The sequence below is a fragment of the Metopolophium dirhodum genome, chromosome 1 (genome assembly GCF_019925205.1).
Source record: "Metopolophium dirhodum isolate CAU chromosome 1, ASM1992520v1, whole genome shotgun sequence".
Classification (NCBI taxonomy): Eukaryota; Metazoa; Arthropoda; class Insecta; order Hemiptera; family Aphididae; genus Metopolophium; species Metopolophium dirhodum.
In genome coordinates this window covers 116,144,660-116,256,529 of record NC_083560.1, presented here as the reverse complement: position 1 = coordinate 116,256,529, position 111,870 = coordinate 116,144,660, and the positions used below count along the sequence as shown (strand labels likewise).

Here is a 111,870-nt window from a genome sequence, read left to right as displayed (position 1 = left end):
TAATGATAGCTTAAAAGCTTGTAATTTTCATGGTACTTTCTTACAACACTACCTCCATGTAAGTATACACTAAAAAAGCGTCTTCCGAAATTCACATTTTATAAAGTGGTGCTCTGTAAGTATTTTGATATTCAAGATGATCAATGAAAATGACTGGCCAGTCAATGTTGGCTAGTCTGTAAAGCGGTGGCGGTGTCGTGTGATCAGCCGTCATTCGAGTCGTTAAGGCGCTTGCTTTTCCCCCTCTCTTGCAACGAAAAAGTCAGGTATTGACGTTGTTTTTCCTTGCCAGCCTTTTTCTTGCCCCAGAAGTTTTTTCGCGTTTTTTTGTGTGTCACGCCAACCTTCAAGCGCTTAATCGTTTAAGCGCAGTTTCCGTGACTCGTGTCTGTGCGACTAAAAGTATTTGCCATCGTTTTGTACTGTACCCCGTTGCCCGTACGCGTTTGTGGCGACAACGGTCGATGATTAAGTCCATGCCGCCATTTGCGATCAACATCGAATTCACGTACGCCTTATTGCTATTACGCGTCCACTTCACGTGTGCCGGCAAGTATTTATGTGTTTTTGCAGCCGCTACTGCTTTGTTTTGTACGTATACAATTAAATGTACTGTACGCCAGATTTATTTAACATTTGGTAGTCATCATAATTAAAATATTTTAAATAAATAAAAGAAAAGAATAGTAACAACTATAACTACTATTTTAATTATTTCTTCAGATATCTACGGGGTTGTCTTTTAGATCACTTATATTTGAGTTGAATATTGGCAGAAGTACTGGAAGTGAAATCATTTATGAAATTTGTCAATTGATATGGAATAAACTAAAAATTTTGGAAATAAAGGTTAAAGATTAAAGGTTAAAGAGGAGTGGGAATTAAATAGCAAAGATAGTTTACACGAAAACTAATTTTCCTAATTGCCTTAGAGCAATTGACGGAAAACACATAAGTGCAAGAATCAAAAAATGCTGGTTCTTTTTATTTCAATTATAAAAAGTTTTTTTCAATTGTTTTAAGCTGATGATGCAAATCTGAGTTTCATAGCAATAAATGTTGGAGCTAAGGCAAAAAAGGCGATTCCTACGTGTTGAAAGAAATTGCTTTAGGAAAATAACTTTAGATGTCCATGTCCGATGTTTTTCTGGTTGTCTGGCGACGCTGATTGTAGCATTAATCAACAAAAGACGTTGTGAACAATAAGATCGAGTTACTACCGTCTTCGTTGGAAATCCAGAAAAACAGTAACATATCGTAGAAAAAAAAACTACGTGTGTGAGCCTAATACTCTGGGGAAATGAAACTTCTTTCAAAAGTATTGTGGCCCGTGAAATTATAAGTGAATAAGGGAGAGAGTGAGAAAAATCAATACAATAAATATAAACGTGCGCGCCGCCGCTTGCAAAATAAATAAATAAAGAAACGTGTCGTTAAGATTTTTTTCCACCCACACCTCAAGAAAGTAGTTTTACTTCAAAAGGTGGACAAATAATTTCATTTTTGTAACATACACCGATCTCCACGGGAGGTCTTCAATTGGTACCGCTATGCTGTACAGTAGTTGCAATGGATGAGTTATATTTGAATACAAGAATAAACCATTGTATACGAAAAACGATTCTGAGCGGTTAGACAAGTCCTTATAATATTATTATTTTTTATTCGTTACTATGGTGATAAAGAAACGTGTCGTTTCGTTTTATATATATAGGTGTACAATTTACACGTTTATTTTAATTAATAGATAACTCAAATGTTAATTAACTTAGACAAATACTATTGCGATAACAACCTTCTCAGTGATATAATCTTTCATTGAAAAAATAAAAAGCGAGTGTGCCAGCACACCATTACACTCTGGGGAAGTAAAACTTCTTTCATAAGTATTGGGGCCCGTGAAATTATAAGTGAATTTCTCAAAATACACTATGTGAACGACTTTGTGCTCGAATTTTAGCAAGCCTTATCATATAGGAATGCTACAAATGTCAGATTGCGGTGATCAAAAATCTCTACAGCACGTTTACGAACGCAGCGTTCATAAAAAATGCACACAAAAACGACATTCTTGGAAATTTGTTACGCAAAATTAATTTGAATGTTATGGCCACTTAATATGCATTGATGTGTGGTACTAAAAACGAATCCACTGTACGATCGGGCTAACTCTCCTGCCCGCTTGCGAATACATACACACGCGTCTAACACATAAAACGTCGAAAATGGCCACGTGGTTTGATTGCTACTCATCGAACTTCGCACTTCATCGCTAACTCATCCGGTCGAATGGAACAAAAGTTTTGTCTACGAATAAAAACTATTTTAATATGAGGACTGTATCGCAACTTAAATAACTCCAAGAAAAAAAGTGACACATATTATTATTCAACTTGTCACAAAACGGTATGTGTCGATCGTGTTGCCGCAGAGCGCTTGTAACTGACTGGTTTTTCGATACTAGCGACGCGCCGCGGCCGGTACAGCAGTGCGGGTAGTTTCTCTTTATCACTAATCGCGCGCCTATCAAAATAATACAAAATATTGGCCGTATTATATAATAATAGGCCGTCAACAACAACAATATTTATAATAATTATAATTACAAAGTTATTACCTATATGCATAAAAAAATCTAAATTATTATTATCTAGGTCTTGCTCTAATATTATGATTTATGACCAACTTTTTCTAGAAATTCTTTAATTGCAATTGAATGATTATCTATTCTAGCGCGTCCGTTTTCAATATTGTTACCTTTTTGTGCCTAACTTTGAATTATATGAATTATGTTAACGTTTTTGTCCATATATGTACGCATCCGTGAATTATATATCTCTTTTTGTATTGTCTTTGGCCGCGCTACGACGCGCCGCCGCAACTCTTTCTCCCGCCTCGCACGCCGACTTTTTCGCCGTTACGGGCTCAAATTCGTTTACACTCGCCTGTACAGTTCTTTTTCACGCTCTCGACTCGACGCTAGTAGCCCTATGTCACGGCTAACCTGCCGGTACACCGTGCCACGGCACACCTAGTAGGTAGCTACCAACATTGGTAACCTCACGACCGACACTACAATATTGATGATAATAAGTAGGGACGTAGCAACTTGCAATATGCTAAAATATCTAAACGTAATTTCTGACAATATCTTGTTGATAACTAATAAGTAGATGTGTAATATGTGCGAGTCAATCAATTTCTAAATTTAGCCCATGGATAGAATACTGTTACTCCTCAAGTTTTTTTTTATATACTTTGATTACTTAATTAAGAAAAAGTGATGCTAAATTAAGTAGAAAAAATGTTTTATTTAAATATTAATAGATTTTGTTATATTACATATCATATTTTTAGTATTAATTACAGATTTAACTATATAATCTTAAATCTCTACAGAAAAATATTAGAAATAAAAATCAGTTTTGACTAAAATTTGAAAAATGTTATTTATTTGCTTAATTTTAATGATTATTTATGATAAAAAAAGATTGTAATGTTCTAATGCATAAATAAAACGTGAACTATAAAAAAAAATACAAAAAAAAATATTATAAAAGGTGCGAAGAATGTTATAATGATATCAGGAAATCTGAATTGTAATGCATCCCTCCACTTATCTTGAGCGATTTTGACCACTGATCTTATAGAAATAAATAAGTATCGACATTTTATATTATTATCATAAAATTCAACAATTGTAATAAAAGTACGGTGTAATTATATGTTGTCTTCTTCTTATACAAACATACAATGATACCTAGTAGATACAAATGCAAATTTACGTACAGCAGAACCAATTTTGTGTTATTCGACTTAATATGAAAGTGAATTTAACAATTATAAAACTTAAACGTAAGAACATTATCTATATTTCTACTTACGTTTTTGACAATTTATCAATTTTCAAGTGAATTATGAGCATTTAAAAATTGTTATGTTTTACTCATATTTTTCTTCAAAATTAAAATTTAAAGCACAAACACAGCTAATATTCTTACCTTTAGGTTCGATAATAAGTAAATTCACTCTAATATTAGGGGTAAAAACAGAAAATTGGTTCTGTTGAATGTAAATTTACTATAGATATGGTATACGTTTGTAGGGCAGAGATAAAAACATTCGATTAAGACGTTTTTTTGAACTTGTATTAAATTGCAAAAACATTTAAAATCATAAAATAATACATGTTTTATGTTCTAAAGGTTTCCAAGATATGAAAAGTTCAAGAATTGAAAATATTAACAATATATTTTAAATAATAAATTTATTAAACCTATAGGTTATATAGTATGCTTTTTTATGGTATAATTTTCTCTATGTAGGTACATAAATAAATACATAAATACGTACAATATTTGTTTTAGTGTTTATTGTATTTATGTTGTAATAAAATTGTTGAGACACCCCAGATCAATAATCTGAATACGTGCCTGCTTGGACCACATGTTCAATGCATACAAGTGATGAGAACTCTCTTATGGTGCTGTATCTTATATTGAATGTTTGTATTTAGCGCGTACATGGTACATAGAAATATTGAGTCTTCTGGGCTCTAGCATCGTCCCTCTGTTTACCTGTAGCTGGTCAATTGACTTAGTGAGTCATCGGACCAAATATTATTGTGAAGGCAAGGCACTAAAAATTAAAAAATATAATTTAGAGGAGTTTATTTAACAAGAAATGTTTACAAAAATACTTTTTTGTTTAGCAAAATATAAAATATAAACATCAAAAATATTTTATTATTAAGTTGCAACAACCAAAAACACATCAATATCTATTATATAAAAATAAGTCCGGTTTTCCTCCCTGACGCTATAACTCCAGAACGCACGAACCGATTTCCACGGTTTTGCATTCGTTGGAAAGGTCTTGGGCTCCGTGAGGTTTATAGCAAAGAAAATTCTGGAAAATTCGGGAAAAATTCAACAGAAAAGTGGGGAAATCGTTTTTCACATACAGCGCCATCTATTATACATAGCATGTACTTCAAACCAATAGCAACGGTGCGTGATAAAGTGTTTGACAGATAGTCATTATTCTCTGCTCAGTTAATTTCATTTAAGCTCAGTGTAAATTATGTGGATCGTGCATTTGAAGTTAAATTCAACACTCTGTCCATAGTCCAAAATGCCTAGAGAACGACGTGCGAACATCGGCCGCCGCACAAGACATGCAAGCCAGCAACAAGTCTATTCAAGGAACTTAAGAGAAGAAAGACAAAATATAATAAGAGAAAATGACCGATTGAGACATCGCGTGAGCACACGAAGATCATTGGCATCATACAATCGCTTGGCATTCCAATATGATCCCACTGCGAACTACAGTGATGATGAAAATTTGGATATTGGACGAATGACGACTATATGCCGATATTGCAATGCGTTAAAGTTCAAAAGAGAAACGGTTGGATTGTGCTGCGCAAGTGGAAAAGTCAAACTGGATCCATTACTTACACCACCACAGCCACTGAAAACATTGTTTGATGGAAGTGATCCCGATTCCAGCCATTTTCTTCAACACATCCTTGAATACAATAACTGCTTTCGCATGACTTCCTTTGGAGCTAATATCATTCGAGAAGGCGGCTTCATGCCGACTTGCAAGGTAAAAGATACAACACACATAACCAACACATAATTGCAACACATAACAACTTCATATACACCACACACTACACCATCACACGATTTACAATGTATTCATGAACAAATTTTAATGATTATTTGCAATTACAGATACAAGGTCAAATATATCATTTGCATGGTTCAATGGTGCCAACCACACCAGATGAACCGCATCAATTTCTGCAAATATATTTCATTTCGTCGATGGTGGATCAGCTGAACGTGCGGTGCAATAAACAGGGAGCACAACAGTTAAAGAGACGAATTATTGAACAGTTGCAAGCATTTTTTCACGCTAATAATGCTGTGGTTAATATGTTCAAAACAGCATTGGAACGAATGCCATCGGATACGCACAAATTTGTCATAAGAGCGGATTGTACTCCAACAGGTGAACATGTGCGAAGATTCAATGCACCCACCGTTAATGATGTTGCTGCAATTATTGTTGGCGATCCAACTAAATCACGAGACATTGTCGTTCAGCGAAGAAGCAATATCATGCATCGTGTAAACGAGACACATCGTTTGTACGATGCGTTACAATATCCAATCATTTATTGGCAAGGGCAAGACGGATACGACATCACGTTGAAGATGGTCGATCCAATTACAGGTACAATATTCACACACTAATTATTTCCATTATTACTTTTATTGGTTTCCATTAACAATTCATTTAATTTTGCATTTTCAGGAGTATCAACGAATAATAAAAATCTAAGCGCAATGAATTACTATGCGTATCGTATGATGATTCGTACACATGAGGAGAATGTCATTCTGAAGTGCGGTCGGCTATTCCAGCAATTCGCTGTCGACATGTATGTCAAAGTCGAGACCGAACGTTTAGCGTTCATCAGATTCAATCAGCCAAAGCTACGATCTGAGGACTATATACACTTGCGTGATGCTATTCATTCAGATGGTGATGTTCAGAATATTGGACGACTGACGGTTCTCCCATCAACTTATATCGGAAGCCCACGCCACATGCACGAATACGCTCAAGACGCTATGACGTACGTGCGAAATTATGGAACTCCGGATTTATTTATTACGGTCACATGCAATCCGAAGTGGACGGAAATTGAACGCGAGTTGGAACCGGGTCAAAAACCGCAAGATCGCCATGACATAATCGCCAGAGTATTTCAGCAAAAACTCAAGGTTATGATGGATGTGCTTACTAAGTATCGAGTTTTTGGTGACACACGTTGTTATATGTACTCGGTGGAATGGCAGAAGCGTGGACTACCGCATGCTCATATCCTAATTTGGTTGCTGAACAAATTACATTCAAATGAAGTGGATGACATCATATCAGCTGAAATTCCTGATCCAGTCACTGATCCCCGTCTACACGACATTGTGACGACACAGATGGTGCATGGACCGTGCGGTGCATTAAATCCATTATCGCCTTGCATGGCTGATGGAAAGTGCACAAAACGATATCCGCGACCGTTAGTTGCTGAAACAGTCACAGGGAACGATGGATATCCAGTTTATCGTCGGCGTTCAAAAGAAGATAACGGTCGAACTATCAAAGTTAAAGTTCAAAATCAAGAGATTGAGATCGGAAATGAATTCATTGTACCATATTGCCCGCTGCTATCACGAATTTTCGAAACACATGCAAACGTTGAGAGTTGTCATTCGGCCAAATCAATCAAATATTTGTGCAAGTACGTCACAAAAGGCAGCGACATGGCTGTGTTTGGTATTGCGTCGGAAAATGTGAATGACGAAATCAGCAACTTCCAAATGGGCAGATACGTCAGTACTAATGAAGCACTGTGGCGATTATTGTCATTTCAAATTCATGAAAGATATCCCACAGTTGTACATTTAGCAGTGCATTTGGAAAATGGCCAAAGAGTTTACTTCACTGAGGCTAATGCGGCACAACGAGCTGAGAGACCACCATCGACAACATTGACTAGCTTCTTTGCAATGTGTGAAGCAGATCCATTCGCAGCGACGCTGATGTACGTTGAAATGCCCAAGTATTACACTTGGAATCAATCAACAAAGAAATTCCAACGTCGCAAACAAGGAACCCCAGTTCCAGACTGGCCACAGGTGTTTTCAACTGATGCACTAGGTCGTATGTACACTGTTCATCCTAGAAACGATGAATGTTTTTATTTGCGACTGCTGTTAGTAAATGTACGTGGACCGAAATCATTTGCGCATTTGAAAACTGTGAATGGCCACCAATGCCAAACATATCGAGAAGCATGTCAACTATTGGGTTTGCTGGAGAACGATTCTCATTGGGATTTAACACTTGCAGATTCAGTTGTTTCATCAAATGCGTACCAAATACGAACGCTGTTCGCAATTATCATCACCACATGTTTTCCTTCACAACCAATTCAGTTATGGAACAAATACAAAGACGCCATATGTGAAGATATCTTGCATCGCTTGCGTATTCAAACGAATAATCCTGACATCCAAATAACCGATGAAATCTACAATGAAGGATTGATTCTGATTGAGGATCAATGCTTGACTATTGCAAACAAGCTACTGATTGAAGTAGGAATGATTGCGCCAAATCGATCGATGCACGATGCATTCAACCAAGAATTAAATCGAGAGCTGCAATACAATGTTGATACATTGCAGGAATTCGTTAGAAATAATGTTCCGTTGCTGAATGAACAGCAAAAACAAGTATACAAAACATTAATGCAAGCGGTGGACAATAATACTGGTGGTCTATTCTTCCTGGATGCACCTGGAGGAACAGGGAAAACATTTGTCATTTCATTGATTTTGGCCACTATTTGATCAAGATGTGACATAGCTTTGGCGTTAGCATCATCTGGAATTGCGGCGACTCTTCTAGATGGCGGTCGTACTGCACATTCTGCGCTTAAGTTGCCACTCAATTTAAACACAATTGATACTCCAACGTGCAATATTTCCCGATCCAGTGCAATGGGAAAATTGTTAATGCAATGCAAGCTCATTGTTTGGGATGAGTGCACAATGGCACATAAGAAATCACTTGAAGCACTTAACTTCACACTGAAGGATCTTCGGAGAAATAACAACATCTTTGGCGGCTTGATGATATTGTTGGCAGGCGATTTCAGGCAGACGTTGCCAGTAGTTCCCCGTGGAACGCCTGCAGATGAATTGAATGCTTGCCTAAAGGCATCACCTTTATGGAATAACGTAAAAACATTATCGCTAACCACTAATATGAGAGTTCAACTTCAAAATGATCAAAGTGCTGCACAATTTTCCAAACAATTGTTAGATCTTGGAAATGGAAAAGTCCCAGTTGATGCGACATCTGGATTAATTACTCTTACCAACGACTTTTGCCGATTTGTAGACACTCAATTAGTTCTTATTGAAAATGTTTTCCCAAACATTAGTGAGAATTATAAGAATTATGCTTGGTTAAGTCAACGAGCAATTCTTGCAGCAAAGAATAATGATGTCCACGCACTGAATTTCACCATTCAATCAAAAATTGCTGGCGATTTGGTGACATACAAATCCGTTGATTCAATAACAAATCCCGATGATGTAGTAAATTATCCAACGGAGTTTTTGAACTCTCTGGAGATACCAGGATTTCCACCACATAACTTGCAACTGAAAGTTGGTACAGTTATTTTGATACTGCGTAATTTGAATCCACCGCGACTTTGCAACGGTACTCGACTTTCGGTAAAGAGACTTATGCCGAATTTAATTGAGGCAACCATTATTAACGGAAAGTACGCAGGTGAAAATGTATGTATTCCTCGAATACCAATGATTCCGACTGATCTTCCGTTTGACTTCAAACGATTGCAATTCCCAGTTCGCCTTGCGTTCGCAATGACAATTAATAAGTCGCAAGGCCAATCGCTTAGTGTTTGCGGGATAAATTTGGAAAATCATTGTTTTTCACATGGACAGTTATACGTTGCGTGTTCACGAGTTGGGAAACCATCCGCTTTGTTTGTGTTAACGTCAGACCAAAAAACAAAAAATGTGGTTTACCAAAGAGCACTACAATGAAACAATTAAATAACACTTCATTTTAGTAGGTAATTGAAATGAATTTATTACTGTTGTGAAATGAAATAAATATTTTCCTTTTCAAATATATAACAAAAAAAATTTTTTTTCTTTATCTTTAAATCACCAAACGAAATGTTACATAAAACGAATCTGGTGGCGAAACGGAGTTCGCCGGGTCTGCTAGTTTGTATATATAAATTATTCAGTTTGGTAATTACATAATATATTAATATTACTATTAATATTATATTATAAATGACTAACAAGTTTTGTTTTGTTTATTTTTTAAATTTAAAACTTAAAAGACGTTTTCGATTGACGGCAGTCATACTTGTTGATTTTTCTTGTTTAGATATCTGGTACGTATAGGTAATAATGCTAAAAATTATATTTTTTTAAATTTCATAACAACTTTAACTTCTGACTTATTTAAGCCATTTATTGAATTAGTTTGTATATATTTTATCAAAATTTGAAGCTAGTAGACCAATAATAATATATTGCATATTATATTATAATCGTAACGCGTAGTTCAAAATATTAAATCCTATATGCAATATGCGTAATATTTTAATTATAAATTATCAAAAATATATACGACGACAATTTAGTATATCTAACAAAAATAATAAGACCCTTCGTCGAACATCTATAATATGCCACGGTGTGGCAACAGTTGACGAGCACTTTGCAGTTTTCAAACGACAAACATTCGAGGTCCCGGGCAATTTATCACCCCATTCGGTCATTCACCCATTGCTGACTCAGCGGATAATGTCCCTAACCAGTGCGTGGGGTGGTGCTGGGAAGGGTTGCGTCAAAGTTTCTCCAATATTTTGGCGGTGGGCGACGTTGAGCTTCACAGTTTCCGGGCCCGCTCATGCGCTATCGCTTCTATTCGGTGACGACAACGGCGATCGTCCTGCTGCATATCCTGCAAACACACCGTATTCTGTTGGCAGTGGTGAGTTGCGATCGTCGTCTCCGCCCTTGTCAAACTGCTGAAGTCTGTCTCAAACGCATAGTTAGTACATAGTTTCGTGGTCGTTTGTGGTAAGTCACGTTGTCAAACATATATAAGGTTTATCGGATCCGTTATCAGTTAAATAACAACAATACAATTAATTGTTTATAAATAATAATTATTTAAATCAAATTAGCTAGATATATAAAGCAGTCTGAAATATTATTATTATTATTATTATTTTTTTTTTTTAGTGCTTTACTGCTGTGCTCAGAATTAGCATATTTCATATAGACCCCCTGCATATTTGTATTAGCTTTACTATTATTTATTTCCAATTTTCCTTTGCATGCAGAGCGTATTAATTGTGTTCTCAAAACTTACAATGGAGTACGGTGAAAAACAGCACGCGGGTCACATTCACACATTCTTAAATAAATTAAGGATTCAAAAAAATAATAAATTGAGTACCTACTCTAAAGTACAATATAATTTATAGTAAAATGAAGAAATGTTATATTTAATACATTTAATAAATTAATTATAATTTTGGGAGATACGAATTTGAGAACTGCGATAATGTCAATCATTGATTGTTGTCCGGTCATAATTATTGGTGTTATATGAGAGATAAAGATAAGACACAAACACTAAATTCAAAACTGAATGCACAATGGATATTACATTTTATTAAGACGGAATACTAATTTGAGTTATACTCTGTCACTTTTAACGGTCGGTGGTCGTCATTACAGACCTGGTTATCCGTAGAACGACAGAACGTCACCTATGAAACACGCCCAAAAGTCACGGCCTAAATAGCGGGACTTGCTTTCTTTCCCTTCCTTATAACACTTGGGACATTCCCAGCTATTAAGTAGATATTTGTTGACCACAGCCACCCAATAAACAAATTTTAAAATCTGCAGTTTAACATTGCCTAAAAACATTGATGCATCACACAGGTCTGTCATGTGTTACCAGGTTTGCAAACTTAACGTACTTGAACAAGTTTCATATAATGTTGACTTTATGGTCATGTATTACATTTTACGAACATCAATTGATTATTTTATAAAATGTAGGAATAGTGTTTATAGGGTTGTAGAAATATTGTTATATTTCATAAAAATAATATGCAAATTTTACTGTGTGTAAAATATTTTAAAATTACGTTATTATAATAATATAAGCCAACCCCTTTGAAAGAGAAATAATACGCCTAATATGGCACTCATGACTCATATTATGTGTTTGTATTAATTTTGTAACTTTCAGCAAATGTATATATAATATAATATTTTTACGGTAGTTCCTATTCTATATATATAATGATAAGTTAATTAATACAAATCAATTTCAGATTCTTTTTAATTACGGCTGATCAAAAAAAAACAAATACCTGCAAAACACGAGTAACACTACTCATATAACTGATAATAAAGAGTCTAGAAAAAGTAAGAATCTCTACTTCAGTTAGTTTTTATTGGTAATAATTTTTATTAAATGATAAAATGTTTGATTAAGTTGTTGGTGAAGTAAAACCTGAGGAAAAATGGAAACCACAAAATCTAAGCAAGATGAAGGAACTGAAAATGAAGAGTCAAGCAAAAGTAAGAACTCACAATTTAAGTTTGTTTTAATTAATGTTATAGATCAGGCCCGCCAAGCTAGTTAATTATTATTTTCTTTTGGTGTTATTCGTAACAGCTTATAATAGTAATTCATACCTATATACTAAGTACCAACACTAACTAATAATAGAAAAATTCGTTATAAAATTAAAAAAAGTATATAAACAAATAACAATCATTAATTTTTCTAAATAAATCTTATCTATTCTTCAATTTCTCAACCGCTCTATTCCTCTAAAAATATTGGCCCTCGGTGCCAAAGCGTATCTCAAATTTGGCCCGCCGTTAAAAAAACGTTGAAGATCCCAGTTATAGATAATAAGTAAAATTTTAAATATAGTTGATGATAATGAACAAAAACTCGAAAAGAAAGTTACTTCGGCCAATATAACTACGCAAGAAGATGGAACAGACTATAAAGAGTCTGGAAAAAGTAATAATACTATATAACTTTGGTTTTTAGCATACCTATCGCTAAAAACCAAATATAATAGTTAAAACAACGATCTTTTCTAGATAAAATTATCTGTTTATTTTCCCTTACAATATTAATGGAATTGGAATTCTAATTGACATATAAATACAATCTACAGTAAAGCACTAAAAATGTTGGTTTTTATCAAATGGGTGACAGCTGAATTTTATTTCTTATCTTTCTTTAAGTTGTTAATTCTAGAATATATCTCAACTGGGATTCTTTCAATTCAGAAATTAGAAGTGACAGAAATTCTTAGATTACATTATTACTATTAAATTAAATTCTTACACTTAACTATAGTTCCTTTTAGTCTACTATTCAGTTATCTTGCTATTTTTTCCCTGGTTGATTGCATGAAACAAAGAAGTATGTGTACCCTAAGCAACTTAGTCAGTGGTTCTAACTCCATAGTGTTACTCTCTGAAATAAATATTCATGTTCTCTTCACTCTCCACTCATTATATTTTCCCTTTCAAATTTCCTAAATATGCCATCCACTAAGCTCATAACGGTCCCCTTACCATAACTATTATTATTTGCCTCGTTTTTTGTATAATTTTTTGAAAAAGTATTAAAATACTAATACTAGTATTCGCATAAAAAAGTATAAAAATACTTTTAAAATACTTACATAAAAATGTATTTTACGAATACTCATAAAGTATTTGAATACAAATACAAGTATATTTTTTTAAATATTACACCTTATAGTAGCTGTTTCCAAACATGTTTATTAATAAACATGAAATAACTTACAAATTAGTCCATAAATGTAGTACATACTGCTCATATTAGGTATTTATCCATATATAATATAGTATCATAATATATTTATACCTAATATATACTTGTAATTTATCAATATAATAAAATATAATTTAGCATCATTTTATATTTATACTTAATATAATTTATTTAATATTCATATAAATCAAATATTATACATTTATACAAATATGAATATAATTTAAATTTCTATTCAGAAAAAAAAACTAACTGTCATAATGAAACAATCTTTATATTTTTATTAAAATTTGTTTCGCAAAATTCAGTAAAAATTTTATTTGGAAAAAAAAAATAAAATCTGTTTCAAATTCATTTTCAACATTCAGACTTTTTTTTGTTGAGGCTTACGAAAAAAATGAATCATTAGTATCTTTCTCTTGACTGCTATCATCACTACTACTTGATTTCCGTTTGTTCAATTCTCCAGTATCTTGAACCACTTTGTCAGAATACATTTCATACATTGCATCTCTTAATAAAGAGATGGCAACATTTTTCCTAATTTCATTTTTTTCCATGCGCACTTGAATGAAGGATGGCTTACAGCTGCAATGATAAGGAAATTGTTTTCTTCAAGAGCTCCAAATCTTTTATTCACCCCATCATATAAAGCTTTTACCAAGGGTTGACAATACACAATTTGTTTTCTGCTCATAGCTACGAGTTTACTTGACAATTCATTTATTGTAGGCAGCAAAAAGCCAAAGTACATATTATTTTCACCCTAAATAAATTTACTAAAATTAAAATAATGCCAATGAAATGTTAAGATAATATTATAATAAGCTTTAAGATATAAAAAACAATTTCATCATAAAATATCAAGTTTTTGCTAACAATAAATAAATGTATAAAATGTAAAAAATATTAACAAAAAACTATGAAAATTGGAAATTTTAGTCATATAGTATACTTAAACAAATTTACAAAACATTCATGCATTAGCAATCTTTAAGGAAAAATAATTCAAATGCTCCCATTAAAATGTATGTATTTAAGTTAAAGGTCAAAGCTTACCACATATAAGTTACTCAAATTAGTATTATATTAAACTTTTTAACACAATGAATGTTAACAAGTGACCACTTGAATACAAATATAACTACCAATTAAGTGTACTTATATATCTATCTTGGTAATATTAATAAGTAATACAAAAATTAACTGTATGAATTATTATTATAATTATAATTTAAATATTACCTGGAGAATGTCAAGTGAAATTGTAACTGGTTCCATAACTAAGCAATATTCTTCAATAAAGTCAACATCATTATTATTAATCCTGGCAATTTTAAGTTTATCACAAATTAAATTAAATTTAGTAGGGCTTGATTTTCAAACCTAGCTAAAATAAAAATCATTGTGTCAATGAACATTTTCTTGACACTCGATTTAATTATAAATTATAATATTTACATACCTTGAGTTGTATTGTTTTTGGATTCTACATTACACTTTTTTTTACGCATGGTTAAACTTTCTTGTAGTATTGCTAACTGTACATTTGAATTTGAACGTTTTGATTTGTTTGTACCATTATTTATTGGAATTTGAGTTGTAGAAGAACTTGCATCAGATTGATCATTACTGAATACTATGTCATCACGATCATCAAGCCTAAGTGAAATATGTTTGTGTTGTGTCTAGAAAAATAATTAAGTTATATAATAAGTAGTTAGGTACCTATCAAAATAAATTTCTAAACTTTTTGTTTTTTTTTCATTTAAAACATGTTGGAAAGGTATTAGAGTTTGATTTAAATTAAATATATTTTATAATTCTTTACAAGTAAGTAATTCTACCTATAGGTAATTGACTACAGATCACATAATATGTACAATTATATTAAACATTAATTGTATTAGTAAAAGTGTATAACAGTATAATTTTAGGTACTAATTACATCTTATTCACAAGCTGATCAAGTTAGGATAATTTTGAATAATTAACTAAAAATATGTTTAGAGAAATCAACTTTGTTATAATATGTAAGTACTTACATAGTTACTTATTTAAGATTTTTTGAATACCTATAGTTTAATTTTATAGATTAACAATAACTCCCTTGATATATTTATGCTGGATTTTTCCCACCTATGATTGATTATAATTGTATTTGTTATTCGTTTAACTTTAAGAATCTGAATAGTTAATGACAGATAAATGCATACAATTGCAATAATATAATTATGTTTTAGTCTAATATAGTTATAACTTATAGCATTTTCCAACATTTAAAACAATATTTTGTAATTTAAAAACCCATTTTATTTTTCATGCACTTCGACTATACAAATACAATTTTGTTTACCTACCAAGCTTTAATTATTAGGTATATTTTATTTTATCTTATATTATGTAGGCATGTAGTCAGTAAATAAGTACAACTGTATATAATTTTTATAATTATGTTTTAATTTTTAGAAATAAAAAGTAGGTACCTAACTGTTATGATTATCATAAAAAATAACAGTACATATTAATATATTATAAGCCCAAATAGCGAACCAAAATACGAGAAGTTATGTTAAATTTATGTAGGTAGTAGGTACTAGGTAGGTACCTATATAATAAAATGTATGTTAAGTATTGGGAGATAGTCAACACTTACAGATAATAATTATAAAACAATAAAGTGCGTCGTGTGTCGCCAGTGAACACAAAATGAGGTCCTAGAAATTAAATTGTAACGGTAACTATAAGCCTGTTAGACAGTTTATGATTAACAAAAATAATATTTTAGCCTTCACTGTTGGTATGGCCATACAATATTGTACCTAGTTCCTACCTATATTCCATTGGATTTCAGAAAAACCATAAATGTAGTAGATGGTATAATACTAAAATATTATAATAGTCGTACATTTTTAATAAATAATAATATAGGAAACCCATCACATATGATATTAGCACAGATAATATAAATTATTAAATTATATTAGTGCTGTAATGAACCCAATAATACACATAATATATTATTGTGATCGTTCCGTCTTCAGCTACATTTGGCAACATAAAAACTAGATAAATAATGGCACATTAATTCGACTAGATAAATCAAAGTCATATATGCGAATAGAAAACCTATGGGAAGATACTGAGAGGGCAATGCGAATCTTGTTATCTCATTACTACAATCTCACCTTAAATTATAAATGTATGAATATAACAATTAAATGTTATCTTATTATCTCATTGAAATAGGTACTACAATCTCACCTTAAATTATTAATGCGTGAATATAACAATTAAATATTGTTATGGAATATGCATATGTATATGTATATATATGTATGTAGTGCATAGTAACTAGAATGTAACGGATGGCGTATAACATATATTCCAAACACGATAACAGGATACGATTCTCGGAATAACCAGACGTGGAAATGTATCAATAATTAATTGAACAACGTCCAGTGAAATCCGCAGATAAGTCGATTGATTAAGGGGGAAGTAGGAGAGCAGGAGGCTCTATAAAACCAGACCCGAAACGGCCTGTAGATTAGACGCGTAACACCACAGTACAGGCGAGCACCTTCACGAATGACAACGCAACAACTTGTCAAATTGTACTTAGAGTATTTTCAATAAACAACTAACTTTCAACCAGTCTAAATTATTTTCAACTCTACCTGAAGAAATCCTCTACAATCGGTCTTGCTACCTGCAACTTTATGAACTAAGCAGTTAACCCAATTGCTAGATCATAACAGTGCCAGCGTGGATAAGCAACATTGGCCATTAGGTTATAAATCTGATATGTCATAACAAGTATATTAATAGATTTATTCTATTCTGTATTCAATAATAAACAATAATCAAATGGGTATAAACGATAATAATTTGATACACAGTAATACATTGAGTTTACATAACTGCAATATCTTATTAGTTACATACTAATAGATAATTATATTGGCATATACTAAGTTTATAGTTTACATTTTGTTGAAAATACTTTAAAAAAATTGTATTTAGAATACCAAAAAATACTTCAAAAAGTATTTTAATACAAGTATTCAAATACTTGTATTCGAATACTTTACAAGACTGATTAGTAGTATATGTATAAATAATTTTTGAGCCTATGTTTATTATCACATTCGTGATATATTAAAATGTAAGCAAATAATTAAATACTAAAATGTTTTATTAGTTGATGGAGAACTGAAACCCGAAAACAAAATATGTATTACCAATAAATCTGGAATAGAGGATGGACCACCGCCTGCTATTAAAATTGGTGAAAGTAAATTGATTGACAACGAAGAATCTGGTGGAAGTAAGAACACCTTGCTAAACTTGTTTTTATTGATATTATTAATTAATAAAATATTTCACTTAGGTAGTGAAGACAAAACGTTTATTAACTACAATACATTTGACTCAGACGACCGTCCACAGACAACTAATACTGATGAGAGACATACAGGTGAATTGAGGTTGCGTGACTTTGGAACATTGGAAAATACTGTTAATAGTAGAAAACGTTATCAAAATCAAGACGAGGGTTCGGACGAAAATGAACTATATCTTTTGAAGAAAATTAAAATTGAAGATACCAGTGATGATCCGTTTCAAGAGATGTGGTCATATCATCTTGAATATAACTCTTCAAATTTCGAACAATGGGAAAACATATTATATATGATCGATGCAAACAATATTGTAGTAAACGCAAGAATAACTTACACTAAATTTTTAGACCTGTATCCGCTTTGTTACGGTTATTGGAGGGAATATGCCAATTTTGAAAGAAGAAATAATAACTTGGATGAGTTTGAAAAAGTCATAGAAAATGGTTTAATTGCTATACCTATAAGTGTTGATTTGTGGATTTATTACATGACATATCTGAGAACGGAACGTCCTGATGAAGTGGACCATATTCGTAATGAGTTCAAAAGAAGTTTGAAATTGTGTGGACTTGATTATCATTCTGATCAGTTATGGCATGATTACATATCATGAGAAGTGGAGAGAACTGAACTATATAATGCAGCTCAAATATACTATCATCTTATTTGTACACCACCTTCGAACTATTTAAACAATTTTTTCAAATTTCAAGAGTTTATATTCACAAAAATACCTGGAGAATATTTAGATCATGAAGAGTATACTAAAAGACGAAATATAATAATTCAATCATTGGAAACAACCCATAATAATATAGAGTCATCGAATTATGAATCTATACCACCCGGTGAAGATTTTCACCAGAAAACTGAATTTACCGAAGATCATATTATGTTCTTATTGAGGATTGGAATTATCAATGAATGGCACGATAGTCACAAGGAAACTGGTAAACAATTTGAAAGTAGGAAGATATTTGAGGAAAATATACGAAGACCTCACTTTCATGTAAATGAGTTGGATTCTGCTGAGATAAAAAATTGGAGTAACTATGTAAAGTTCGAGAGAAGATTTGGAAGAAACCATGAACGCATTGTTTATCTCTATGAACGGTGCTTGATAACGTGTGTTTATAACGAAGAATTTTGGTTAGATTATCTAGAATATTTGTCGATTATAAAAAATATGGATGTAACTGATTTATTATCTGATGTATTTGGAAGATCTAGATTTCTAGATTTCTAGATCTAGATTTCTATTGATTTTTGCGAGACCCAAGGTTTGGAAAATATTGCTGATGAGACGATAAGACAATTAGAGGTCGATTATCCAGATTCAAAAGAAGTTTCTATTAAAAATATTAATTTAGGTAGAAAATATGGTACCCTAGGGACTGTATATAAACATTATTTAAATTCTTCTCAATCAAAGTCTTTCTCCAGTTACATCGCAGTGAGATATGCACGTTTTGTTTGGAAACACGATCGTCAATTAAACCTCGCGTATGATATTTTATGTGATACAATAAGAAATAACGATATCAGTGTAAACGACAGCTTTGAGATTTATACAACATTGGTAGAACTGGAAATGGAATTAAATCCCAAAGATCATGTTTTAAATACAATTGATAATTTAATACTTCAGTGTCATTTATATAAAGAAAAACTTGTGTTTTCAAAAAAAAAAATAGAATACGCCGAAGATTATATTCAAGATTATGAATTATGGCGTTTGGCAAAAATAGAACACAAACATTTAAAAAGTGAATGTTTTAGAGAGAGAAGACAGTTAACGAATAATGCAATGTAGAAATTAAGGAAAATCACCCACCTATATGTCTTATAGGATATACAAAGCACTTCTGACAAATAAAATGATTTATAAATTAATATTATTTATAATAATTATGATGCAGTAAGTTGAAAAATGAAAAATATTCTTTATTGTTTTCTTGAAATTGTCTTATTATAATTACCTTTATTTAATAGGTATTTGTAGTTTGTTATCATTCACTATATGACTATATACAATATACATTATACAAAGTGTGTTAATACATAGGTAATACATTAAATTAATAATTTAATATAACATAACTTTTTTATCTTTATACAAAAAATATACCATCCCTGGTTCAATAAATGGCAGCGTACCCCCGTGTAGCCAGTAGGTATGAATACATGATTCTCGGGTGCTCTAAATGTAGACACCTAGGTAATTCCGTTCAAGGTTGTTATTATAACTTATAAATACATATTTATTAAATATTAAATATTTTTAAAATATTCGCAAAGTATAATAATTTTTGATAACAAAATTATTATTTTTCTGATTATAATAACGATAAGCTCTGAAGTATTGCGCTTTACAGTAAATAGTAAATATAGTTTCAAATAAAATAATTATTCAATTAACAGTTAAAACATGAACATTTATATCACAATGAATACATGATAAGTAACTAATTAGCTTTTTCTCATTTCTTTTAGAGTAAATGAAAATATTTTCAAAATTTTTATTTAAAACATTAATATTTTAAAATTGTATACCTAAATATTTTGTTATTCTACTGTTGTATCAATAGTTTGGCTACAATACGTGAATATATCCCCAATCCCCATATGATTAGTAGTAACTAATTTTATTATTATACATTTTTAGAATAATAAAGGTAACATATATCTCCAATCAGGGCCGGATTGGTATGTATCGGCCCATCGGGATTTTCACTTTTATAAGCGGCCCATTTTCATATTCAGTGGCCCAAAATTACGTCTATAATTATTACGAGATTATAAATGGCTAATCATATTTTAAACTTGAATTTATTTTCACTCACACTCACACGACCGGCCCAAACTTCAAGCGGCCCACCGAGATTTTCTCGGTAGCTCGCCTAACCAATCCGGCCCTGTCTCCAATCCTCATATGATTAGTAGTAACTAATTTTATTATTATACATTTTTAGAATTATATAGGTAACATGAACATTATAACACATGTTTGATTAAGTAATACCATTGAGTATATTATATTGTACAAGCATAGGCGCGTCTAGAATTTATTCACTGATTTGGCAAATAATGTCCATGTACCTCTCATAAATATCGACCTATAAGCGTTCAGAATATGTCTAGCGCCCTGAAATCTGAATCCAAAAAATGTTACTTGTCGGCGATAGGTTTTAAATATTTTATTATTTTTACTAGTGATACTTATTTTATTAACATTAATTCAAAATTCTGCGAGAAGTCGATTTTGCAGGTATGGCCATGATCAATATGGCCATACCCGTAACCACAATACAATATACTCAAGGGTAAAACAAATGTATTTTTGAATATTAAATAATAATAAAATAAAATATTTGTTTAATTTTTGTTTTTAATTTTAATTTTTTAAATATTATATTGATATTATGTAACCTACCTATCAAAAAAAAAACTAATGCGTACTGTTCGATATTGTTGTATATTTAAATTTAATTACAAAATATAATATTTATAATCAATTTAAAATATGTCCGTTATATTATGAGATTATGTTATAGTTGTATCACACATGGTTATAATCTTTTACTGTTGTCTTTAATTTATGTACTTATTTTTTCAGATATATTGATTTATTTAACATGTTTTTCAAGACAAAATAACTGTAATATTAGTTTTAAGATTATAATTTTATGGATTTTGATTTTTAGTTCCTTAGAAAGGTCTTATCAAAATGATGTATAATAGTATTTACTATTTTTTTTAGTTAAGAAAAAATGTTCATTATTAATTTTAAATTTTCTGTTTGATTACTACTATGTAATAAATAAGGTATTATTAACATATTATAAAATAATAATATAATGATTGTGGTAAATATGTTACGTCCCGTAAAAAAAATACATATGAATAATAGTCAATAGGTATCATTACTGTCATAATTTAGACTGTATTGAAATTAGCTTAGAACAGTTCGATGGTCGTGAAAAATGAACATACAGCATCTCCAGTGTATTAAATACATTTCGGGCACACTAAAATAATTTAAATTTGTTATAATTAGTATTTATTAAAAATTGAACATTCTAACATTCTATACCTTAACTCCTTTACACATATCTACTACAACTAAATTAAGCCTGTGTGCCATACAATGTGTGTAAATTGAACATGGATATTTTTCTTTTATTTTGGTCTGTACACCTCCGAGACAACCCGACATCACACTATCATATGATTGTGCTACCATATGCAATGAGTTCATACTAATATTCAAATTTTCAAAACATTTATAAATAGCAGCAACAATACTATTGGCGTCTTGTCCACTGGAAACATCAACAAACTGTAAAAACCTTTCACAAGATTCAAGACCGACTGCATACCGAATACACACAGATAACTGCTCTTGTTTATGGCTTCTATAAAGTTAAAAATATAGTACCAATTACAACAAAAATAACTACTAACATACGGAACACAACTAAAATATTTATTATGATACTGATTGTTTAGATGAGTAAATTAAAAACTATTGTACCTGGCTTCATCCACCATTAAAGCAAAATGTCCAGTCTTAACAATATTGTCAATAATTGTCTGTCTAACAAGATCTGCACAGATTCCTATAATTTCTTCCTGTACTTTCTTGTTTAACTAATTTTTTTACTATAAAAATTTTCAAAATCTGGTATAAATTTTGAAAACAAAATATTGCATTATTCTTTAAAAATACCTAAGACAATATACATAGTTAATTGTTATCAATCACACAGAACAAATCATTATTTTTTAATATTTTATACAATTTTACCTTGATTTAAAGAATCACATTTTTCATCATGCCCCCTGTATAAAATACCTTGCTTGGCTAAATACAATACAATTTCAATTAAGTAAGACATATATTTTCTTTTTTTTGCCACTTCTTCTTTATGGAAAGATGATATTTGGGTTATTACAGATCCTGTTTCTTTTGGTTTTTTATATGAATTCATTTTTTCTACATTTGTCAGATGGTTTTTAGAAGATAAATGACCATTTACTTTAGTACCAAACTGAAAAAAATTATATTAAATATTTAAAATAGACCAAGCTAATATTAATAATAATAGTTGCATTGGCAAATTATTTATAAATTACTTTTTGCCAATTATCAAATCCGGAATGAGTCCATATATCCTGGGTACAGTTTCCTGTACTAAAAAATCCGACATACATAACAAAATGCAGCATTTCGCTCAATGCTATATTCTAACCACTCAGTCATTAAACCATTAACTACGAAATGATCTTAATTGTTTTCCAAATTGACTTTTTTTATATGACTAAATAGCACATAAATATATGTTTAGAATTTAGTGTTTCGACTTAGTTAGGTTAAAATTGAATCGATACTTACTGCTAGAACTGGACGACGAGGACCAGTACTTAGAGTTCCTAAATCATTAACACCCATGTCATTTTTTGACGTACCCGACGAACAAGACACACTTGGGTCATCCAAGTTTACAGTTGTATGTTTTTTAAATAAACTGAACATTTTAAAGTATCTTAATAAATATTAACAACCAACAAGTAAATCGTAAATTTCTTAACGCAATATCACAACAGACACTCGAAGTACTTCAAGTCTTCAAAGTCAACAAGACTGAATATTAATCATTAATGTAAGATTAAAGATTGTATAATAAAGATTTACCCAATAAAACGTTATTATAGAACTCATGCGGGTTTATCAGTATAATTGCAGTCCACCGCAGTGTACATGATATATATATATAATATATAATATATTTATATAGTATAATATTATTGAGATATAGTGCTTTTTGATACAACCTAATGGCTAAAAATAGCACGTAAGCAATATATTTCTCCGTATCGTCCTTATCGTTAATTGTCTAACAATATTATGGGAATATCCGCGTATGGAATGAATTATAATGAATTATATTATAAGACTTACGACCAAATAATTAAATATTTTTTCAGGAAATTTATCATAATATTTAAAAACATAACATTCATGATACTTCAATAAAATAATAAAAGTTAAATATATAAAACAGGAGGTGCTAAATTTTAACTTGGGGGTGCTAAAGACGTTTTTGCACCCCCCTAGTTGCGCCACTGACCACTGCACTGTGATACATTATGTACATACTATTTTTTTTATAAATATTTCCGGTTACGCCCCTGCAGAGTAGTTAGTTTTATTTGATATGAAATTAATATCAGAAATTATAAAATTTTCTTCATTTTCTAATTTTTAAAAATGTTTATAACAAAAAATATTCATGAAAATGTACATCACTAATAATGATAACTAGATGAATTATTATTTATTTGCTCATAGGACGACAGGTAATTTCAATGAAAGTTTACAAGAAGAAGGAGAAAATACTGGTGGAGAAGATTCATTCTACGAGCTGGTTTTAGATAATGAAATTATACAACCTCAATTCGACAGATATTCAACTCCAAAAAGTAAAAAACAAAATAATTCCAAGGTACAAAAGATGACACCATTTCAAAAAGAGTTACTAAGCAATTAGCTACTTCTGAAGATGATGTAACTTCTGATCCTGATAAGGTATTTTTATATTCCTTATTACCCGATTATAAAAGACTAAACTATAATCAAAAAACAGATTTTCGTCTTATGACTCTACAATATTTTAGGAACGTATCATTAGGATCTAATCAACTACAATCAACTCCGCCATATTTTAACATTAATCAAAACGCTAGTCAGAATGTCCCTATCCCAACTCAATATTCAAATGTATGTCCTTCGTTCAATCCCGGCCTGGGGAACAATCAAAATCATAATCTTATGCCACAACCCTTGCCAATATATTCATTAATTTCAATCCAAATGCTCAACATCCCACACCATATCCTAAAAGCTCATATACTTATATATCTGATCAATCCTAACAACCTACTACTAGTGGAGATTTGTTTGAAAAATTTTAATAGTATGATACATAATTCAAATATGTATATAATATACTGTTTGTCTTTGTATTTTCATAACCTAATACAGAAATTATGTTAAAAAATAAAAATAATTATTTTTAATTTTTGATAACTACTTATAGGTGATTATTGATAATTTATTAATCATTAATAGTCATATATATCACGTTAAAAATCTTAACTTTTATACGTAATATAAAAAAATAAACTTACCTTAAAGTAATTGATAGACGTTCTTCAGCAGATATCGGATTACGAAATTCTGTGGTATTTTTCGTTATATGTGGCCGTAGAGTTTTTAGCAACTCATCAAAACTTGAAATCGACATACGGTAATAATCGAAGAATTTATCAGGATGTTGTCTAATATTTTCAAAAAATGTCGTAAACTGGCCTATTTTCTCACGATCCGCATTTAGTGGGTGTACCCAATACCTTCGTTTTGCTTTTGGTGGATCTAACAAGCCTAATGCTTCAGCTACAGCAACACACAACTGTGTACGACATTGACACCAACGCGTGTTAAATCAACGACAGATTTCTAACTGTAGTTATATGAAATATGTAGTAAAAGCTACACACTTTTTTTGTATAAAAAAAAATTATATTTTAAATTAAAATTTGTAAATGTTGGTGGAAGTATAGAAATGATGACAGTCACAAGTACGATTATCACGATTTTAGTACCGTTTGCTTCAAAACAAAAAAATCTATATGATTCGAAGAAAAAACTGCTCTCATCAGTCGAAATCTACATGTTCCACACCGACAGAATGCAAAAAATGAAAAAATCCCAATTTCCACGCCCAAAACAGGGGTAAAAACGGTTCCTGCAATCTCGACACACGACGCCGATTTCGATCACAGAACTCCAAAAAACTTAACTTCCAAGTTTCAGCAACGTAAATTTGAAAAAAAAAAATTGCAAAAACTTAAAGATTAGAGATACTAAGAGTAGGGCTTGAAACCGATTGAAAAAATTTCGATTTCGATTTCTATTTTGGATACCGGTTTCTAATTTTTTCGATTTCGGTTTCAATTTTTAATTGATAAATATTTACTTTTGATGGAAATAAATCGGTATCACTATTATGTTGACGCTTATTTTGACCAACATCATTTTTTACTGCTTGTAAATTAATATATTCGTTACGATGGTAACTACGAATATGGGTTTCAAGATTATTGCTATGGCGACCTTTTAAAATAGGTTTTATACATCCTTCAACAGTACATTTGGACTCATTTGTTTCATCATTAAAAGTGAAAAATAAACGGCCAACAGGATTGGTATTCTTTGATTTTGGAAATAGAAAGAAATATTGATAAGCAAAATAGAACGCTGGTTATCCGAACTCCAATCAATAGGACGTGCAAAAAAAAGGTCTAATAATAACTTTTATTGTATTGAACAAGTACGAACCTATGAAAGTATGAACCAGACTAATAATCTACTGTAAAATAAAGTAACATATACATCAACGTGTAATATATACGTATATCCTACACTAAATCTAGAATTTATATCATCTATTATTAGTAAACATTTTTACCTGTTTACTATTCAAAATCCACACAACGTTTGGGCACTCTATATCCCTAAAAAGATACCACGTTTAGGCACTAAAATGTAAAATGTATATACCTTTATGTATATCAAAATAATATAGGTAACAAGGTTTATAAAGTGTAAGTTACTATTTATTTTGTAAAATAATCAAAATAATATAAGTACAAATAAAATAAATAATGATGTAGCTACAAAGTGTTATAAAATACGTACATTATTTATACTCGTGTTAAATAAAAATAGTAATATTATATTAATCAAAATAATGGAGGTATCAAGTTTTATATAAAAAAAAATAAATAAATTTAATATTTAGATTTTATTTCCTTGATAACGAATTCCCATAATTTTATTCAATTAGTGTTATGTCTTCTTTGACATAAGCATTCCAATTCTTCTTCTTCGGTAAACTCGGCCACTAGGACCATCCCGACATACATCCTTGCCTCCAGTTTTCTCTATTCGATGCCTGTAATCTCCAATCTTCTCCTCCACCTAATGCTTTCACATCATCCCTAACTCCGTCCTCCCATCTCCGACGTGGTCTTCCCAGCGGTCTTTTTCCATTAGGGTTCTCCTCCTGTACCATACGTATGAGTGGGTTTTGACTACGCCAGGCATGCCCAGCCCAAAGCAATCTTTTGTTCTTTATTGTTTCGAGTATACTGGGTTTATGAAAGAGTGTCTCTAGTTCATAATTTTTCCTTATTCTCCATTCCCCACTAAGCATGTATTTTACTGGTCCAAAGATCTTCCTCAGTATTTTTCTTTCCAGAACTAAGAGTTTTCTTTCATCACTTTTCCTTAATGGCCACGCCTCAGCTCCATAAGTAATAACAGGTCGTATTAATGTGAAGTATAATTGTAATTTTAACTCTCTTGAAAGTGATCTTGATCCCAGTAATTTCGCAAGACCATAAAGGCATTTATTTCCTGACTGAATTCTTGCTCCTATTTCTATTTCGATTTCATTTTTCTCTGAAAGTATGGATCCTAGGTACTTAAATTGTCTTGTTCTTTTGAAATTTCGGTTGTTGATGTTAAGAGTTGGATATAATCTTATAGTGTCTCGTCTTCCTACTACCATATATTCCGTTTTGTCCTCATTGATATGGAGTCCAACTTTCAGTGCTGCTTTCTCCAGCCGGTTTAATAAACCTTTTAGTCCGTCTTGTGAATCCTCCATGATCACCAGATCATCTGCATAAGCCAGAAGTCCTATGGACGATTCCTGGAATTTAACTCCTTCTTGCGGTGTAATATTCATCTCTCTTACAACTTTCTCTACTACTATATTAAATAAGATTGGTGACATAGCGTCTCCCTGTCTTAATCCCGATTTAACTAAAATTGGGTCTGAGTTTGTGTTTCCAGCCTTGACTTTGACAAATGTTTCCAAAATGCTTATCCCAATCAGTTTTATAAGCTTGTCCTGAAAATGGAATTCTCTCAAAATGTTTATTAAGCTTTCTCTATGGATGCTATCATAAGCCTTCTTAAAATCTATGAAAAGAACGTGTATTTCTCTATCGAACTCCCAGATTTTTTGAAATATTTGTCTTAAAATAAATATCTGGTCTGTGGTCGATCTTCCAGGTCTGAAGCCACCTTGGTAATTGCCAATAATTTGTTCTGCTTTTGTTTTTATTCTTGTTAATAGGCAATTTGAAAAAATTTTATACGCTACGTTTAAGAGGGCTATCCCACAATAGTTATTGCAGTCTTGTTTACTTCCTTTTTTATGAATTGGACAAATCACCGCTGTCTTCCACTCTTTAGGCATTTTTTCAGTTGTCCAGACTTCGTGAATTATCTTCCATAACCACTTTACCATTTCCTCTCCGCCTTCCTTTAAGAGCTCTGATTGAATGTCATCCTAAGCATTCCAATTATTCCAATTATCAATCGAAAATTTCCTTTTAAGTTCAGCCTCTTTTCTAGTGTAATTGAATTGATTTTTTTTATACTTTTTATTTGTACTGCAGTTTCTGCCTGAATGTTAATTAGAACGTCTACTGCATGGTGTATGTTTGGATGCGGATGGTAAATTTGTGCATTAAAATGTTTATGGAAAGCTCCGGGTCCGTTGGTTGTCCTAGTATTATTTATGGGAGTTTCTGCCCAAATATTTGGTGGGAATTGAGACTCTTTGTTAATATAATTTTCTAAAATATAATCAGTAAACGTATGGTTATCTGTAGGTGGTATAGAAATGAGCTCAAAAAAACCATCATCAACTTGTTCAGGTGGTAAGAATGCTAGACCAAAAAAATATTTTAGCCATCACCATATTTCTGTGTTATTTTTATACTGATTAAGTAAATAATTATTTGATTGGATTTTACGATACCAGCTTTGACCCAAATGAAAGTGGCACGCAATAATGTGTACAGTTGAAAACGATTCTTCGATTGCAATATGAGCACTTTTTTCAAAATCCAAATGTATTTTGTTAATTAATTTTTTACAAAGTTCTTTAATTAATGTCCACATGTCCTTATAATTATTAGTTGATTTCGAATTTAAAAAACAACAAATCAAAGGCAGATAATAATTGTTTTGTAACATGTGGATTGTATATAGTTGATAAAAATATAACGGACAATATGTAAAAGTACCATCAGCAAAAATTTCAAGTACCTACTTCACACAGCATAACTAAATTTGTATAACAAGTGAATATTGGTATGCTTTCATTATTTTTCAAAAAACAAAATTGTTCGTTATTATTGGCAATGATATCACTATGATTTGAAAACAGTTGATGCTTAGCCTCGTCTATTGATTTAGAAATAGTTAATATTATACTCTGTCCCACGACAAAAGCGCAAAAACAAATAACCCAAAAGCGCAAAAAAAATTACCTTTTTAATAACCCATAAGCGCAAATCAAATTTATAAAAAAAAAGCGTATTTAATTAAAATTTTAGTTATTATTAATATTAAATTAATATTAATATTAAATTTGAAACTTGAAACCTACTGTTTTCAAGTATTCCAATCTAGAAATTTTTTTTTCTTTATACAAGGTCCAAGTTTTTGTATGGGAGACGACTTTAGATTTTCGATTCGTAGATTTTTGACCATTTGATTGTAATTTTAAATAAACTTCTGCTTGATGTTCTTTAATCACTTCAATAAAATTATAAATAGATGGGTGTGGGTTATAAAATTGATCTTTCAAATGCCGGTGATATGATTCTGGACCATTGGTAGTCCTTGGCTCGTTTGAAGGTGGCTCAGCCCAGAGATGTGGCGGATATCTGCTGTCATTATCAATAAAATTCGCTAAAATATAATCTGAGAATGCTGATATCTTCTGATTGCCCGGAGCAATAGAAAATAGTTCATAAAATGCTTCAGAAATTTCAGTACACGGTAAAAAAGCCAATCCAAAGAAATACTTTAACCAATGTGAAATTTCTGATTCATTTTGGTCGTATTCAATTTTAAGTCCTAATTTTGTAATTTGTCTATACCAGGCTTGCCCGAGATGAAACCGGCAACATTTAATTTGTGCATTTGGAAATATACGCAAAACGCCATTATGTGCAGATAGTTCAAAATCCAGAAGTATATTTAGAGGTTTTAATTCTTTCTTACATAATGTTTTTATTAAATGCCACATTTTTTCATAAATATCAGATGTTTTGGATGGTAACAGACAATATACAACTTGGACGTAAATTGATTTATGTAGAACATGAATCGTATAGAGTTGTTCAAAATGAGCGGGACAAACGTAAAATGTACCATCGCCTAAAATAGTATGACTATTATTGACTAAATATTCTAAATTACTGTTTGTCGTGAATATTACGATTTTCGACTCTTCATCTACATGGCAAAATGTTTCATTACGATGTGTAGTTAAACCATTGGTTTTTAATTGTTGTATGAGTTCGAATAATGAAGTAGGTGCTGCGGGAATTATTTTTCGACGTTCTCTATACATGGATTTTCTTATACTAGACATATCGTTGTGTAATAGTTCTGTAGTTTCAACCACCATTAGTTCACGACGAATAATTTTATTTGGTCGCTCCGAAATACATCCAGTCGCCTTTCGTTTGCAATTATTACGAACTATTTGTCGCTGAATATCCCGATTCTCCACAGTATTATGATTATGAGATATATTTTCATTTTCTGTCGAAATATTAGATATTTTAGAATTAGTTTGAATAGTAGAAGTACATTGTCTTACCGTACATCGCCAAGATATATCTCCGCTTGCGCATCCCCCTGCGTCACCCTGCTGTCGAAACTGGTTCCCCTGTGGCAGGTATGAAGCGTGGGGGGACTAGTTATGGTCGGTGCGCGGCATGATCTCTCGTGGGACAGAGTATAGTTTTCGCATAGCTTCATACATAGATTTCCTAAATAAACGCACATCTGAATGACTTATATTAACAATTCTTTGATCTTTAAGTTCTTTTCTGATTATTTTATTTGGTTTAGTAAACACATCATCAATGGCCTTTCGTTTAAGTGTAGACATTATTTTTTGTCGATTTAAAATATTACAGAAGTGGCCGGATGATTGTGATCATTTTTTTTATGAAATTATCAAATCAAGTTTCTCACCAATGATTGCTGTTATGTTACATTTACGATTTGTACATCTGAAGTGAAAAGTTCGGTCCTTCACAATTGTTTATTTTCACTTAGCTTATATTCCTCTATCGGAAAACATCGTCTTCCTCGCTTTGTATAAATAAATATGAATAGGTACCTATTGCATTTTGTTACACTATTATACAACTTTGGAAATTACAGATAAATAGATTTTCGATAACGTCTGTGATTACGCATTTTATCGCTTTCTACTATAATATTTATTATCGTAGGAAGTCCCGAATGTGGTTATTATTATCGTGCTCGTGTAATGTACTACGGTAGTGACCGCTCCGCTTTTTTTTTACTTAGCTTCGCGCCACTACCGTCGCGCTGGATTAAAGGTATATACAGATATACAATATATACTTACCTATATAATATATTACCTATATTATTTGGATATCTATATATATAAAAATAAGTGTACATTTTGAATAAATTTTATAACTCAAGATCCACCAAACCGATTTTGATGAAAATTCCAGGACATATTAAGATTGATATTTAGATAGTTTCTGTGAAGTTTGTACGCTGTGGGATAAGTGGTTCCGGAGTTATGGCCTCTTAAGGTCCGAACAGACGACCGGTTTTTGCCGGCCGGCGTCTGCCGTCCGGTTTTTTTATACATAGAGTTAGATAGTGGTAAACAGACAGTGACGTTTTTCGCCGGCCGGTCAGTTCGCCCAGTTTGCCGGCTCCGGCATATTTTTCGACCGGTGACCGCGCTTGGAGGAACACCGCGACCGGCCGTCAAAAAACCGGTGGTCCCTTGCCGGGTCACAGTAAAATACATATAAAATAATATGAGTGAACACACGACGTATATTTTGCCGTCCGGTCATCTGAAATCTATTTCATTTCTTACATAACTTTGCAAACAATATTTTCAATCTTCTTCCTATTTTCGATATCAGCATCTTTTCTGATAGAAATTTGAATTTAGATGGTACCTACTTTTGGCAGGTAAAAATGAAAATTCCATGTATTTTTTTAAAGTGTCAAGAAAAACAAAAGAAAAGTGATAACTTTTACGCAAAATCAATTTTTGAAAAAAACGATATTATTTTTTTTTGTGACTTCAAAAATGAAAAATTGTAGACACTTGAAATTTTCACCAAATATTTATATTAGAATTTTCCATAAATGATAACATTTTTAAACAATGTTGACTCTTTATGAGCTATTTACAGCCATGAGCAAATTTTCAATTTTTGTTAATTATATTTCAGTTATAAATTCATAAAAGTTTTTCTTTCCATAGCTAACATTAAAAAATTTTAATAGTAGGTTCCCAACAAGTTTGTCTACCTTTATGAAACAGAAAAAGTTCACCTGAAAGTCATGAGATATTTTCAATTTTTATAAAAAAAAATGTTAACTATTAAAAAATATGCTAGGCTGACACAACGTCTCCACTCAGAATCGTTTCGTATACAAAGATTTATCGTTGAATTCAAATATAACACATCTATGTTTGACAACTAATGTACAGCAAAGCGGTACCCACGCTTGTCCACCTTTTTTTTAACTTGTCTTATCATTTTTAAATAAATGTATAAGGTATGTATTAAAATGAATTACTGTAGGTACATACTTTAATCAATGATGAAATCCAACAAAATAATTAAATTACACCTACCTATAACATTATTGTTTATATTATGAGTGCCTACATAATAATATTATATTCTGTGAATATTCAATATAATTACTATTTTTACAATTATTATTTATTAATTATTATATTCAATATTTTGGATTATTATTTATTAATTAATATTTCGGATAATTACTATTTTTTTTTTTATAAAATTAAATATATTTGTAATCTGTGGTTTAGGAATAAAATTAACTTAATGTGACAATAAAATTAATTAACTCATAAGTTACTAAATGACATGGAAAAATATTGAACTCGTTAAGTTAGAAGTTAATTCTATATAAGAGTAATTCATGATTTAACTTAGTTAAAAGTAACTTAACTTTCTAACTCGTTAATGCTCAGTTTTGGTAATTAGTGTAGCCTCTACAAAGTGATAACTTTTTTTATGAGACTGACTTAAAAAATGCATTGTAAGTGGTATTGTGGTAAAGTAGTAGAAAAACTACTGGTTATATAATATGTATACGAAAATTGTCATCATGTCTATGGATCGTTGCGACAAGTTTCAACACGGTCGATACACGATTGTCGACGTCAACTCAAAATTTGAATAAAACGACTGCAGTTTAATTCCAACCGACCACAACGTATAAACTACAATTTTTAATTTGTTCTTTTTAAAATGGACCCAACTAATATTATTGACGATTTGGATTTTGAACAATTAATTGATGTAGTGCGGTCTCACCCTGCTATTTGGAATACATCACATTCCGACTATGCAGATAAAATTAAAAAAGAAAACAGTTGGAACGAGGTGTGCAAATCATTTTATAACGTAACCTGGGAAAATTTCTCAACAAATGATAAAAGAACAGCAGGTAAGTTTGATCAACCATTTATTATTTACTGATGAAATACTTCATTTTCAAATTGTTCGTACCTACATAATATACCTATAGAAAAAAATTAAAATACTTAAACTCAAATTAAAAAAAATATATAAATATACATTTAAATTTAAATCACGTAAATATAAATATGTTACCATCATTTAAATTTTTGACATTTGCCATGGAAGTTCACCTTCAGGGCTCATAAAGTATGTTGCGAAGTTATCGCGGACTGTTCTTGCAAGTCTCTGTGTACCATTTGGAAACTCCACATCGTGGAAATATTGATACGATGTTGCATCTTCCAAATGTACACCATCACGTACCCTTATAAAATTATGTAGTACACATGCTGCTTTTACCACGTGTGTAACATTTTCTGGTTCTAATGTAATTGGCGTATGGAATAATCGCCATTTGTTGGCTAATATACCAAATGCACATTCTACAAATCGTCTGCCCCTACTTAACCGGTAATTATAAATTCGTTGATTTACAGATAAATTATTACCACCATATGGTCTCATTATTCGGTTAGATAAAGGAAAAGCTTCGTCGGCTAAAAACACATATGGAAAAACAGGCTGTGAATCTGAGCCTTTTCCGTATGCACCAATATCGACAACTAAAAATTTATAATTGGCGTCGACAACAGCCATTAGTACAATATAAAAATAGTTTTTATAATTAAAATATTCCGATCCCGTATTGCTGGGTTTTCTAATCCGTATATGTTTCCCATCAATAACTCCGAGGCAATGGGGGAAATTAGCTTTTTTTTTGTAAATTTCCGCAACTTCTATCCAATCTTTTTTTGTTAATTCTGGCATGCATGAAGCCTTCATTTTTTCCCAAATTATTTTGCATGTGTCTAAAACTATGTCACGGGCGGTACTTGCACCCACTTATACATTACAAAATTATTAGGTCTTTACTTTTTAATCTTTACCAATATCTCTGAAAATGTAAAAACATTTTAATTTGAAATCAGAAATTTTTAATTTTCTAATTTTTATATAAATTATAATTTTGATTTATATATTGCACGTTACGATTATAACTTAAAAGTTGAAAGTTATAAGTTAGAAGAATATATTATATGTATAAAAAAAAAAATTTATTAAAAACGTTGTTTGGAAACAATAGGAAAATAACGTTTGTAAAAACGTTAATCAAAAATTATATTTTTTAAATCAATAAACAAAAACGAAAACAAAAAATTTAAAAACGTTTTCTATCCCTGATTTTTATCTTCCTAACATCATTAATATAACTATAATAAAATAAAAAACAAAAATTTTAAAAATTATAAAAGTTAAATGCCTACTTATCAAATTCTATTTAATTTATTTATTTTTGCTTATTGACGTATGTGCAGCAACAGACATGAGGAGAAAATGGGGAAATGTACGTGACTCTTATAGGAAGTATAAACGTAAGATAAAACCAAGTTCGGGTGCAGGTGCGAAGAAAATAAGAAAATATGTTTATGCGGACTTTTTAGCATTTTTGGACTCAACATTTGAACAAAGAGAAATATTCTCATTTACATTATATTATATTTATTCACAGATTATGCTATTTCTTTAAATAAATCATATAGTACAACATAAATAAGTAAATAACCTAATATAATTTAGTATGTTTAATATTATCTAAAAAAATTTCTTATTTATTTTTTTTTTTAGAACGGATTCTAATTATTGTCAGGAAGACAATGATAATTCTATTTCATCCGTCCACTCTATAATTTACATAGAAAATCCAGATATAAATATAAATTCAAGAAAAAAAAAATCCAAAACTCATCATGAAGCAGATGATGACGAATCTCAGAGTATTTTAAATCAAAATCAAAATCCGAAGATGAAGATTATCATTTTTCCATGTCCCTTATACCAGAAATTAAAAGAGTTCCTTGGCAATAAATTGAACCTCAAAGCAGAAATAAACTTACTATTAAGTAAGTATCAAAATTTATCACAATCTGGACGGCAATCAAACACTGGTGTACAATATTATCAGCATCAACCGTCAGAAAGCGATGGTAATTTGTCCCAGTTTATTCATCAATCTCAACAGCTACTTCCTATATTAGACTACAGCCAGATACCTCCAAACTATATGAATTCTTCAGAGCACTATCGTCAACATTTCACTAGGACACAGCCTACTACATCCCAAATATTTCAACCAGATCCACAACATACATACATAAATCAATCATATATGTATATATTTCATGTTTTTAACTTAAATATCCAGTCAAATATTTATTTATTTTTTTTAATTTTGATATCTTAATATCTTAATTTTATATACTATTACAACGACAAAAAATTAATGCATACAATATTATGTTAGGAAAATATTTTAATTACTTAAAAGAAAATTCTAAATTATCATAAAAATGTGTGAAGCGTGATAAATGGGACTAGTGTAAAAAATATAAAATTTAAATAAATAAACTTATAATGTACACTAGGTACCTAACCTAACCTTAATGCTATATATTATAGACGTTCTTTTGGACCAATAGGAACTCGCATATCAGTCGTTTGTTTGGTCAAATCCATTTCCAACAAACTGTTAAGCTCATCAAATGTTAACATTGACATTCAAGTGTAACTAAAAAAATCATCTATAAAGCAATAATGTCTTTATTAAAAAAAAAAATAATAATAATTAGTCATATTAAGTACAATTATAATTTTTATATTTATACCTTCATTTGTTCTTAGTTTATTATAAGATACTATAAATTGCCCTTGATCCATTCTCCTAGCTAATACAGGATTAACCCACCAACGTCGATTTTGAATTTTCCTCTTTTCTTTTTTCTTTTTTAAAAACTGAAGTGCAATAATCGCTAGAGTTGTTGAATCCATTTTTAAAAATTAAACACGACACACTCAACCAACTTAACCAAGAGACTGAGCACGAATGAAAAATAATAACTTTATTTCAAATTATTGTCTAATTTTAAAATTATCCCATATTATATTTGGTAAATGAGGTAGAGCAGTTCCAAAATTTATCACTGCACAAGTTTAAAATTTAAGCAAATAAGTAAGTATTATAATTTTTCAAAAAATACCGAAATCGAAAAATATTGTATTAACCCTACCAGGTTTCTTAAATAATATTATACTAATATATTAATATATTAATATCATACCAATTATAATAATACTAATTCGCCGGCCGGTCGACCCTAAAGGAAACATCAACCGGACGGCAAAAGCGCCGGCCGGCAAAATCCGGTCGTCTGTTTGGACCCTAAGTGCACACCTGGTGACATGGCCAAAAACAACAACAACGTCTATACAATTATTTTTATCTATATAGGTATGTAACCCATAGCAACCATTAAAAAACAAAAATGTCTATTGTAAATCTTAAAATTCCTGTTTTAGCCCCTACCGGGGGTGATCACTTCGCTTTTTGAATTAGCCTATGACACTCACAAAGAATGTGGCTTTGTACTGGTGAAAGAATTTTCGAAATCGGTTCAGTAGTTTCGGAGTTTATCCCGAACATACAAACAAACGCTATCATTTTATATATTAGTATAGATAAAAATGAATTTTTGTGTGTAGATTAGACCTCTGGGAAGAAGATGGGCTAACTTAAAAAGTGTTAAATTTTTTTTTTTTTATTCATCCGATTTTAGTACGGTTACGTTAGGCTTTTGTATTAATTGATTATAATATTAATCCTCCGTAGGTGGAATTAAGTAAAAATGACAAACTTGGTACAATATTGATACTTTAGAATTAAATCATACACTTACGTACAAACAGCACGGGGTCCGCGATCTACCGCAGGTAGATTGCCTCTACCTGATAATATACTGCTGCGAATCAGAATTATTATTCCGGGCATCAGAAAAGTTAAGATAAATTTTAAACACCATACACCAAATATTAAATAACGAATTGAACAAAGTTTGAGTCATATAGAATAGGTACATTTAACGGGCAACGAAGTTAAGTTAAGTTTTGATATTTAAGATAAGAATCTAATTTTTATACATAAATTTCTTTTCACGTCAATCTGATTCCAAATAAACGAATTTATTTTTGCTTTTTTTTGTGTAAATGCTTTTTATTGCTTTTTTCAGTTATTCTAACTGTGGAATATTTATGTCTGTTATGCTATAAAAATAAAATAAAACTGTTTATTTACTTAATAAGAAATGTGAAAACCCGCAATAATGACCGTGAATAGATTATCGATCTACAGATAGCTTATGGGTCGATAGCTTATCGGCTATTTCATATAGTCTGTAGAACCTACGCTCAGTACTCGTATAACATCGATATCGACGTGTTTAAAATTTAAGTTTTATAGTGCGTTATAGTGTTGTAATTTATTAAAATGTCAAAAGTCAAAACGAATGCATTTTTAAAAAAAATAGTGTTAGAATTTGGTGAAGAAATTTTTCAAACAGATGGATCGATTTTATATTGCAAACTTTGTGAAACAAAAGTGTCACATGAAAAAAAATAAAATATACAACAGCATGTACGGAGAGAAAAACATGTTCAAGCTGTTAAACGACGCGAAAATGAAAAGTCTGCATTATTTCAACCATTTTTACAACAGTTTAGTAGTCAGTCAGATTTTAATGCCGATTTACGTTCAACATTGGTAGGTAGCTGCAAATATTCCAATGAATAAACTAAATAATAAACATTTTCGTGAATTTTTAACAAAATATTGCAAAAAAACTATTCCTGACTAGTCGACATAACGTAAAGGATGAAGAATTCATGCTATGAAAATACATTGCTAAAAATTCGTGATACAATAACAGATCAAAAAATATGGGTGTCTATTGATGAGACTCTGTACGTCGTAATGTTGCAAATGTAATAGTGGGCACACTTGATGCGGACCTGTGGGGAGCCGCGTGGATGGTGTGATGAGGTGTCAGGTGACCAAAAAAAAATACAACAAGAAAACAGCTTTCGGGTGTGAGGCCGGGCGCACATTGAGACGCAGGCGACGCAGCGCAGCGTAGGGCAGTGCAGCGTAGTTTTCTGTAATCTATTAGTTAGAACTTATTAGCGCATATTGGGAGGCAGGGCAGGGCAGAGCAGTGCTGTGCCTATGTTGGCCTGCGTCACGTAGTGTTCGCGACACAGATTACTGCACACGTGCCACGAGCTTTGGCTATTACGATATTTATTTAAATAATTAAACTTGTTAATTAAGTTATCATTTTTTAAAAATTACGATGGAAGAAACTTTAATTGAAGCCGTTAGACATTACAGTGTCTTATTTGACACTAGTCATGCAGACTATATGAAGGGCAAGTTGAAAAACGAAATATGGGAAAAGATTGCCAGTGAACTTAAATTAAGTAATGGTAAGTACCTAGTATTTAATTGATTTAGATAACCTAAAATAATATTTATATTACTATAATAATTAATATTTTTTCATTTAACAAATTTCATATATCAAGATTTTTATGAAAACTCGTAGGTTTTTTTTTTATTCATTTAACATGCTATAATGTTCGACGTATAAATTGTAATATAGATATGAAATATGAATATTTGTCTTGACGATGAAAAGTGTTCGGTGTACTATTGAAATCTATAAATGTCGACAAACTTATCAAGTACAGATAAGATATTTTACAAAAACTCACTTATGTGATTTGATTTTATCTAATTTTAAACATTCGATAATAACATTGGGTATTTTAAACATTATCTTGGTTTAATTATAATTTGATTAGCAGGCGCACACAATTTAAAATAGGAAATTCACATTCGTCGCATGGTTATACATTATAGTATTTATACATACTTATGTCCTATATACATCATATTATACATCAACATTATTTGTCACAAATTTCTGTATAACTATACTACATTTCTTTTTTTTTTTGATTGTGAATGATGATTTTAATTTATTTTACAACTGATTTGTGAATACCAAATTATTATATATTAGGTAATAATAATAATGAACTTAATAAACAGTAATTACAAGTAAAGATTTACGTATTTATTTTTCATAGAAATGTAAAGTTTATAATATTGTGGAAAATTGATTTATACCTAGTAGAACATTATAATAATAAAAAAAATGACAAATAAATAAAATAGTTTTTATAGAGTGTATATTATATCAACATTTTTGCAAATAAAAGTAGTTAGTATTTACCCCTAGAAACACTATCCGATTGCCATGGTACGCTTCCCACTGTGTTAAAATAATCTGTGTACTTTTGTCTTACACAAAAAGCATTTGATCCACTTCTAGTGTTGTTGTTGGTTAATGGCAGTAATTGATTTTCCGGCATTTCATTTTCACTACTATCGCCTTGCATATTATTTAAAATTATTGTTTCATTTCTTAAGAAATTGTGTAATACACAAGCTGCTTTTACAACATTATCAACACTTTCAATTTTAGTTTCAAAAGGTCTTCTAAACACTCGGAATCGTGATGCCAAGATTCCAAAAGTGCATTCAACGGTTTGCCGTGCTCGAGAAAGTCTATAATTAAAAACTTTATTTTGAAAATTGTTTGTCACACTTCTATTTGGATAAGGTCGCATAATATTTTCACTTAGTGGAAACGCTTCATCTGCTACAAAAGCATAGGGTAATATTTGGTCATAATCGGTTAAAGCTGCTGGTGGTGGAAGTCTTAAAGTTTGTTTATTAAGTTTTTTTGCTAACGCACCACTCGAAAATATATTTGCATCACTGAATCTTCCCATAGAACCTATATCAATACTAATAAATTTGTAGTGAGCGTCAACTATTGCCATTAAAACCACGGAAAATGTTTGTTTATAATTATAAAATGAAGTTCCGCTTTTGGGTGGTTTTTTAATCACAATGTGTTTGCCATCTAGAGCGCCAATGCAGTGTGGAAACTGCCATATCTTTTCAAAATCATTTGCGATCAATTTCCACATTTCCATTGTGGGTTCTGGTAAATATATTGGTTGCATGTTGTTCCATATAGCAGTGGCCACTTCATTTATTATCTTTGAGACAGTTCGATCCCCCATTCTATAACTATATGCTATACTTTTGTAACTATCTCCTGAAGCTAAATACCTGTAACCAACAGAGAAAACAGTTTTTTTAATAAAATTATTTTTACATTTTACTACTAAATTTTACTACTTAATCAAAGAGATGTGAAATTTGCAGTTAAACAATTTCGGTTAACTAAAAAACGAATCTGAGTGAAAACGGTCGGTCAGTCGCTCCGCTCAGAATATTTTATTGTTTTTACAGGTGAAACAGTGAAAACCATGTGGACCAAACTGAGGAACTGCCACAGAGATGCTCTACGAAGGCAAAAAAAAAATGTTTAAAAGTGGAGCTGGAGCTGAGACAGTTAGACAGTGGAAATTCCAGAAACAAATGGAGTTTTTGTTGCCATACATGGAGAACAGAAAGCGAAGTGCCAATATAGTTGACAGTGATGATGAACAATCCGACAATGCAGACACTGAAGTTAGTCAAATTTTAGAGAAACCGCAGACGCCAATCTTGGAGAATCATTATGAACTGGAAGAAGATAATGAAGTGAGCAGCAACAAGGAACGAGAAGATTCTGTTGAAAAATTAAAAGATACTCCTTCGTCAGCTGTAAGGAAATTTACTTTCAAAGAACCACAGAAAAAAATGAAAAAAAATGATATAAGCACCTTAATTCAACAGTCTATAGCGAATCGCGAACAACGAGCCAAAGAAAGATCTATTGAACGCCAAAAATTGGTAGACCTCAAAACTCCAAATGATCCGCTTTACCATTTCTTTATGTCCATGTACCAAACTACTTATAAAATGCCACCAGCGTCTCAACTTACTATAAAAAATAAATTATTTGAAGTTGTTTCGCAAGTAGAGTCTGATCTTTTGAATTCTCAACAAAATAATGCTTTTCAAGAACTTAACTCACAACAGATACAACAAAATATCTACAGTCGACCTCAGTCTTTTTCTACGTGGTCATACGGAGAAAGTTCATGTGCAGGTACTTCTCGCGACAGTTCAGTTTCTGAAAATGTTGGGAACCAAGATGATATTGTTAATTATATAAATACTTATACAGAATAATTTTTTTTAACTTTATTACATCAAGTTATTATTTCTAATTATCTAATATTATAATATTAAGTATTGACTTATACAGCATAATTTTTTTAATTTACTTCAGAAGATTAATAAATATGATTTACCATATTAATATAAAATAAAATCATTAACTAAAGGATCGTGTTTTTATTTGGGGTTCTTTACTTTGTTGTTAAAATAAAATTTACAAAATTGCAATGCTTAGGCCTTATTGTATAGTAATAATGTAATTATTGTTTATTATAATTTGATTGTTAAAACTTCAAATACATTTTAAAAAACTTACCTTAAAAAGACTGCCAGTTTTTCTTCAGGTTCAATCGGCTTTTGAGCATAACACCCAAATGAATAAATAGTATCTCGTATTAAATGAAGAACTTCATTAAATTGATTTCGGTCCAGGCGAAAGTAGTTCAAAAATTGTTTGTCAGAAAATTCCGACGACAAATTGAATTCACCGTGACTTTGTCTTTTTTTCATAAAATTACTTTTCCACGTTTGGGTACGCTTTCCAGCTGTGTTCAGCGGACGTGGCCCTGGTGGTGTCTAGTCATGTTGGGGAGACGTGGGGGGACTGAAGTACATAAGGCTGACCTCCATGTCTTCGGTGTCAGCCATGCCTGCGGCCGTCTCTCCTAACAGGTCCACCTCCTCTTCCGGGGATATTTCCATATCCGCGGTTTGGGGGGTCGCGGCTGTTAGTTGTTCCGTGGTTCTGGTTGCTCCGGAAGTGTGGCCACGGTGAGGTCTGGTGTCGCAGGCTCTGGCTGTGACGGGGCGGGGGTTGCTGTTGACGTTTTTTAAAAACTTTATACGATCTCCGTCACGTAAAAATTCTTCCCAAAATTGAAACAAATGCTCCTAAAAATAAATACAATTTAATTAAAAATCAAAAATATTATTATTATAATATATTTTTCTCTTAGACCACAAGACTGCCCTCAGATCATCTTGAACAACTCTACTATTCCGCATTGCACCCAAGTTAAATATCTCGGTCTTACACTCGACAGAAGACTTACTTGGGGTCCTCATCTCAAGGACAAACGCAAAAAATTAAACAGCAGACTTCACCTTCTCAGACCCTTACTAAAATCCAACATCAGCATTCAAAACAAAATTCTCATTTACAAATGTCTCCTCCGTCCCATCTGGACATACGGCATCGTACTCTGGGGCCCAGCGAAAAAATCCAATACTCAAACGATTCAAGCTTTTCAATCAATTTGTCTCCGTATCATTGCCAAAGCTCCCTGGTTTGTTACGAACAAATTACTTCACGACGACCTTCAAATCAAAACCATCCATGATACAGCCACCAATTTTTACAAAAGGTTTCACGGGAAACTTCTTAAGAACCGCAACCACCTCATCACTCAATTGGCCTCAAAAACTCTTCCTGACAACCCTCCACGACGTCTCAATCGCAACTGGTGCAGAGATCTTCTTAACATGTAAAATACATTAATTATAGTACTCATATAAATTTTATTTCATTGTAAAAGGTGACTCGACTGCGAGTCTTCCTACACGTTACTCAAAGCCTTTTTTCTCTTTATATTATTTATTTTGCCATATCATATTTACTTATTGTATAATGTAATATACAGATTGTAAATTTTCAATAAACGCCATTTATATAAAAAAAAATATATATTATTATTATGTACCTATTTACTAACTTGTTTTTGTTTTTCAATTGGACGGATTATATTTTGAATTCCCTTATGGTACTGGTTCATACGTGTCACTGTATCGATATGAATATTTCTTAAAACATCAATAACCATAAATACAGATGGATTCGGAGAATAAAATTCAGAATTAAACCCTTGGTGAAATCTTTCAGCTCCATTTGTAGTCCTTGTAGTTATTTTTGCACTGATTGGATGGGTCCAAATTTCCATTGGGAATTGTCCTTCAATGTAGGTGTAAAGAATGTAGTCTCCAAATGCAGAACATGCATCTTGTGGACATATGGACATTAAATCAATGAATGCCTCAGTGAGTTCATGTACTGGTAAAAATGGTAATCCAAAAAACATTTTTAGCCACTCACCAGTTTCATTTTGATTAGCATTATAATATTATGATTGTCGAAGGTTATTGTTTGATTAGATTTTCCGCCATAAAGCTTGACCAAAGTGGAATCTACAGCCTTTAACTGTTACTCCAGAAAATATGTTTTGCACAGCCATATGAGCAGCCATCTCAAAATCGAGATGGATAATGTTTATATTTAAAACTTGTCCTAACTCCAAACATATATTTTTAATATTGACCCACATTTTTAAGTAACACGATTCAGTTTTAGAGGGTAAAAAACAATGTACTAAAGGAAAATAATAATTTCTGCTCCATCCGTGTATAGTATACAGTTGATAAAAATACTTTAGTTTGTATGTAAAAGTACCGTCAGCCAAGTATTCATCACAATGATTACATAAAAATTCAATATTTTTTTTACACGTAACAATAATCATTTCATCTTTTTTGTACACGAAGGTCATTTTTTCATTTTGACAGGTTAAAATATCGCTATTTGAAACAAAGTTTAGAGCGTCCTCCAAACTTTTCGGTAAAGTTGGTAAAAGTTTCCTACGTTTATTATACATCGACTTCCTTATTAAGTTTACGTCATTGCTTCCTATTACTTCATTATTCTCAATGGATGATACCTCTTTCAGTATTATTTTTCGTGGTCTTTCATGAATGTCATTACAAGCCTTGCGTTTACATACATTACGTACCTTTTGAATTTGAATTTTCAAAGTTTCCACCTGTTCATGTTTGTGTGTGTTATTAATTTTTAGTATATTTTTGAATTGACTGCATGTTGTAGCCGTGGATGTACAATTTTTAATATAACACCGCCAAACCACATTTCCACTAATATTGACTCTAAATTTTCTGTATTTAAAATCGTCAAGTAATAAGCACTTGCCCCCTTTATTACTTTCAATAATTTTAAAATCCATAATAAAATAATTAAAAATATTAACGTTTTAACACTATATAGACGTAGTAGGTACACTAACCGACTCGAGATCGACTAATAACGAGTGACAACTAAATACTTGATTATTGAATTGTACATATCTTATAATCTTATCTTTTCACTATTTTCAATAAAAATAGTGTGCGGTTTTAACCCACTATAAATGTACGGTAATTTGTTATACAATGACCGATAAGCTGTGCGGTTTTTGGCTATTGACCTTTTTAGGGTCAAAATCAAAAGTGTGCGGTTTTTGGATGCAACCTAGCGTGCGTAGACCTTTTTTTAGTTCCTGGTTACGGCGTTCGACTGGGTTGGCCCTCGGGTGATATACCGGAGTTGTCCAGCCCTCGGCTCCCCACTGTTCGATCGCTTTACGCATATCGTTTGCTACGAACTGTGGGCCGTTGTCGCTTAAGCACACACGGGGGTATCCGAAACGTGAAAAGAATTCTCGTTCGAGCGTTTCAGTTATTGTTTTTGTAGTGGCTGTTCCGAGGGGGTATGCCTCGGTCCATCTACTAAACAGATCCGTGGCGACCAGTATATATTGTTTTCCCCTACTCGTACGCGGGTAGGGGCCCATGAGGTCTATGCTAATCACCTCCCAGGGGTGTCGGGGTATTCTGGAAGTCACGGGGTCATCTGCGCGCGTGTTTAGTGGTTTGGTACACGCGCATATGTGACACGACTTGACGTACAGTCGGATGTCGTTTTTTGTCCTTTCCAAAAAAACCGTTGTTTTACCTCTCTGTACGTTTCTTTCCAGCCCGGGTGGTTTGCGAGTACGTGATCGTGGTATGTCCAGATCACGTTCTGCGTCTCGTCTTTTGGGATGACTACGGGTGTGTGTTCTTGACTTAACCCCTTATTCACACACACCCACAAATGTTCAGTTAACATTATTTTAGGTAGATATTACCTTCCTCTAAATTATTTGGTGGATTATCAACTTCTGCAGTTGGATGATTTACTAATGCCAGAATATTATCAGCTGGTACTGGATTAGTCACCTCATCTCCTGAAATGTTTTTATGTAAAATAAGAACGATTTTTTAAATATCCATGTATAAAAGTATTACTTTCAAATAATTTGACATCTGGGTCCAATATGTTCTTTCATTGTGATTTTGTTTAGATGCTGTGTGAGATGAAACAAACAAATTATTTGACTGGGTATTTATTTTATTTCTTAAAATAAATAATTAACAAACACAAGATAATAATGTATACTTAAAGAAAAATAATGTATCAACAGTACATTTCATAAAGCAAGTATACAAATTAGTGATGAAATGTGCATTTTATTTTGGTAAACCTATTCTAAATCAGAGACATCTATATTCTTGATAACAATTGTCAAGTTGGTACATGCACCAACACGGTACCAACATGGTACCACACACAACATGTGTATATTATAATTATTCATGTAAAATTTTATTTTTAGATTATGAATTAAAAAACCTATAACAAAAACAAAAATAAATAATTAATGCTGTATTGTACATTTTATCAAAATATATTTCTTTTGTTTGAGTTGCTCATCAATATAACATACCGTTGTTACATGTACCTACTATTAATTTTTTTGTATTGTGCTTTTAACTGTTGTTTTTTCTGTAAAATATATTATAATATACCTCTACATATTTTATAATATTATCTGTTGAATTAACATTGATTTATTTGTTTTAATAAATATGGATATTGAGGGATTCTTATATATAAATGTACCAAGACTACTCAAGATGGTAAACGGTAAGATATAAAAAAATGGCATAGTTATATGAAATTATTAATAATTATAATAATTTTCAGTTACTATGAGCTAGACTGGAGAGATGAAACTCAAAGTATGTTTATAAGACCATTTTATAAATCTTAGGGCAGCAATTTTAAACATTAATGATGAAAAATAACAACTTAAACTGAGTTACCAAATAAACCTAACCAGTAACCAGTATACCAAATCACCTTGTATAGCAGATTTTTTTGTTTTTTTACATGAAGGGAAAATGTTTTACTTATAAGCAGGGCTAGGATTTGTATGCAACAGCATGTTTTTTTTGTGACTTCTAATTATTGATTTTGTCAGTAATGTCCACGAATCACCTCAGGATGAGATAAATGGTGGTGTTTTTATTTTGCATGTTTTTGCATATTTTGGATAAAATGCATATTAATGCATATATAGAATAAAATGAATATATTGCATATTTCGATTATAAAAATGCGAAAAATGCATGTTTTATATTTTGTAATTAATATTTATAATTTAATATTAATATTTCGTATTTAATTCTAGCTCTGGTAATTAAAGTATAAATCTTGGTTTTTTTTGTCAAACACTAATTTTATTTTTATAAATACAATCCTATGGTACAATAGGTATGCGATTAAAGATTAAATAGTTTGACGGAAAAAGATAAACACAATTAATAAAAGTTTGTCGGTCAATATAAAATCTAAGATAAGATATAATTTGTCCGGTATTATAGTGTATTACACACAATCCCACGTAGTAGTGTAGTACAGACCGTTCAACTGTCCGCGCATCATGGTTTATTAGTATTGTGTAAAATTATTGTGATTTTTATTTAAAAAATGCCGAAAGTCAAAAATGAAAGTGCCAAATGACGACAATTTGTTGAAGAATTTTCAATGTTTTGAAAACCGACGGTAAAGTACTGTATTGTATAATTTGTGATCAGCCGGTACCTGTTACAAAACGGTTTCAAGTACTTCAGCATTTAAATACAAATAAACACCAAAAACATAATAATTTAGTAGAGAAATCAAAATAAACATTTATTAAAAATACATTTGAAAATCTAAATAAACAACAATCGTTTGCTTTTGATTTATGTCAAGCTATGCTTGAGTCTGATATGCCTCTTTGGAAATTAAACCACCCGTCGTTCAAAAGTTTTTTAGAGAAATATACCGAAAAATCTGTTCCCGATCAGTCAACAGTACGTAAAAATTTCGTTTCTACCATTTATGAAAACACTATTTCACGTATTCGTCTAGAAATTAGTGATGGACCGATCTGGGTCTCACTAGATGAGACAACAGATATTGACGGTCGGTTTGTATGCAATGTTGTTATCGGTCTTCTTCACGACGAATATTATTCAGAGCCATGGCTATTAATGAGTGAGGAACTTTTTAAGTGTAATTTTCAAACTGTTGGTAAATTATTTAACGATGCCATGCAATTATTATGGCCGTCCGGAGTCAAGTATGACAATGTTCTTTTGTTTGTAACCGACGCTGCACCATATATGGCGAAGGCAGCTGACTCTTTAACTGTGCTATTTCCGAATCTGATACATTTAACATGTTTAGCCCACGGAATTCATAGAGTTTGCGAGACTATAAGAGCCGAATACACTACAGTTGATAAAATGATATCCAATGTAAAAAAAATATTTTTAAAAGCTCCAAGCCGAACACTTAAATTACGTGAAATGTTTCCAAATTTACCTTTACCTCCAAAACCAGTGTTGACAAGATGGGCAACGTGGTTGACTGCAGTAACGTATTATGTAGATAATTTCAATTCAATTAAATCTGTGATCTCAGAATTAGATGACGAATCAGATTCGATAAAAAAAGCTAAAGAATTATTTGATAATCAAAATTTTAAAAATGATTTAGCATATATTAAAAGTAATTTTTGCTTTTTATCCCAAGTTATAATTAAACTACAAAACAAGAGTTTAACACTTCATGAAAGTCTACAGATTATAATAAACGCAAGGGATCGACTTCTTGAGTGTAACGGAAGAGTCGCAGATAAAGTTAAGAACAAATTATCCTTGTTTTTACAAAAAAATAAAGGATTTAAAACTCTACAATCAATAAATAAAATATTAAATGGTGAATCGGATGAGGACAATTTCAGTTGTAACCTAACACCAGGACAAATGTCTTTACTTAAATACGCGCCAACTACATCATGTGAGGTTGAACGTAGCTTCAATCAATACAAAGCCATACTACGATCTAATCGCCGAGCATTCATTTTCGAAAATTTGAAAAAATATATGGTTGTAGCATGTAACACACGTAGTCAATGCGAATTATAAATTTTATTAATTTTAAATTATTTTATTTTATTTTTAAGACAAACAGCCAACCTGTATTTCAATAAATAAATCTTTTTTTTTGTAACTATATTTTTGTGGTTATCTTATAAAAATTAAAATGCATATTTTTGCATATTTTGGTAAATAAAATGCATATTTTACAATTTTTTATTACATACAAATCCTAGCCCTGCTTATAAGTTATAACTCTTATTACATAACACCTATTATTTTGCATAGTTTATTAATATCATATAGGTACTTACTACTCTTCTTATCAATAACAATTTATTAATTTGTATACAAATTAATGAATAAATCATTATAATATTGCTAGGTTCTGATGAAGAACAGGAACTAGTGAATATTCCTGATGTTCCATTACCAGCTGCTGAGGTCAATCTCCCTCCCATAGGTGATATTCAAGCTGCTGAGGTTTATATACCAGTCGGTATTCAAGAAATAGCCGAGATTCCTGATGCTGGAGATGCTATAGTGGAACTACCACAAGTTGTTGCAGAACCAGATGTCAACATTGTAGAAGGTAATACCTATGGAATAAAAGTAATTTTTTATCCAATTATCTCATAGGTACCATTGTCTTTTGATATTATAATAGTAGGTAAACATTATCATAAAACGATTAAAATAATACTAATTTATTACATACCTAAGTACCTTAACAATTTATTCTTGAATTTAAATCCCATGTTCTATATTATTATACTGTATTATTTCTAGATGAAAACGGAGCAGATTTTGTTATACCAGAGGATCCTGGAGATGCTATAGTGGAACTACCCCATGTTGTTGAAGAACCAGATGTCCACATTGTAGAAGGTAATACCTATGGAATAAAAGTTATTTTTCATCCAATTATATCATAGGTACCATTGTCTTTTGATATTATAATAGTATTATATTATCATAAAATTATAATTAATTTATTACATACCTAGGTACTTTAACAATTTGTTCTTGAATTAAAATCCATTCTATATTATTATACATTTCTAGATGAAAACGAAGCAGATTTTGTAATACCTGAGGATGCCGAAATGGCTTTTTGGCAAAATTTTATGATTGAAGATGAGATAGAAGTTCCGTTTGTACCAATACCACAAAATCTTTTGGAACTTTACCCACAAGGACAAGATGAAGATAATATTTGTGTGGTGTGCAGAGTGGCCCCCAGGACACATGCACTTGTTCCTTGTGGGCATAGGGTTCTTTGCGTTGATTGTTTGTCACAGCTGCAAACACAAAAATGCCCAGTGTGTAGCAATGAGTATAGCATTGGTATACGCATTTGGTAACAGAAATATATACCTAAGTAGTTCCAATGTAGTATTAACTTTAAATCGTGATAATCTAATACTAATACATGGACTTAAAAAAAAATGTTTATTTTCCAGAGAAACAGCAATTATAAAAGTTCCTTAATTGATTAAATTGTTTTTAATTATTATTTATTTGATGTAAGGTCAACACAAAAATCCAATTGTTCATGCCTTGAGAAAATCAAAGTTCTATTAGTGAACTGTGGTTAATTTAAGCAATATTTACATAAAGATACAATAGAAACCAGCTACTTTATAAACTGTTATCATTTTTTATTCTCTTTAAAATAAAGTCGTAAGTCCCAATCGACATTCGGAGGTATTCGAAAAATTTAGTTGGTGATTTTCTTAAATCAGCATACAAATGATGGAGCTCTCCATACATTTCCCGAGTGCGGTTAATTGGATGAACGCCAACTCTTTTTTTTTTTAACATTTTACTTCGTAAAAACGGATTGTCTAAGATTAAAGAGACGTTCCACTGTGATGAACGACATTTTCACAGAACAGATGAACTACAACTGTAAAAATTGGGCAAATGTATATTTGTCGTTGAATGAAAAACAGCATGCCGCTGAAAAATAACGCTCCTCAATGTATACACATAGACGCTCACCGCTCGCCGAGCGACGCCACCACTGACGCTGCCGCTCGACGCTCGGCGCTCCCCAATGTACACGCGACCTAACAGTCACAATACCTGTAAACATGGAGACGGTGGCGCTATCTCTTGCCGAAAATGGGAATCAGTCTGCCCGTAAACTATCGATGCAATTAAACATTTCAGATAGGTGCCTGCGTCGCATGCTGAAACGAATGCATTATAAAGTTTATCGCCCGCGTGCAAGCATTACAAGAGGATGACTTTGATCGCCGGCTTGAATTTTGCGAGTGGTACCTTGACTGCTTAAAAGAGGGCCCGCAGCTCTATCATAAGATTTTGAGAATGCTGAGTTATTATCTCATTATGAAAAAATTAGCAATGTTTTTACAGGCCAATCAAAAACAATTCAAAATGAAATTATACACTGTGTTTATGAATACATAATTGATGTCATAAAATCTGATATTAATGATATTCATTTTTTTGCTGTTATATCAGATAATACAACTGATATTGTGGAAAAATCTCAATGTGCAATTACTTTGAGATATGTAAAAAAAACTGGTGAGTTAAAGGAGAGTTTTTTAGGTTTCCATGATGTGAGTAGTAGCAAAACTTCTGAATCTCTTTTTAATTTAATAACTATTTTTTTTTTATAGTGTGTTAGATCCATATAATTTTAGAACTAAGTTGATAGCACAGTGTTACGACGGGGCCAGCGTTATGGCTGGTCATGTTAGTGGTCTTCAAAAAAGAATTAGAGATGAAGCACCAATTAATGCTCTATTTACTCATTATTGTGCACATCGGTTAAATCTAGTTTTACAACAAGGAAGTTATTGTGTGCCCCAATCTCGAATATTTTTTGCAACCCTTTTAGGAATATCTGTATTTTTTAAAAAGTCTCCAAAACGAACATTTGTTTTGGATACAATTATTGGCAAGCGTATACCTATAGCTAATGAGACTCGCTGGTGCACACGATAAAAAATTTTAAATTTTGTTGTTTCAAATTTAGATAAGTTATTAGAAGTAATGGAATGTATTAGAGATAACCCAGAGTCAGGAATGTAGTCTATAAATGGAGCTAAAGGTTTTATAAATAGCTTAAAAAAATTTGAATTTGTATTTTTCATGATGATATTATATAAAAACATTTTTAATATAACTGATACATTATTTTCAATTTTACAACTTAAATATTTAGATGTGGCCTATTGTGTTGAGCAAGTAAATTCAGCTATTAATAAAATAAAATTTTTAAGAAATGATGATCAGTCCATTTTTTTTTTTTAATGAAGCAAAAAAATATAATTTTCTTAAACGGTCAGAAAGGTTATCTGAAGCTGAAACTCTAAATAAGTATAAAATGTTATAATTTGAAATATTGGATAATATTATATTTGAATTGACTGACCGTTTTCAAGAGATCTAGCGAAACCACAGCAAAGGTGGTGAGGCCTGTGAGTTTCGCTGGGCGTCGCGGGGTTGACAGACCGCGGTGCTTGCCGAAGGCCGGGGCGTCCACGTCGCCGGCGGATAGATTAAGGTGACGCGTCGGGTGATTACTTCTCCGAACATCCCTCATGAGTACCTTGACCGATAGATGGTTTGCATTAGCTATGTGCAAAGATGTGTTCCTGGCGGGAGAGATCAAACCGAGTGGATGGGAAGGCGTACCCGCGATCTGGTCGCGGAGGAGCAGAGATCTGGATTCAGTCAACCGCTCGCAAATGACCCTGCTCTAGAGGGAGGACTCCGACGCTGTGCACCGGAACCAACCTCGACAGCACGGCGCCGCCAAGCGGCAAAACTTGAACGCACCAGCCCGTCGGGCCGGCAAACGCAGTTTGTCGTCAAAACAAGCACAATTTGCTACCGTAAGACTGAAACCACCGATGAGTGGGCGGAGCCAGGGACCACATACCTGAACTAAGACCCGCCGTCGCCGTAAGAACGGCAAAAGAAACTGCGGTGACGACGGCGACGGCGGGCTCGGATCCCCCGTTGCTGCGCGGAAACCGACCGTTACAAACATCACGAGGCCACCAGAACTCTGAAGGCGGCAGAGCGAGGGCAAGTTCGGGGGACCGCTGGTTACAACGGGCCGGTGTTCCCGCGTCCTCACGGGTGAAGCGCCCGCCGGTCGGGGAGGGGCTGGCGGGCCCCTGGAGCGGTCCGACCTAGGTTGCTGAAGGGCATCGAGGTAACCCCGTGAAGACTTACTGGTACGTCCACCCGCCTGGCAAGGACGACCCAACCGGGTCACGACGAGTCAGGCGGGTGGACTGACCAGTACAAGTACACACCTGCTACCGACCGCGCTAAGACGAGTCACGTTGAGAAACTGGCTGACTAATCTGGTCCGGGAAAGGGGCAGGCGGGGTACGGTCTTACGAAGCTAGCCCTAGAGCTTCGAGTTAACTAAACTGTAATCACAAGGGCTCGGGGCAGGTCAAGCTTGGTGCTAGCGAAATGACCAAGGACCTCCGAGTTCCCTGGGCCACTTGTACCTTCCAGGGTGGCAATCCGGTGGTTTAGAGCACGCTAAGTCACAAAAGGTCTGAAATGGGTAGGAAGGCGGGGTGGGCGCCCGAACAAGGCTACACCCTCGAGCGCCCTCATGAAATGCTTACTCATGATTGTGCAGAATCGTGCGAAGCGAAAAAGAGCCGCGGGATTGAGACCGCGGCTGACAATGTTCTGCCTGGGCGCAGGACTGGGTGGATGACAAATGGCCGGAAGGCGTCTTCGCACCCCCGGGTCACCTAAGGACCCCGTCCCGATCTCAACGCCAGTGGAGGGCGCATCTCCAAATCGAGCTTCCCGGGGTAATAGGAAGCACCTGGAGGTGGTCTCAGAGACTTACCGGTGGTGACGGGGAAGGATCATCAATGAAGGAAAAGAGGACTGGCTAGGCAGTTTTCAGCAGACCAGCTACTCCAACAGTATACCCCAGAGATGGACAGCTTGCCAAGCGCAGGTCCTCATGGATCGCAGAGCATCTGCTTACACATACGACTGCCCGCCCGTCAACTACGAAAAAGCTCCGCGCTCAAGGTGCAAGCGATCGGCGAGGACCGAATCGCAGAGCGCGGACTCACGGAAAAACCAATAGCCGTGTTCCAGGCGTATCAACGCACTGAGGAAGGGCAGTCCTGACAGGCACGTCAAAAGACCTCGACGTGGGTCTCCGAATAAGGACGACCGAGGTGATGGAGGGTACCTTCCTTCTCTGCACGGGAACAAACTACCCGAGTGGGGGTACCATACCACCTGCGACAAACCAGTGGGCTTGAGTGAGAGGCGCCAGTACATGACGGGCGAAGCAGACGCGGACCTCTGCCGGCGCGCTGGCGCTTCTAGCACGAACCTGACTGAGAGTTCACGGGCCCGGCCAACTCGTGAACGAATACATGCAAGATGGAAGTCCGGCTGGGGGACACCCACCAACAAGCACCCAAACCCGAGCATTCGGTACGGACACGGCACCCGGCAAAAGAAAACCGGAAAAAGGTCGCACCGCAGCAGCGTAAAAACTGTTCCGATGCCGACGCTAGTGGGAAAAAAGTCGTTGTGAGTACATTGAATAACGGATCCTTAAATCTCATCCCACGGGCGACGAGGACAGCCCCACTGAAAACCCGACATTGCTAACGCCCGAACGGTATCAGTGCCCGTCGAGCTTTGTGGCGTGCGTCTAGCAGACGCGCGCGTGTACCTCGCGTGCTCGCGCTCGCCGGCCACGCGTTCGCGACTCATGTGGATGGCCTTGCGGGGGCTGTGGGAGTAGCGTCTTAGTAGAAGGGGAGCTATTTGACTGGGTCAAATCCAGCGCTCGCCGACGCGGTTAAACGAAACCCACTGATCTATCTCGAACGAGAGCAGCCGGCGGGGGACCGCCAGCCTGACGCCTGGGCGCCCTGACGTAACCCGTCAGAGGGATGTGACCGCGTCATCCAAAGGCGTGAAGGAGCCGCCCTCGTGATAAATGGCTAAAGGTGTAAAAACCCCCGAGGGAATGATCTTATACTCCCCGTCACACAGTGGTTAGTAATGACCGTTTCAAAGACTTAAATAAACTAAAATTTTTATCTCTAGTTGATACTTCCAAATTTAAATCATACAAAACTGCTTTATGAAGGATTTATTTGTTTAACTTTAATATATAAAGAGATATTTGATACAGATCAATTGAAAAATGAATTGTCAGTTATTTACTTTGATGAGCAATTCCATACCAAAGTATTCAACAATGTGTGAAATTACTAAAAGAGTTTGAAGATTGGATTATTAAAAGAAGCATATAAACTATTTTGTATTGTTTTGACTATACCATCCACCAGTGTATCTGTTGAAAGAAATTTTTCATGTTTAAAACGCATTAAAAGTTATCTAAGAAATTCTATGACAGAAGAAAGATTATCTTCCTTAGCTACAATCTCTATTGAGAAGGATCTAATAAACACTTTATCAAAAAATGATGAAAAATTCTATGAAAAAATAATTGACAAATTTACATTACTCCAAGGCAGAAGAATAGATTTAATTTACAAAACATAATATAAAAAAAGATTTATTTTTATAATATTTTTGTTTTTGTTATAGTATATGAGATTTATGAAATAAGTATTTTATTTTTTTTATGTTTATGACATATGAAATAAATATTATATGGTTTATTATTAATATATTTTTAAAGGTTAGAATTAATTAATATTAATTGAGTTATATTAAAAGTGAACTTGAAACTCATTGTTATATTTTAACAGCATTTTTTCTCCCATACATTTTGAAAATATCTGCCTCACCCCTCAAACGGTGCACGAGCCGCCACTGATATAAACAAATTTTAAAAAAGCGGGTAAGTGGATGTCGCTCTGCTTTACTGTAGGTTAGGTACTATATTGTTATTATTTATTATAACCTGGCGGCCTGTAAGTTTAAATTAATATTGAAATATTTTTTTTTATTCGTGTCTATGGTGATACACAAAGCGTTAATTAATTGAAAATGTTGATAACTGCGAAGCTTCGAAAATTTTTTACAAAATCCTTCGTACATATCGTATGATAAAATTTGTTTTTCTTAATCATGTAAAAAACACAACATTTAACATGTACGAGACACGAGTCAATGGGGGGTGGTCCAGACTCCATGGACCCCCTCCCCGTAAATACGCCACTGTGTTCGATGGGAAAGTGAATCTATTTGGTGGATTGGGGAGATCAAGATTTATATTTTCAGTAGATTTCAAAAGCAACGGGAAAAACAAAAAAAAAATTAAGGAAAACAGTAATTTTACGTAAAATCTGCTTTCGACAAAATTGATTTTAGTTTTTGGTGTAATTCTATAACAAATGACTGTAGATACTTGAAATTTACATAATATGTTTATTTTATAAGTTCCGATACCTTCATGACAACATTTTCTTTTTTAGCTTTTTTTTTATACCTGTCAATACAATTTTATTTGTAGGGTCAAAAAGCGTGAAAATATAATACAAGGTCCTGATATATTGTTACAATAATAGCAGTTGAAGAATATTAAAAATAGATACCTATGCGAAATTTATTTTTATAAGCATTTAAAGTTCGAATTTTGACAAAGTTTCTCAAAATCTCGAAAATAATCAATTATTGTAATTAAAGAAGGCACTGGTCTAGTTGACCCCCGCCCAGGCGCGGCTCCAGAGACTTACAAAGGGGGAGGCCATTTTTTTCAGCTATCACTAAATTGCAAAGGGGACTTAGAGAATATTCTAACCGGGAACCTGTAAGTTTGTCAATAAATAATGTCTTGTATATACACATTATATTTGGTTTTATTTAATAAAATATTTATACAACAAACTCCAGCCTTCTTTTTTTTTGTTTAGAAAATACTTCTATTATTTCGTCCACTTTATCATACATATTAATATTTTGATGTACGTTTAGCAAGCATAAACTTGTTAAACGATCCTCGTCCATCCTTGATCGAAGCCAAGTTTTAACTCTGCGTAGAGTCGAAAAACTTCTCTCAGCCGATGCAACACTGACTGGGAGTGTTGCTAATATTTGCAAATACAATCTTATAGTAGGAAATATTTCATTATCACATTTTGTTAAGGCATCTAATGCTGTAATCGGTCGTTGGTCTGGTGTACATTTCTTCCATTTATGGATCCATAACATAACTTCACCTAGACATAAAAAAAAATTTAAAAAAAGCATAGGTATTGATTATGTTTGGTTATTTGTTATTAAGTAGATACCTTCTAATAAATCAGGAGTCATCAATTTAACTTCTGCATTTAATTTAGAAAATTTAGTTGCTACGTTTAAAATTCTTTTTATTAAATTTTTTTTCTCGCAGGAATCTTTGTCAGTTAATACTACAATTGTTTTAGGAATTAATAAACGTAAATCGAAAGCTTCTAAAGTACTGGTTGATAATCTCAAAGTCATATCTGTTTTCACAGTGTCCAATAGTGGTATGTAAATACTTCACAAATAATATTGTTCAGTATCTTTCGCTTGATAATTGCTACGATTTATTTGTTTCCCAACTATTCTAGGCATTCTTAAGTCAAATCCAATAACTGTAGCTAAGTCACTTGCATTTGAAAAAATTACTTTAAATTCAGAAACACAATTTTTACGTTTTTCCTCTAAAATTTCTTTTACCCCATCTATTGATGAAGAAGCATTTTTTAAGTCCAATGACGTTGATTGCAAAAGTCGTGATATTGGCATTGTTAGTTTAAGTACATCAACCATAGCTAATATACATATAATAAACTCACTATTGTTTATGGCTGACAACAAAATTGAAGCTTTGCTAGATGATATTCTTTCTGACCACATTGATACTTCAGTTAGTGCTTCAACAATCTAAACAAATTCATATTAAAAATAATTAATAACCAATATACATATAAATGTATGAATATAATATTACCTTAGGGAGAGCTGATTTAAATTGCAAGATACCATCATGCATCTCAATCCATCTGGTCTGGCACAAACCAGTTAAGGTTTTGCCAAGGATATTTTTCAAAACTAAATGTCTTTTTGCTGAAGCATTAAAAAATGAAATTATTTCTTTTAATGTTCCAATCGTATTTCTTACTGAAACTATTTTAGATGACTGAGCCAAAGAGTTGTTTAATGCATGGTTATAACAAGGGCAACGAACAGCATTTGTACACTGTTTTAAAATTTCTGTTACCGCTCCACAATCTTGCGATATCATCACACTACACCCATCAGTACCAATTCCAACACATAATTTTAAGTCAATCCCAAAATCTTTAGTTAAAACATCAATAACAATATGTCCAAGAGCATGTCCAGTAAGCTTTGACTCCCCGGAATTTGATTTATCTTCTTGTCTAATAGATTGGTAAGCATCCAAAAATGTCACAAAATCTTCATGAATTTCATTATTTATCACATACCTCAATACTAAAGTAAGTTGATCGGTGCATGAAATATCCGTAGTTTCATCAAACATTATCGAATATACACCAGCCTTTTTAACATTGTCCACAACATGTGTTTTAATAACTTTACCAATACAGTTTAAGATATCATTTTGAGTATTTTTCCCAATGTATGTTGAACGAGATGAAGTAGTTTCAATATGTTTTTTTAATTTTTCATCACCCGAACGTATTCGTAATCGAAGTAGTTCTCTGAAATTTCCTTCATTTGATGTAATAGATATATTGTCATTCCCATCAGTATCTATTAATGACCCATCATCTCTATGACCTCTCAGAGGAATATTCTGCCGACCACAAAATATTAATGACTCTATAATTGGGCGTAACCTTTCACGATTGTCTTTGATTTGTTGCACTCTTTGTGAACATACTTGATTAATAATGTCTTTTTCCGGACATAAGTAAGTTAGTAGAAAGATTTTTCCAGACTCAACAGCATTATGATGATATTTATTTCTTGAATGCATATTAAGCGTACCATCTTGGCCATCTAGTTTTGCAAATGTTATCAATGGTTTTTTAACAAGTATATTTAATTGATTATTCGATGCGGTAGAAGGCGCAAACAGAAAACAATATTTGCAAAACAATCCTCGACATAGATCTGACAAAACTAACCAGTTATATGATTTTAAATGTTTAAATGATGGATATCGTTTACGGGCTTTATTATTACGATTATGCTCAGAGTGTGGAAAAACATAATCTTCAGGTGGATACCAGTGATTTTCCAATATTGCTTTTTTTGTGTAATCATCAATGTTTGTTTTTCCAATGTAAAATCCAATATCTGGCTTCAGTAAAATTATATCTTCCAACTGCAAATTATAATTGTACTAATATTGTAGTTTTATAAAACATTTTAAAGTACACTGTGTAATATTATTGATTGTACATATTTACCTTGTTTTCACTGTTTGTTGGTAAATGTGAACTGCCTGAACTGGATGGTATTGATAATTCCTACAAATAAGTAATATAAGTAACAACTAATTAGTAATTAGTATATTAGATGCATTATGCATGTTAAAGGGTTACATAGGTAATAATTGTTATAGATTTTGAAAGATTGAATTTTGATGATGATTATTTAAAGCATTTTTTCCGTATAGGTATTAGGTATTTTTTTATTATTAAAATAAAAAAAAAATATTGAAGTACAGATTTTATACAAAGCTTGTTCAACTTTTGTCCCGGTAATCCAGTTTTGTAAACAATGTTATTAGTGCACTTTTTTTAATTCTATACACAGTACATTTTTAAAAATTATTTATAAACCACTAATTTAAAAATAATAAAGTATTATGAATTATGATATACACTTCAATATGATAGATATTTTAACATAGTAGGTACGTCGTACGTTGACAAAAAATATTTATATAATATATTTAATTTTATAATAATAATCTATGCTATTGTCTTTTAATGTTGATACATGTACTATGTTAAAATACCTATCATATTTAAGTATATATCATATTTTTTTTTTTTTTAAATTAGTGGCTTACAAATAATTTTTAAAAATGTACCATGTATAAAATTAAAAACAGTGTAATTCTGTGGTTGAGAGCCAAAACATGATATGTGCAAAAATTCGATTTTGAGGTTATGTATGATAAATGTTGTTTTAATTCTATATTTTATTGTGTCAAAATATGGTATCTGTAGCTCTAAAATCAAAGATGTTATAACAACAATTATAAATGATATCTTTTATTGGATGACAAATTATTTTGTGGCATTATATGATATTTCACTTATCAAAATTGATGTTTTTTTTTATTTGGTCAAAACCTGATATGTGCTGATTTTCGACGAGTATCATATTTTGTCCATTTCTATTTATAGCACTTATCATTGTTTGACACAAGCTATTCTTATTATTGTATCATGGTTTTACAATAATAATATTTATTATTTTCCCGCTATTGCTTTGTTTTTGCTCATTTAAAGCGGCAATAACCAATATCATGTACCTACTCATGTGTTTAAAAATTAATACTTCTACGAATGATAATAAAATTATATTTGTTCATTATTATCAGGCATCAGTATTCACTATTCAGTATATTTTCAGTTGTTAATGTTGTTATAATAATAATATATTTTTATTTAACGTAATTATTTATGAAGTGTCAAAATATATTATTCGTAAGTTTGTGAAAAGACGTGTTTGGTGTTCATTGTTCATGATTATAACAAAAGTATTATTATAAATACCTAAAATGTCGAGAAGTAAGAAGTTACTGACTTTAGCTTTAGCTAAAGATTCACAAAGTTTTCATGCAAACGAAGGTAGGTGTATTATTCTAAAATTTTAAATCATGTTTTTGATTATTATTGGTTTGTTTTATGTGCCATATTATATTATTATAGTTTTTATTAATTTAATTTAACATCTTGAAATTAAATACTATTAATTTATTATACATGTTATAGAATTATTGAAATTGCAAAATAATACTATTCACCAGAAAATAGCAAATAACAGTAATAAAAGTGAGTGTTAGTAAAAAATTTCAATTTAATAATTTTAATTTAAAAATATTCTAATATGTATGTATACTAATAAAATAATATATTATTCTACAAGTTCAAATTTATCTTTATTTGTATAGTGCATTTCTAAATTCATTAGACTAATATAGAGTATAAAAAATTAACAATATTATTATACTTGCAGAATAATAATTTTATTAGGCAATATAATATTGTTAAATGAGGGATAAGGATTTAATATATTTTTATTGTAGGTATTTAATTTACTTTCTTTTTGTATTTTCATACAGATTTCAGAAATGTAAATACTGATGTATTTAGCAGTAAAGATTTGCCATTGAAATTTCCTTACCAAAACACCGACAGTGAATATAATATAGGTATGTTAATTATAATATTATTATGTCTCGATATTTTAGACATAATGGACAATTAAAGTGATTGGTTTGCTGATAGCACGTTTAAAACATCGCCTTTAATACTTTCGCAAGTTTATACAATACATGTATTAATTAAGGAAAATATCATTATACCCACTATTTATGCTTTACTGCCGAACAAAACTGATGAAACGTATACAGATTTTAATGACCTAAAAAACATAAAAAAAAACATGCTCAACAAATTAAAAATGATCTTAAACTATTATGAAAAATTTATATTATTAATGAGTAATAAATATGTTGGTACCTACGGAATTGTTTAATTACTAATATTATGAAATATTCAATATAATTTAAATGAAAGATTTTGGTATAGTATAATTTAGTATTTCAGTAAAAAAACACTAGTAGGTATGTTAAAAAATTATAAGTATATTAAATGCTTTGTGAATTGGCTTTTGGAATTATACATTAATAAAAAGTTGTGAACAATTAAATTATAATGCTTGACCATGGTCAATAAACTAAACAGTAATGATAATACACTTAGTTTGGAATTACTATTCTCAATTAATACATGGGACAATGAGATGCGTGAAGTTAGCGGAAAAATTCGAGCACTAATTTCCGCTATAACACCATTATTTAGTGCTAAATTGGTGCTATTCAACTGTAGCATTTTAGAAATTAGTGCTATGGCCAGTAAAAAGTTATAAGGGGGCTTACCATTCTCCGCTAACTTCACGTAGCGGGATCAACACCAGCACCAAAATCCGCTATAGCACCGAATTTTAGTGCTCAATTAATGCTATTCGATGGTACCGCTTTCAAAATTAGTGCTATCTTTCCCTCCGAGTTATGGGGTTTTCAGTATTTCGTCCCAGCGGGTGCACCATCAGCACCAAAATCCGCTATAGCACCGAATTTTAGTGCTCAATTAGTGCTATTCGATGGTACCGCTTTCAAAATTAGTGCTATCTTTCCCTCCGAGTTATGGGGTTTTCAGTATTTCGTCCCAGCGGGTGCACCATCAGCACCAAAATCCGCTATAGCACCAAATTTTAGTGCTCAATTAGTGCTATTCGATGGTACCGCTTTCAAAATTAGTGCTATATTTCCCTCCGAGTTATGGGGTTTTCAGTATTTCGTCCCAGCGGGTGCACCATCAGCACCAAAATCCGCTATAGCACCAAATTTTAGTGCTCAATTACAGCTATTTGATGGTACTGTTTTAAAAATTATTCTCAAATTTTCTACTGAGTAATGATCTGTTTATTATTGTTTCCCCTTATACAATTTTGTAGTTTTAATTTTAATTTATTATTAGTGTCTCATAACTTTTATTCTTATAATTTTTTTTTATTAAATTTGTTTTGTATTTTACTATACAATACAAAATATAACTAACTTGACTTCTATTCGAGTTGTGTTAGTTGTCCAGACTTGTACTGTACTATACACTATTTCACTAAGGTAAGTGTTTTTTATTTTATTACTTTTTGTAAGATTTTCACTTATCATATTTTTATAATTATTATTAATTGTGTATTTATTATGTACCTATTTTAGACAAAACACCTAGAACTTAATTTTTAATTTTGTAAAGTGTTTATTACAAATATATTACAATTAATATGATAATTATATAGTAATAATATAATAATAAGGATGATAGAAAAACATTATACAAAGCATTTCAAAATTCTTTAGTATCATCAGATATAGAAATAGCTGGAAAATCATTTAAATTATGGAAGGAATATGTTCAGGTGATGAAAAGACAATATTTAATAAATACCCACAATGGAGGGATATCAATATGTTACCAATTATTGGAGACAAAAATAAATTTGGTGTTTTGCATTCAGAGAGGCTTCAATGCATGGACACCATACAAATAACTTCAGTGATAAATGCAAACTTGTGTCTTTAATTCGTGATTTTCAGATACAAGTTTACTAGACTATAGTCAATGTTATATTTAATATGCTATGCGTAGGTGAAACAGGTTATATATAAATTTTTACATAATATCCTTTGTAGTTATATTACTTTTAATTTAAATTATATACATATTGTCTGCAGTAGGTATAATAATATAAATTATTTTGACATAAAAAAAAACTTAAAATATGGTTATTGATTGCTTTACCAATAATAATTACCATATTTATTCCGTATACAGCATCAGTACCACTGCAACTGAGGTAGATGATCGAACTGCTTTTATTTTTTTATTGAGATCGTTATGGACCTGTAAGTTATTAAAAAAAAAACAATTAGTTCTTGTTTTTATTTAACTTATATCTTATATTGAAATAAAATTTTTGCACTCACTTCCCAATAAAGATGACTCCTTTTAGCATAGCAAATATAATGTCCTAGAGAAGAAATGCCATTTAATGGTGTATTATAGCCTACAATTCCTCTTAGCATTATAGATTTTTTATTTATTTCCACGATGTTTGGTATTTCACTTAACATGCAGTTAATAAATTCATTTGGACATTTTTGGTTTTTATCCGTTGAACACGAGAAAGACAAAATGTGTAGAGGTCCATAGAATTTTTCATACACTAGATTTCCATTGCACACGTCGTCATCAATGATTTCCTCACATATCTGGTTAGCAGATTCAAATTTTACATACTGGTCGATTTTTGTTTGGAGATGGTTAATAGATTCATCGTGAAATTGAAGAAGTATTGTTGGAAAACTTAACTCATTAATTTTTTTAGGACAATTGTTATTGGTACAAATCTTTTTTTCTATGACAGATCGTATATTTAATTTTTTTACAGCTTGTACTACATTGCAATCACAATTAATACGTACAACGTTATTTGGTAAGTCTTCTGTGGGGAAGATATTTCTTAGAATGCTAAGCCTGGAATTCAATACACTTTTTCCAATGTAATTATTTTTTGTGAGTTCAAGTGCTAATTGTACTACTGATTCAATGCCTCTATCGTTTTCAGTTAAGTTACGAAGGTGTATGCTGTCACAGTATGCAACGCCAAGAAGCTGTAAAAGTGAATCAAATCCGCACGTGTTTGACAATGTATAATTCTTCCCTTTGTCATTTGGGCCAATTTTACCTCCAATTATAGTACCACCATTTGGGAGTAGACCCATTTTTGAAGGACTAAATACATTTTCCAATGGAATAGTCATCCATTCTGTGTCAGGATTTAAATACTTACTTTTTTTTTTCGGTATCACAGATTTAATAATTAAGGGGGGATTTTCAATCAGTTCAGTTTCCAAATCACATTGGATATTTTCCATTGGTTCTTCATCAAAACTACACAAATAATCGACTTCGGAACCAACTGTATCATGTTCACTGTTATTAAAATTGTGTATAACTTCACATTTTTCAGATGAATTATTAATTTTTAACGGACGTCCTTTTCCATACCAATTTTCATATTCATTTAAATTGTTGATCATACTCGATTCTGAACACGGTGAACCTTCTGTTTCATCGTGGATATTTGACTCAGAAGTTTGGAAATACCTCAGTCCCGAAGCCAATTTCATTGACCCTATAGTAAATTGATACCATATATTTTGTAAATTAACAAAAACACATTAAATATAAATTAGATAGAAATAGTAGAAAGAGAAATTGAATAGTGAAAAATGTCAATCAAATATTTAAAAAATTTATTATATTTACTGCATTGATGTATGGAAAAACAATGAATCATCAAATATATATTTTTTTGGGGAGAGGGTGGATAATAAAATAAAAACGTATGATAAAAAAAAAAAAATGCTAGGGGCAACCTAGGTGCAATCACGCAGAATAAGCCAGGAAAAAAATTGTATACATCCAAAACATGTATTCAATTAATGTTTTATAAAAAAACTCCACTTTTGAGTATTGATTGATGATTTCTACATTATGCAGTTTGTTCAATAGAAAAATCAAAATTAAAAAACTATTAATTTGTCTCTTAAAACACATGTTCCTTTTTGATCAGCAAAAAAAAAAAAGTTTATAAATGTTTATCATAATATTAATACTTTACTTTCAAGAAATAATGAATGACATTTGACAAAATCGTCGATCCTTATATTTTTTTCAATTCTTGATCGATTTTTTAATTCATTAATGTGACTTTCAACTGAAGCTGATGAAGCTGTTAAATTTCCGTATCCAAAAGAACTACACATTATAGATGACCATAACGGCAACCTTCATAAATACAAATTAATTGAACATTAATTATATTTATAAAATATTATTGTGCAGATAATTTTGTATGATATTAATTATACATATATTTATTAATTGTTCTCTACTTAGTCATTTGTGAAACAATTTTTAATATTATTTTTTTTCCATTATTTTCCTGTGCCCTTATAGTAAAGAAATTTAACATCTTATCTACATAATATGTAAATAATAAAATATATTTAAAGAATTAAAATAAAAATTATTTTGTTTCAAGAATGTTGATACCAAACAGTTTTTAAATAATTTTCAATAATATTATAATCAGTGTCTATTATTAATTATAATGAAAATAATATAATATAAAAATAATATAATAATATTATATAATTATAATTAATTTTATTATTAATTTTTTTTTTTTATTATTATTTTTTTTATTTATTATTTATAACATAATAGTATTTTTCTAATAAGTAATATAAATAACCAGAAACTTACTTGTAACACAATTATTTGAATGGAGTCAATAGCTTTGGTAAATACATTAAATTATCTCTTGAACCACTTGTATTTGCTAAGTCTGTTGCTATAATTAAAATACTTGAAACCCAATTTTTTATTTCAACTAAACAAAACTCATCTAGGTCATCATTCGAGGTTTCTAGTTCATGTGTGCAATCTTCAATTTGTAAATTTACAACACTATTGACAATGGATTGCTGAATCCCAAATGCAAATCGTTGCACTAAAAAATGTTTTGCATCTTCAGATGGTGTATTTTCGTTATTTGATTGCCCTTCATCTTTTGACAACATGACAATAAATATATTTTTTATAATCAATTTTGCCTCGTTTAAATCTGTAGCCATTGATAACTGTCCAATTGCTCTTACATAAAATTCTTTGACCCTCCGACGAATATTTGGCCCATTAAATACTTTCCACAGAGTAACAAATTTTAAAACATGTGCAATATCAACGCGAATGAAACAAGATGGTAATTTGTAATTTTCAAATGATTTATTTAAAAAATTCATACATCTTTGTATGTACATGGAACTTCCTTCACTGCAACCAGCAAATGCCATGCAAACTGCATTTATTAGTGCCATAGAAAAATCTATGACAATTTCTTTAGGTGGTAGAGCACCATTTCTTCGCCACTCTAAGAGCCAATAAGCTATTGCATTGGTATTATGTGCCTCTGATAACATTTGTGCTACTGAAATTTGACCTTCGGATTCATTTGGCAATTTGATTACAATTAGGTAAAGAAAGATATACCTTGATAATCCAGAGGGCCGATCAATTTTCTTCACAACATTACCAGTGGCATCAATAGAAATCTTAGCAGCTCGTTCATTCTTAACAAATGCATTATATACTCTTAGTTGATCTGGAGTCCAATAATGTATAAAAAAAGGTTGCATACCAACATTTTTTATTATCATTTGCCAAGGATCACAGTTTTGCATAGCATTTAACGATAAAACCACATTAGAATCATGGCGACTTTCACAACGTTTTTCACTTTTAGCTTTTCTGATGGTTGCTAATCGAGGAAGTAAAGGACTTTCTTCATCAAATAAATTTTTAGATAATTGGCTTGCTAATTCTTTTCTACATAAAGATGAACTGGAGGATGTATTCAAAAGTTTTTTGGCTATCTCTTGTCTACGGTTACCACCAAAACGCCTTTTTTTTAGATGCTGTACATTATTATTCCCAAATATATATAATGTTATAGTTAAACCAAATATCAGTGGATCTGCTAAATTTGTATGCTTCAGTACCTCTCCACGAATTTTTGTAAAACACTCCGTATCTGTACAAATGGCATTGAAATGGAAAAAATATGCAGAACTTTCATTAATTGGAACCTCATGAGACTTAAACGACCAGGCACAATTAAATCTTAGTTGATCATAAATAGCATCAGCGAGCGTATTGGTCCAAATTCCAGGCTTTAATTTATTTTTCATCCCATCATCACGTTGCATAATTTTCCATTCCTCTGCTGATATAAAAACGGTATGAACTAAAGTATCATCATTCTGGGACTCTTGATCTAAGGAGCTGTTTAAGTCAATCATAGCTGGATCAGAATCATTATCATCAAAAGCTGTTTGAATATATTGTTTTTTATTATTGAAAAAATCATCAAAATATGGAGAAAACTTATGAATTCGTGTCCATAGTGCTTTTGGGTGTATACTCCAATTATTGTTTTCAATCAAAGTTTTCCATAAAGAACTTGATGGCACTATTAATTTATTATTTATAATGATTTTATCTTTATAATCTTTCAAAATAGAAGAAATTTCTTCATTTGAAACTGTGGGCTTCCTACCTCGTTTCATTTTATATAATACATATATAATATATTATAAATATTAACACTGTGAAAAATAATATTAAAAAAAAAAATCAGAACTGTAAAAAAATATTTATTCAGTATGTAAATTAATTGGAAAGTCAGTAGCTCAAAATTGAAATATAATTCAGATATTCTAGTGCATTTTTTTTATGTAATATATTATGAACTATGAAGTATTATACTTATAATTTGTATACCTGTAAAACAATATTTTTTTGTACAATAAAAGATAATTCACCATAACTGTAAAATTTGTTAACGGTAAATTTACTAGACTCATATTACAATGTACAGTGAAGAAGAAAACTATAATTTCAAATAATTATGCTACCTATGTGTTTTTAAATATAATATGTTGCTTATTCAACAAATTTATTTTCAATTTAGTCCTTTAATTTATTTAATAATAATAATAATAGTATATATTTATATATATTTATTTAGCAACAAAAAGTTTAAGTTATAGAGAACAGATAAATAAAACAAACAAGTTGCAAGCTCATCTAAATAAGCAAAAATTGCCTGTGTGTGACAGATAAGCTGAGTTGATATTATAAATATCAAAGCTAGGCACAAACTAGTTAGTTTTAATTCATATTAACTTTATAACTTAACTAATTGAATTTAATAGTTAATACTTTGCTTATTTATTTAATAATCTAATTTAATTTGTTAAAAATAATAAGTTACTAGTTATTTTTGTAGTTTTCTCTTTTTAATTTATTGAATTTTTTAATTTTTAATTTTGTTAAGCTTTCTAATATTCTAATGACTGACATTCCAAGAAATTAAGATTAATACCTACCTATTTGATACATTTGATCAAATTATCATTTGACATTTTGACAGTTGTTCAATTTAATTCTTCATTCATCAGCAATAATTCAAGTTAGTTACCTACCTAGTACCTACCTACTTAATAATTACCTAATTTATTTAATACATTTGAAAAAATGTTTTTTTAAATTTATATTTTGAACTTAAAAAAACGAACTTCTGACTTTTACTCTAACTTATGTTACTATTTTCACCAAACTAATTTCTATCTAATTAAGTTATAACTTTGACAAATTTCAGAAAGTAACTTATATTCTAACTTGGTTACTTTTTAAATTGAAGTAACTTAACTTTAACTAGTTAAAAAAATTGACTAACTTGCCCAGCTTTGAATTAAGAGTTATATAGAAAATGTGTACAAAATAAAAAACACTAAAAAGGTAGTTAAACAAAATAAAAAAATTCAGGTTATGAACAATTAATATTATAGATACGTATTAAAAGAACAAATTTAATTATTGTGCTTTGAGTTTCAAAAATATTATTATTATAATGTGGAATATTTAAATTACAAGTATTTTTTAATCTAGTATTATACAAATGAGTAGGATGAGATTTGCTTATATTACATTTATATAAATACTATAAAATAACGCTTTCATAAATTTGAACCAAAGTTCCAACTCTAAGCTCATAATATATTAAATTAGTAAGATATAATTTAGGTTTTCCTAATATGATCTTAATCAAAAAATTGATTGTAGTAGATAGTACAGTCATATACGAGGAGTATGTAGACCCTCACATAGAAATTCCATAAGAGAAAACTGATTGAGCCAGAGCAAGATAATTCTAAGGGTTCTGATATCAAGCATATATTTAAGCTATCAAAACTTGAATAGTAATTATTATTTTAATTGTTATTTTTTTTTTATACCCTGGTAAAATGGAGGCTATTAGTAATTTATTACAATATAAGAACTGCACAATAATATTTGCATTATATTTTGAATTATAGCTACGCACATTCTAATTAATTAAAATACTGTAAATAAATGAAATAATAAGATAAAAACAAATCTTAAATAATTTAACAAAATGGATCTACCATTCAATGTACTCATATTCCAATACTCAAAGCATAATTAAATAATATTATTCAAATTTCATAGTCTATGGTAAATTTAATACCTACAAAAAAATTATAATTGTTGTATTATTTTACTTTTTGGAAAAACAAAATGAAATTAGCATTTTAATTTATTTTTTAGATTCTAAGCTGAAAGAAGCGTTCTAAGCGTTTTTATGTTTTTTTAAGTCACTTTTTATTGCAGAAAAAATGCTTCGGTATTATGTTACTTTGATGGTTAATATAAATACACTTTGTTGTAACTTTTGAATAGCCAAATTGAAATAATGTTTAGTACCTATTAAATTTTCTTAATAATTGGAAAAAACAAAAATAATATTTATGGAAAATGGAAATTTTTCCATAAACTCATATTAGACAAAATCAACTTTCTTATTTTCTGTACCTAAATTATAAATGAATGTCCTTAATGAAAATATTAATCTGAACGTTTAATAGACATGATTATATCTAATTATATTATAATTTTGACTTTTTTTGAATTATTCATGTAGGTAGGAAATGTTTTTATTATTTTAATTTTTTTAACATTGCTTTCAACAGATAATCAAATTTAGCTTGATAGAAAAAATGCTTAAGTAGAAAATCGAAGCATTTACTGTCCCAAAATGTGACACAAACAAAATTGGAAAAATATTGAGGTGTAATTTTTTTGATTTGACTGTAGCAAATTTGTGCTATTAAATTCTGTTAAAAAATTTAAGGCAGGAGTATGCAAGTAAGGAGCTATTTTACTATAGGTTTCACATATAACCATTCATAATTCATGTACTTGGACTTCTAATTCAACCATCACATTTTGCACCATAAGCAATGTTGAGGCCAGCTCAACAAATTTCCACCAGGGAAATATTAATATGGTCCGATAACTCAACCAACCAACTAATATATTACCTAGTACCTACATTAACTTAACCTCTAAAAAAGATATCCATAAAATCATTGGTTATAAAAGAATCATGACATCTTGGGGAGTGTTTTGAAATTATCAGATGAAGATTGGACAAAATATTGAGAAATATGGGTTAAGAATATTATTACCCAGCAGTCATCATATGTATTAATTATGTGTTTGTAACCAATAAAAACAGAAATATCTGTCCAGCAGAAATTTCTATAGAATATAAATGTATCAGGACATCTTGTGGAGTGTTTTGAAATTATCAGATCAAGATTGTACAAAATATTGAAAAAAAAGGGTTAATAATTATTACCCAGCAGTTACCCTATGTATGAATGATGCGTTTGTAACTAAAACAAAAATAAATATCTGTCCAGCAGACATTTCCAGAGAATATAAGAGCATTAGGTATAAGTTTAAGAACCTTAAGAACAATTTTAAAGTGTATCGGACCGATATGAAAGAAATCAGTTCAAAACCAAACATTTGTTAGTCAAACATAACCTAATAAATGAGTAATGTTTGAAAAGATTTCCATTATGGTAGAAATAAGTTGAGCAAGCTATTTAAGTATGGTGCATTCTTACGTGTGATTTGTTTTGAAATACTTGAAAAGCAGAATTATGACTTTGTGTTGAAAACAAATGAAAGTTGTGTTGAAAATACTGTGTGCAAACGTATCACGCAACAATGCAACATAGACAGTAGAGTAGTTGACATAGCAGTCAGGCCTATAAAAAAAAAGTGCGGCCAGTGAAATAAAAACCTAACCTAATTTAGTAGGTGTTTAATTATTTGTAAATACTAAATAGTAATAGGAGCTTCTTTCTTTTGTGTAACTTGGGCCGTGGTTGTATGCACAGACCAGCTGCTGCAACCAGCAGATAGCACTATCATAAATTGTGATAAAACTATGTCTATAATGATAACAGTGGCGATATGCAAGGAGGGATGGGGACAGTTGGGTCGCTTGATAAGAATTGGGTCCCGTGATAAGAAATTATAGTTGATAACCTTTCAAAAGTTTGAATTCTAACCTCAAATAAAAAAAATTACAAATTAATACCAACCACCAGGGATTACATACCAGGGCTATACCAGGGATTTAGCAGTGACACCAATACGAAATAAGTCACGTCAGTGATGTCATGCTAGCGGCACTCGTCGCTACGCTCCTCGGCACCGTCGCTCCGCTCCGCTAATCGAAAATATCCCCCGACTTGCTGTGCAACACCACATCAAGTTGGTCACATGGTAACCACAGAGTAACCGCCGCATAACCACTCATACCATATTTGGACAAGTGCTTATCACTCAATTTTAATAATGCTGATAAATTTGGCTGTCATCAGGTAGGGACCCAACTGCCCGATGCCCTATCAATAACAGGGAGGTGTAGAAGCGCTGTCAATTATTTTATCGTTCTGTACAACCACGGGTTGATGCGCAAATGGTGTATATTGTACAGTACCATTGCTTTTGGGGAAAATAATAATGTATAATATTTGGTATTTTATTTGATGGTATCAATAGGAATTATTATATTATCACTGATAGCATGGCTCAGCATAGGTAACCGATTTATTAAATCTTTCACAATATCTTTTTTTCCCAGAACTATTCATCCTGTAAAATAAACACTACTTATATTACTCTATGATTCTTATTATTATATTATTACTATATAATTAAAATATTAATTGTAATATATTTGTAATAAACACTTTACAAAATTAAAAATTAAGTTCTAGGTGTTTTGTCTAAAATAGGTACATAATAAATACACAATTAATAATAATTATAAAAATATGATAAGTGAAAATCTTACAAAAAGTAATAAAATAAAAAACACTTACCTTAGTGAAATAGTGTATAGTACAGTACAAGTCTGGACAACTAACACAACTCGAATAGAAGTCAAGTTAGTTATATTTTGTATTGTATAGTAAAATACAAAACAAATTTAATAAAAAAAAATTATAAGAATAAAAGTTATGAGACACTAATAATAAATTAAAATTAAAACTACAAAATTGTATAAGGGGAAACAATAATAAACAGATCATTACTCAGTAGAAAATTTGAGAATAATTTTTAAAACAGTACCATCAAATAGCTGTAATTGAGCACTAAAATTTGGTGCTATAGCGGATTTTGGTGCTGATGGTGCACCCGCTGGGACGAAATACTGAAAACCCCATAACTCGGAGGGAAATATAGCACTAATTTTGAAAGCGGTACCATCGAATAGCACTAATTGAGCACTAAAATTTGGTGCTATAGCGGATTTTGGTGCTGATGGTGCACCCGCTGGGACGAAATACTGAAAACCCCATAACTCGGAGGGAAAGATAGCACTAATTTTGAAAGCGGTACCATCGAATAGCACTAATTGAGCACTAAAATTTGGTGCTATAGCGGATTTTGGTGCTGATGGTGCACCCGCTGGGACGAAATACTGAAAACCCCATAACTCGGAGGGAAAGATAGCACTAATTTTGAAAGCGGTACCATCGAATAGCACTAATTGAGCACTAAAATTCGGTGCTATAGCGGATTTTGGTGCCGATGTTGAACCCGCTACGTGAAGTTAGCGGAGAATGGTAAGCCCCCTTATAACTTTTTACTGGCCATAGCACTAATTTCTAAAATGCTACAGTTGAATAGCACTAATTTAGCACTAAATAATGGTGTTATAGCGGAAATTAGTGCTCGAATTTTTCCGCTAACTTCACGCATCTGGGACAATGTTAAGAAAAAAAAAATAATTTAAGAACTTTTATAAAAGCAACTGTTGAATTCAACAAGGTATTTATGAAGTTGTGTGAATAAAAACTCACTTTAAATATATGTAAAATTGTATTTATTGCATATTTTTCTATAACAAATAATTATGTACCATAGAAAAAATTGTTATACATTCCTGTGGTACACTAAATGTCTTCTTAGCTTCTTGTGACTGTCAAAAATGATTCGAGTAACAAGAGTTAAATATTTAGGTTTAATTATTGACTGTTATTTACCATTTACGGTGGAATATACATGTAACAGATTTGGTTTATGCGTTCTAAGATCTGTTATTTTTAAAATATATAATATACTAAATAAAATGTTGTCCATAGACATTATGCGTACTGTATATAATGCATTATACAAATCAAATTTGCAGTATGGTTTAATAGTATGGGGAGGTTGTGTTGGCAATGCAATGAGGCCATTAATAACAAAACTAAAATAAATATTAACATTTATGAATTAATAGTTTGAGGGAATTACAATTTTTATATTATGCAATATATTATATTGCATCTTTTTTTAACTAAAGAAGATTCAAAGATTTGTATTGTTGGATTATATATTTATTGTAGGAGCAAAGTTATACATAATTGTGTGTGTGTGTGCAAGTACACCCCCCCTCACCCAAACAAAAACTATGCAACTGAATGCTAAAAGTATTACTTATTCCTTAATACTTGCTAATATAAAAATAATTAATATTTAAATTTACATAGTCAGCTCATTTTTTATTGGTTATAATATTATTGTGATTACAATGTTATCATTTTAGTGTCCTCACACAATACACGCAAAATGTTATTTTTAGATTTTAGGGTATTTTAAATTCAAAAAAAAAAAACCAACAAATAATTGATCATCATTTATCATTATTTAACATTTATGTTTTGCTGTGTTTTGTGCTGAGATAGAATTTATTTAAATTGATAATTTTTAATATATTAAAAAAATGGATCACGAAGGATTCCGCTACAAGTGCACGAAAACTACTAGAGATGGCAAACGGTAAGACATTTAAAATTCACATTAAATGGATAAAAGATAAAGCCACTATTTAATTAATAATTAAAACATTAATTTTTATAAATATTTTCAGTTATTACATATGTGCTACTCCTAATGTCTATTGCAAGGGCACAGCAATCGTATTAGAAAATGGTACAGTTTTAACAAAAAAACCACATACCCACCAAGGAAATTACATTAACTTCATTAACGCCGAGTTAAAAAAACAATTCAGAAGTGTTTTGGTAGAAAGGACAAAAATGGAAACTAATCCTCTGAAATATATATATGATGAAGAATCAATTCGGTAAAGTTCATTAAATTTGTAGTTGTATTGATTAATATGATTTACAATGGATATCTTAATAACAATTTTGAAAGTCTTAGGAACTGTGAAAGCATATTTTGTTAGATTTTAGTGTCATAAAATTGTGTCTTAGTTGATTGAATTTATTTAACCTTGTTTAATCTGAAATACTGATTAGTAATAAAATGGTACTATATAGGAATCCGAATGCAGCTTTAATTTATATATGGCCCACTGCAGAATTATCAATGCGCCAAGCTCGTAGACAGCATGTTCCACCTCTGCCATCTACTTTACGTGAACTAGGAGATTATTTGGATCTAAATATAAACAAGTAATATTAAATATTTATTTAATTAATAGCATATAATTCAATTGACACTTGCTATTTTTGTTTGGTTAATATAATGAATATGGCCAACAGATATCAGTGTAACAATCAGCCATTTTACCAAGAATAGATTGTAGACAGTGATGGTAAGTTTAATGTGATGTTTGCTTGCCATGACCTCATACACTCTATAGTTCACGAGGGTGGTTGCGAGTTACACACAGACGGAACATTCAAAGTTGTGCCACCTAATCCACGTTGTAGGCAACTGTTCATCATACATCTAATTTTACAAAATCACGTGAGAAATCATTTATTTTAACAATAAACAAAATGGAATAAATAATAACTTACATTTTTCCACTTAGTCTATCCCTGTTTGCTATGTGTTAATGGAAGCAAAGACCGAAGCTTCGTTCAAAAAGGTGATAGAGCGATTCAAAATGAAATTCCCTACTGTAAGACCAACTTCAATCATGATTGATTTTGAGACTGGCCTTCGGAATGCTTTTACTGTAGTATATCCAGAGGCAACCATCTTGTCTTGTTGGTTTCATTACATACAGGTTTGAAATTTAAAATGTAGTGTTAAGTTAACATTTAAGTAAAGTAAAGTATAAGTACAGTAAAGTACAGTAAAGTAAAATAAGTAAAGTTACACACAAATTTTTAAATACTGTAAATTATATAAATGAGTTATTTAGTTGTTTTTTATTTTTAGAGTCTACAGAAGAATATCAAAAAGTTAGGATACACATATTACGTAAAAGTAAACATGGCAGCAAAAATGTGTGTTAAAATGACTGCGGCTCTAGCAATATTGCCAGAACACCAAATCGAAACGGGCTTGGCAAAAACCTATGCTCTATCTAATATTGTTCAGCTTCCCCGGTTTTTTACATATTTTTACAGGTAAAAGTGAATACATTTTTAAATAATTGATAAAATTTAAAATAAAATATATCAATCTCAGTTTTATTTTAAAATTTAAATAGCTTTTGGATTATTAAAAAGGGACCTGAATGTTTTTCTGTACATCGCCAGCCACGGCGTACTAATAATAACGTGGAAAGTTTTCATTCGTCCTTAAAGCAAACTTTTCAGGTACTGCATCCAAACCTATGGACATTTCTAGGTTAGTAATAGAAATTATGTAACTATATGTTAAAACCTGGCAATTGTAGTATTTTAGTATTATCTATTGATTGTTTTACATAGATTTTATTATTATTTATCAATTTTTATTTAACTATAATGTACTATGTGTTTGTTTTTAAGTTAAATCACTAATAAAAATGTTTATGTCATTTAGAACATCTGAATAATATAACCACCAAGCAGCACATCATCTTTGGACTAGCTAGGGGCTAGGGGCTTACCAACAACAAGGTCCATCAAATTTAAATATATTTTAAATTCAGTGAGAATAAAAAATTGCCACTGCGCTTCTAGGAACAGATGCAATCACGGTACAAGAGTTCCTCATCCAATGCCACAGACCATTATTTAGAACGAGGATTGAATTGGGAAAATGAAGCTCAAAGTATGTACCTATAAAAAAAAACAAATTAAAATATAAAGGATTAGAAAAGTGAGGTGGGTAGGTTTTAAGTCCCCCAAAAAATTATTCATGTATTTATGGGTACCGGTAACATATCAGTGTATATTACGTTACTAATCATTTTGTTTTATAATATGCAAAATATAATTAATGATACCATGTTGCTTATTTTTAAATTTACAATATTCATTGAGACCCTCAAAGCCTAAATCCAGCCCTGCTAATAGATATGTATCTGTTACGAGCAAATTAGGAAATCTAGGCATTGTACCAGATCAAATCTAACTTTACACTTATTGAGACTTAAATAAGGCGCACATTTATATCGAATTGCATTTATACATAACAATATCACTACAAAACCATACTTAGATATTTAATTTGCACGCTACTAAATAATAGTGTTGTACCTATGTGGTAATAAATTATTTTTTGTAATAATTAATTAAAATAATTATGATTTAATAATAAATAGAATTAGTTTTATTAATGTTAAACCACTTTTAGATAATAATATATATTTACAAGGCTGGGCAAGTTAATACTAGTAACACAGTTATTAAATTAAATTAAAATTTCAATTAAGTTAATTCAAAATTGTCTATCAATTGAACTAAGTTAAAAGATAACCAACATTTAGTATAAGCTTTTTAATTCAAGTTTTAAAAAAAATAAGTTTGTTTTTTTAATATAGGTAAATTTAAAATTAGCATGAATTTGCACGACTAAAATTAGAATTTGCATGATATTGGTTTAACGATTAAATCCAAAATTTGATGAGCCGGGCTGGCGCAACGTTGCGCTAGCCCGGCACAAAAGAAAAAATATAGATATCGAATATTTAAATATACCAATATTTAGCACGCCATTCGCATGGATTCGCACGACTGTCCCCGGAATTCGCACGACATTTTTTTACGGTTAAAAAACAATTTTAGTGTTTTTACCGTTGCGCCAGCCCGGCCCATTATATAAATTCTGCGAATTTTGGGACTTTGACTATACCAATATTTAGCACGCCATTCGCATGAATTCGCACGACTGTCCCCGGAATTCGCACGACATTTTTTTACGGTTAAAAAACAATTGTAGTGTTTTTACCGTTGCGCCAGCCCGGCCCATTATATAAATTCTGCGAATTTTGGGACTTTGACTATACCAATATTTAGCACGCCATTCGCATGAATTCGCACGACTGTCCCCGGAATTCGCACGACATTTTTTTACGGTTAAAAAACAATTTTAGTGTTTTTACCGTTGCGCCAGCCCGGCCCAGTATATAAATTCTACGAATTTTGGGACTTTGACTATACCAATATTTAGCACGCCATTCGCATGAATTCGCACGACTGTCCCCGGAATTCGCACGACATTTTTTTACGGTTAAAAAACAATTTTAGTGTTTTTACCGTTGCGCCAGCCCGGCCCATTATATAAATTCTACGAATTTTGGGACTTTGACTATACCAATATTTAGCACGCCATTCGCATGAATTCGCACGACTGTCCCCGGAATTCGCACGACATTTTTTACGGTTAAAAAACAATTTTAGTGTTTTTACCGTTGCGCCAGACCGGTATTATATTTTAATAATAACAAAAATAATATTAATTTTGCGCCTCAAAACAAATCCTCGCACACGGACCTAAGAGTTTATAGTTTCGGCACTGCATTTTACTCAAACTATTATCATTAAACAAACCACACTTTATGAAAACGACGAATGTACAGACACTTTATGTCGTTTAGCGTTCTATTTTACACTTGGAAAATGATGCACATCGACCGATGATTCAGAGCTTAAATGAATCATATTTTATTTCATATTTCAATGTTATGAATGCATTGGTATCATTGATTATAAACAATATCAATGATTGGTACTAATTTACTTATATACTCCAAGATAGGTAGTTAAGAATTATTGATAATTATACCGTAGTTATAACATATTATTTATAGTTATATTTATAATTATAATCAATCTATAGTGGCGGAAAACGTTACCACCTTCCGCCCGTTGCGCCTGTGCGATCACGCGTTCAAGTCACCTGCCCTGCTGAGTCGTGCGGGTAAACGACTCAGAACATAATATTATTGTGTGTATAAACTATAGATATTATGTTATAAATTATCCATTTCAAATATCGTAACTTCTAAATTATACAATATACATGAATGATATAACTGAGAAAGAGATAAAAGAGAGAAAATAAAGTAGTGAAGGAGCCCGCAAATTAACTGTATACATTTTACTACGTTGTTCCTTTTCTCACTCATTCTATGTCTTCTCTCTCTAAGCACTGGTTATTTATAGGTCTATACTATTAATACGCTATTCGATGTTTGGATTATGTTGATGGCTGGGACACTATTTCCATTTTGTACTAAATATAGTGACAATTAATTTGTTTGTAAAAATATATTTAGATATCCATAAATATTTACAGAACACTATTCTATTTCTTATTGAATTGTCATTCGTAGTTTGTCGATTAGGCTGAGTACGTCGTGTAATTTTCGTAGTAAAACATTGTTTTTTTTTATCACTGTGATTTGACATTTTCTTTTACTATTAAAATATATTTTGTTTTGACAATACTAATTATTGTTCTTTTTTAAAATCATTATTGAACATGGTTGGACGAAAATGTAGTGTTCCGCCTTCAGTTGTGGTTGATGCTATTTTGTCTTTCAAAGATAATGTGGTGAGCAGAGATGAAAAAGGTGACATGAGTGAGTATGCAAGTGAATTATACAATTTTCTATTGTAACAATAGTAACGTCGATACTTTAAAAAATGTTTGTTGATTTCTCATCAATCGTAACTAGGACCTACCAATTATTTGTCATTTGATTATTCAATTTATCGATATTTTTATCAGGCAATTTTTTTCAAATAATCAAAAAATTAATTTTTATAATTTTTATTATATCCAGGAATTATACAGTATAATTATTACTTATTTGCCAATTTTATATTTTAATACATTTGTTTTATTTTTATCGTAGATTTTAACCCAGATAATAAAATAATTAGGTAGGCACATAATTATTATAAGTAAAGACAAGGTTAAAATATCAAAATAACTAGTCTTGGGTAAAATACTTTTAAAAAGTATTCAGAACAAATACTCTTTTTTTTTTTTTTTTTTTTTTATTGAGTGGGGGGGAGGAACTTAACCCTAAGGTATTACTTCTCCCCGTCACCCATCGTTTATTTTGGAAATATTAGTTAAAAACACAATACATTTATTGATTATTACATTTTATGGGGGCCTCTAACCACCCTATTTTGGTCTTTGACCCACAAAGGTATAACTTAACTAGCTAGTTTGTCATGTTCCTCTCTTCCAGCTGCTGGGCACGCTCCAACGCCTCCTTCTGCTTCATCGTCCGTTTCGCGAATGCGGACACTGCTTCCCAAGCCTGAGTGTTGCTGAGCATCTTCCCGATCAGAGTGCCGATGTCCAGCTGGCCAATCTCTGCTTCTAACTCCTCTCTTTCAGCTGCCCATGCCCTACATTCAACCAGCGTGTGGTGCGCGTTGTCTAGAGTTGATGGACAGTGCCTACAGTTTGGCTCCTCTTTTTTCCCTATTCGGTTGGTGTAATAACTGAAGCAGCCATGCCCAGATAATACTTGAGTGAGATGGAAGTCCATGCTCCCATGTCTCCTCATCACCCAGCCTCGTACATCATGAATTAGTGTCCGCGTCCATTCCCCTTTTTTGGCGTCTTCCGTCCTCTGCAACCATTCCACCATTGTGTCACCTTTTGCCTCTTAAACTGTTTTCCTTGTCAACCCTCTTCTGATTTGGAACAGCTTCCTCCTCTCCATTGCTATGAGGTCAATTGGAGGGGTCGACGCTAAAATGTATGTCACGTCGTATGATATTGTGCGGTACCCACAGATACTGCGAAGTGCCGCTTGCCGTTGTACCTTCAGCAGTTCTCCTCTGATGACCTTGGAGTACTCCAGCGAGGTTGCCCATATCGGGGCACCGTACAGCATCACCGACTGGACAACACTTACCAGCAGTCGTCTGCGTGGTTCCGTGGGTCCGCCTATGTTCGGCATTACGCTATGTCCTAATTGAATCCGGGCAATGCGGTGCGTGCGTTGCGTCTATCGCCCGCACCGCAAACCGCTGCGTGTAATTTTTAATGTGGCAAAATTAAATACTACCTTATCGCTACGATAGGCGGGTAAATTTTTATTTCTTTGACAGTTGTAAATATGCCACTAACGGATACACAACGAAAGTTATTACTTTCCGAAAACTTGTGGTTAAAATATATACGTTTAAAAAAACTAAATAAAAGAAATAATGTCAATACTGTTTATAAAGATCGTTTTATTTTTGGTGAATTTTATCATCTTTATCCAAAATTACGTGAAGACGAAACGTTATTTAGATCGTACACTAGAATGATACCACAAACGTTCGACTATATTCTAAATTTAATTGAAATAGAGTGTTCACACAGTACAACTAATTTTAAGAAACCAATTTCAGTGGAGGAAAGATTACTCGTAACATTAAGGTAATTATTTTAATTTTAAATAAGTAGATACAATTGCTTATAATGATTGAATTATTTTTGTACAATTGTTTTAATTTTAAAGTTATATTATAAATAATAGTAATATATTAATACTTAGTCCTTACATTTATTTTATAATTTAAAAATAATTAATATTGTTTGAATTATTTGAATCAGACGTAGACGATGAAGATGGTGGATTTGTATAATAATTTGTCATATTTTGATCATTAGAAAATTGTTGTGAGGATATTTCTCGTAATAATGTGTCTTGTATTGTACTCCTAAATCTTAATTTTTGCAGTGGATGTAACTGTTTCATGTACGGAATCAATGATTTAAAAAATAATAGATCTTCATCTTCAGGGGCTTGTGGTTCTAATATAGCAGCAACTTTTTTAGCTTCCAACTTTAATAGTTCATTTTCAAATGAAGATTTTGTGTCAATTTTTCGTTTTTTTTTTGTTGGACGATTTGGAGTTAAAGAACTTATATTTTCATCAACGCAAATATTTGAAATATTACTATCGTCTGTATGTTTAGCTTCCAACTTTAATAGTTCATTTTCAAATGAAGATTTTGTGTCAATTTTTTGTTTTTTGTTTGGTGGACGATTTGGAGTTAAAGAACTTATATTTTCATCAACGCAAATATTTGAAATATTCTGATCGTCTGTATCAAACTCAACCTCATCATTATGAATTAAATCGTCATTTAATTCATCGCTCTCCGAAATATTACCACTTGTAGTTCTAGATTGTACAGAGTCTCTCAAAAAAAGCAATAATTGGAAATATGACCATCTTCCATTATAATGTGCTGCAAACTCCTGACCACTACCAGATGCACCTTTTGGTATTTTTTTTATTTCTTTCAGAAATTAACCTCTCAAAAGATGTTTACCAAATTCAAATAATGTGGCACCATTTGTTTTCGTAGGAGATGAAGCTTTTCCTCTACGAAGTTATTTAATGCGACCTTATCCACGCAAGCAATTGGACGACGTAAATAAAGAATATTACAATTATAGATTGTCGCGGGCTCGAATGACAATTGAATGTGCCTTCGGTATTGCATCTGCAAAATTTAGGATTTTGCAAAAAAGTATAGAAACCAAAGTGGAAAACGCTGATCATATTGTGAAAGCAATATGCATTTTACATAATATTATAATAGACCGCGAAAAAGATACTGCGAGACAAACAAGTTTGAATGAAGAACAACCGAATACATTACTAATGGTGCGAAGAAATAAAGCCAATAATAGATCATCTCGATTTGCAGAAAATATTAGAAATATATTCACTTCATTTTTTGAAAAAAATAAAATATAAATATTGTCAGCAGGATGTGCTTAGGAAAAATAATTCTAAAAACACAATTTTATTACAGTATATTTCTCTCCATATTTATACTTTACATGCATTATATAGTTATTTTAATGAAATAATTGTTATGACCGTGTTTTATTAAAATATTTTAACTACTTATTATAATTAACTATGATATTTAAAATGACTAAAGTACTAGACAGTACACGCCGTAAATTTATAATAAAACATATTTTTTTACTTACTTGGCATACATAATTCTTTCCCTACAGCTTCCCACTCTCGATCAACTTTGATTCTATCTTTAAATTGCTTATGGAACTTATCCCATAAAATACGCCTTTTTTGAACTTCTGAAATAAGACTCTCCATGACTTGCGATGTGCAGTGTATAACTACAGTGTGCAGTGTACATTCAAATGCAAGTTGGTATATTGTAGATATCTTGCCCGCCGTCACCGCAACAGATAAAATCAAACTTGTTTGATTATCAAATATTGCGTGCGGTGCGGTGCGGGTAGTTTTACCGCACCGCATACTTTTGCGGTCGTATTAGGACATCCGTACTTATCATACCTGGTTTGTTTTTTCTCCGCACCGCACGCAACGCACGCACCGCATTGCCCGGATTCAATTAGGACATAGCGTTAGTCTCTTGAGTGACGTCAGCACCCGCTGTCCCTTTTTAGCTGCTTCCTTTATATGTTCTCTAAACTTCAGCTTCTCGTCTATTGTCAGTCCAAGATACCTCATTGTCTTCGTTATTGGTACATCCGCGCCGTTCAGTCTGATGGTGGGTTTCCTTTTTTTGTATTGCCTTTTGAAGAATACGGCTTCGGACTTCTCCGTCGCTATTGACAGTCCGAGTATGCTGATCTCTTCTGCTACCACTTCTAACGCCTCGTTTATTCGCCTTTCCACATCTTCGGTTGTTTTGGCCCAAGCCATGACGAGCGTATCGTCGGCGAATCCTATTATCTTTGTGGATTCCGGACACCGGGCTCTTAATACTCTGTCGTACGCTACATTCCACAGCGTCGGACCGACTACCGAACCCTGCGGCACGCCGCATGTTATGTTAATCTCTAGTTGACCAGTAGGGGAGTGGGAATGTGCCAACGTTGCGGATCTCTTCTTGAAGTAGGCTTGGAATGTCTGCAGCAGGTACTCGGGGACATCACACTTTTGCAGCGCTGTCTTTATGTGGTCCCAGCCAATGGAATTGAACGCATTTCTAATGTCGAGGCTTACGGCGACGCAAAGTTCGTATTTTCCGAGTGCCGCATTTGCGGTCGACTCCAGTGTGCTTATTGCGTCCTCGGTCGAGCGACCCTTCCGGAAACCATCTGTTCGTCCGCGAGGCCTTGTGTGCTTTCCAAGTGTCTTTCGAGCCTCTGCACTAGGAGTAGCTCATAGAGCTTTCCAACATCGTTCAGCAAACATAAGGGTCTGTATGACGATGGTTCGTTTACTGGTTTTTGTCCCTTGCGGAGTAGCACTAACCTTGAGTTTTTCCATCTCGTGGGGAAGTCGCCTACTCACAGGCACTCGTTGAACATTCCCCTGAAGAGGGTTGGTTCTGCTCTGTGGGCTGCTGTGAGTATGCAGTTGGTAAGTCCATCCGGGCCGGGCGCTTTCCTCCTGGGGGCCATACGTTTGAAGGCCTCACAGACCTCGTCCTGCGTGAAGAATGGGATGGGGGTGTCACGGCTGTACTCTATTTGGCTAGGTGGTGGCTTCGTTGGAAAGAGCGTCGCGACGATTTCCTTTAGCATCGTGGGCTCCATGTTCGCCGTCGCTGGTGGGCCTTGCAGTTTCCTCAATACCAGCTTATACGGCTTGCCCCATATGTCGTTTTCTACGGTTTCGAGTAGTTCTTTCCACGCGCGTTCTTTGCTCTTTGCTATCTCCGCCCTGAGGGACTTTTTGCGGGATTTAAGGTTCTCCAGCAGGTCTTCTGTCGCCGCTGTTTCTCCGCCGTTCCTGGTCCGCCTGGTCACTGCTCTTTTTAATGCTCTTCTTGCTGCAGTGCAGCTGGAGCGGAGTTGAGCTATCTCCGGGTTCCACCAGTGCTGGGGCCTTTTGCCACATCGCATTTCGGGTTTCCTCTGGAGTGCAAAATCGCATGCGACGGTCATCCTTTTTTCGAAGGCATCAGCTAAATTGTACTCCCCCATGTCAGCTTGCCGTGGGGAAATCCAATCCGCTAGCATAAGGCCTGCTTTGAATTCCTCAACGCAGATGCCCTTGGATGTGATCCAGCTCCTATCGTTGCGCGGAGTGTCATTTTCTCTGCTAGAGCTTGCGTCCGTTTGTACTGTGTACGTTATGTAATGGTGGTCTGAGTAATTTTCTTCGTCTAGTACTGTCCAATCTCTGATGTTGCGGGAAAATCCTTCTGATGCAAACGTGACGTCGACAATTGAGCCTGCTCCTATACCATGAAATGTGGGCTCTCGTCCCGTGTTGATTATGACCAGACCTAGTCCTTCAGAGAGCTCTAGGAGTTCTTCTCCTCTGGTGTTACTCTGCCAGTCGCCCCATGCGGCTGATCTCGCGTTAAAATCCCCGGCGATGATAATTCTCTCCTGGCGTTCTAGCAGTTGTGCGCTCCTTCCTAGCCGTAGTAGGAATTCCCGGTATGCTGCTATTGTGGAGTTTGGTGACGCGTAGCAACTATATATGAATACTCCGTTTACCCTTACCAGTACAAACTCGTCATCGGTCTCGATTTTCGCTATCGTGGCGTTTTTCCCAAACACTTTGATTGCGGCCCTATTCGTACCGCTGTTTGCTAGCCATCCTCCGTTGCCGTCTGTGATCCCGTAGGGGTCGCATGCGATAACCACGTCGATGTTTCTTTCAACCACTGTTTGCTCCACCAGGTTTTGAGCCGTTCGACAGTGGTTGAGATTAATCTGTAGAAGATTAATCATTGCCTCCTGGTCCGTTGGTCCTTCCGGCCTCATTACGCGGCATTGACACAGTCGTGGCTCGCGTTTCGCAATTCTTGGCCACATGACCATTCTTCCTACATTTGATGCAGCGGTTGGAACGATCTTCCCCCTGGCATCCTGCTGCTACATGCCCGGTTTCTAGGCATCGGAAACAAACCCTTTTCTTTTCCCCGAGCAGCTTTATCCTGCAGTTGCTCCATCCAATCCTCAATTTGGGATCAGCAGCTAGCCGCAATGCCGACTGTATCGAGGTCTCGATCTTTGCAGTGCTCCAGCCGTTGGCTGCTGTTTGGATGGTGAAGGGTTTGATGTCTGCTAGCTCTGGGTCTCTTTCAGCAAGAACTGCCCTCAGCTCTTCTATGGTTGTTGACTCGTCAAGTCCTGAGATGAGCACTGGTGCCGTTCTCATGGCCCTTCTTACGCTTACCTCATTCCCGAGCTTCTCCTTTAGTTTTTTAGCAAAGAGTTCAGCCTCCTCTTTGCTGCCAACCTCTAGGAGAATGTCACCTGCTGCTGTTCTTCTAGTCCCGACCACTTCGATGCCGAGCTCTTTTAGGTTTGGTACAGCTTCTTTCGCCTTCCTGATGACATCAGCGTAGGTTGACCCGGTCGTTGGTGCATTAAGGATGATTGCTTCGTTTTTGGGCAGTTTTTTCCTTAGATTTCTGGCCATTTTTCCCGCTGAGCTACCGTTACCTCCCCTTAGTTCGCCGTTCTCGTTCTCGTTTCCTGTTTCGACTTGGCGTTTGTCTCGTTGCTGTCTTCGCGGGGGGTCGCTATGTGGTTCCAACGCCTCACTATTTGATGGTCGCTGGTGCGGTGGCTTGACCCTACGCCTATTCTTTCGCCGGTTCTCAACCGTTTCCCAGTTTCCGGTATCACTGCTGCGGTCCTGAGAGTCGTCTGTCCGCTGTTTTTGTTGAAATTGTAGATTTCTTTGCATCTGTGGCTCTCGCTGCTGCTGCTGCTGCTGCTGCTTCGGCGACTTTTGTTGTGGCAGTTCCTGTTGTTGATTTTGGTTCTGTAACCTCTCTACCTGCTCTGTTAGCTTCCCAACAGCTTCCCCCTGAGTTTTCAGCTGTTGTCGGAGTCCCTCGATGGCAGCAAGGAGCTCAAAGCGTGTGTGATCCGAAGAGGGGATCTTGCCTGCAGGGGTCGACCTTGGTTGGAGACCTGACGGTACTCCTGTCGTCTTTGACTCAGGAGGCACCTCGTTTGTGGGTTGAAGTACAGAGGGTCCAAGGTCAGTTTGGTTTCCTCTACTCGAGGTGCTGACGTTCACTTTACCCGTGAGCCTTCCCCACTGTATCAGACCTTTGACGTTGGTCGATAGCTGGACTATGAGGGTTTTTATCTCTCTCTTGGTGTTGGTGGCAATAGCAACTTCATCATCCAGGCTCTTAGCCACCGAGTATGTTTGCTGGAGGTACTTGAAAAAACGTGCATTTGCCTCTTCCATATTTACGTCGTTCTGGCTTGTTTGACTTGAAGTTGACGAGGCCAACAACTTCGTCACCAGATTCCCTGCAGTCTTAATTTCTCCAGCATTTCCTATTTCCTTGTTCTTCACCTCTGAGGTATTCACCCTTTGACCGGTGGGTGTTCCGCTGTTTTGCACCAATTGGCCAGCTGGTGCATCTGGGTTCTTTTTGTTGTCCTCCATATTTGGTCCCACGCAAACACAGGAAGGGGTCGTCCACTACTGCAGAGCCCGGTGCAGTGGTAAGCCTATATACTGTTGGGTGTGGCAGAGCCCAACAGGTTCCACGCCGACACAACTACCTCTGTGCCAAGTGACACCCCCATCATGGTTTGGGGGTTGAGGGAGCCGGTTTTTCATTGCGAAAGGCATGCTCAGGCCTCTTATCCCCAGTCAGCCAAGCCCAGGGATAAGTCGATGTAGTCCGGGGGCGAACCCCAGGATGGAACCTCTTGGCACGGGCGTTAGCCCGTGAGCCCCCCCCCCCCCACCACGACAAGGTGGGTCCCGTCGGGGGGGGGGGGGGGGGCAGAACAAATACTCTAATACTCATGAAAAAAAGTATTCCTAATATGTGTTCTAATACTTCATAAATAAAATATTCCGAATTAAATATTCTGAATACTATAACTATAGAAGTATTCCAAATGCTTTAACACATTTGAGACGGACCGTCATATTCTAAAAGTTACGTTTGAGACGAGTCACGCGTTTGGCGCGTTACGATGTTTTACTCATGAAAGACGAATCACGCGTCTCGCGCGTTGTGTCTACTATCGGATTTTAAAAATCGATATAAAATCATATACTCACACTATTGTTTTTATGTAACAATCTATCGATAGGAAATATTGTATCGATTATTTATATAAAATAATTAAATCATTTGCTCCACGTGGAAACTGCTCGTCTCCGGGGGGAAAAAGAAGCGCGTGATTCGTCTCGAATGCGTGTTAAAAATATTTTTATTATAAATACAATAATATTTGTTTTTTAGAAATTAGGTATGGTCAATGTAATGATATAATATTGTGTTTGATTATTATATAAATAACTTTAGTTTGTGATAATTTATAATTTATAATTGAATACATTTTATAATTAACTTACACTAAAAAATGCTAGGTTAGTTTTTAGTTTTTACCAAAATAAATCATATTTTATTAAGACAGACAAGAGCAAATTTAACACGAGTTATTTTTATATTTTGTTGTTTAAATATTTCGAAGCACGATTATTTAAAAAATATTAAAGCTCTATCTTTTCTATCATCATTATTAAGCCATTAAGGTGGTTCTAGTCGGTACAAAAAAAAATCGTTTTTAGACTCTTCGTAGTGACAAAATTGTGAGACACTGGATTATCTGATTTTAATTCTGTAACAATTACTACATTTTTTAACATCTCTTCTAGAGAACCGTCGAAGCATTTTTTTAAATTTTGAACTTTTGACACTTGTATAATATTATAAAAATTTCCATTTTTATCAAATTTTTGTTCAATCATATGTACTGAAGAAATATGTATTTTTAAAAAATGCCTCGACTGTTCTCTAGAGGAGGTTTTAATAAATTTTAGGATTTTTACAGAATTAAAATCGCACCCGCCAAAGTCTCACAATTTTGTCACAGTCAAGGCATGTTATACTCGAAAAGTAACAGAATATTTTTTCCTAATTCAATTTGCTGACATTTGCCTGCGAGTAAGTGAACACGACCCGCATAACGTTGAGATAGCGCACACCCACTAATGTTCATTTACACTCGCACACATTCACATGCCCGAATGGCCGAATGTACCCAACACATAATTTGCCTAATTCCTACTACTTAGAAAATGACCGACTAGAACCACCTTAAGTTTTAAAATAAGCACGAGAAAGTGCAGCAGATAAGAAAAATGAATCAGTCAAAAATTGTTTGAAACGTTTTTGGCAATACCACCTTTTGAATTTCCACCCTTCATATTATGTCGTGTTATTAAGAACTTGTCATATTATTATTACGACTTAGTCATTACTATTTAATTATTATAATGTCCTTATTATTTATTAAATAACTCTTATTCCTATTTATATTATTCAATATTCAACTATTCATTTTATGGTCAGTAAAGACCGCATATTGTATGATACACAAATTATTTTTTAAACAAAAAATCATCTTATTCTTATTATTTAATTGGTCACCTTCTCCCTAGCTTTAAGTTATGTGTTATTTATTATTATAAATCTTGGACGTTCATTAGTCCATGCATGTATTAAAGTCTATGTGTTCCACCGACGAAACCCTCAGGTTTCCACGCGGCGTGGCACACAGTTCATGAGGTTCAGTCCCTGGACCTCATGGGTGCATTCTGAGGGTGTTATAGCCCTCAGGTTATTACAAGACACAAGTCAGTTATCACGCTGTACGTGAAGTGTAGTGTTCTAGTTCTATTGTATTATTATGTATATGTTTGATTATTATTTGGAATATCATAAATTATTATAAGGTAAGTGTATATTATACTGAATTATAATATAAGGATCAGAAGTTGTTACAAATTGCGATTGCTAAATCTACTAAAAAGCTTTTAAAATTAGCAATAGAAAAAAAAATTAAGTTGTAAGTTGTATTCATATTTAACACCTCCGCTCACAACTGAAATTAAAAATATAAGATTCAATAGTAACAAATTACTAAAATTTTAAATTATACAATTTCAACAGAAATTGAAAAATTGAAACTTAAATAAATTCCAAACTTGTTTTAAAAATGCGTCATGTAATCTTGCATTACATTTTTATTTTTTATATCATAATACATTAATACATATTATAGTTAAAATGTCCAATTTAAGTAGTATCAGTTGTTTATGTTACACCTAATCATCGTTAGGAATTATTTTACCAAAAGAATTTATTTTTTAAATTATAATAAACCAAAACGTTTAGATAAAATAGGTTAAATGAAAAATTCATTTTGTTATAAGTTTAAATTTTTTTCAAAAACAATTAATTTTCTTAAACAATTTACCAACACATTAACTTAAACGTTTCAACATAATTTAAACAAATACTAAAATTAAAAAGATTTTTATTTTTTTTCTGTTTTAATTTGTTAGGTATGAAATAATATTTTTGCATTTATACATACCAAAACTCACAATTTGAATTTAATATTTATTTTAAGATGCGCGGTTATACTTTTTGTTTTAGAAATAGCTGTTGCCACTAACACAATATGGGCTGAAATTAGCGCTCATTTAGATAATAACATATCTAAAAGTGCAATTCATACATTAGTGTTTAAAAACCGATATGATATTAAGGAAAAACTTGGATTTCCAATTTGTTCCAAGACAGCATCTGATATAGCATCTAATGTTATAATTGATTCTCCGAATGCAAGTGGTAAGTAAAATATATTATTAAAAAATGTAACAATTTCTTTGGGTGGATGATTATGAATAATATAGTATTATCTACCTATAGTTCGGAATATCTTAGACAATATTTTGCGGAATACGAGATTTAATAAAATACTAATTAAAATGACTAGGTAATTTGTATTTAATTTTTTTTGGGTATGTTTTTTTAGATTATTAACAGAGATATAACTGTATTGATTTAACAATGATGTGTTTTTTTTTAGATTTTTTATTTATTTTTTTTTATATTATGTCTGTCATCACGTTTTAGGACAGTAAAAATGATTATATTTTGTTCAATATTATTTTTGCTGATAGGAAAGTGAGTCTAGTTGGTACTTCGCCGGTTAAAAGTAATTTTCAAAAGTACCGTGAAAAACAAGTGAAAAATTAAAGAAAAAACGGGAATTTTTAAGCAAAACCAATTTTGGATAAAATTTTTTTTCTTTTTTTACATTAACAAGAAGTTACATTAAGTTGGTATTACAATAGTTATGAAACTTTTATTGTTTTTATGTTGTTATATTTTATATACACGCAATGACATTTTCAAATGTAATTTTTGGGAAAAATGAATTTAACCAACAGTAGTAAATAGTCAATACTGTCTAATACTAAAATTTAGTAATTTATTACTATTTATTCATAATAAAATCATCAAATACAATTAGTAAAATATTATAGACTAATGGTCTTTGCTCAGAATCGTTTTTTCTTATACAATTATATATTATATCATTGGATTCATATTTAACATAATCCATTACAGTGACTCACTTGTAACCTACAGTACAGAAAATAGCGACACCCACTTGACCACCTTTTATAATTATTAAATTTGATTATTTATATAAGTATGCTAGGATGACACACAATCTCCACACAGAATAGTTTTTCGTATGACAAGATTTATCATTGAATTCAAATATAACACATCCATTACAATATACAGACTCGATATCCAATGTTTTGCGGAATGGTATGTAGAACGGCACTCTTCTCCACATTTTTATAGTGTTTTTTCATATCTTCTATATTATACTTCACAATCTTGAGAGTAGATCATAAATAAATTTTTTTTCTTTTAATACATACGTCAGTGGCGTTTTCTTTGGGTGTGCAAGTTGTGTGTTAACGCCCTATAATATTGATGTCATAACATATTGTGCATGTGTAATATTGTAATTTGGAAATTTGTAATGCATATTACATAGTAATATAATTTTATTTACAAAATCTTAAAATAATTGTTTTGTAGGTACTCTTCTCTATAAATAAAAATAATAATCAACAAATAAACTATTTTTAACTCGGGATTCGACCAGCGGTATGCACCGTCTGCAGCTACGACGCGCGGGCGCGATGGTGTGATTGCGGAATATTATGTATTGTGTCGTGTAGGACGTTAATGTTTTGAACAACGACTCGTGGTATCTAATATCCCACATTCGTAATTTGTCGTGATATTGTCGGCTAACTTCGGTGCAATGTTAATACTAGACCAAGTCGTTGAAAATGAAATTAACGACCAGCCGCTAATCGGCTATTCGGCTAATGGCAATTAGTAGTGGGGATCATCGCGGCTGCACGTTGTACACTCGTACTGCAACGCCGATCGACAAAAACTTATTGTTTATTTCTGTGCATCACTGCATCAGTATTGTACTATTGTTAATTAGCATGTACTACCTATTCTATCTTTTATGAATTTTATTGCAATTGATTGATAATTCAAGACAGTTACCAGGTATTCACTATTCTATTTATTTTTGTTTAAGATACTCTTGGTACTGATTATTTACAATACGTATTACGTGTCGTATAGTTATTAAACTTATTCCATATTAACAATAGGTATGTGTAACCGTAGCGAAGTTGTAAATCAATTAAAACAAAATTGCTTTTCAAGACTTTCATTTGCTGAAAAAAAAGTTTTAGTTCAAAATGGTAGACCGTGTCCAGATCTTGACATTTTAACAACAGTAAAAATTAAAAAGACGACAGATAATACGTCATGCACTCGGCATTTTCGTAAAGAGCTTTATAATATATCTGATTGGTTATGCGGTTGTGAAATTTCGAATAAATTTTTTTGTTGGTCTTGTTTACTATTTTCTACGAAAAAAACTGTTTGGAATAATCAAGGGTATGATGATTTAAATCATTTAAATACAGCTGTTAAAAAACATACTGAATCAGAAATTCATATAGCTGGATATTTTAAACTTAAGACATTTTTATCATCATCAACTGCTAGAATTGACACATCATTAGATAAACAAAGAAAAATAGATATTCAATTACATAATGAAAAAGCAGCAAAAAATAGAGAAATATTAAAAAGATTAATAAATGCAGTATGTTTTTTAGCTAAGCAGGAATTACCTTTTAGGGGACATAATGAAAACAAATATTCAGTAAATAGGGGAAACTATATGGAGTTATTGATTTCCAGCCAAGAATTTGATCCATTATTACAAGAACATTTAGATACATCTACTATTTTTCGAGGCACTTCTGTTTCCATACAAAATGATTTAATAAATTCTATTGCTGATGTTATTAAACATGAGATTTTTAATGAAATTCAAAATACACAATACGTGGCAATTATGCTTGACGAAACAACTGATATTAGTAATAAATCACAACTATCGACAGTACTGAGATATTTTTCAAAAAACGAAAGCAAAATTGTTGAACGTTTTCTTGGATTTGATGACATGAGTGCTGACAAAACAGCAGCCTCTCTATTTAATCACGTAAATCAAGTAGTTGAAAAATTTAAAATTGAAAACAAATTAGTGGCACAAACATATGACGGGGCAGCAGTAATGTCTGGCCATTTAAACGGGTTGCAAAGTAAAGTTTTAGAGAAATATCCTAAAGCTATATTTACTCATTGTTATGCGCATGTTATTAATTTAATACTTCAACAATCATTAGAGTGCAACAAGGAACTTAAAATATTTTTTCGAGGTCTTAACTCTTTACCTGTATTTTTTTCTCATTCTCCTAAAAGACTAAAAGCACTTTCAGAATTTATGACCAAAAAGTTACCCACATTGGCTACTACTCGTTGGAACTTTACTTCACGATTAGTTCATACAGTTCATAATCATCGAACATCATTGGTTGATTTTTTTATGTTTGTTTATGAAAGTGGTGATTTTGATAATGTTACTGGAATGACAGCAAAAGGGTTTGCAAATTTCCTTCAAGAAAATAAAAACATTTTTATTATACAAATATTATCTAATCTTCTTATTTTTACTGACGTATTGTTCAATATTTTACAGTCAAAACATTTTGATATTTTATTTTGTAGTCAAAAAATACTTGATTTTCAAAACCAATTATATCAAGAAAGGGAAAATTTTGATACTTTATGGGAATCATTTACTGAAAATGCTAACGAACTTTTTGTAAGCAATCGCAGGGTTAGTCAAACAGAAACCGACAGAAAAGATTATTATAGACGTCTTTATTTTGAAATTATCGACAATATACATACTCAAATTAATATCCGTTTTAAATCGTTTGAAAAATTGCAATATTTTAATTTACTTAATCCTACAAAAACTAAATGTTTTGCGAAAAAAGATAATTTTCCATCTGATTTACTTAAAAATTTACAAGATATTTATGGCGATTTTTTCAACTATGGTAAACTACAAAATGAACTTCATATATGGTACACCTTAAAGGAATCATCCGATAAAAGTCCTATTGAAATTATGAATTATCTTTCTGAAATGAGCTTAAATAGTGGATTTTCCGAAGTGTATAAGTTGGCTCAATTAATATCTACTATACCAACAACAACCGCTTCAGTGGAGAGATCATTTTCATCTTTAAAAAGAATCCATACATATTGTCGCTCAACTCAAACCCAAGAAAGAATGAACAACTTAAGTATAATATCAATAGAAAAAGAATTGGTTTTCAAATTAAGGGCAAACAGAAATAAATTTTATGAAGATGTTATAAACAAATTTACTGAGAAAGAAAGAAGAATAGAATTTGAATTCAAATAAAAATCAATATATAATAGATTATATTCATTAAAACATTGTCAGTTTGTGTAATAATTAAATTTTATAAATATTTTTATGTATTTTTAAAAATTTAAAAAGTATGTAAAATAAATAACTTTAATAATAATATGTTGAATTGGGAATTTATTTTTCATAAGGGGGGGGGGGGGTTCCTAATCAATCACACATTAACGCCTAACGTCGAAAGTCAGGAAACGCCACTGACATACGTACATAAAATCCAATAGCCTCATTAATCAAATAGATCAACATCGTATTTAACATAAAAACTAATTATTATTTTTACAGGTACTTAATTTTTGATTAATATAATGGTAACTTATAATGTTCGGTAGAATTTTGTTAAGTTCATTTGTATAGTAAAATCAAAATTGCTATATATATGGATTTAATATTTTTTTTTTAGATAGTTCAGATGATAGTAGTAATTCAGATGAAGATCTACCTAAAAAAAAGTTTGTTTTTACATTTTCCATTGAAGAGTGGAATATGATTAAGCCACAGAATATTGTGTATAGATTAAATGACAAAAATCGATCAAAACAAAATTTTAAAACTCATCATGCATTACAAAAAAACCAGTGGACACCCATTTTAGCCGAGCACTTTTGGGTCCATACCCAATTGCCATGTTGTATATCGTTCCGAAGAGTCCATGTATATCCACATGGAAATACTTTTGTTACCGTTGTCGGACGATGCTCTATATGTAACTCACATTTTAAGGGTGTTATTTTAAACCAACCACCAGAAAACGCAAGGTATTTTTTAATGTTTTATAATACTAAATTATTATTATCTTTGACATTATTATATAAACGATACTTAGGTGATAAATATTTTCAAAATTTTAATCCATGTATCATTGTATCTTCTCCAATAGAGTTTTGATGGAATGTACTTATATCGGGAACTTTGATGTACACCATTTAAACAAAAAAAGGCGTTTAATTGGACCAGCGAAAGAAAAGGCGATATCTTCTGTGGTTATTAAAAATGTATCATGTGAAAGTTTCAGAGAAAAAGAAGCAAATCGTCTTATGACTAATGGTAAGAATTATAATACGTTTTAGACAGAAATTTAACTACTGTGTATACAATTTTCATTTTGGATTGCAAAATTAGACTATACGCAAATGGTTTAACGAACTTTGGGTGCTAAAATTGGGTTGTCTAAAACAAATGATTTAAACCAAAAATATTCAAACTATTCGTCACGGTTCCGTGTTGCGAGTATTTATCGGGACATCCATAACTCACAACAGGAAAAATATTAACAATGATGACGATTACGGATTAATATATTGTTTTGTTATAAATGTAAAATATTTAATTTCCGTATTTTAGGTATATGCATGATTATCATACAATTTGTTGTCTTGATATTATTGATGTATTTATATTATATCTGTCTATAAACAATTTAACAATGAAACATTTTCTTTCCATGTCTTTAATAATTTAAGAGCCTTAAGAAAGTTGTAAAGAAACAAAAGAGACGTGAGATGAAAAAGTTTGAATATCTCTGAATTTTAGACAATGTAAAAAAACAGTTGTAGAAAACAGAAAAATATAATTTTATGCCTATTATTACTATAATCTACTTCAAGTATTTGTTTTAATTTTTTTGTTAGTTAATTATTGTTTAATTTAATTTAATTTTTTGATAGTTCATTTACAATTCAGTCTAATTAATTTTACTTATTAAGATATTAAGGTGTTCAAAATCTTAGATTCTAAGCTGAACAATGTATGTAATAATTTCACAATGATATGTTTTTAAAATTATTTTTTTTGTTCTCATCTCATTTTGGACCATTAAAAATGGTTTTATATTCAACTTTGAGGGTATTTTGCACTTGCTTGAAAACTATTGTATTTATTTTAATAGTATATATTTATATAATTTATTTATTTTTTTCACTCTGTAGTCTATACAACGTAACCATTTAACGAGGTAATTATTTTATGGGGTTTCAAAATTCTAACTGTCCATATAAGATAATACAATTTAATAAATATATAAAAATTTCAATTATCTACGAAAAATATATTTGAAGTAGGCACAACTATATAAACTAAAATTGCTTAAGGAGAAATAAATATGTAATTAATAAATATCCAATGTTGTAAATTAATTAATATTAAACCCTTATAAAAAATTTAATTTATTTTCCGGTAAATTTTTAGTTTTACAAAAATTATCTTAATTAGGTATATTTTCTACATTTTTGATCTAGCGAAAAAATTGTTAACAATAAATGTTCATCTCTATAGCTTTTATCACATTGTATAGAAAATGATAATACAATCGTTGAATGAACATTTTAAGTATTCAAGTTACACCGAAAAAAACAATATTGATTTTGTCAAAAACTGGTTTTTTTTTTTAAATTATTTTCCTTGATTATTAAGAACAATAAGAAAAGTCACCTTTTAAATAATTTTATTTAATTTTTACAATATTGAGTTATTATCAGCAAACAATTTGTGGGTTATCGATTTGTAATTTGTATCTTTTCTAATATCTATTAAGCCCCAAAGTTAAAAAAAATGTAGGTGGGTTCAATATTTTTAATTTAGATACGTCTAGCAGTAATCATCATTTTTATGTTTAATCTGACGTTTAAACTGATTTAAATATAAATTTTTATTTAAATATTTAATTTAAATAAAAATAAAGTTATTCTTAATTTTATAACACAATATAATGATTAGGTAATGATTAAACAATTCCACAACAAAACATTTTCTATATTTGACTTTTAATAATTTGAATGTTAAAATCTGAATAAATACGCCTTAACCCAAACTTACGGCTATGGTATCTATACAGTTATGCGAATTGTCATTTTAGAAGTTTACACAAATATTCCACAATTAACAAGTGAAATTTAATTTCAGGAGATTTCGAACCAGCTATCATTCCTACCGGTAATTGTTTACGGACACTTAAATCTAAAAAACTGTCAAATGAACGCCGGAATAAAGATTCACTGATTGCCTTGAATATTATGAAAAAAGAAAATGAATTCAAAAATACTATTCAAGACATAGGATGTGACCCTTTTTTTGTTCATTATCATTCTTCGGAGCAAATTAACTTGTATAGGAGTTATTGTAATATAATTGATTATCCGAAGTTAGTAATTGACGCCACAGGTTCAATAGTCAAAACTTTTCACCGATTAGGTTCAGAAAAAACTAATTCTATATATTTATACGAAGCATTGGTGTACGACAAAGAAAAAAAAACAATTTTACTGTTACTAACATGCTTAGTGAAAGACATACAAATATAGCAATTACTAATTGGCTCGTGAAATGGATAAGTTGTGACATAAAAAAACCCAAAGAAACGGTTTGTGACAATTCACTAGCTTTGCTTTCAGCTATCGTTCAAAGCTTTACCCAGTATTCGTCTTTGCAAGACTATGTAAGAGTTTGTTCTGACCTGCTTACGCAAGAAATTTCTACCAATTCACATTTTCTTCCTCGATGTTTCATACGTATCGATGTAGCACATTTTATAAAAATTTGTAGTAAGTGGACACCACTAAAGACAGTTTCAAGGAGAATTAGAGAAATTGTACTCCGCTTAGTTGGAATTTTAATAAAATGCCAAAGTTTATCAGAAGTCCGCTGTCTACTGATGTCAGTGTTTGTGGTCTTCACCAATGAAACAGACGGAATAAATTTAGATGGCCAAGAAACTGCATGTGAATTACATAAAAAAAAAGTTAATTGAAGCTACATCAAGCGGGTTTATTGAATTTCATCAAGAATTTGATAATATGATAGCTCTTGCTGAAACAGAAGATGATGCTCGAACTTTAATAGAAGAAATGTATGAAACTCAAAATGAAGGACTTGATGATTATGAAAATCCTTTTAAATCTTGGGCGAATAATATATATGAAAACAGCAAAAGTTTTGTGCAGGAAGGATCAGGGATAAACCCATTATTTATTCCAACATTAGTGCCAATTTTAATAAAAATAATGAAACTATTACCTTTATGGTCTGGTGTAATGGTGCCAATATTTGGCTATGGCGATGACGTTTCAAGCTCAGCTGCAATAGAATCGAGTTTCAAAAAACTTTAAGCTGTAACTTTTAAGCATATATCTCTGCCAACTGACCTAGAAACCTTTTTGACCAATCATATTGATTCACTAAAAGGTGCTACGCTTTTAAAATCAGCTATAAATAACAATGATCCTTTGCCACCTATGGAAGAGTCAAATCAAGTAATTTTTAATGAAAATGGATATTCACCACCGAGGTTATATGAAAATTATGAGAACCCGATACCATTAAACGTAACTGATGATAATATCAATGAATATCAACAAGTTTATGAAAAAGAAGTAAATATTGGATGTCAATCACCATTAAGATATAATAACGATGATAAAAACTATGATTCACCACCAACAATACATAATATGACGAAACAAATTCCAAGTGAATTATTTGATGTTACCGATGATTCACATGATGATTCAAATTCTTCATTATACTGTATTGTGAAAGAAAACCAACTTAGATTTGTTCCAATACGAAACCAAGAAAACAGCGAAGAAATTAAAGCAACAGAAAGTTGGAACAGAAAAAGTGCCCAGCAAAGAAAAAGTAACTCCTACCTTGTGCCAAATTCTCATTTACGCCATATAAGAATAACAAATTCATCAAAACATCAACGATCGTTGCAAATATTAAAAAATGGATCTTGTTTTAAACAATTAAAAAGTACAACATGCACAAGTAAACAAGGAAAAGTGATTTTAAACAATACTTGTGCATTTGACTCACTGACTTCGTTGATAATGGTTTGTAATTTTCTTATTAATTAACTATAAAATATTTTATATTTAACTTAACTACAGTTTTACCCATATTTATGACGTTATGATTTGTCTTAAAAAAATAAAAGTATTGTTATAATATACATTGATAATAATTTCAAAAAAAAATAAAAATATTGGTATAATAATATTATAATGTCAAAAAATAATAAAAATATTGGTATAATAATATTATAATGATTATAGTGTCAAAAAATTAAAAGTATTCGTGTATTAATAAAAAAAATCTGTGTTATAAGAAATAAAATTAACGTTTAACTTAACGAGTTAACGAAAAAAATATGAGTAACTTTTAACTTAACTTTACTTTATTATTTTTTTAAAATAATTTAACTTATGGAATTAAAAAAAATCGTTAGCTCGACCAGCCTTGGTAATAGGTATATATATATATTATATAGGTAAGGTACATAGGTAATGATAATTACTCGGGCCGCAACTAACCTATACCTAAAAATTCAACCGGAAATTCACCGAAAACGACAAGTCGGGCCGCAACTCACCCACAGCCCTTTTTATTATAGGATGATATAGGTTTCAATCAAGTGTCCATATAGGATTTGCCGGCTGTGGATGAGTTGCGGCCCTACATGTCGTTTCCGGTGTTGGAGACCGGTGAATTCTAAACCGGTATTGAAACCTATATTATCCTATAATAATAATAAGTATTATAAGTTAGTATGTCTACATTAATTTAATATTTTATGAATACAAAAACATTTGAGATAAAATGGAATCACACAAACATAACTACCTATAAACTAAGTTCAAAATTATAATAACAATTTTATAAAAGACTATTAAACATGATAATTATGAATTGTATATTTAATGTTACAGGTAGCTTATTGTGATAGCCAAATTTACTCAACAGAAATAAATACATTTACAACATCCGATTTTTTTAGATTTATTTCAAATTTTGTTGAAAATGGCATAACACCTAAAACTTACTCACAAAGAGCTGAACTTATAATAAATCATATGAATCCTTCAATTGAAATGTTGGAATATGGAAATTCATTGGTTTTGTGTGAATCTACCATTGGCAATGCAATAAATAAATTAATAATGGATGCCCATTCAGCTAAAGAAATAAAAAAATGTTCTATAGATTCATGTGATACTCAAGTTGAGAGTATTTTAAAGTATTTAACCTTCCAAGTTAGTGATAAAAATGACATAAAAAAACTTCAGTCTTATATTGATACCAGAACACAAACTGAATATATGAATTGTGGAGATAATTGCAGCGAAATAAAAACAATAACAACTGCGATTTCAAAAATACATTTGTTTATTGATATTTTATATTGGAAAGGTAGATTATTTTGGTATTATTTTCTATTATAATATTATGTTATTAAAATAATTTAATCAGACTGTTTAATTTTAAGGTGATGATAATCAAAAGAGCAGTGAGGCTGGTATAATTATAAAAATTAAATTATGTGATATTCCCACTGTTCTCATACATAATTCAATTACGTATGAACTACGTGGTGTCATATGCTACCATAAAGGAAAATCAAGCCTAAGAAATTCGATCAGCCATTACACTACCTACTCCAGACAGAGTACTAACAATTGGGAGTTGTATGACGACTTAAAGAAAAAATCTAAAAGTGTGAAGGAAACGATTATGGTGCCATGTGAGTTATTATTTTACACTATATAAAATAATGTATTTATAAAGAGTAATTTAATAACTTACACATTTTTATGTATTAACTTGTTATAAAATAAATGTACTGTATTTCATTATTAACATTTTTTAGTATACATAGTAAATATTTTTACTTAACAATTTTTAAATATAAATAAAATACTTTGTTTGTTTTAATATACGACGTAATAACAGTCACATTCACAGTAAATGATAAATAAAATAATATTTGTTTCTATTATTTATCAGGCTTTTGTTTTATATTCAATCTAAACTGCTCATCATAATAAGTATTTGAGAAAAAACACAGAACGCATGAAAAATTTGAATAAGAAGTCACCCAATAGTGAACCTCTGTTTGAAGAGTAAATGAGGAAAAAACAGTGAAGGAAATATTGAAGAGAGAAGAGACAAGGAGAAGAGAATTGAGATTAATTTAAGACCACAGTTGTTGAAGATCATTAGACCAAATTGGTTTTAACAATGATTCCAAACTGTTTTTTTTTAGGGCGAGACCGAAATATTTAACTGTTCCGAGGCGTTTCTACACGACAGTTCATATTTTGTCTAATGATGGTCATGCGTAGGGTTATTGTGTCTAAAAGTTTTTGGTCGTCAACTTCCAACTGAGTGTAATTACTAATTAATATATTATTTCTAATCATCTATAACCGAACACGTTTAAAAGAAGAAAAAATATTTTCATAATTACATTGAAATATTTCAAGAAGAGTGAAATTTTCAATTTCGAAATATTTCAAATTCAGAACCATAGTCATACGTATCATAACCTAACCTAACCGTAGTCCTCCCTCAAAAATAATAGGTACTTCCAGCACGTCCGCACAAAAAAAAACCCACCTAGTAAAATATTAAAACATAAATAGTTTTAATAACCTATCATGTATATTATAAATTAGTACAATAATAAATCGAAAATTAATGAATTTCAAGTTATTTTTTGCTGGTAATAATTTAACTTATAATTTTGTTTGGATAATATTACTCTATAAAGTTTATGCATATGAACGATTTTATAACATATAAAGAGCAAGTTAAAACATTTTAATATTTTATCGATGATGAATGATGATTGTTTATATTCTTCATACCTGCATATTATATTTCAAAAAATATAAATTTTTTTTTTTTTTTATTATGGGTTGAGGCTTCGACAAATAAGGTCATTATCATGCTAATATAAATAGTGTGGTACGATAACAGTATCATAATCGCAAAATTCGCAAAATTTCTATTACGGGCCGGGCTGGCGCAACGGTAAAAACACTAAAATTGTTTTTTAACCGTAAAAAAATGTCGTGCGAATTCCGGGGACAGTCGTGCGAATCCATGCGAATGGCGTGCTAAATATTGGTATATTTAAATATTCGATATCTATATTTTTTCTTTTGTGCCGGGCTAGCGCAACGTTGCGCCAGCCCGGCTCATCAAATTTTGGATTTAACCGTTAAACCAATATCATGCAAATTCTAATTTTAGTCGTGCAAATTCATGCTAATTGCATGCTAAATATTGGTGAAAAAATTTTCCAAAATTTCGAAATGGGCCGGGCTGGCGCAACGTACGTCATTTTCCATATATAGGTACCAAAAATCCCTATAAAGTATTAAATGTCAACTAATTATACATTTATACGTACCTCATATTTTGTAATATTTCGTAAATTCATAGAACACAAATAATTTAAACCGTTTTTTATTTTTGAATACCCATTTATTATATTACGTAAAATAATTTTGTGGTGTAGAGACCAACTTTTCAACAAATATCACAAATATTGATGCACAATATTACAATAACATGACTCACGTAAAATAAAAAAAACTAATAAGTTTAAGCACCAAACAATATTTAACTGGATGAGTGTGAAACTTCCCCGTGACAACTGACAAGTTCATCTGTCGACTGTCCAAGTACACATTGCAGTGGATTGTGGATAGCGGGCAACGACGCGCGTATCCGCAGACAAACCACAGACGACAGTATAATGATTAATGTATAAATAATTAATATTTATATTATTAAAAGGGTTCTAGGTCACTTTGTACGGTCGAGCATTAAAAGTGCGAAACGCTTACACTTAGTACGGTCGGGTAAAAAGGTACATTGAAGAACGCGGACACTTTGTACTATTATATACATAAAGTATATATATTATAAATATAAGTTATATACCTAAGTAGTAAGTATATATAATATTATAATTTTTAATGTAAATTATTAAAATAGAAAAACTAAAAATAAAAAGTAAATTGTTTCTATGACTAATTTCGACCAAAATGTCGTCAATAGGTAAAAACGCCAATGAAGTCATCACTCTACATTCTTTGGAAATCCGTTCATTTTCTTTATACAATTTTAGTAATCCAAGTTGCTGAATTTGTCTCCATACAGACTGGCATAAAAGAAAAAAGCAACCTTGAATCTGGACGTCATTAAAAACTCGATTTATTACGTTTATTACACCTAACTCGTGAAGATGTCGGTTGTGACAGTTATCATGTGACAGTGTGTCTTAGTGAAATGCATTTCAACGATAAACGCAAATGATAAGTATTTAACGTAGATATCGCGATTGTGAAATGTACCCATGAGATTCCCCAGATTATATAAAATGTATTTATAACATTTTTAGTAAAATTTGTCATATATAATATATAGTATTATTTACTTGCTAACTCAGGTATATAACTTATATTTATAATATATATACTTTATGTATATAATAGTACAAAGTGTCCGCGTTCTGCAATGTACCTTTTTACCCGACCGTACAAAGTGTCCGCGTTATACATTTTGAACAATGGACCGTACAAAGTGACCATTTACCTATTAAAAGGTCTATCTATATTACAGGCAGTAGCGGCTCGTGAGTAAATATTCTGGGGAGACTTATTATTATACTAATTATACTAATTATATAACATAAATTCTATATAACAACGAACACGAAAAACCTTTATATTGAAAAAATGAATTATATTAATAGGTATTTAAGGTAATAGGTAATAGGTAATAGGTATTTATATTTTTTGCTTAATTTAATACTAGATTTTTTTATAGACTAGTTCAATTCTGCGATCTTTTTTATCTGCAAACTCGTCAATAACATTGTCTACGAAAGTTGGATCTTTTGCCATATCACCCAGTAGATTTTTTTCAATCGCCAAGGATGATAAACTTGAAAGCCGCTCATTGGTCATCGTGTTTCTAAGAAAAGTCTTAATACGTTTCAATGTACTCATAGACCGTTCACTAGAAGCCGTCGTAGATGGAATAGTTAACACTAACTGACAAAGTTTAGTCACCTGAGGATAAATATCCTTGTGCAAATCACCTGTGAATTTCAAAGGAAAAATTAAATATAATATGAAAAATAATAATATTTAGTTTGGATGAATTATTATCACCTACTTTGTATTATAAAATCTAGGAGTTCACGAGGAGGCAAATGTTTTTTATCATCCGCATAAATTACAGCCAATTCATTACGTAAACGATCTGCATCAAAAGTATTAGGGTACTGCTGTAATAACTTGATGAACTTTGACTCAGGAAATTCAGAGTAGTAGCTTTTAAACATTTTTTCATTTACAATCTCTACAAACTCTAGTTTTGGAAAATCTTCAAATCGTATGTTAATTTGGACGATTAATGAATCTAGAATTTCAAATGTAATTTTACGCAATTCGTTTCGTTTTTTGTCTTCGTACTCTAAATTGTTGTTTAGCTGTATTGCTTAGTCGCAGCAGTTATTCACATTTGAATCATTTCTTAAATTGGCCAGATTTTTTTTTAAATTTTGAATTTCGGAAATGCAAGATTTTATATTCGAAAGGGATTTTGATTGGATAAAGTTAAATACATGATCTGTGTATAAAAAAACTTTGCTGAACAAAATCAAGAAATACACGAAGTTTGCATCATTTAGCTTATCATAAAGACCAGATGCTGTTCAAACGGATATAGGGTCCCGACTTGGTTCTTCAGTTACATGTAAAACGGCATTTTTGAGATCTAAAAAATGTTTTTTTATTGTAGAAGCAGCTCTTGAGTGATAATTCCATCTAGTGTCAGATTGATTTGGAAGTTTAAAACCTTGTTCTCTTAATAATTCACTTCTTTTAGTAGACCGACTAAAAAACGTATAGAACATAGTTAGATTGCAAATAAAGAGTTTGACTGATTTTATTGTCTTCGCCCCGTGTAACAATACCAAGTTCAACTGATGTGCGTAACAATGAATAAATAATGTATTTGGATAAATTTGCCTTATACGAAATTGTACACCACTTTTTTCTCCCGACATAACCGATGCACCATCATAGGTCTGACATACAATTTTATTTCCAATTTCCCACTTATTCATTTCAGATAAAATTATATCTGCTAATCCAGAGGCTGTTTTATTTTTTGAAACGTCAAAAAATCCAATAAATCGTTCTACAATATTTTGTTCAACAACAAACCGAAAAATTATACTCATTTGCGATCGGCATGATACATCAGTCGTTTCATCCGCTTGAATAGATACGTAATTAACTCTTTGTATTTCATTAAAAATTCTAGAATTTAAAACGGAAGTTACGCATTCAATCAAATCATTTTGTATCGTCTTAGATGTACCTTTAAATATTGCCGATGACAATAAGTGCTCTTTAAGCAACTGCTCTTCTTGAGCCAGTAGTTCGAGTAATTCAAGATAATTTCCCTTATTTAATGATTCATTATTTTCCCGATGGCCACGAAAAGCAAGTTCTTGTTTGCCCAAAAAACAAACAACATGTATCATACGTGCTAATATACGTCTATTTATACCGACCTGTTCGTTATGTTTTACAGCAGCAAGTCGTCGACCTTAACTTATATTATAATAACTGCTTTAGTAAAAATATTATATAATAATTTGAAACTGCCGCCATAAAAGTATAGGCCAATCATCAGACCACTTCAAACTTTCATGCTTCCGGGAGAACGGCGGTATCTCCAGTAAGTGCCACGGAATGTTTTTTTACAGGCGCAGGTTTGCTACACTTGTTAGTGAACTGGTGCTGCCAGTTTGAAGATAATTCACGTAAGTCTACCTTTATAGTGACACTGGGTTGAATTAATATTTTCGGATAAAATACTGTTCGGACGAAAATACGTTTTGGATAAAATATTTTCGGCTTTCTTATTTTCGCATATATTATTTTCTGATAAAATATTTTTCGTGTATTTTACTTTTGTATTTAATAATTTTCGGATAAAATACGTTTCTATTAAAATATTTTTCGTAAATTTTTTTTCGGATAAAATATTTTCGGCTGATATGCCTTATATGAAAAAAGCTGCTGATTGTATAAAAGCGCTTTACCCAAAACTCATACATGTGACTTGCTTGGCACATGCATTACACAATGTTTGCGAAGAAGTACGTGCACACTACCAAGATGTAGATCAGTTGATTGGAGGAATGAAAAAAACGTTTTTAAAATGTCCCAAACGTACAGCAATCTTTAATGAGAAATGCCCAGAATTGCCAAATCCACCAAGACCAATAACGATCAGATGGGGTACATGGATAAAAGCTGTCCAGTATTATTGCAAATATTTTAATGAATTAAAAAGTGTAATTGAAGACTTCGAAGAAGAATCTCAATGTGTTAAAGTAGTGAAAAAACTATTTCAAAATGTATCTCTTCAATCAAATATTGTGTATATTTCAACCAACTTTGGATTTCTACCAGATATTATTACAACATTAGAGGGAAAAGGTAACTTTTAACAAAGTATTTAAACAATTTAACATCATAATTCTACATTATATGTATAATTTTAGGCATGTATAAATATTGTCTTAGATGCAGAAAAAAAGTTAAATGAAGCTCATAAAGATATTGCAACTGCTATTTCTGGTAAGCTAAATCGGGTTCTTTTGAAAAACAAAGGCTGGAAACAATTACTGGACATTAATACTATACTGTGTGGCGTTTCATCAGACGAAATTAATTATCATGGGTTTGATTTAAACGAAACCTCTTGCATGAAGTATGCACCGATCACTTCAGTGGTAAAGAGCGTAATTATTACAATACCTATATTATAATATGTATTAAAAATAGTTAACAGCAATTTGTACAGTGGCATTACTCCACTAAAATAAATAAATTAGCAGTCTACCAAGTCACCATGATATTGAATGTACAACTATTGACAAATAGTTTGACATAAAAAATTAAATAATACAGTAGATTCTTAATATGTCGAACGTCGCTATCTCGAACTACATTGAATTCTCCTTGAAACTACTATTACACTAAATAGTGTTTTGCTCTCGATAACTCGATATACAATGAATCGTTTTTCGTTACCTCGAATAAATTGCTTCATAAAAGCCGGTTTTCAACTACTATTTCTGATGATAAATGAAATTTTGTAGCTTATCATCTTAATTTAGACGACAGAAGTTTTTCACATCAAATGGACAACAAGTAATATTAAGCAAACTTTAATGACAGATTTAAAAAAAAAAAATAATATATTCAGTCATTTAAATTATTTCAGTATTTTAAGTATTCAAACTATGTATTTTAGGCATTCGTATTATTTTTTATTCATATACATTTTCATATTCATATTGTATTTCATTTAGTCTAAATTTTTTAATAAAACTCGATATCTCGAACTTTTTTCTGTTTCCCTTGAGATTTGGCATAACGAGTTTTCTGTATATGTGTTTCCGTCTCATCAGAGACTATTCAAAGCAATTGACAGGGTGACAAAATAAATTATATCAATTCACGGTGACGTAGTATGTAGTAGCACACTACATAATATTATAATTATTAGTTAATAAAATAGTGTCATTAATGGTGTTTTAATACTGTTCAAGTTGAAAACATTATTTTGTTATTGTTATTATTATTAATTGTTAACATATTGAGATTTCAAATTGGATCTCAAAATAAGGTATTAAATGAAAAATTGTGAAAAATCATTCTCCAGTGCCACGAGTTCCAATTTTGGGTCCCATCACTAAATAATGAAATATTTCCAATTATATTATAATTACTAATTACATGAGAACTGTGCAAAGTTTCAAATATTTTTAATAAAATTTAGTACCTTGGTAATTTTGTGAAGTTCTCTGAAAATATCATATCATTTTAAGGAAGTTTTTTGAGACCCACATTAGGATCTCATGGCAGTCAAGTCAAATGTTGGACCACACTTTATATCATAATTCTTTTGAAGTTTACAATATAAATTATTATGATTAATTTCATTTATTTCAGATAATTTAACTAATTTAAATAAGAACTATCATATTATTGTGAATCAGCTGCACAATAATTTGATTCCATAATCATTTAAGATTCATATTTTTAGCCAATTTAATACGAATAAAAATGCTACACAACAACAAAATTTAAGATTGATTTCCAGTTGGCAGTTTTTACAAAGATGTTCTCATGTCACTGCAGGGTACCAACAGATACAACGAATTTGGGCTCTACGCGACGACGAGATGGCCGATGAAAAACTTCGAGAACGGATTGAACTAGTACCTGAAAATATTGAACGACGAACACCTGAAGAATATAACCTTTAGAGGTAGAACTTAAAGTTGATGACCGCCAGCACGAAGGCCTATACTACCTTTAGAAGAAAGGCTTGATGTTGCTGTTCCGCCAGCAAAAACATCGGTATGCATGTGTATGGTAGTAGCGGCAAATGGCACTGCAGCAGAATATATCATTTTGCCATGCGGTCATGCATGGGTGTGTGCATTGTGTGTAGAACAGGTGCCAAACTCGGGTTGCCCGTTGTGCCGATCACCCTAATATTTCTTTTCAAAGAAGTTTTTTCACATCAATATGTACAAGGAAAAACGCGTGATTAGTGTCTACGTCATACTGGTTACCAAACCTTATCAATGATGATTACTGGATCCAAAAAATATTTTATACTGATTAGGTGGGCAAGCCTATTATGTTTTTTTAACCTTCAGTAGGTCGCGCGGGGTAATTTATTACCCCACTAATTTTAAACTATGTTTTAATATTATTTAGGTTGATATGAGAGTGTTGGGATTTTATCTAGCTTCTATTTATAAGTCATTAGTAGATAATATTAAGTTTGTTTAACGTTTTATCAGTTAGTACGTTCAATACCAGCGTTTGAAGTGTGTGTGTACGAGTTTGGCAAATTTTTAAACGCGCGACGAAATAAGTATTTTTTTTTCCGTACTATTATATTATATTTGGAAATGGATGAATTAGAACGTCGAAGAATTGAAGCATTCATTGATGATTTCGATGATAATGAAGATATTTGGGGAGGGAATTCAAGTGACGAAGAAGAGGATAATGTTGAAATTTTACAAAAAGTTCATAACACTGATACTAAACAATCCGATATTTCTGATGAAGAAAACTCAGAATTAGCAGAATATAATTTTGTAGATAATGAAAACTATACAGTTGCATGGCGGAGTAATAGATGGCCACTTACAGTATTTTATTCAATTTTGAATATCGGTGCGGTAAATGCTCAAGTTATATATCACGAAAACAGTCAAACTAAATATACTCGTCTTCAATTTTTAAAAATATTAGCAAAACAACTAATGGATGAACAGTTACAATATCGTGCAACAATACTTTCACTTCCAAAAAATATTAAAACGCGACTAAATATTTATGGTTATAAACCAACATTACAAGTAGGTGAGCAACGGGTAAGAGCGTCAGGAAGATGTCAATTTTGTGACCATCAACGTGATAGAAAAACAACAAAAGTATGCACTAATTGTGCAAAACTTATATGCAGAGACCACATAGTAGAAGTATGTCCAGAGTGTTTTAGTGAGATGTGAAAAATAATAATGTTAATAATTCTTAAATTAGTTTAAAATATTATATCTATTTTTTATTTGTCTAATAAGAAAAAAAAATGTTAAATTAAAAGTATTATTATATTTTGTATTCTTTTTTTGTTATATGCAATAAAAATTTAATTTCAAATAAATAAATGTTAGAAAAGTATATTATGTTTAATCAAGGAAAATGTTTACCCCGCGCGACGGAATAGGTACTCATAACCGCGCGACCTACTGAAGGTTAAAGACTCATATTAAGTAAATTTTGAATTGCTTTTACAATGTGTTTTTATTTTTTTGTTTTTTTATGTTTTTTTTTTAGTCTGTCATCACCTTTTAGGACAGTAAATGTGCTTAAATTTTCTTTAACAGTATCTTTTCTGATAGGAAAGTGAATCTAGTTGGTACTTTCGGGGTCAAAAGTAAAAACTGTCCAGTAGTTTCCAAAAGTGCCGTGAAAAAGAAAAGAAAATTAAGAAAAAACCTATTTTCGTTTTAGACGTAACTCTAAAACAAATGACCGTAGATACATGCAATTTTGACTGCATATTTGTTTATATTAGCATTTTTTATACACCATAAGATTTTCAAAATATTTTGACTTATTTTGTGTTGTCTACGGACATTTTCAGTTTCCTTTACGGGCAAAAGACTGGGACCGGTCGGCCCAGATCCGTCCCGTGCCGTTAACGGACATGTGGAAATAGACCTTTATGATATATTTTCAAATATAAATTGCTATAAATGTTTAGGTAGTATTATAATTTATAATTCACAAGAATTCTCAAACGTAAGTGCCTTTTTTTAGGAGTATACTGCTATTTTCTTACTTGGACTTGATTAAAGCGTCGACATAATTAAAAAAATAACAATTCAAGCTGACTTCGATTTATCCTTATCATTCCATCCGTGTCATATTACTATAATATTATATTATTTTAACCGTACAGAATATTGTTACGTGGGTTGATTATTATATTATAATACAAAAAACATTTTCCAAAAACCTTCAAATGTTATTAGGTAATCTTAATTACTTGTCTAGACATCATTAGTATTTAACATTCGTTTATACGTCTATTGATTTGTGACACACCCATCCGTGGAATGCGACGTTATTTAATATGTGATTTGTAGAGATTCGAACCTACCGGAAGCGTCGTCCGAACTATATTCATATTACGCATGACGTATAAGCGACGCACGAAATCGTGTGCGTGCGGGTACCTTTATTGTTGCTGCGATGTTATTTTATACGAGTTTAGACGACCGGCAGCGTCGTCCATACAGTAAAATATTTATATATTACTATATTGGGTAATTTTTTTTTTAAATTAACAGCGTTATCGGTTGCTAATCGCTATTACTATTATTTTAATTTCCATTTTCAACTGCGACCTGCGATTATATAAAAAGTAAGATGCATGACAAAATAGATCTATTTTGTCATGGTAAGATGTATATTTTCGTATATTTGAATAATTTGTTATACCTATGGCTACCGCTAATCACTATTATATTTAAAGTCGCACCCCAACCACCAGCACCCACGAGCCGTCACTGATGTTTAGGATAAAGGTACCTAACCTATATCTAAGGATCGAAAATTTAAAACAAGGTTTCACGTAAATAGATTATATATAAATTAATGTATTCACAATAATGTCATCAAATATACTTAGTAGTATCATTGTCTTCGCTCAGAATCGTTTAAGTAACAATACAATTGGAAATAATCACTTGGAATAACTTTGTAATAAATCCCTAAATATTGACACGTTAAAAAACAGTAACCTTCAAATAACCCTCTTCTCCTCCCAAGGCAACTACTCATGATAAAAAATTATTATTTATAATTTCGCCAATTTCGGCAAGTATTTCTCCGTCATAAATACAGCGGTTGCAGCCATGCTATGATACGTACGACCGTCAATAGACAAACGAACTGTCGTAGTGTCGTGTCGAAACGTCTCGGAACAATATTCATATCTACACGCAGATAAAAACACACAAAAAAAGCCAAGTTGCAGATAGCTGGAAACCCTCGGCCGCCGTGCCGTATATAGTATTTCCCGTAATCGGCCGACTGCTGCTATTATTATATGAATATAGATATACAAATTACACGTAAACATTTATTTTTACCGATTTAAACTCTTTAAAATGAAAATTTTGAAAATCGA

General features: G+C 31.8%; 6 protein-coding genes, 1 long non-coding RNA gene and 2 pseudogenes across 7 annotated transcripts; 4 read left to right on the top strand and 5 right to left on the bottom strand.

The window, feature by feature from the left end:
- The first annotated feature begins 4,942 nt into the window (after window positions 1-4,942).
- LOC132952596 (uncharacterized) lies at window positions 4,943-8,435 on the top strand. The gene is made up of 3 exons (XM_061024934.1): window positions 4,943-5,613; window positions 5,745-6,249; window positions 6,331-8,435. The coding sequence occupies exons 1-3, from the start codon at window positions 5,134-5,136 to the stop codon at window positions 8,433-8,435; spliced, it is 3,090 nt and encodes a 1,029-aa protein (XP_060880917.1). The 5' UTR covers window positions 4,943-5,133.
- Window positions 8,436-8,585: 150 nt separating this feature from the next.
- Window positions 8,586-9,665, top strand: LOC132952589 (ATP-dependent DNA helicase PIF1-like). The gene has a single exon (XM_061024922.1). It carries the CDS (start codon window positions 8,586-8,588, stop codon window positions 9,663-9,665), a length of 1,080 nt encoding a protein of 359 aa, XP_060880905.1.
- Window positions 9,666-12,187: 2,522 nt separating this feature from the next.
- Window positions 12,188-19,140, top strand: LOC132952580 (pre-mRNA-processing factor 39-like; annotated as a pseudogene).
- On the bottom strand, window positions 13,758-14,965 carry LOC132933673 (uncharacterized). Its single transcript, XR_009662924.1, has 3 exons — window positions 14,954-14,965; window positions 14,734-14,878; window positions 13,758-14,254 (listed from the first exon to the last, which is right to left on the bottom strand). It is a non-coding gene; the product is annotated as an uncharacterized LOC132933673 (long non-coding RNA).
- A 2,841-nt stretch (window positions 19,141-21,981) lies between the features above and the next one.
- LOC132952569 (zinc finger protein 862-like) lies at window positions 21,982-23,123 on the bottom strand. The gene is made up of 4 exons (XM_061024900.1): window positions 23,031-23,123; window positions 22,694-22,945; window positions 22,429-22,544; window positions 21,982-22,309 (listed from the first exon to the last, which is right to left on the bottom strand). Exons 1-4 carry the CDS (start codon window positions 23,121-23,123, stop codon window positions 21,982-21,984), a joined length of 789 nt encoding a protein of 262 aa, XP_060880883.1.
- A 10,596-nt stretch (window positions 23,124-33,719) lies between these two features.
- Window positions 33,720-34,403, bottom strand: LOC132952552 (uncharacterized). The gene has a single exon (XM_061024879.1). The coding sequence runs from the start codon at window positions 34,401-34,403 to the stop codon at window positions 33,720-33,722; it is 684 nt and encodes a 227-aa protein (XP_060880862.1).
- A 5,331-nt stretch (window positions 34,404-39,734) lies between these two features.
- On the bottom strand, window positions 39,735-40,604 carry LOC132952542 (uncharacterized). The gene has a single exon (XM_061024869.1). It carries the CDS (start codon window positions 40,602-40,604, stop codon window positions 39,735-39,737), a length of 870 nt encoding a protein of 289 aa, XP_060880852.1.
- Window positions 40,605-75,083: 34,479 nt separating this feature from the next.
- On the top strand, window positions 75,084-78,989 carry LOC132952533 (uncharacterized; annotated as a pseudogene).
- Window positions 78,990-80,669: 1,680 nt separating this feature from the next.
- LOC132952528 (uncharacterized) lies at window positions 80,670-82,735 on the bottom strand. The gene is made up of 3 exons (XM_061024846.1): window positions 82,609-82,735; window positions 81,212-81,902; window positions 80,670-80,730 (listed from the first exon to the last, which is right to left on the bottom strand). The coding sequence occupies exons 1-3, from the start codon at window positions 82,733-82,735 to the stop codon at window positions 80,670-80,672; spliced, it is 879 nt and encodes a 292-aa protein (XP_060880829.1).
- Window positions 82,736-111,870: the final 29,135 nt, after the last annotated feature.

Bases quoted from the DNA above. Each gene is read 5' to 3' on its own strand.
- LOC132952528 (XM_061024846.1), bottom strand. From the start codon at position 82,735: ATGGAGAGTCTTATTTCAGAAGTTCAAAAAAGGCGTATTTTATGGGAT. The intron at 81,903-82,608 runs GTAAGTAAAAAA...AATTTCTGAAAG, and splicing joins GAAAGAATTATGTATGCCAA to AAATAAAAAAAATACCAAAA. The intron at 80,731-81,211 runs GTCTGATTCAAA...TGTATCCGTTAG, and splicing joins CCACCATCTTCATCGTCTAC to TGGCATATTTACAACTGTCA.
- LOC132952589 (XM_061024922.1), top strand. From the start codon at position 8,586: ATGGGAAAATTGTTAATGCAATGCAAGCTCATTGTTTGGGATGAGTGC.
- LOC132952542 (XM_061024869.1), bottom strand. From the start codon at position 40,604: ATGGGGGATCGAACTGTCTCAAAGATAATAAATGAAGTGGCCACTGCT.
- LOC132952596 (XM_061024934.1), top strand. From the start codon at position 5,134: ATGCCTAGAGAACGACGTGCGAACATCGGCCGCCGCACAAGACATGCA. The intron at 5,614-5,744 runs GTAAAAGATACA...TTGCAATTACAG, and splicing joins GCTTCATGCCGACTTGCAAG to ATACAAGGTCAAATATATCA. The intron at 6,250-6,330 runs GTACAATATTCA...TTGCATTTTCAG, and splicing joins GATGGTCGATCCAATTACAG to GAGTATCAACGAATAATAAA.
- LOC132952569 (XM_061024900.1), bottom strand. From the start codon at position 23,123: ATGCTGCATTTTGTTATGTATGTCGGATTTTTTAGTACAGGAAACTGT. The intron at 22,545-22,693 runs GTATAAAATATT...TAAAAAAATTAG, and splicing joins CTTTAAATCAAGGTAAAATT to TTAAACAAGAAAGTACAGGA. The intron at 22,310-22,428 runs GTACAATAGTTT...TTAACTTTATAG, and splicing joins TTAATGGTGGATGAAGCCAG to AAGCCATAAACAAGAGCAGT.
- LOC132952552 (XM_061024879.1), bottom strand. From the start codon at position 34,403: ATGAAGGCTTCATGCATGCCAGAATTAACAAAAAAAGATTGGATAGAA.